The sequence below is a fragment of the Nyctereutes procyonoides genome, unplaced genomic scaffold (genome assembly GCF_905146905.1).
Source record: "Nyctereutes procyonoides isolate TBG_1078 unplaced genomic scaffold, NYPRO_anot_genome, whole genome shotgun sequence".
NCBI classification, from domain to species: domain Eukaryota; kingdom Metazoa; phylum Chordata; class Mammalia; order Carnivora; family Canidae; genus Nyctereutes; species Nyctereutes procyonoides.
The window spans coordinates 8,055,221-8,172,888 of NW_026575026.1; the positions used below are offsets into that span (position 1 = coordinate 8,055,221).

A 117,668-nucleotide genomic window follows, 5' to 3' on the forward strand; every position below is an offset into this window, starting at 1 on the left:
ATCTGATCCAGTGTGTAATTCAAAGCCAAAAGAGCCTGTTGCTCTTTTGCTTAGATGATCTGTCCATTCCTGGGAATGCAGTGTTAAAGTCCCCTACTATTACTGTATTATTACCAATGAGTTCCTTTAAGTTTATTATTAATTGATTTATATATTTGGGTGCTCCTAAGTTGAGACTATAAATATTTACGATTGTTAAATCTTGTTAGATAGACCCTTTTATTATGATATAGCGCCCTTCTTCATCTCTTATTACAGTCTCTGGCTTAAAATCTCATTTATCTGATGCAAATATGATTACTCCAGCCTTCTTTTGACGTCTGTTAGCATGATAAATGGTTCTCTATCCCCTCATTTTCAATCTGGAGGTGTCTTTGAGCCTAAAATGAGTCTCTTATAAGCAGCATATCAATACGTCTTGCTCTTTTATCCATTCTGACACCCCATGTCTTTTGATTGGAACATTTAATTCATTTACACTCAAAGTCGCTATTGATTGATAAGTATTTAGTACTATTATATTAACTGTAAAGTCATTGTTCCTGTATATTGCCTCTGTTCCTTTCTAGTCTTTGTTCCTTTTGGTCCCTCTTTCCCACTCAAAGGGTCCTCTTTAATATTTCTTGCAGAGCTGGTTTAGTGTTCATAAACTCTTTTAGTTTTTGCTTGTCTTGAAACTGTTGATCTCTCCTATATTCTGAAAGACAGCCTTTCTAGATAAAGTAGTCTTGGCTCTATATTTTTCCCATTTAGCATGTTAAATATATCTTGGCACCCTCCTCTGGCCTGTCAAGTTTCTGTTGACAGGTGTGCTGCTATCCTTATGTGTCAACCATCTTTTGTCAAAGATCATTGTAGGTCAAAGATCTTTTGTCCTTAGCTGCTTTCAGATTCTTTATCTTTGTAGTTTGCAAGTTTCACTATGATATGTCTTGGTGTTGTTTTTGTTGATTTTCTGGGGAGTTCTCTATGCTTCTTGGAGTTGAATGCCTGTTTCCTTTCCCAAATTAGGGAGGTTCTCAACTATAATTTGTTCTGCCCCTTTTTCCTGCTCTTCTTCCAGGACTCTTATATGGATTATTACACTTTATGGAATTGTTGAGTTCCCTAAGTCTATATTCACGATTCAATAGCTTCTTTCCCTCTTCTTTTCAGTTTCATTATTGTCCATACTTTTATTTTCTAGATCATCTATTCATTCTTCTGCATCTTCCATCCTTGTTATGATTACATTCAGTCGGTTTTGCATCTCAGTTATAACATTTTTTATTTTGATCTGACCAGTTTCTATGCCTTTTTATCTACAGGAAGGGTTTCTCTGGTGTCTTCTATGCCTTTTTCAACTCCAGCTAGTATTCTTATGACTGTAATTCTAAATTCTTGTTCAGATATATTGCTTATATCTTTTAAGCAAGTCTGTGATTTCTTCTTAATCTTTCTTTTGGGGAGATTTCCCCTATCTTGTAATTTTGGCTAAGTTTCTGCTTTTTTGCATGTTATGAAAGCTTGCTATATTTCTTGCTTCTAAGAGTAATGTTACATCAAAAAGGGTTATACACTGTCCAGGGCCTGGTGCTTCAGAAAGTGTTTCTGGTGTATGCTGCATATACTCCGCTATTTTGTTTTGGCTGCTCTTTCCCACAGGTCAGTACCCTACAGAGTTCCTCCTTGCTTGCATTGGGGAGTGTTTGGACCATAATGAGGTGTGCTTTGATTTGTTTGTTAAGCCTGATTTAAAACAAACAAACAGACAAACAAAAATAGGAAAAACCTTGTCCAAAAAAAGAGAAAAGGAAAAAGAATAAAAAAGCAAACAAACAGATAAACAAAAAAACTGTCAGCGTGATTCCAAAGAAAAATTAAAAAAAAAAAAGAAGGAAAAAGAAGCTTTATTCAAAAAATGAGCAAAGGTAACAAACAAACAAATGAACAAAAACTATAAGCCTGATAGAAAGAAAAAAGAAAAAAAAGGTGGGGAGGGGAGAGCCTCGTCCTATTTCTACCAGAACTGGAGCTGTTGCTTTGGAACACTCTGTGATCAGTAGACTTGGTACATGGAGGGGGTGGGGTGGGGGAGTTGTGTTGCTCCTGTTTGAGAGAGCCCCACAGTACAGGCTCACAGCTGGACCTGCCCTGGTAAGGATGCTCCTGTAGGATTCAGGGAGGTGACGTCTGATGTAATCAGCTCTGGCCTCCACTGGAGCTGCTGTGTTTCTCTTTGAAGTCCAATTATACTGTGGGGGGTGTTAGAAGATGGCATCACCCCCCCCCCCCTATTGTCCCTGGGGATGGGAACTCAAGGCTGCCACTATTCAGGAGGCCTTCACAGAAAAATGAAAAATCTCCCCTCCTATGTCCCAAGAATCAGTCAGATTTCTGCCCTCAACCTGTCCATGCCCAGGCCGTCAGCTGGTGCCACTGTTTTCCTGTGTTTTATATCTGTCTGGTGGCTGGAATTCAAAATGCCAAATCTTAAAGGACCCCGCAAGGTATGAACTTGCTCCCTTCCCCTGGAGGAAAGCCTCACAGTACTGGGCTGGGCATGGTTCTCTCCCAGAAAAGCAGTCACATGTCTGCTCAGATGTCTGGAGTCTATGGTGAAGCACAGCAAAAAGCTGCAACCAGACTATCTGTCCTCTGCACATGCCTCATGTTGTACGCCCACTCAGTGGCTCCCTTCCAGGGTCCTTGTCCTTGGAAAGGCAATATACCTTTTTCCAAATGTACTCCAGTAAGGGGAATATTCTCCCCCAGTGTGACCCAGAAGATCTACACACCATGTTATCCACCATCTACTCCTGGGCTTCTGTCCTACTTCTTCTCAGGAGTGCTGCTGCCTACCCAGCTGGACTCCTCAGTCAATTTCTTAGTTGTTTAAAATGTTTTGATGCTAGTCTAGCTGTGTTCAAGGGACGAGGCAGAAACCTGATATACTTCCATAGAACTGTATAGCTTTTTGTAGTGTACAGAGTGTCCCTCCAACGAGAGCCTCTCACACAGCAATGGATGCAGCAGCAGTGGGCTGAGCTCGGAGCAATCTGGCAGATGCTTAGTTGTTAACTCTTTGCATTGACAGTTGGGCTGTTCTAAAGGGACTAGCCCTATGGCTTGGACAATGGAAAATCAAAGTATGGATGATCATAAACAAGCCTTTGTGGGGGAAAAATGTGTGAAAAGACATTTGAGTCTGCAAGAACCTGAGTCAGCCTTTACTTTTTTCCCATCACATCTCATAAGGCACTGACAGTCAAGAAGATGATCCATTAGCTCAGGTACAAGTCTACTGACCCTTCCATAGATACAGCAGATTGGGGGCATCAGAGTGCCTGAGTAGGATTGTATATTGTCCTTGAGATTCAAGGACTTAGCTAATGCAGTAGAGCCTGTGTATTCTGAACAAAAGCCAAGGCAACTGCCAAAGAATCTAAGACATCCTTTTTAGTTTTTAGTTCAGCTGGTGAGGGTTTGACAAATTCATCATAATGGCCCTCTCCCTCTGAGTGCAGGTTCTAAATATGTTTTGGGTTGTATCTGGCCTAACCCAAGATTTCCCCTGCGACCGTGCAAACCAGGCTGCCACCCCTAGGGATCGGAGAAACTGACTACCATATATGGATAGTGATGGGTGGTCACATTTCAGAGGTCATATTTTACAAGAGTGGGTAATAGCATATTGACTTTAAATAAAGGTTCTATCTTCACTATAATCCACACTCAGCAGGGTTGATAGAAAAGGTAAATGAGGGCAGCCCGGGTGGCTCAGCCGTTTAGTGCCACCCTCAGCCCGGGGTGTGATCTTGGAGACCCGAGATCAGGTCCCATGTCGGGCTCCCTGCCTGGAGCCTGCTTCTCCCTCTACCTGTGTCTCTGCCTCTCTCTTTCTCTCTCTCTTTCTCTCTCTCTCTGTGTGTCTCATGAATAAATAAATAAAATCTTAAAAAAAAAAGAAAATGAAAATGAAATATTAAAGCAGCAAGTTAAATTGTTAACAGATAAAACCACTTTGGGTAAACTAAAATACAGTTCCAGGCTTTAATACATTTGAATGATCAACCAGCAGAGCCTGTTGCTCTATATGCCAGACCAGGGATCCCTGCCAAAGTGTCTGATACTGTAATAGAAATCATGGGAAACAGACTGCCCCAAATCTCACAGTGGATCAGTGGGGTATACTACTGAGAAGCCAAACCCCATCACCCACTTGGGAAAGTCTACTGGAATATACAATGGAATATCCCACCAAGATGGTTGTGTTACTTCCCACTCCTGAGATAGGGGGATCTACTCAACCTCTACTGGGATCCTATTATCCTACTGCAAGCTGCACATGCTAAAATGCCCGATGCCTGGAATGTAGCGTGTGCCATCAAAAGAAAGAAGATGGGTGTTCTCATCTGGCATACCTACTCCCAGTCCATCTTCTCCTGCCTGACAGTGTTGTCTCCCCTGGCCAACCTGTGTTGTATGTACAACCAGCTCAAGTTTCTAAAGCTGCCAACTTCCCTGTTCTCAGGACCAGTGGGGAAACATTCTGTTTTTTCACCACTATGATAATTTGGCTGCTTTTTCCCCCTCCATTGACCTGGAGGACATTTTAACACACACAGAAGCCTTTACTAAATTCATCCAGTAAGCCTTAAGGGATAGCCAACAAAGCCTGTCCGCACTGAATGTCGAAAAGTCTCTGATGAGAAAATCTCTCCAAAATAAAATTACCTTAGACATTATCACTGTCTCACAAGGACAGCTGTGCCATTATCCAAACAGAATGTTCTTTGTTCATGCCTGGTAGATGAGCCTACTAATGTATTATATTTATTAAATTTCATGAGGACACAAATGAATGCCCTGAATGATCTGACCCACAGGTTCAGGTAACTGATAAATCAATGGTTCAGGTCATGGGTTTCTGTAGAAAAAGTTGTCACTGATTTTGGAAATTATTATTCTAATCTGTGTTTTCTCTTACATGTGTCTATATCATAGCTATGGCATTTGCTTTCAGTGCAGCCAAACAGCTGCCAAACGAGCAACTCCATACTAGTGAAACCCCTGGCTGCCTGCCCAGGGCCCACTGCAGAAGAGTGGGTCATGTGAGATTGTAAGATCCAGTCATGAAGGATGGAATGTTAGGGAAGGTCAGTGGAAAGATATGACGGCCAGTTGACCTATGAGCTGGAACTTAACGCTCAAAGGCTCCTCACCCTCTCCCCTGTAATGTGGGTTCCACTTATTGTTCTAAGGACGTTGCTTTGAGATAATTATGTGGTATTGGAAAATCTACAGAGTATATGTGACTAAACTCAGTTAAAATCTCTTTCTAAACTTTTAAGATTTTGCAGGTGGGTTCAAGGATCCATTCATACTGCTGCCACCCAAAGGACACTTCATATGTAAATTCCTTTTGCTTATTAAAACTGCCACTTGCTAACCTGAAGTGGGCTGCCTCTTTTTTGTCTCCCTGCCCTCTGAACACAGGGGTCAATTTCAGATTATGCCAGGGAAGCTCCTGAGATGGTTATGAACCAACATAAATTAGTACCTTTAAAAAAAATAAATACAAAGATCAATAAAAATGTTGGAATTTTTCTGAGATATTTCTTCCTTATACAGAGCAATTCAGTTCTGTTGTAGCTCCTAGCCTGTGAATAAACATAATCCCTCTCATCAGAAAAAAAATCAATTTAAAAAATATTTTCATAATTAGTACTGATAATAATAATTTTATGTTGCATGGGCATGAGAGGTATTTACCATACTTCTTAATAATAATCAATGATTATTAATTATTACCAATCATTATTTCAGATATATCCAGACATCCTTGTTTGGGTGGGGGAAGGTGAAGGACTGCAGAGTTCATAATAGCAAAGGCAATATTTAATGCAAATAGTTGCCAGAAAACCAATAGAAGGGAACAACTTTAACTCAAGGTTAATCTGCTTAGTCATGTAATAGAAATCGAATGCCTTAGGAGTAAACAAATCTGTACAACCTCTTCCTTATTTAAGATCATATTTCTCAACACATTATGCTTACCCAACTAGGATATACTTAAATTCAACTTTCAAGTAGCAAACAAGTGCTATTAAAGCTCTCGCTGAAAACTTCAGGTAAGAAATTTAAAAATCTTATGACAAGCAGTATGTAAATATTGTATATATATATGTGTATATTGTATATTTATATATTGTAATGTATATTTAGATTCATGTTTTCTTCTGAAAGAAATATCGGTTATTACAAGGTTATGGGTTTTACTTTTAGCTTGTTTTACTACTTAAAAAGGTTTCCAGTCCTATTTTTAAATAATTTGGGTTTTTTCCGATCTAGGTGTTATAGTTTAGATAATTTGATAGATACTGAAGGAACTGTATTATAGAGTAGTCAAGTGAAAATTTTATCCCAGTGCAAGCTCAATGGCCTCCTTAAAGGTAGGTCTGTTATTTTCAGTTCCTACCAGGGGACAGTTTATTCGGTCCTTCACATAAAGTGAATACATAAAAGCAGAAATGATTCTCTCAAGTGACTGCTACAGCCTTTAAGATAGCATGTGTATAAGAAGATTTCATCCTTTGGTGGTTATTTTATTTTCTTAATGTTGCATAATGGATTTTCTATATTTATGTATTTTAAATTTATATCAAATAAGTTTTATGCAAAGTCAAATTTATTTATTAAAAAAAAAAAAGGGATAGTTAGGGCAGCCCCGGTGACACAGCAGTTTAGCACCACCTGCAGCCTGGGGTGTGATCCTGGAGACCAGAGTCCTGCATCAGGCTCCCTGCATGGCGCCTGCTTCTCTCTCTGCCTGTGTCTCTGCCTCTCTCTCTCTCTCTCTCTGAATAAATAAATAAATAATCTTTTTTTTTTTTTTTAAAAAGGGATATTTAAAGTTTCTATAAAGAAAATCCTGTAGTAAAGGCAATAATCAATTTTGGTAATGCAATACCATGTGTGTTCCCTTTTTGTGCAATTAATTAAAGTACATCTTTTATTATCATAATCTAAATTCTTCTCATGCTAGCATGCTGACACAAATATACTATGCTGATTTTTATCACAGTTATATATGCAATTATCTTCATTGAGAGCATAAAATGGATATAAGAATTATCTCTTTGATTCATCTTTCACTTAGCAGGCAGTTCTCTGCTTATAGAAATACAAATAAACTGAATAAAGACTCTATTTTAATTGTTAAAAACTGAATCTGATTCCCTGATAGTGAATAAAATGAGTAAAATGACAGTGAATTGTTACCAGTTGTTCATTCTAGTGAATCACAGCAAGTGTTTTTAAAGTATCTTGTAACTATCGATCAGGTAGGCACCAGCAGGCAGAAATTTTTTGCATACTGTAAAATCTTAGTATAAAGAGCATGAATTGAAATCCGCACAACGATCTGTGTGATTAGTCTGCTAAACTCTGAATAGTACTTTGTAAAAGTTAGCAGTTGTTTTAAAGAAGCAGTGTTTCACTATCAATTATCTTCAGTAACGGGGAGTTCAGAAAAGATATCACTAAACATATATAAGATTTCTAATTTCAACAGATTAAAACAAAAAGTCATTTCTGCTTATTCACAAACATATGCACACATATGCACAATTTTAATAGAGATTATTTTACTCAGATGATTTATCCTACATTGTCCAGGATGGGTTACACAAATTTGTATTGTGCATTTTATATTGTGTCAGCATGTTTGGGGCACTTTATGGTTTATATGGATAGGTTCCCTATAGCGATGAGGGGGCAATGTACACTCTGATAGGACAATCTATCCTAGTGATTAATACAATAGGCTCTGGGAGCCAAAGACCCTGAAAGCTTATTCTATCATATGAATTTGGCAATTACTAAACTTCTCTAAACAATGGTTCCTTCTTTGATGTGAGAATATAGGTTCTACTTCATTGGGTCTTTTTTTTTTTAGAGAAGAATAAATGAGATTAACATATGTAAAACATTTGCACAATGTCTGACACACAGGAAGTGCTTAATTAATACTAGCAATTATGAGGGACTCCTGGGTGGCTCAGTGGTTGAGCGTCTGCCTTCGGCTTAGGGCGTGATCCTGGAGTCCCGGGATAGAGTCCTGCATTGGGCTCCCTGCATAGAGCCTGCTTCGCCCTCTGCCCATGTCTCTGCCTCTGTCTGTGTCTCTCGTGAATAAATAAATAAAATCTTAAAAAAAAATATACTAGCAATTATGAAAGGTTTGGTCTAAACGTAGTTGTTCTGCACGCAGACCAGCTAGCTTTTGAGCAACACTTTCCATAGAAGCAAATTTGAATTAGTAATTCTCTTCAAAGAATTCCTACTGATTAGTAATGTTACCCATCTCTTGCATGTATATTTGTACACAATTCATTCATTTACTTATAATCTTTTCTCAGTGATTTTTAATACAAATATTTTCCTAAACATGGGGTGCCTAGGTTGCTCAGTGGTTAAGCATATGCCTTCTGCTCAGTTCATGATCTTGGGTCATGGAATCAAGTCCCAAGTTGGGCTCCCTGCTCAGCAGGGAGTCTGCTTCTCACTCTCCCTCTCCCTCTCCCTCACATTTGTCCTCTTTCTTGCTGTCTCTCTCAAATGAATAAATAAAACCTTTTTAAAATTAAAAAAAAATCCTAAACATATTATTAAAGTAGTAATAAACATTACACATCCTTTATTTGCTTGTATTTCACATTCTTGTAAATATTCTCCTTGTAGTAATCCTATCTATTAAGAAATAGTAACTACTATAATAATATTTAATTGTTGTTAATGATATTATATTAAATGTATTAAATATTGGAAAATCTATAGCCTTGGCATCTCTACATTTATGAATAAGTTCTGACCCAATCTGATATTTCAGTACCCAGGCCTGAAGGTAGACTTGAGATATACAGTAGCTTCAAAGAATTCAATAGTAAGAATTTCACAATTATGAGATGCAATGAAAGATTTGAAGGATCAAGCTTTAAAAAACAATCATAACCCAAGCTAAAGGAACAAGTTGAGAGATAAGACACATGTTACCCAAGCCTGTAATTACTATAAAATATGATGCTACCATGAGTAATATCATTTCGTTGAAAGGATGCTCTTGAGGGTATCAGTTGTTTTGAATCAAAACTGAAAAATAATTTGTCTTTCTTTTTTGTTTGAAAAACAGATAAATTTGTTTACAGTTTCACATCTCATCAATCTTCTACATCAAGCCACATCATGTTAAATAAGAATATTCTGCTGTTGTCTCTCAAGATTAGTCTCCTAGGAATCGCCCTTGGTGGGAATGTTCTGATTTGGCCAATGGAAGGTAGTCATTGGCTGAACATTAAGATAATTATAGATGAGTTGATTAAAAAAGAGCATAACGTGACTGTCTTAGTTGCCTCTGGTGCACTTTTCATCACACCGACCTTTAACCCATCTCTGACATTTGAAATATATAAGGTGCCCTTTGACAAAGGAAGAGTAGAAGGAATAATCAAGGAATTTGTATTGACATGGATGGAAAATAGGCCATCTCCTTCAACCATTTGGAGATTCTATCAGGAAATGGCCAAAGTCATTAAGAACTTCCACATGCTGTCTAGAGAAATCTGTGATGGTGTTCTCAAAAACCAAAAGCTGATGGACAAGCTGAAGAAAAGCAAATTTGAAGTCCTAATATCAGATCCAGTGTTCCCTTGTGGTGATATAGTAGCTTTAAAACTGGGAGTTCCATTTATGTACTCCTTAAGATTTTCTCCAGCTTCAACAGTGGAAAAGCATTGTGGGAAGGTACCATTCCCTCCTTCCTATGTTCCTGCTATATTATCAGAACTCACTGACCAGATGTCTTTCACTGACAGAGTAAGAAATTTCATCTCCTACAGTCTACAGGACTACATGTTTGACACTCTTTGGAAATCATGGGATTCTTACTACAGTAAAGCTTTGGGTATGTAATTTTTTTTATGATTATCTGAATTTGAACAGAGTTTTGTATCTTCTCTTTATTTCCCTGTGGCTATTATTTTTCAACCCTACATATTGATAACCATCTATTAGGATCATTTGAGAACAGGAAGATGAAAGACAATATGCTTTGTAACTATAGTGTGTCATTTTCTAATTTTGTGGATTCATATATACCAACTTAGTTCTTTTATGGATAACATACAGCGACAGTTTAAAAACAGGACTGAATTCTAATTTAGTTATTACACTGGCAGTAGAAATTGCCTAGAAATTTCAATGATGTGTAAAGAAAACTGGAAGAGTTTAAGCTTTCTATAAGTCCATTACTAATATAGGCATTTGTGTGTGTGTGTTTAAAAACACACATGCATACAGATAGTCTCTGATCATTGTTCATATATTTCCTATTGTTTACTAGGCACTCCCTTAGGTAGGGAGGTTACTACAAAGACTAAGATGAAGTTCCTAGCTTCAAGAATTTCAGTCAAGCAGAGAAGTCATACAAGAAAGGGAATGTTTACAGTATGAAAAATGTGGGTAAAGAAGAACAGAGATTGTTAAAGGAGATAGGCAGTATGTAACAGGAGAGAATGATATTCTGAGAGTTGAATAATTCTGTGTAGAGTTGAAGTTGATACACAAGAAAAAATTTCAAAAGTGAATATGAATTTTCCTGCAAAATAAGTAGGGAGAAGAAAGTCTGAATATGAGTATAGAATTAGATGTAGTTGAGGACAACATCCAAATTTATGCTTTGGATACCTGTGCCCAATGTTGTGGAATATCAAAATAGCATATGTGTGCTGGGCATTACTGATGATTCTTTATTTATGAAGGTCAAAGTGCAAGGTGGGGAGGTATGAGAAAAAACATGGAAATGTCAGGATTTCCATAATGAATTAATTCAATAAATATTTCCAAAGCCAAGTATTTTAGTTTTTACCTACTAAACAGAAAAAGTTTAAAGGGCTGTATTGTATAAAATTGCATCTTACATAAAATATCTGGACAGATATGGACCTGGAGTGAAAAGATGGCAAACTCAATATCTGATCAAGTTTATACTCCACTCTCAGGTTTGTACATCCCTCAAGGCAGAAGCAAAAATAAACTTCTTTCTACAATCTTTATCTCTTAAGGAAAATCTATTGCATAGGTTCTTTCTTCCCATATCCTAAATGAAAATTTTCCATAGGCTTCTGTATAACTGATAAGAGCATGGAATAGTGAAGTAGCTTATAAATGGAGAAAAATAATGCAGATGAGACTACATAGTAAGGTAATCAAGACCACAGGCTCTTGATAAACAACTTCCACCTACAAGTATGTGACCATGGAAAAGTAATTAATTCTCTTTATATCCACACTTATTCACCCCATCTCTAACAGGACTACTGTGAAGACTAAATTAGTTAACATATAAAAGGATTTTACAATGGTGTCCAGGAGATAGAAACCATTCAATTTGTGTTAGCTGTTTATCATGTGAAATTAATAAAAGCTAATGGCTAATTGGTTAAGGCATGTTAAGAGGCATGAGAAAGAGATTAAGATGTTTTCTTTTTTAAATTGAGGTATAATTGACGTATATTAGTTTAAGTTATAAAACATAATGATTCTACATATTATATATAAAAAAGTGATCACCACATTAAGTCTAATTAACACTTTGTGACCATACATAAATTATTTCCTCTTGTGATGAGAACTTTTATGAGCTACTGTTTTAGCAACTGTCAAATATACAATACAGTATTAACTATAGTCACTATGCTATATATATTGCATCCCCAGGATTTATTTTGTAACTGGAAATTTATGCCTTTGACCCTCTTCAACCATTTCACTCTCCCACCCCTCACCTCTGGCAACTGTCAATCTGTTCTGTGTATCTATGAGTTGGTGTTTTTTTTTTTATAATCTATATATAAATGAGATTGTACAGTGTCTTTCTCTGACTTATTTCACTTAGTGTAATGCCCGCAGGGTCCATTTACATTATCATAAGTGGCAGGATTCTCTTCTTTTTCATGGCTGAATGATTCAATATTCCATTGTAGTTATTTATGCCACAGCTTCTTTATTCATTCATCCATCAGTGGTTACCTAGGTGGTTTCCGTGTCTCAGCTATTATAAATAAATAATACTGTAATGAATATCTCTTAGATATATCTTAGAAATAATGATTTTGTTTCCTTTGGGTATAACCCAGAAGTAGAATTACTGGATCATATGGTTGTTCTATTGTTAACTTTTTTTTAGGATTCTCTATACTGTTTTCCATAGTGACTGTACCAATTTATACTCCCATCAACAGTGCACAAAGGATCCCTTTTTTTCCACATCCTTGCCAACACTTGTTATACCTTGTCTTTTTGATAATAGCCATTCTAACAGGTATGAGGTAATTAACAACACAAGAAACAACAGATGTTGGCGAGGATGTGGTGAAAGGGGAACCGTCTTATACTGTTGGTGGGATGGAAACTGGTGCAGCCGTTCGAGAACAGTATGGATGTTCCTCAGAATGTTAAAAATAGAACTACCCTATGACCCAGCAAATGTGCTGCCAGGTATTTACCCAAAGGATACAAAAGTACTCATTCAAAGGAACGCAAACACCCGTATGTTTATAGCAGCATTATTAACGATAACCAATATCTCACTGTGGTTTTGATATGCATTTCCCTGATGATTGGTGATGTTGAGCCCTTATTCATGTACCTGTTGGTCATTTGCATGTTTTCTTTGGCAAAATAAATATTCATATCCTCTGGCCATTTTTAATCCATTTTTTTGTTATTGAGTTATATGACTTTTTATATATTTTGGTATTAACCTCTTATCAGATATATGATTTACAAATATTTTCTCCCATTAGGTAGGTTGCCTTTTCATTTGTTGATGGTGTGCTCGCTTCGGCAGCACATATACTAAAATCATTTGTTGATGGTTTCCTTTGCTGTATAGAATCTTTTTGATTTTATTTACTTGTTTATTTTTCTTTTGTTACCTTTGCTTTTGGTGTGAAATCCAAAAAAAACCATTGTCAAGACTGATGTCATGTAGCTGACCACCTATGTTTTTTTATTCAAGGAGTCTTATGGTTTCAGGTCTTATATCAAGTCTTTAAACCATTTTCAGTTAGTTTTTGTGTATGGTATAAGAAAGTGATCTAGTTTCATTGTTCTGCATGTAGCTGTCCAGTTTTCCACCTATTGAAGAGGCTGTCCTTTCCCCCTTGCACATTCTTGGCTTCTTTGTCATGAATTAATTGACCATGTAAGTGTGGGTTATTTGGTGAGTATTGTTAAGAGAAGCATTAATTACAAGTGGCTCACCATCTCCTCTGAGTGTGTTAAATAGTCCCCAAATTCAAAGACAGATGTTTATCTCCTAGGATATAAATGAAGACTGAGCTGTTCTGTTACTTAGAGAGAAGAACATAGCTACTATGTTGATTATAAGCTATCCTATGAAGATGGAAGTGAATGGTCAATATTGTAGAGCTGAAACTGGTTCTTAAAAATGAAGAAACAGGAATGCCTGGGCGGCTTAGCAGTTGAGCGTCTGCATTTGGCTCAGGGCATGATCCCGGGGTCATGGGATCCAGTCTGTCATTGGGCTCCCCATAGGGAGCCTGTTTCTCCCTCTGCCTCTGTCTCTGCCTCTCTCTGTGTGTCTCTCATGAATAAATAAATAGATTCTTTAAAAAGAAAATGAGAAAAATAATTTAAAAATGGCCATTTTATGAAACAATCAAGTTCTCAGGATCTGCAACAACTCACATGTGTAGTAAATAGAGACATCTGAATAAGTGCAGCATCTTAATGAAATAAAGGAGTGTGTACATAGAGAACACCTTAGTCATGATATAGGTTTACATTTTTATCTCATTACATTTGTTTTTATCAATGGCTGTTCTCAGTCTCTGAAAAATAATTATCATGATCACAATGCTTCTTATTCTCAGATAAGAATTGGTAAGATTATTCTCAGATAAACCTTCCTCATGCTGGCAGTCTCAGAATCACATGTTCCATTGTGTTGTGCTTGTAAGTGAATACTGGTAATAAAACCACACAATTTTCCCAGTCATAAGACATGATACTAATCTTTCTTAACAGTTTGTTCATGGGAATGTAATGAGGATTTCTAAAAATGTTCTTATTCTCCAATTTTGATAATATCATGTTTCTAAACAAATAACACTCTTTTGACTTAAAATGACTATTTAAAGTTTGTCTCTACGGATGTTATTCTTATTGATGCCAGAGACATGAACACTCATACTCAAAAGATCAGGTAAGAAGCAAAAGTACTGAAATGACAGAGTAATTCATTTTTGTGTAAGCCTTCATACATGTAGAATGATAAATGAAAATGATAAATGGAACTGACTTATAAAAATCACTTTTTTCCAATGTGAAGTGATTTTTTTTTCTTTTTTACTTTAGTTTAAGTGCTCTAAACAAGTCATTGCAATGAATCCATATCCACTCAGGTCTCAAACTATCACACCTAAGTAAATAAATAGGATAACTTTCTGTAAGATTACTTTTCTGCAGTGGAATGCAATAATCTCAGACTGAGTCCTTAATCTCTGCTAATTGCTAAGAATCAGACATTGTATTGTCTAAATTACTTCTTTTATTTCAGCATAAGGTATCTGGTTGAAACTCATGGTTCAATATCATGATAGCAATAACAGTTAATATTTGTTGATTTCTTCCCATGTGCTAGACACTGTAATAAATCTTTCATATATTATAACTCTTAATCTTTACAGTGAATTTGTGAAGAAAACTACTATCACCAATGGGAAATACCAAGTGCTAAAATAAAATTATATAGTGACTAGTAGAAGAAAATAGTTTTCAAATGAAAGTCTGACACCAAAACTTCCAGAAAAACTTTTCTCTCCTTTAAAAATTTTGGGGGCAAATCCATGAATTACTCAGAATATTTTAGGTTTAAACTTTCTTCGGTCCTCTTCCTCTTAGTGGATTTAGCTTTTGATGTCTACTGTTTTATTTCTTACTTATACTAAGTTTCTAAGTTTGCTAACTGGAGTTTAATTGGCTGATGTTATCACTAGGTAACTTGCTGTTTAGGCAAAGGCTTCCATGTGGCTGTTGCCTGCAGCCAGTTGCCTGAGGATAAGTACTTGGTCCCAAGAAAACTTAAAATGCAATGTTGAACTGAAAGTAAGAAAAGGCTTCCGTGGATTTCAAATGTATTTATTTAAAGTTGAACCAGGTAAATTTTATTTTTATGTACATATTAACAACAACAAAAAACCCACCAAAATTGAAGAACATTTAAGAAAAAGAATAATGTAGCATTTTAATACCAGTAAAAATATTTATAATCCATAAACATTACCTGTTGCTACCAACAATTTTACCCTTCAGTAAGTATAGAAACAAATAGCTTTTTTTGAGTGAATAATCTTTATATATTGGATTTATATGAATACAAAATGTATTGTTGGACATGAATAACTAGGTGAATAACCTCCAAGAACTAATGTCATCTATAATAACAGCAGATTTTCCTGTAAATATATTAAATAGAAAAAAACAATAGATCTTAAAAAAATTATGACTATAATATTCAGATCTTTATGAACTGAACACAGGTAATTCATGTAAGATAAAGTGCTAGAAATGAAACAAATGTGAATGTATATCTCCAAAATGGTTGATTTCCAATAGTCATTTTATTTTATTTTTTTTAATTTTTATTTATTTATGATAGTCACATACAGAGAGAGAGAGAGAGAGAGGCAGAGACACAGGCAGAGGGAGAAGCAGGCTCCATGCAAGGAGCCCGATGTGGGACTCGATCCCGGGTCTCCAGGTTCGCGCCCTGGGCCAAAGGCAGGCGCCAAACCGCTGCGCCACCCAGGGATCCCTCCAATAGTCATTTTAAAGAAGGAAAAAATATATTGGAATTCTTTCCCTGAAGAGTAATGCATGTTGGTTTGGAACTTTTTTTTTTTCTTTCTTCTCAATCTTTTTCTGGCTTCTTTCTCCCATCCTTTCTTCCTCTATTTTTTTTAAATGTAAATTAATTGTTTGGTTAGAATCTTTCAAATCACCTCTGGTAGCATCCTTCTTTACATAATGACCCTTGAGTGGGATGACAGCCATTAACATAACTTCCAAGGTGAATTTGCTATGGGACATGCGCAATTTCAAGAGCCTTGTCACTCTTTTGCTCCCACTCAACGACAGGAAATGGAGATGATCATTTTTATGGATATAATCTTGAATTTTATATGTTTGTATTTCTTAAAATAAATCACTAGTGAACTTTGTTACTGAATACATTGTAAGATATCATTTGTGATGTGCCTCAAGATTAAGCATGACTGGCACCTGTAGAGGAGCCTGTGGTGTTTGGGAATACCTGCACCAAAGTCCAGGCACCCCAGAGGACCATTATCTGAGAAGTAGAAGGGAGATGGGTCTAGGTGATGAGATCTGGTTAAATTGGTAATTTTTAAAGTAAGATTCTCTCTCTACATTATCATATATAGCTAACATTTATTGATCATGGATGTTGTTCTGAATAATTTACATGAATTTTTTAAATTCAGTCCTCACAATGATAAGAAATAGGCTCCAGCATTCTTCACCATTTTATAATAAGGAGGCAGAATAACTTGCCTGAGGTTATAATAAAGCATTTGTCATGAAGCATTGATGCTAGACCCTAAGCTAAAAGGAAAGTTTGAGAAAGAAACTCAGTTTATATAGAATAAAACAATGAGGGAGGAAAGGTGCATCTGATTTTAAGCTTTCAAAAGAATTAACTAAATGCAATCAAGGAACTAAAAAAAACAAAAGTTGAAGCTTTACTGTGAAGCTAAAACTCAAAGGTTACTAAAGAGTTGATTACTCAGTTTTTAAAAACAGTATGAAAGATAGTTTCCAAGCTTTTATGGCCTTTGGGACCACCTCCAAATCCAAGAGATAATGAGAAATGAATAGCACAATTAAATTCTAGCCATTCATTGAAATGCTCAGGGAGCACACAAGAAGAGGACACTTTTAACTCAGGTCAGGTCATGAGGGAAAAATTGTAAGAAAGAACTTGCAAACCAAAATGTTGTTTTAAGGATTCTTAATTCAGGGATCCCTGGGTGGCTCAGTGGTTTAGTGCTTCCCTTTGGCCTGGGGTGTGGTGCTGGAGTCCCAGGATCAAGTCCCACATCAGGCTACCTGCCTGGAGCCTGCTTCTCCCTCTGCCTGTGTCTCTGCCTGTGTCTCTGCCTTTCTCTCTGTGTGTCTCTCATGAATAAATAAGATCTTAAATAATAATAATAAATATATTTTTTATTTTTAAAATAATAAATATATTTATTATTTTTAAACAATAATAATAAATCTTAAAAAAAGGATTCTCAACTCAAACTGATAGCATTATACATATTTTAAAGAACTTTAATTTCAGTTTAATTTTAAATAAATGAACTAGCCATTCTCCTGTGAGATATATATATATGTATATATATATGTATATATACATATACATATATATATATAAAACACATACATATATACACTTAACAGTGTTAAACAACACAAATTCAGCTGAGGAAATATGGATATCCAATTGGCTTTATTAAACGGTTCAGAGATTGGACAGCATATCATCTAGTAAGTAGAGGGGAACTCTGTAGACCCGTAGAAAAGGAAAGATTTAAACAGGGTGAGTTGGAGGGAATTGCTAGCAAAGAATGCAATGTTTAGGCAAAGTTTCCTTCCTAAGGGGAAGAAAACGTTTAACACATTACCTCCTGGTGTTCACCAAGAAATTCCAGTTGGCAGATTAAAAGTTATGAGGGGGTGAGCCTAATACCTTAGATTAGGTATTAAGTCTTGCTTTACTGCCATGGGACCTTAACATGACTTCATTTTGGGCCTGTGCCTCTTTTAAAAGCACATGTCTTATTAAATATGATTCTGAAAACTTTATCTGTTTTATTGCTTTTTTGGAGAACTTCCTTTTGAAGTAAGCAGAGTGAGAATGAGAATTTTGATTCAAAGTATAGGGACAATATTCTAATTAGTACAAACTTTCTCTGGCTGACTTATTTTTTACTCATGCTATTCGTGTATTGATGTTTCATAGACATATTTAAGAATATTATTTTCTGGGCTCTTTAATCATGTTTAAGATGTCATCTTATCAAATAGTCACAATTATGAAATGTAATGGTTTTCTAATTTTTGCTGTTATAAAATGTATCTCACATTTTAAAAAGTAAAAGAAAGAAGAAAGAATATTGGGCTGGAACCTGGAATCCCTAGGCATTCATCTCATCTGCCACTTACTGGCAATTGTGACTTCAAGATAATATAAACCTTCCTCGATCTGCGTTCTTACATATAAAATGATGGAGCTGGACAAATTGAACACATGGTTTCTCTCTTCTTTCAAGAAGAAAATAAACATGTTTAATCATTTTAAATCGCCGAACTTCATTTTTTTCACGATATCAGGCATATTTGGCAGGAGTTGTTATTTATCCCATTGATGGAAAATTAAATCTAAGCTTATATCTACATGTCCCTAAACACAATTTATTTTTTATCTTCTTAAAATGTTTGAATTTGCATTGCTATATTGCAGGCACACAGGGAATTGGAAAATAAATAAAACAGACACCTACATTGACACCAGTGAAATTAAACACTGTAACATCCAAGTATAATTTGAAAACAACATATACATTAGCTATTAATAAATTCTATTATCTGCTATTGTCCTTCAGTAAATTAGATAGTTATGCTATTGTCCTGAAAAGGCCACTTAACTGGGACAAAGGGACTCCTTGAATGCCACAGATACAGGACAGTCAGAGGCCACAATAGGACAAAAGACTCAGAGTCTCACTGAATTTTAATCTCAGGGACTCAGACTTAGAGCCTGAGGCTTTGTTCCTCCAGTTTTTAAGAGAGCTACCAAGTTGGCTTTCGGAATGATTGACTTTGGGAAGCAGAGAAAAACATATTTACTTCAAAAGGCAAATAGGCTAGTGGCTCCAAGAAAGGGAAGGGAAGGAACTCTGTTTGGAGAACAATGGGGTCAAAAGTCAGTGTTTAGGACCTTCAGTAACCCCAGTGTGTTGAAGATTAGGAGATTCAGTTCTCAAATAGGCTCTGCAACTGGCTCCCCACACTTAAACTGTTTTTTTTTTCTTTTATTCAGGGTAAGTAGGGCTGCCTACATGCATTTAATTCAAGGATATATTTTGATAAGATTTTAAGTGCTAATGTCACTATTGCTAATGAATAATCCCTAGTTAATTATTATATTCTACTTAATGAACCTCAATAATTGGACAAGTCTAAGTATTTTATTGATAAACCTTTGGTTATGCCTTGTATGTTATATTTTGTCTCCTTTTTATTGAAAGGTCATGATAGCAACAGATTTATGAAGATGCATCAAATTCTTTTCATTAGGCCTATTTTAATGGTCATCAGGGTGTTTGCTTTTGGGCTTCAAAATCTAAATAATTTTTAAAGTATAGACATTATATTCAAATTGAGGCTGACTCTTGAAAGGATGCAATTTTAATAATTCTAAAAGCATCACTTCTCTCTTTCCTCTTTCCTTTTCTCTTTCTGGTCTTTTTGTTACTTAAAGGCCTATAATTAGTCAATTCAAGGACAACAGAGTGTGAATAGAAAACAAACCACTTAATTTACATTCTCAATTCCTGATTTCTATCCTCTTAATGACATTATTTGTTCTTATTTTCTCTTTTTAATGGCAATCTCTAATGATTATAACTTTTAAAATAGCATCATTACATAGTTGTCCTTGTTCAGTTTGGCATTTACTAAGAATCTCAACAGATAATTATTATTGTATCTATGTCTAGTTGTCATTCTCTAGCTAGCCTATTGCCTTACTGATCAATCGACACAAATTTATTAAACTACAAATATTATCAAACTTTTGCTCTGAATCAAGCTGTTTACAAAGAAACTTTACAGATCATATTGCTAATCCACAAAGTAATATAACAAATTAACGTCATTATTTCTCACGTATGCATGAGAAGGCCAAGGGTAAAGGTAATTTCCCAGGGTCACAAAACTTGTAAAAGAACAGTTTTTGAAAAAAAGAAAAAGAAAAAAGAAAAATTTTTGAATCTGGGGCTGTTGAATTCTAGTGTCTAGCTAATTTAGGCTACTACATAGCTCTTAGTGAAAAAGCTTGTGGTACTAGGCCCTAATCTTCTTGATCTGTATATGGACGCGTCATGAAAGAAAGTGACAAATTCCTTGCAATGAGGAGATCATTATCAATATGCTTTATCAGAGAAGAAAATTCTCTTCTGCCAAATATGTAGTAATTTGCTCTATAATTCAATTAATCTAAAACATCTTGAAATGTTTGAGAAAAACTTCTAAGTGAAGATTATTTTCGGTTTTTCTTCCTAAATATGAGCCATGGGGAATTAATAATAATGCCGGTCATTATACATTGCCAAAGTTGCAAAAACTTACAAAGATGAGACATAATACCATAGAAATCCAGCAATTTCTCAAATGATGTTATGATAATAGTCCCAATTGCCCTACTTTGTCATATATTTTTGGGTATGCAACTCAACAATAATTTCATTTTCTATGAAATAGAGCAAGTAATTTATGCTACACAAGATTCTGGAAAGGACTGAATTAAATAATGTATGTAAAAAAGCCTTGTAATAAGACATCTAACTTGAAGTTACAATAAGTTTTGAGAAAGTGGCTTTAGCAGTAAGAACTATTATTTTTGTTTAACCTAATTTTAGGAAAGATAAAGATACATTTTTATAATTATTGTCACATAGTACACAGACACCAGGCTTATAAATTGACTTCCTTTCAAGTGGGAATTTATTTATTTCTGTTGTTAAAATAATGACTTTAATGCACATAAAGGTTTGAATTATATTGTTTTCCTTTTAACCTATAGATCAATTGACTTATGAATGAGTGTATCCATCCCTTTAAACATTATTTTATTTGAAAAAAAACCCTAAATATACTTTGAAAATTTCTTTTTATCTTGAAAGATCTACAGTAGGATGGTTTTAATAATGGATATCACCATGCCTAAGAAGTTTGTCCAGCTGCTGGTTTTTAATTTGACTTTGACTGAAATTGTTTTAAGTGGAAATGTGCTAATTTGGCCAACGGATGGTAGCCATTGGTTAAATATTAAGATCATTCTAGAAGAGCTGATTCAAAGAAATCACAATGTGACTGTACTGGCTTCATCAACAACTCTATTCATCAATTCTAATCCTGATTCTTCTGTGAATTTTGAGGTAATACCTGTCTCCTTTACGAACGACAACTTAGATTCCTTAATTGAACACATGATAATGCTATGGATAGACCACAGACCAACTCCTCTCACACTCTGGAGTTTCTATAAAGAACTAGGAAAACTTCTAGATACTTTTTTTCGAATCAATATACAAATCTGTGATGGAGTATTAAACAACCCCAAGTTAATGGCAAGACTTCAGAAACGTGGTTTTGATGTGTTAGTAGCAGACCCAGTAACTATCTGTGGGGACCTCGTTGCTCTGAAATTAGGAATTCCATTTGTGTATACATTGAGGTTCTCTCCAGCTTCCACAGTTGAGAGACACTGTGGGAAAATCCCAGCACCTGCCTCCTATGTACCTGCAGCTTTGTCAGAGCTCACTGACCAGATGACCTTTGGTGAGAGGGTTAAAAATACTATCTCTTATCCTCTGCAAGACTACATATTTCAGTCCTACTGGGGAGAATGGAATTCATACTACAGCAAAGTTCTAGGTAAGTCTCTAAACTATTTTCATATTAATGTCTCCATATACTTCATTTATTCTTGTTGGTAATACAGCAGAGGTTTTCCATCCCACTGCACATGCCAGGCTGAAGTAAATACACACATTACATATAAAACCCTCATACAAGATCATCCTTTTTGGGTAACTTCCAAATATAGAAAATATAATGGTGATACTAATATGTATTCTAATGCTTCAGTGCAAATAATCTTGTGCCTATTTAGGTAATGTCTTTTCAATGAGTAAATCAATCCTTGAATATAAATGAAAGTGCCTTTACTAGGATGAATCGCGACACAGATAAAAAATACCTGGCAAACATTTTGAAGTGATATGTGATTTCCTTTCCCTCCTTCATTCCTCATTCTCTTCTTTGTTTGCAGAAAACTTTCAAAAAGCCTAGGACTGGGCATTGGAAAGCTGACTTTATAACCCCCCAGGCTCCCCCCCCAAGCCTCCCCAAGAGCCGCCACTCTCCCCCCAGTATCTCTCCAGCCTTAAGCTCCTCTGGGTGCTTAGACTAGCATGGCTCCAACTTAAATTTCTCTGTATCCAGGCACCTGGGTGGCTTAGTGGTTGAGCGTGTACCTTCAGCTCAGGGCATGATCCCAGGGTCCTGGGATCCAGTCCTGAATCAGGCTCCGTGAAGGGAGTCTGCTTCTCCCTCTGCCTCTCTGTGTCTCTCATCAATAAATAAATAAAAGTTTTTTTTTAGATAGATAGATAGATAGATAGATAGATAGATAGATGATAGATTTCTCTGTATCCTTCGGCAATCCTCAAGTCTCCTTGCTTCACACATTCCTTGTGAGGATCAAATAAAAAATGCAAAGGGCTCTGGTTTATTATCTTTTTGATCTCTTTTTGATCCTTATGAACCTTCCTTCATTTTTCTATTTTCTTCTCTCCCGAATGGTTTTTCTCAGATTTATCAGGTATTAATTAACAGGTATTAATTAACAGCAGAAATTAACCATTAATCTTACCAACACTAGTTTCTCAGCTTTCCTCCCTCCCACTCTTTATTTTCCTTTCTTTCTCCTTCCTCTCTTCTCTCCCTCTCTCTCTCTCCCTCTCCCCCTTCCTTCTTTTCTTCTATCATGCTTTCTTTGTGTAAAAAAAAAAAAAAAAAGTATTTATTGAACACCAACCTGGTACCTGCCTCTTTTTTAGGTACAGTTGGCAAACCTCAAAATCTCCACTCCCCATAGAGCTTACATACTAGTAAGAGCATACAGAAAATAAAGAAATAAAATATAGGATGTTAGACTGTGATATATGCTATGCAGTAAAATAAGAATAGGTAGTTCTGGGAGCAGGGTTACACTTTTAAATACAGTAGCAAGGAAGTTCTCAAAGGGTGACATTTGAATGAAGACCTGAGGGCAATTAGTATGAGAGCCATTGGGATCCCTGGGGGAAAAGTATTTTAGACATCCATAAGAACAAGTAGAAAAATCTGTGGCAAGCCATGGAAGCAGGAATACCCTCACTGTAATGTGACCTTTATCTTACTTTTCACAAGCAGAATTTGTATATATATATTTTTTTCTTTCCTGGATTTTGGAATATTCTTCATCCAATTTTCCATCACTTACACTTTTAAACTTCTTCATAGAGTCATCTAGAAGGAAGAGATTAAACATACCACACATATATAAATAAATTATATGCAAGATAATTAAAATTTGTGTATACTTTTGAAGATACTATGATTAGAATTTTGAAAGAAAAATTCTGTGTTTTTATATTCATCATAATGTCACATAACTACATTTTCTTTGTTCCTGGATTCCAAATTTCATATGACTCAATGACATATTCTGATTTAAATTTAGATATTATCTTATGATTATTTTCTAAGGCATTTGAAATGTGTCCTATAATAATTGTCTCTGCTCATATATGCATCACATACCAACTACTATAGGTATTGAGTGAGTTAACAGTCTCTATTCCTTAAATAAAGGAATTACGAAAAGCAAGGTGGTGAGGGTTCTTGGAAAGTACCTGGGATTCTGAGTTCAAATTCCATTTACTGTGTAATTTCAGGCAAGTGACTTAAATTCTGAGTCACAACATTTCTACCCTTTTAAAAGGGGATAATTATATCACTGTGCCCTTTAGGATGATCATATGACACCATATAGATGGATGTCTTATGTCAATTATAAAGAACCACACTAATGTTAAACATTGTTTACCCAACAAGTCTACACAAGAACTCTGCAATGACAAAAAACTGGGGCTCTGTACTTACAAAGTAGTCTATATATATATATATATATTTTTTGCATATATGTGTGTGTGTGCCCGTGTGTGTGTGTGTGTGTGTGTGTGCATGCGTGTATGCAAAGAATAAATGGCCTCTGGGGTATACTAAATCTTCCTTCTCAGAAGGAACCATGACAGGTTATATAATGTATGGAAAGCCTTTGTAAAACAGAATGTTCTCAACTTCTCATTTTCACAGGATCATAATCTAGTTTCAGAAATCTCACATTCTGAGAGATTAGATATCTTATTTACTTAAATCCTCTATACGCCTCATGTTACTAAACATACTTGAACGACAAGTAATGCCTTGGATATTTTATTTCAAATTAAAGCATTGGGGGTGATATAATCCTATTAAGTCTTTTGTTCACATTTTTTAAGTATTAGGGACACCTGATAGCTGTAAGTTGATACTGAAATAGAGAAGGTAGTTTACATTTGATATTATTAGCAAACATAGGAGAACACAGGAGATTTAATAACATCAAATTTTTGAAATTTTCCACCTCCATGTCTATTCTTTAGTCTGTGGGAAAAATTGACTGGAAAATTAGCATGTTTATAGTGATATAGGAAAACCCCAAATATCTATTCTGAAGGAAACAAGTTAGAAGGAAATATCTAACTGTACTGGTTAAAAATCTTACCTCCTTCTCTGATGACTTTCCTTTCAGTTTTCCCTGCCTTCCCCTCTGATCCTCTGTCCTGTTTCTTATATTCCACATTTGAATGAAACCATATGATAATTGTCATTCTCTGATTGACTTATTTCACTAAGCATAATAATACCCTCCAGATGCAACCAGGTTAATGTAAATGGTAAGTCTTCATCCTTTCTGATGGCTGAGTGATATTCCATTATGTACACATATATGCTATATAGTAAAAGAAGCATATAACAAGTTATAAGTAAAATTCTTTTTCATCTTCTTTATCTATTCATCTATCAATGGACATCTCAGATCTCCACAGTTTGTCTACTGTGGACATTGCTTCTATAAACATTGGGGTGCAGGTGCCCCTTTGAATCGCTACATTTGTATCATTGGGGTAAATACTTAGTAGTGCAATTGCTGAGTCGGAGGTTAACTCTATGTTTAACTTCCCGAGGAAACTTCATCTCATTTTCCAGAGTGGCTGTACCAGCTTGCATTCCCACTAACAGCGTAAGAGGGTTCCCCTTTCTTTGCATCCTCACCAACATTCGTTGTTTCCTGTCTTATTCATTTAAGCCATTCTGACTGATGTGAGGTGGTATCTCATTATGATTTTGATTTGTATTTCCCTGATGATGAGTGATGTGAAGCATTTTTTTCATGTGTCTGTAGGCCATTTGTAGGTCTCCTTTAGAGAAATGTCTGTTCTGTTTTCTGCTCATTTCTTGACTGGATTATTTGTTCTTTGGGTGTTTTGTTTAATAAATCTTTATTGATCTTAGATACTAGCCATTTATTTGATATGTCATTTGCATATATCTTCTTCTATCCTGTAGGTTGCCTTTTAGTTTTGTTCACTGTTTTCTTTGCTGTGCAAATGCTTTTTATCTTGACGAAGTCCCAATAGTTCATTTTTTCTTTTGTTTCCCTTGCCTTTGAAGACATGTCTAACAAGAAGTTGCTGTGGCTGAGGTCAACGAGGTTGCTGCCTGTGTTCTTGTCCAGGATTTTGATGGATTCCTATCTCACATTTAGGTCTTTTATCCATTTTTATTCTATTTTTGTGTATGGTATAAGGAAATGGTCCAGTTGCATTCTTCTGTATGTGGCTGTCCAATATTCCAAACACCATTTGTTGAAGAACCTGTCCTTTTTCCACTGGATATTCTTTCCTGATTTGCCAAAGATTAGTTAACCATAGAGTTGAAGGTCCATTTCTGGATTCTCTATTCTGTTCCATTGACCTATGTGTCTGTCTTGATGATTACAGCTTTGCAATGGAGTTTGAAGACCAGCATTGTAATGTCACCAGCTTTGGTTTTCTTTTTCAAAACTCCTTTGGCTATTCGAGGTCTTTTTTGGTTCCATATACATTTTAGGATTATATGTTCCAGCTCTGGGTAATCTATCTTTTTTTTTTTAAATTTTTATTTATTTATGATAGAGAGAGAGAGAGAGAGAGAGAGAGAGAGGCAGAGACACAGGCAGAGGGAGAAGCAGGCTCCATGCACCGGGAGCCTGACATGGGATTCAATCCCGGGTCTCCAGGATCGCGCCCTGAGCCAAAGGCAGGCGCCAAACCGCTGCGCCACCCAGGGATCCCTGGGTAATCTATCTTTTGAAGTAAGACATAAATCATAATTTTACAGCTTACTGAAGTTTCAGAGTGTGAAACTGCCCATGCAACGAGCGCCCAAATCTAGAAACAAAACATTATACCCATAACTCCTCTTTCTTCTCATGTCAGTCCTTAACAACTCCCTAAGGGTAACCACTTTCTTAACTTCTAACAATACAAGTTAGTTTGGTGTGATTTTAAACTTTAACCACACATTTTGTACTCTTGTATTTTGCTTCTTTTGCTAATGTTTTTTATATTCACCTAAGTTGTTGGATATAGATATAGTTTGTTCATACTCAAAGTTACATAGATTCTATTGAATTAATATGCTACATTTTATTTCCCATTTTGCTGTTGACAAACATATGGACTATCCTGGTTTTGGCTATTTATGATAAACATTGCTATGAACATTCTTGTACATATATTTTGGTGAATATGCGTGTGTCATATCTGAGTGGAGTGCTAAGTCATAGGATATGTATTTGTTTAGCTTTAATACACACTGCTAAAATCTAGTTTCTCTCAAGTGCTTGTGCCAATTAATAATCCCATCAGCCATTTACTAGGATTCCAATTGTTCCTTATTCTCACCAACACTGTGTATTTTCTTTTTTGCCTTCTGAAAAAGAGTATAACCATGCTGTTAATGTGCAGGGTTATCTCATTTTTTAAAAAGATTACGAGCTAACTTATACGTGGTAAAAGTTAAGTGCATAAAGTTTACAGTGTGATGTGTTTTGTCAAATTTAAGTATCCCTGTAACCAGTGCATGAATTAATTTCTGGGATCTCTTTTCTAAAAAAGCTGGTCTCCAAACCTTTTCAGAGTGAGTAACGCCTATCGTTTCGTTTTCATTCTTCATTCTGATTTACTTTTATTTTCCTTTTGTGAGCTTTTTAAAAGCATTCTCCAATAACTTGAACTCTAAAAGCAACATGATTACATTGCCACTCATGTTCAGTTTGTGCTCTGTCAAGCAGCTCGGGTCTAGCTCTATTTAGTGATTCTGCAGCAAATTCTCTTGCTAATTGTACCATCTTTGCTATTAACTTATTAAAGTTACTCTTATTAAATACGTACCAAGAGCTTTGATAGGTACAATACAGAGATTATTACTAATACACACACACACCAAGAATGATCATTATCTTTTACATTGGAGCCTTCAAAATTCAGAAAGATTAAGCAACTTTTCTGAAATCACAAAATATGTAACTTAACCAGATAAAGACCGCATGTATATTGAATCCACTACATAAAGAAATTTATATTTCCAGGAATAATTACCACCCCCTAATCTCCAGGATTTTAAATTGAGAAGTCAGAGATGGGGAAGAGAAAGAAACAAGTCTGCCAAAGTCCCACTGTTTGCTTGGTGATCTGGTGTTTCCTATGAGCATCCTCTCCCCCAACTTTCCTGAGGGCACTGCTGTGACATTATTTCAACTTGACAGATTTTTGTTTTGCAAGTTAAAAATCTTTGAATATTTTGGTAACAAACTGGCTGTCTTGTCACAGAGAAGTGTGTGGTCTCGAGTTTACAGAACTTTGCTCTCTCTTCATTGAACAGCATACAGGTCCTGGGTACCCTTGGCCTCTTTTGCTTGCTTATGTTGTTATAAGAATTTTGAAATAATTTTAACTAGCTCTAGAGGAGGAAAAGAACTAGTTATTTTCACTGGCATACAATTAAGTGCAAATATTTGGTTTAAACTCACATTTTTATGAATCACCATTTCAAGAATATATTAATAATAATAATTATTATTATTTTGCTTTAAAAATCACCTGTGTGTCTTCTGGAGTGCTTACCGATGTTTCTTATATAAAGGTTTTACATATTTGTTGTTAAATTTCAGCCAACTGATTTGTTTTGTTGGCGGTGCTATAAATGAGTTCCCTCTTCCTTTTCTCTGCCACTGGCCATTGTATGTATACAAAAATCCTAATTATCATTCAATTTCAATTTCATATCCTCATGTTTGTCCATATTATCCTGTACTTTACAATAGTTATCTAGACACAGGTTCATTAAACTGATACTAGAAATAAATTACATCTCCCTTTCTAATTCTTATGTCACTGGTCCCCTTCTTTTGTCTAATTTTACTTCTAATAAATTCAGACTTTTTAAATAATAGTGAAGATAATTGCCTTTATCTTTTATTTTTAAATTTAATTGAATAACTAAATTTTATTCATATCATTTTTGTATATATCATTAATATTTTGCTGGATATATTTTTATTGATAAACAAAGGGCTGGATAGGAACAAAATAAAAAAATATTCCACTTTTAGGCATTTCTTTAAGATTTTAGTACCATATCATAAACATTTCATGAAAATAACTTCTGTTTTCCTTCTTTTCCCATGCTTGTAATACTTTAAGAGCTCTTTTATTTTTGATATTTTAAGGTTGAGTATAATTTTCTATTTTTTTTCTCCAAATTTATTGAGATACAATTGACAGGTAATATTGTGTAAATTTAAGGTGTACAAAGCAATGGTTTGATAGATCAATATATTGTAAAATGATTATTACAGTAAAGTTAGTTTCAACACTTCTATCACCTCATATAGTTAACAGTTGTGTGTGTGTGTGTGTGATGAGAACTTATTCTTTTTTTTAAAGATTTTATTTATTCATGAGAGACAGAGAGGGAGGCAGAGACACAGGCAGAGGGAGAAGGAGGTTCCATGCAGGGAGCCCGACCCGACATGGGACTCAATCCCGGGTCTCTAGGATCAGGCCCTGGGCCAAAGGCGCTAGACCGCTGAGCCACCCGGGCGTCCCCAGAACTTATTCTTTTTTATTTTTTAAATATTTTTTATTCATTTATTCATGAGAGACACACAGAGAGAGGCAGAGACACAGGCAGAGGGAGAAGCAGGCTCCACACAGGGAGTCCGATGTGGGACTCGATCCCAGGACCTCAGGATTATGCCCTGGGCTGAAGGCAGGCTCTAAACTGCTGAGCCACCCAGGCGTCCCCAGAACTTATTCCTTTAGGAACTTTCAAATAGGTGATAGAATATTGGTAACTATATTTACCATGTTGTACATTACATCTCCAGAACTTACTTATCTCATAACTGGAAGTTTACAACCTTTGGTCACATTCACTCATTTCTCTGCCTCTCAACATCCACTCTTGGCAACCACCATTCTACTCTCTGATGAGTTTGGCTTTTTTTAAAAAAATTTCCATATACAGGTGAGATCATATAGAATTTATCTTTCTCTGTTTGACTTGTTTCACTTAACATAACACTCTCAAGTTTCATCCATGTTGTTGAAAATGGTACATTTCCCTTCTTTCTTATGTCTACTTTTTTTATTATGTCTACTTTTTATTTCATTGTGTGATATATATATATAGATATAGATATAGATATAGATATATACAATCACAACTTCTTCAATAATCTGTCAATGGACACTTCAGTAGTTTCCATATTTTGTCTATTGTGAGAATGCTGCAATAAACATGAAAGTACAAATATCTTTCCAAGACAGTAATTTAATTTCCCTTTGATATATACCGAGAAGTGAAATTGCTGGATCATATAGTATCCCTATTACTTTTCTATTTAATTTTCTGAGGTACATTTCTACATTTACTTTTCCCACAGTGGCTGAACCAGTTTACATTCCCACCAACAGTGCATAAGGGTTCCTTTCCTAAAGCTTTGCCAACACTTATTGCTTATCTTTTTGATAATAACCATTTTAACAAGCGTGAGATGATAACTCATCATGGTTTTAAGTTGCATTTCCTGGTGATTAGTGATATTGAGCACCTTTTCATGTACCTGTTGGCCATTTTTATGTTTTCTTTGGAAAAATATCTCTTTAGGTCTTCTTCCCACTTTTAATTGGATTATTTGAGGTCTTCTACTATTGAGTTACATGAGTCTCTTTCATATTTTGAATATTAACCTTTCATCAGATATGCGGTTGCAAATACTTTCTCCCATTCCGTAGTTTAAGTTTTCATTTTGCTTCTTTTGCTTTGCAGAAGCTTTTGAGTTTGATGTGGTACCAATGATTTATTTCTGCCCTTGTGGTTTGTGCTTTGGGTTTCATCCATAAAATCATTGGCAAAACCAATACCAAGCAGCTTTGGTTCTATGTTTTCTTCTAGGACTTTTATGGTTTGAGGTCTTATATTATTTTGAGTTAATTTTTGTGAGTGGTGTGAGATAGGGATTCAATTTCATTCTTTGGCATGTGAATATCCAATTTTCCCAGCTTCATTTATTGAAGAGACTATCTTTTCTCTATTAAGTATTCTTGGTTTCCTTGTCAATTGTTAAGTAACCATATATGTATGGGTTTATTTCTGAGTCCCAATTCTGATCTATTGATCTATGTGTCTGCTTTTATTTCAGTATCATATTATTTTAATTACTGTACCTTGTAAATATAGTTTAAAATCAAGAAATGTGAGGCCTCCAGCTTTGATCTTTTTTCTTGGAATTACTTTGGCTATTCAGGGTCTTTTGTGGTTCCATACAAATTTTAGTATTGTTTTTCCTATTTCTATAAAAAAATGTCATTGGAATCTTGAAAGGGATTTTACTGAATCTACAGATTGCTTTGGTAGTGTGGACATTTTAACAATATCAATTTTTATAATATGAACACAAGAGATCTTTCCCTTTGTTTGTGGCTACTTCAATTTTTTTCATTGATGTTTTAAAGTTTTCCATAGTCAATTAGAGGTCTATATGTGAGACCTGAAACCATAAAAATCCTAGAAAAGTGCACCAATTGAAATTTCTCAGACATTAGTCATAGCAAAATTTTTCTAGATATGTCTCCTAAGGAAAGGGATAAAAAGCAAAAATAAACCATTGGGACAACATCAAAATAAAAAGCTTCTGCATAGCAAAAGAAGCAATCAACAAAACTAAAAGAGAGCCTACTGAATGTGAGAAGGTATTTGTAAATAATATATTCAATCAAAGCTCAGTATCCAAGATATATAAAGAACTTATACAACTCAAAACCCCAAAAACAAATAATCCAATTTAAAAATGGGTAGAAGACATGAATATCTCCAAAGAAGACATACAAATGGTCAAGACATATAAAAAGATGCTCCACATCACTCATCATCAAGCAAATGCCAGTTAAAACTAGATGAGGTGAGGTATCATTTCACATCTGTCAGAATGGCTGAAATCAAAACCACAAGAAAAAGTCTTGACAAAAAGAAACCCTCATGCACTGTTAATAAGAGTGAAACTGGCATAACCACTGTGGAAAACAATATGGAGTTTTCTCAAAAAATAAAAAAATAGAATTACCATATGATCTAGTAATTCCACTATTATTTACTTAAATATTTTATTTTATTTATTCAAAAAATATATGTACCCCTATGCTTATTGAAGCATTATTTATAATAGTCAAGTTATGGAAACAACTCATGTCCATTGATAAATGAATGGATAAAGAAAATGTGATTTATTATATATATATTACATATATATATCATATAATGAATGTAATACATGTATACACATACACAGTGGAATGCTATGCAGCCATGGGGAAAAAATGAAATCTTGCCATTTGCAACAATCTGGATGGTTCTAGAGACTATAATGCTAAGTGAAATTAGTCAAAGAAAGACAAATACCATATGATTTCATATACATGTAGAATTTAAAATAGAAAACAAAGAAAGAAAGAAAAAGGAGACTTTTAACTATAGAGAACAAACTGATGGCTACCAGAGGGGAGTTGATGGGGTGGGGGAGGATGGATGTAATAGATGAAGGGAATTAAAAGTACACTTTTCATGATGAATACTGACTAATGTATAGAATTGTTGAATCACTATGGTACACTTGAAACTAATATAATACTGCATGTAAACTATACTGAAATTAAAATAGGAAAATAATAAAGTTTTCCAGGTACAGATCTTTCACTTCCTTGGTTAAGTTTATCCCCAAGTATTTTATTATTTTTGATGCTGTAGTAAATAGCATAAAAATAATATTTTTAAATTAATTTTATAGCTATTTTGTTAGTATATTAAAACAACTGATTTTTGTATGGTGAGTATGTATCCTGCATCTTTACTAAATTCATTTATTAGTTTTAACAGACTTCTGGTGGAATCTTTAAAATTTTCTTTTTTTTAATTTTATTTATTTATGATAGTCATCACAGAGAGAGAGAGAGAGAGAGAGAGAGGCAGAGACATAAGCAGAGTGAGAAGCAGGCTCCATGCAGGGAGCCTGACGTGGGATTCGATCCTGGGTCTCCAGGATCGCGCCCTGGGCCAAAGGCAGGCGCTAAACCGCTGAGCCACCCAGGGATCCCTAAAATTTTCTATATATAAAAGGATGTCATCTTCAAGCAGAGAAAAATTTACTACTTCTTTTCTAATTCAGATGTCTTTTATTTATTTTTCTTGCTTGACTGCTTTTACTAGGACTTCCAATATTATGTTGTATAGGAATGCTGAGAGTAGGCATCCTTCTGATCTCAGAGGAAAAGCTTTCAGTCTTTCACTATTGTGGATGATGTTACCTATGGGCTTGTTATGGTTTTCTGTAAAATATCTTGAGCTGGGGAACTTATTGCAGGAGAGTGTTTGTCAATATTTATACTTCCTAAAATTTAGAAGTTTCTTTTTCTACTTCTGTCAATTTTGGTTCTGGTTAATGTTAAATAGGATAGATAGGTAGATGATAGATAGATAGATAGATAGATAGATAGATAGATAGATAGATAGATATAGATAGATAGATGATAGATAGATGATAGATAGATAATACAATTTTATCCATCTTTAAGTTGTCAAATATATTTTCTTAGAGTTCTAGCTTAAGTGACTAGCTTTTTAAGTGTCTTCTTATTATTATTTTTTAGATTTATTTATTTGAGAGAGAGAAGAAAGAGAGAGAGAGAGAGATGGCACATGAGCCGGGGGGGCGGGTAGAGGGAGAGGAGGCAAGAGAGGGAAAAAATCTCAAGCAGACTTCTTGCAGAGTATGGAGGCCAATGAGAGGCTCAGTTTCATGACCTTGAGGCTATGTCCTGAGCTGAACTCAAGAGCTGAGTTGCTCAACCTGCTAAGCCACTCATGAGCCCCTTAAGTGTCTTCTTTACATCTTCTTTCTTTACATTTTTAAAGTTCTTTTTTATTATGATTTTTCTGCTTCCCCTTTTGTCTTGCTTTGGCCTATGTGACTTTAGTGAATGTAATACATGTGGCAGTTTACTCTCTTTGTTCTGTGATGTTTAAAAATATGTATATTAATGCAAATATTTATTCAGAATAAGAAATCTTCACAAAAGATTCATTTTGTGAAAAAAGACAAATGCCATAACTATCACAAAATTCAGAAAAATAACATTTTTGAATTTACTTCCTGACATTTCTTTATAATATTTTTCATTACTTTTTTGGCTGAATATTCTTTAATTGCCATATTCACAGGACATTTTATAATTCTGTTTTCTATAGAGAATAAGGATAATTCAACATGCTCCGTAGCATGCTTGATCAAAATTTATTTTACACTATTGATAATTAAAGAAAAAAAATTTTCTGCTTCACAACTTGCTTTTGGGTCCTATCAGGTGAACTTTCAGGATTATTGCCAAATTTGAGAAGATATTTGTAAAGTTCCTTTTAAAAGAGTTGTAAGGTTTGAAAGAACATTCCATAGACCAAATTCTGGCTTGCTTTGTATAATTTTTTTAAATTTAAAACATTTTTATTTTTATGTTTTTGTTAAGGTATAATTAACATTCAGCATGTTAATTTCAGGTATACAATATAATGATCTAATATGTATATATTGCAAAGCAATCACCACAGTAAGTCTTGTTATTTCTGTCACTATACATACTTACAGAATTTTTTTGTGTGATGAAAGATTTACTTCCTTAGCAAGTCTCAGATATGCAGTACAGATTACTAACTATAGTTGCTGTGCTATGCATTACAGCCTCATGACTATTTATTTTATAACTGGAAGTTTGTACCTTTTGATTCCCTCTACCCATTTCACTCACCCCGTCTACAGCAACCAGCAATTGTTCTCTGTACCCATAGGCTTGTTGCTGTTGTTGTTGTCGTTGTTGTTAGATTCTACATATAAGTGAGATCATATGGTATCCGCCTTTCTCTAAATTGATTCATTTAGCATGATGTCCTCAGGGTCCATTCATGTTGTTGTGAACTTTTTGTGTTGTGATTTAAACTTCTAGCATGCTGAATGGTGAGGGACACACAACTCAGAATACTCACCCACAAAGATATCAGCCAAAACATCCATATGACCCATAGGATCAGCTAGCACTTGGATAACTCAGATTCACATGAGCATGAACAAGGTCAGCCCAGGATAGCTCTGCCTAGCTAGATCAGAATTGTGAGCAGAGTCAAAACGAAGTAGAAAGTTGTTGCTTTAAGACTATAAGGCTTTGGGAAGTCTGTCATTTGATAATAGAAAACTAATAAAAAAGACTTCTAGTTTTGAGATACTCCATCTGTTAAATCCTTGACCTGTACTTTGCTTCTACTTAGACATATGCACTCTCGTTTTTGCACTTCATTATCCAGCGATCTGCTCTAAATGTTTAACAAGTGGCTTTCTGTGGTGTAAAAAGGGAAATAAACCACTTTTATATAGCATTTATTAATATCTGTGGTGTAACCCCTCCTACCTTGACTAATTGCAAGCTCTTGGTGATGTAATGACTAGCTTAGAAAAACACATACAAATTAACAATTAACTTCCATTAGCCTGTAATAGTCAGGTCTAGATAACTTTTGGCAGATCCATTGATACCAGCTTTGATATGCACAAAGTTCATGGACACAAGTTTTATTATGCTGGAAAATGTTATACTCTCCAATACATGCTGCAGACAAGCATTTGGGCCTATAAATATTATACCCAGAAACAAGCATAAGCACATACAAATTCTTTGCTTAGTAAAACAGAAGCTTCTCTCTATTGGAGAAATCTATTCCCCAAGAGAAATCTTGGGCAATAAGTAAATGCCCATCTTTGTTGTTCATTTCTATAGCTATGACACTCCCATCTCTACTCATATATATTATCAATATATGCATTTCCAACATACATCATTATTTACTCTTCAGGAAAATTGTTAGTTTTAAATATTTCTGAAAAGTCAAATGGGTAGAATATCTCTCCTTTCCCAGCATCTTCCAAGATACTACTAAAAAACATGCTTCTGGAAAGATCATTTTCTAGGAAAAAAAAAATATGCCATCTAACAATCTTTCTTTCTATACCACGGAAATCCTATTTATTTATTTATTTATTTATTTATTTATTTATTTATTTTTAATGATTTTATTTTTATTTATTCATGACAGATACAGAGAGAGAGAGGCAGAAACATAGGCAGACCAAGAAGCAGGCTCCCCGGGGGGAGCCCAATGTGGGACTCTCTCCCAGGACACCGGGATCATGCCCTGAGCCAAAGGCAGAGGCTCAACCGCTGAGCCACCCAGGCATCCCTCAAATCCTATTTAGAAGCTAGAATAGTTTCATTATAGGACACATATGATCATTTTATGAATCTCATTTGCAAATCTGAGTAGACTTCTGTAATGGAAATTAAAATGGAACCCAAAGTACAGCTCTCAAGGCTCTCCAAAGTGTCCTGTTTTAAATAGTATTTTCCTTGTCTGCACTGTCCTTGTTGGCCTTCACTCTAAACATACTGAACTGATAACTCTACACATAAATGGTCATGATTCCCCTATCAGCATTCTTTTTTTCCTTTTCTTCCATTCACCTTCAGAACCCTCCTTCTGTCACGTTTGCTTCTGGGCTCAGGTGAAATGCACCCTCCATCTTGCAGCTTTGTGTGACTTTTTTCACATTGGAGTGACAGCATCTTCTGAGGCCCTGAAATCCTGTACTTTAATCTACTATTTAGCATTATCCTCCTGTTACTACGTGATGTATGCATCTTACTCATATACTAGCATGTAACCAACTTTATGTCAAGACTTACATTCCTGTTTCCCAAATTATCAATCATCATGTTCCATAAGATGTACCATATTATTTACTAGACTTGGTTAATTGGGTTCTTCTATTACATTTAAAGATTGTCAATTAAAATATATTATTTTTATTTTAATATATTTAAAGTGAACTCCAAAAATACTGCAGCCATTTCTTCAAAACATTTAAATATTTCATATCTCCTCTTGGACAAATACTCTGTTGTACTGTGCCTCGTCAACGACAAAGTGCTCTACACATAGTGTCATTTCTTAACTCTAGAAATTAATTTTTAACTTGATCTGTATCTAAATTGCCTCTTCACTCTGTGCCCAGCAAACATTTAACTTCTGTAGAGCAGTGTGTAAGGAACCTACTGTCATGATGTCTACAAAATGGATTTCAGCAATTGTGCTGCTACAGCTTTGCTACACTGGCTGTGGATTCTGTGGAAAGGTCCTGGTGTGGCCCTGTGACATGAGCCATTGGCTCAATCTAAGGATTATTCTGGAGAAACTCACAGAAAGGGGCCATGAGGTGACTGTGTTGGTGTCTCCACAGAGTTTCATCATTGACTACAACAAGCCTTCCACACTGAAATTTGAGGTGATCCCTGTGCCACGCGACAGAGAGGCTGCTGAAAAATCACTAAATGACTTTTTAGACTTAGCTACTAATGTTATGCCAACATTGTCACAATGGCAGTCAGCATTAAAACTGCAAGAGTTCTTTCATCAAATAACAAGAAACTTAAAACTCCTGTGTGAGACTGTAGCCTACAACCAGTCAATCATGAAGAAACTCCGGGAAGCTAACTACAACGTAATGGTCATAGACCCTGCATTACCCTGTGGAGAGCTGATTGCTGAGTTATTGGCAGTCCCTTTTGTGTACACACTAAGGTTTTCTATGGGTGACACTGTGGAAAAATACTGTGGGAAGCTTCCAGCTCCACTTTCCTATGTTCCTGTTACCATGGCGGCACTAACAGACAGAATGACTTTTCTGCAAAGGGTAAAAAATTTAATGTACTCCATTTTCTTTAACTTCTGGATCCACCAATCTAACAATCAGTTTTGGGACCAGTTTTACAGTGAAGTATTAGGTAAGAGACTGCTTTTCATTCTAAAATAGTCATGTAAAGAAACAGGTGGTTTAAGAAAAGTCTGGGAAAATGAAAGGGGTATATTCTTAAGAGTTTCAATTCCACATAAACCTTTATAAATAATAGCAATAAACGTTATCCATATTCAGTTGAAAGGGGTGAGGCAAGAAATATCTTGGTATGGTTACCCTTTCTTTACAGTCATCTAACCAGTTTGTACGGTACCCTGATACTTAATAGATTATCAAAACAAAATACAAAACACACTAATAAGTGTCAATCTAATGGAAGATATATTTTTTAAATCAGATATAGGATATCACAAATGAATCTTGTATACTGAGTTTTCATAATGGAGGAGATTTGGCTTTTTATTGGTCAAAGGTACAATATTTGTTGTAAGAGTAAGATAATCCTCTTCCCTGATTACAGCCATAAACTGAAGCCTAAACTATATTAACAATGGGATTAATTTTGGCATATCTAATTTCCTTTGTCTGAATTTTGACCCACAAATTTTGAGACTCCTGGATTATTACATTTAAAATGTATATTATTCTCCTCTTGGACCAGAGTCTCTGCCATTCATATCTCTTTTTTAAATGTTGGTTGAAACTTCATTAGTCGTACATGAACTGTTTGATCATAGCTGGTCAAACTGAAAAGTTTTCCAGATGCTTTATACTCCTTAAGTGAGTACTACACAGAACCTGAAAAATTCAATGGAAAACTAAGAAACCTAATGCTTGAGTTGTTGAAAGATACCATTTTGTTTAGTTACTAATTACACATATTCTATTTTTAACTGCTTACTTTTTCTAAAAAGGAATGGTTTTGCTTTGCAAGTTTCATATGTTTGGCTCTCATTTGATTCCATCAACTGAGGTTGGCTTCCACTTCCAACTATTTTTGAGAATCTTGGTGTTGCTAGGGCTGGTTTCTCTGGAGGCCTGTCCTCCTGGATTGTATGTGGCCATTTTGTTTTTGTTTTGCTATGTCCTCTCATGGTCTTTTCTCTGTGCCTATGTAAACCCAATGTCTCTTCCTTTTCTTATAAAGAGACCAATGATACTGGAGTAAGCCCCACTCTTGGACCTCATTCTAATATAATTACTTCTTTAAGATATCTAACTCAAAATATAATCAGATTTCAACATGAATGTTAGAGGAACACAAGTCAGTCTGGAACACTGACTTTCCAATAGATACCTTGTTTCACAAACAATATATTCAAAGGAATCCACTTTAAAACTCCATAGCTTATACATGATTTAAATTTATACTGTGCTGATTTCACCACAAATAATTTGAGAACCAGGAAGCACAACCTGGGTGCAGACAGTGTGTTGGGTTCTATGGATTTAAAGTAAAGAAGACAGGATTTTGACTTCATTCTCATAAATAAATGCAAGACATGGAAAAATAAATATATTCTGATAATACAAGAAACTTTTCCAGTGTTATCGATAAATTGTTAGTCCATTTGTCATATTATGCATTAAGAGGGGAAAGTTATAGGATTCTCTGTGCATAAATATTATGGAATAAATGTAATCCGTAGGATCTATGGCAAATTTTTAACTCTGTCATCTTTAGTAGGCTTGTTTGTTTGTTTGTTTGTTGTATGTACTTTTGTTGATTTTCAGTCCTGTATTCTCTTATCTTCTTTATTAGGAAATTCTGAATATACCATGACCATAACTTCCTTGTCAATCTCATAACAAAAATAACTAATAAAATGGCTGAAAAATTTAAACAGAACAAAATTATATATAATGAATAATAATTGGCTTCGTATTTCTCTACATAAGCACTATGAATATTCTTGTCTTTACGTGAAGACATTCATTAAACATATTTATTAAATACATCTTTTCTTTCTTCTTTATCATTAGGAGGAATGACTAAATATTCATTTTTGCCTTTCTTTTCACCGAATCTAGATTTGACATCTTTCTGCAGAATATTTTAAAATTTACATTCTTCTTTACATTCACTTAATAGCATTAATTTTAATGGATGTATAAATCATTGAACTAGACTAGTCATGATAACTACTTGGGTTGTTCCAACTCTGGTATTACAAAAAAAGTTGTCCTAAATTTATTGCACTTATATCATTGCCACAATGTTCTCTAAAATTGTTGAATCATTTAGCCTTTATCCTGAGACCTTTTCTGAAGTGGATAAAAATTATTCCATTTTCCTTAAGTCTGTTTATCTTAGTACCTGTAAGAACATTTTAGGGAATTTTTTTTTCTATAATATGTGTACGAATATATTTTAAACCCATCAACTGACATGGAAATTTTCAACTAATTTTCACAGACATAAAAATATTTTGTATCTACTTCAAAATATTACACATCTACTTTCAGATCTTAGAAAATATCATACCAACAAAAGAATATATAAAATGTAAGTGTACCATTGAAAGAAATAATAAAATAAACTTCTGTGTACTCTATAAGTAAGTTAGGAAATAGATTGTTATCTATCTTAGAAACACCCTCTTCTAGTGGAAACTATAAACCTGACTCTGGTGAACATTTTGAAAATTTTACATCTGCCATCTATATGTGATTCTTTCAAAATTTTATTGTTTAGTCTTTTGAATAGTGTACAAATACAAACAGATTTGCTATTTATGCTCAATATTCTTTGGTGATGGAATCATGTATTTTCTCTCTCTTTTTTTTAAAGCTCTCTATATACTGTTTTATTGTTTACTACACTATGCCATTCTATGGATGGACATCTGGCTGTGTAAAGTGTTTTATGTAATGCTGCTATGAACATTCTTGTATATGTCATTTGTTGTATAAGAGTAATAGTATAAATGAGGTATAAACTATAAACATTTTCCCCTACCAGATAATCTCAGAGCTTCCTAAAAAATTTATACTTCAACAAAGATTATACTTTAACTGTTAACAGGGCATTTTAGTCACCACTGCTCCATGTCTATTTTCTTTGAGTCTATTTATCTGACTGACCTACAACGAATATTCTAGGGAATTTAAGTCTTTTTTTCTATAATATGTCTTGCAAATACGTTTTAAGCCCATCAGTTGACTTGGGGATGTTCAACTAATTTACACAGACATAAAAATATATCTCTCTCCACACCTTTTCAACACAATACTGAAAGTTCCTAACTAAAGGAATAAGACCAGAAAAGGAAATAATACAGAGACCAGAGATAGACCCAACCAAGGTAGTCCAGTGATATTTGACAAGGAAACAAATGTAGTACAATGGATAGTCTTTTAAGAAATGATGCTGGAGGCAATTGGACATCCACATGCAAAAAAAGAACATAAGTACAGGACTTACTCCCATCACAAAATTTAACTAAAAATAAATCATAGATCTAAATGTGAAATGCAAAACTATAAAACTCCTGGAAGATAACCTAGAAAAAAACCTAGATGATCTTGGACATGGCAATGAGTATTTGTACACAACACCAAAGGCACAAAATAGAAATAATGAATATGTCAGACTTCATTAAAATTAAAAACTTCTGCTCTGTAAAAGACAATTTCAAGAGAATGAAACAATAAGACACTGATTGGGAGAACATACCTGATAATGAATGTTATCTAAAATATTTTATAGGAGCCCTTGCGTGGCTCAGTTGGTTAAGCATCCAACTCTTGATTACAACTCAGGTCATGATCTCAGGGTTGTGAGCTTGAGCCCTGAGTCTGGCTCCACACTGGGCATGGAGATTGAGCTTCCTTAAGATCCCCTTTCTCCCTCTCTCTCTGATCCCTCTCAAAATATTTATGTATATATTAAACTCTTAGAAAGCCATAAGGAGACATACAACACAATTAAAAAGGAAGCGAAGCAGAAACCTCAACAAAGAAGATACACAGTTGGCAAACAAATATGTAAAAAGATGCTCCATATCATGTGTCATGAGGTGAATGCAAGTTAAAATAATGATACAGCACTACACATCTGTTAGAGTGGCCAAAATGCAGAATAGTGACAAATACCAAAAGCTGGCCAGTTGTGGAACAGGAATTCTCATTTATTGCTAGTGGGAATGCAAAATGCTATAGCCACTTTGGAAGACATTTTGATGGTTTCTTACAAAAGTGAGCATACTCTTACCATACTATCATACTCCTTAGCATGTACCCAAATAAGCTGAAAACTTTTGTCTGTACAAAAATGAGGCATGGATATTTATAGCAGCTTTATTCATATTTGCCCAAACATGGAAGCAATCAAGCTGTTCTCCAGTAGGTGAATGGATAAATGGTAGATCTAGATAATTAAATGTTATTCAATACTAAAAAGAAATGAGCTATCACACCAGAAAAAGACATTGAGAATCCTAAAATGCATATTACTAGGTCAAAGAATGCCTCCTTAAAGGATAAATACTGTAGAAGTCCAACTATATGACATTGTGGGAAAGGCAAAACTAAGGAGACAATACACCATCAGTGTTTTCTAGGAGTGGGGGCGGGGTTTGGGGTGGGGAGGAAGAGGGATAAAAAGGCAGAACACAGAGGACTTTTAGGGCAAGCATAAATACTCTGTTACCAGAATGATGGATAGTCAGATAGATATCATCCTACCTGTGTCTAGACTCACAGAACGAACAATATCAAGAGTGAACTATAATCTAAACTACAGACTTTATGATTAGAATGTGCCAGTGTAAGTTCATTTCTTACACCTGAAGTACTACTATGTTTGCGGATATTACTAACAGAGAGTCTATGCATGTGTGAAGGTGAGGACCTATGAAAAAGTTCCGCCTTGGGGCACCTGGGTAGCCCAGTGGTTGAGCCTCTGCCTTTGTCTCAGGTCATGATCTCGGGATCCTGGGATTCAGGCCCGCATCAGACTCCCCGCGCGGAGCCTGCTTCTCCCTCTGCCTGTGTCTCTGCCTCTCTCCTTGAGTCCCTATGAATAAATAAATATTTATTCTTATTTATTTATTTATTCTCATTGTCTCATTTTTACTGTGATCCAGAAACTGCTCTAAATAAGTAAAGTATTACTTTTTTAAACAGTGATTCAGATATCTTTTTCTTCACATGTCTTCAAAGAGAAATTAATAATCTTAGCCTAGAAAAGCTGTCTCTAGATATCAACCCAGCTAATATGACTTACCTCTGAGAGACTGGTAACTGTCCACTGAAATTCCCTCCTATCTATCTTGCTTATAGTAAGGCATTTTGCTATAAATTCAGGCTCTTTGAAATTAAAAGCCACCTTAGTAGACTCATCATGTAGGTTTATAACACTCTATTCAAACATTAGCAGTATTTACATAGTAACTCCAATTTAATAGCTCATTTATGTAATTCTGCACTGTGTTCCTAACTCAGTGTGTGTGAATCATATAATTATAGGAAGAAGTTTGATTGGTAAATTTTAATTCTATATTTTTGTTTTGTAATTCCTCAATATATCATTTAAAATGTGTTATGAAATTATATGCCAATATTTGCATGCTTAATTTTATTCTCTTTACTTTTGTTTGATTCTATATTTGTAACTGTGCACCACTGCTTCAAATATAGAATTTTAGCAAATATTTAAGTTAGGTACTTCTCAAAATGTGGCCTATAAATTATATGCAATAATTTCCCTAAGGAGGCAATAATCAAGACAGGACATCACATGCGGTACAAGACCTCTAATGTACATAAGTATTTTGACGTGGAATCTGTGAAGTGATGTGTTTATCCAAACTCTGATGATTTCAAGTTGAGTGTCCTTCAGAAATTCTTCTTCATTATCAAATTAAGGCATTTGACCATATAACATCAGACATAAATTCAAACATTACAAAGTAATGACTAAAAAGAGGCTCTCCTGTCTGTGTTATATATGATCACCAATTTTGGTTATAATCTTTAGGAAAGGAAATTCTCATAAGAATTTTTATTTGGTTAGGTGGAAAACATGTTTTTTGTTTGTTTGTTTGTTTCTAAATACGGTTGATTTGGTCACTTGCAAATAATCATTCCTCCTCTCTACAGATCTTCTAAAATTCATACTTAGAATCTCCCTTTCAAAAAACATCTTTTAAAGGTAACACCAAAATAATTGTGTTATGTTGATGATATGTACATGTGTATTTCACATTCCAAAGGGGTTTGTATTGGTTATGAATTATTTAGAGAATTCCTACTAATGAAATATTGGCAAATCAATTGTGGTGAAAAGTGATGGGATTTGATTCAGGAGGATAAACAAATGCTGATGGGATTTTTAAAATATTTTATTTATTTATGAGAGACACAGAAAGAGAGAGAGAGAGAGAGAGAGAGAGAGAGAGGGAGAGGGAGAGAGAGAAGCAGAGACACAGGCAGAGGGAGAAGCAGGCTCCATGCAGGGAGCCTGATGTGGGACTCGATCCTGGGTCTCCAGGATCAGGACCTGGGTTGAAGGTGACGCTAAACCGCTGAGCCACCCGGGCTGCTCCTGGGATTCTTTATCATTATGAGTAAAGCAGACAGGCTGGAAGTTCATTATGAGTGAACTATAACAGACTGGAAGGTAGAGATACAACACTAATTGGGAGTTAAAGATCCATTGAGAGGGAATTTGTGTTGATACAATGGGGCTAATCTATCAGCTGCCATTTAACTGGAGAGAAGCAAGAAGTATTAAATTTATCATACATGGAGTTGTGGTTAAATTTTTTATTGAATTTGTTTTTGTGAAAGTACACTTGCACATTACTTTCCTTACCCAAATATCCTTTGACCCACCTTCCTTCACATCTCTCATCCTTCTCTTTCTTACCTTCTCTTTCCTCCCTCCCGCTCTCCCTCTATTCTTCTCTGTCTCTCTTCCTTCCTCCCTCTCTCTACCTCTTTCCCTCTCTTTTCCTGTCTTCCTTCCTTTTCTTTCTCTTTCCCTCCTTATCATTTTAATTTTCCCTTCCTTTTAACATCTCGATGTGATAAATAATCTAGGAGACATAGATTTATCTTTTTCCTTAATAACTTGTCAGTAAATTAGTGTAGATTGTATTCCAACAAACATAAATACGGATAACCTTCACTCGACTTTTTTTTTTTCCCTCCAGGAAGACCCACTACATTATGTGAGATTATGGGGAAAGCAGAAATTTGGCTAATCCGGACATATTGGGATTTTGAATTTCCTCGCCCATACTTACCTAATTTTGAGTTTGTAGGAGGGTTGCACTGCAAACCTGCCAAACCATTACCTAAGGTAGGTCTATTACATTGGAGGATTTCTTTCGTATCTTATGATATATAATGCTGAGTTTTCTTTAAAGCATACTTCCTTGATAACAGACATATGCTGTTTTCTGTGCCAAGTCTATTTTGTAAGTCATAAAGTTCTCTCATGACTGATAATTACCTTTTTGGACTTCACTTTGATATTTTGGCTGAAGAAAAGCAATTCAAGGGGCAAGATAAGATATCAGTGTGTCTACAGTTTGGGTACTGAATTGAAGTAACAGGAAGCTAGGGACTTGAAAATCCCCCAGAAGATTGCAATAGTCTTCCTAACACACATGATGGAGTTACGAATTGGGACTGTTAATGACTGGTAGAGTCATAATGATTTCATGAGAACTCTCAGGTAGATTCCAGAATTTTGTAAGTAGGAAGAAAATGTTGACAGAAGACGTGGACTCAGGTAGCACTTACTGGATAAAAGCGATCATTACCAAGATAAAAAAGAACTCATGGAAAAAACGTTTTTTGCGATAATAATGATGAATTTATTTTGGACCTATTAACTTTAAAGAACCAAAAGAGTATTCAGGTGGATACTTAGAGGAATCATTTGAATAATATAAGGTCTAGGTTTTAGTAGAGAGCATCAGAAACAGATTAGGAGTCATCAAAATAAAGAAGTCCTAGAACTAAGAGACCTAAACACTGAATTCATTCTTTTTTTAATATTTATTTGTTCATGGGAAACCCACAGAGAGAGGCAGAGACAGGCAGAGAAAGAAGCAGGCTCCCTACAGGGAACCCGATGCAGGACTCAATCCCAGGGCCACATGATCACCTGAGCCAAAGGTAAATTCTCAACCAATGAGACACACAGGTGCCCCCAAACTGAATTCATTCTTTAAGACCATGATGTCAGTTTTTTCTGAAATGAAAGGAAAATTGTATACCACAATCTAAATAAATAAATAAATGTGGACAGTCAAAAATGCTGGAAGAAGACAATATGAGAAGTAATAGAGAATAATAGATAAGCATGATAAAAATATTGTATTTAGCTATCTTTATCAATAACTACCTTTATCAAGGAATTGAGGAGGTAGAGACTCATTTGCCTAGGATGTAGGTGAGTGAACATAATCTCTGTAGAAGACTGAGTTGAATAGTATTAGCAGGAGAGTTCTTGATTTCTGTTTCGGGTAAGATATACATTTAAGTTTAAATTTTTTTTAGGATTTTGAATATGCTTTCTTACCAGTCAAGTTATAGCTACATGTAAGCTCAATTGAGTATTATTATAGCAGATAGCAAACCAATATGAAGAGAAAGTATGGAAAGAGACAGGACATATTCCTTGGCTCACAAGATATATTATATTTATATTATTACATATTATATTTATAATATATTATATTATATACACACTATTATATTCATCATGCCATCCTTACTTTTCATACACACAATTTCAAAAAAAACTCAGACATGTTTTACAAGTGAGGGGATTATTCCATTTCAAACCCATTAATACAAACATTTGGGCAATATGAACACCATCATACCTTCTATCTCTGATGAAAAAATTGTGCCAGGGACTGCATACACAGAAAGAAAGCAATGGGGATCCGTGGGGGCTCAGTGGCTTGGTGCCTGCCTTCAGCCCAGGGAGTGATCCTGGAGTCCCGGGATCAAGTTCCATGTCAGGCTCCCTGCATGGAGCCCGCTTCTCCCTCCGCCTGTGTCTCTGCCTCTCTCTCTGTGTGTGTCTCTCATGAATAAATAAATAAAATCTTTAAAAATAAATAAATAAATAAATAAATAAATAAATAAATAAATAATAAACTGTATTGCTATATGTGTCAATTCTAAAAAAAATCATTTTTAGTCCAATTCATCAGGCAAAGAATAAACATCAGAAAAATATCCTGAAGGCCTAACAGAGAGTTGGATTGATTTATTAATAATCTAATGCATGTAAACTGACCTGCACATTTTAAAAGTCTAGTTAGGACCCTTTTTTGGGTTTCCTTACATGGAATATTTTTGAGTTTGCAAATATCCCTGCTGGTTCATAAAATAAGCCTTGAATATAAGAGTTCAATGAGCCATGGGAAGAGATGTCTCTTATTGCCTATTCACTTTGTATAATGGTTCAGTTTTATGCCTTTATTTGTAATCACTCATTAGATATTTAAGTCATAGTTTTCAGAAACCTATTTCCTCTTAAAGATGCTAGATGGTTCTTTGTGGCAAAAAGTAGAACCAGTCTAACATCTCAGATACTTCTCATGACTGTCTATTTTAGAAGTATAAGTGAAATCTGTTTTCCCTGTGATCCTGCACATTTGTAATAAAGATAATTTTATCACTGTAGGAAATGGAAGAATTTGTCCAAAGTTCAGGTGAAGATGGTGTTGTGGTGTTTTCTCTGGGGTCAATGGTCAAAAATCTCACAGATGAAAAGGCCAATCTCATTGCCTCGGCTCTTGCCCAGATTCCACAGAAGGTCAGTACAACTTTGGGGCCTGGTGGATAGCCACTCTGCCAATTGGAGAGAAAGTGTGATGAATAGGACTCTTTCTAGATAAACTCTGAAACACTGAGTGTAACTGATACCACCTTCAGGTAAAAATTTCTTAAAACATTAAATAGTATATTGGGGCACATTTAATCATTTTCTGAGTAAGTCTCTGAATTACTATGGAAATACATCTGTTCGTATAATCATTTATTTTCAGTGAAATAGAGATGACAATGTTAAGATCCCAAAAATCTTTTACTATGTGAAATCTTATGACCTGCACTGACTATTCCCCCAAAGTGTCAAGTATGTTAGTGCCAAGGTCCAGGAAAAGAGAGATAGTGTACGTAGAATAGACAGGAATTATGCTCGAGGATATACTTTATGTTTCGAGGTTTCATTGAGACTATATCAATATCTAGTTGGTTTAAAAGTGGAAGCCTAATCTTTCTAACTTGAAATTTCTACAGTTAAAAACAGTTAAAAATCCTAATGTTATTATCAAACAATATATATTTTCTGATTTATTATATTCAATTAACTTGAAGTTTGTTGTCATTATACTTCTAGATTTCTACTCTTTATAGATTCCTCTTTATGAAATACCCTAGGACTTTTTATGTTTGTATATTAGTTAAAATATATAAACCTCCATAATGGTAAGCATTACTAATTAGGGCTGTTAGGTCTTTGCTATTTATTTCTGCACTTTTTGCCACCCAAGGATGTGGAGAAAAAGGCACTCTTTTGCATGGCTGGCAGGAATGCAAACTGGTGCAGTCACTCTGGAAAACAGTATAGAGGTTCCTCAAAAAAGTTAAAAATAGAACTATGCTATGATCCAATAATCATGCTACCGGGTATTTACCAAAAGAATGCAAAAAGACTAATTCAAAGGGGTACATACCCCGGTGTTTATAGCAGCTTTACAATAGCCAAATTATGGAAGCAACCCAAGTGTCCATGGACAGATGAATGGATAAAGACATGGTATTAAGTGATGAATCACTCAGTTATACTCCTGCAACCAACATCACACTGTATGTTAACTAAATGTAAATAAAAATTGGAAAAAAAAAAGATGTGTTATACATATACAATGGAATATTTTTTTCAGCCATACAAAAAAATGAAATCTGGCCCTTCGTAAAGACATGGAAGGAGCTAGAGAATATAATGCTAAGCAAAATAAGTCAAAGAAAGACAAATACCACATGATTTCACTTGTATGTGGAATTTAAGAAACAAAACCAATGAATATGGGGAAAAGGAGGGAGAGACAGAGAAAGCAAGAAACAATCTCTTCTTTTTAAAGATTGTATTTATTTATTCATGAGAGACACACAGAAAGAGAGGCAGAGACACAGGCAGAGGGAGAAACAGGCTCCTTGCAGGGAACCCAACGTGGGACTTGATCTCAGATCTCCTGGATCACGCCCTGGACAGAAGGCGACGCTAAACCACTGAGCCACCCGGCTGCCCTGAACTCTTTTTTTTTTTTTATGACAGTCACACAGATAGAGAGAGGGGCAGAGACACAGGCAGAGGGAGAAGCAGGCTCCATGCACCGGGAGCCCGACGTGGGATTCGATCCCGGGTCTCCAGGATCACGCCCTGGGCCAAAGGCAGGCGCCAAACTGCTGCGCCACCCAGGGATCCCCCTGAACTCTTAATGAAAGAGAACAAACTGATGGTTACTAGAGGAAAGGTGGGTGGGTGGATGAGTTCAATAGGCAGTGGGGATTAAGGCTTGCACTTGTCATTATGACTGCTGGATGAAGTCTTGAATTGTTGAATAAACTAAAAACTTGAAAAAAAAAAAAAAGTTCACTACCAGAGATTCCTGGGTGGCCCAGAGGTTTAGCGCCACCTTCAGCCCAGGGCGTGATCCTGGAGTCCACGGATCGAGTCCCATGTCGGGCTCCCTGCATGGAGCCTGCTTCTCCCTCTGGCTCTCTCTCTCTCTCTCTCTCTCTTTCTCATAAATAATAATAAAAAATAAATAAAAATGAATTCCTTTATAATATTTAATCTGAACTTAGTTTTTACAGAGCTCCTCATCCTGCAAAAGTATGTGACAAAAGGTCAACATCCTAACAAGATATTTCATTAAATAGTGAAATAAAGCAAACCTCCAGCTCTTCCTCCCTCAAACACTACAGAAGGGGAGAGAGAGAGACAGAGAGAGAGAGAGAAAGGAAGGAATGAAAGAATGAAGGAAGGGAGGAAGGAAGGAAGGAAGGAAGGAAGGAAGGAAGGATGGAAGAAAGGAAGGAAAGAGAGGGATGGAAGGAAGACGAGAGGGAAGCAGGAAAGAAGCATACAATCATTCAACAAGAATACAATAAATACTTAAAGCTAAGTATGTTTTTGGAAAACATTATGTTTGAAACATGAGACTTAAGATGACCTTGTGACATTAATAAATTACCAGTTTTCATGTTTATTTCAATGCTATTTAAAAAACCCCATGCTCTGATTAGTGTTTTTATTTTTTTAATATCTCTTCACTTATAATGCCACACCTCAAAACTTTTAAGTGAGAAATGCAAAAATGATGAAACCATACTTAATAAACTATTAGTACAAGCCCCTTTTGACAGGGTTAATGTAAACAGTCCTCCTATATCTCCGTGTTTGCAAACGACCCCTTATGTCCACTTCTCTCACGATCACATAAAGTAGTGGTGGGCTACAGAACTTACAAATAATTCTACAGCCCTAAGATGCCTTCACTGTGCGTTTTTACTTGCAAAATTAAAGCACTGTCTTTGACAGGTTTTATGGAGATACAAAGGAAACAAACCAGCCACGTTGGGAACCAATACTCGGCTCTATGACTGGATACCCCAGAATGATCTTCTTGGTAAGACTGAGGGGAAGAAAACCTGTACAGTTGGATAATGGGCAAGTAAAGTGGCTGTTTAGCAGCAAATACATTCAATGAATATTTAATAGATAAAATGTCATGTTTTAGGCTAAAATCAAAAACACACAAAACGAAAAATGTTGGTAAAGATGTGAAGAAAAAGGAACTCTCTTGCACTGCTGGTGGGGATGCAAACTGGTGCAGCCACTCTGGAACACAGTATGGAGGTTCCTCAACACGTAAAAAATAGAACTACCCCATGATCCAGTAATCACACTACTGGAGGTTTACCCAAAGAATACAAAAGAACAAATTCAGAGAGATACATGCACCCCTATATTTATAGCAGCATTATTTACAATAGCCAAGATATGAAAGCAGCTTAAGTGCCCATCGATTGATGAATGGATAAAGAAGTGGTATGTGAATACAATGGACTATTGTTCAGTTTTAAAAAGAATGAAACCTTGCCATATGCAATGATATGGATAGAGCGGGGAGTATAGTGCTAAGAGAAATAAGTCAGAGAAAGGTAGATACCATAAGATTTCCTTCACATGAGGAATTTAAGGAACAATAACAACAGAAGAAGAAATGAGCAAAGGAAAAATAAAAAAGAGAGCGAGACAAACCAAGAAAGAGACTCTTAACTATAGGGAACAAACTGCTGGTCCCCAGAGAGGAATTGATTGGACGGGGCAAGGATAAAATAGGTGATGAGGACTAGGGAGTGCACTTGTTGTGATGGGTACTGGGTGGTGTATGGAGGTGCTGAATCACACTATATTGGACACCCCAAACTAATACAACATTGTATGTTAACTACACTGGAATCTAAAACAAAATTTAATAAATAAATAAATAAATAAATAAATAAATAAATAAATCAAGCTAGAAAAAGAAAATCAAATGTCACATTTTACTTGCCGTCTTAAAGCAGAAATAATTCGAGAAGTGGCAGTTCATTTTAGAGAGTCGGTGCTTTCTTCGATTCACAAAAGAGCATCTTCAGTTGAGACTCCCATCACTCTTCAAGTTTCAGTCTCAGTTCAGGTATTTCTTCCTCAGTAGAGTCTTTGCAGACAATGCAGAGGGAACTACTGCCTCCCTTCCTGGGATCATAGTTTTCTGAGATAGCCATAGCCCAGGTGCTCTTGGCTTTTGTAGAAAACTGCTGCTTTCTTCATTGAGTTACCCCTGTAGTCTTTTCCCTCTCTCTCTCCAATTCTGTTAACCCATGACAATGAAATCCTCATCCACTTCTCACCCAATTCCAAACTAGGTCATCCCAAAACAAAAGCTTTTATCACTCATGGTGGAACCAATGGGATCTATGAAGCTATTTATCACGGGGTTCCTATGGTGGGAGTGCCTATGTTTGCTGATCAGCCTGACAACATCGCTCACATGAAGGCCAAAGGAGCAGCTGTGGAGGTGAACATCAACACAATGACCAGTGCAGATCTGCTCCATGCCCTGAGAACAGTCATTAATGAACCTTCGTAAGTACTACGGCTTTAAAGGCCTACCGTGGGTTAGGCTACCCATCACACCTGGAAATATTCAGCGTTTCGTGCCTTGTAACTGATTTACTTTCAAATAACAACCATAACATGACCAATATAAAAACCACTTTATTTTTTTCATTTTCTAAACATTGAAGTGATTTGCTGAAAATGGGGTAAAAGACTAATACTTCAAATATTTTATTAATATTTTTTCAGAATGAATCATTAAATGATGATGTGAGTTCTCACACATATTTTGAACAATATGCTTGTTTGTATAAATACACATACATATGCTTATTTAAATATTATAACCATTAACTAAGTACCAAATTGGAAGTGATAATTCACTCTATCATTCAAAAGTAACCATCATTAACACTTACAATACCATTGATCAATATATGCATATACACAGGGAGGAGAGATACTGAGTAGGTAATAAATATAAATATTGGTTATTACTATGATTATATATATAATCAAATCTTCTTTGATGAAATATGTATATATAATCTCAAGTGAAGGAAAGGAGAAAATGTGAGTGGGAAATGTCAGAAAGGAAGACAGAACATGAGAGACTCCTAACTCTGGGAAACGAATAAGGGGTGGTAGAAAGGGAGGTGGGCGGGGGTGGGGTTGACTGGGTGATGGGCACTGAGGGGGGCACTTGATGGGATGAGCACTGGGTGTTATTCTATATGTTGGCAAATTGAACACCAATAAATAATAAATTAAAAAAATAAAAAAAAATCTCAAGTGAAAAGCTGTATATATATATATATATATATATATATATATATATATATATATATATAGCCTTACTAACATTTCAATCCGATTGAAGGATATTCTTTCTCACCACACACAAAAATGAACATGAGTGAATTATCCTCTCCTACTGCATCTAGCATATCGTGTTCACTGGTGAATAATAACCACATTTCTCCTTCTCCAATCCCAACAATATGTAAATCACACTAGGACATCTCTTCCCAAGTCATTTATCTTCTACCATCTTCACGTCATCTGGTGGAAACTTTTATCTCTAACACAAAACCCAAAGGAAATATACTAATTCTGCCTCATCAATCAAGAAATGGTTGGTGATGATATTACTTGCCTTTCAAATACATACTTCTATCCATTTTTTTTTTTGAGAGAATAGAGTTGTCAACTCCATATAACTATTGCTACTGTCATGCCACATGATTAGGGGCGGTTAATTCTAGTAAGATATTTTTATTTACCTAAAAAACTCAAAGTCCATGTCCTTGCCATTTCCAAAATTATCCCAGTATCTTTACCAACCATGATATTGTCAATATAGACACTGTCCTTTGCATCATAGAGACACAACTGTGTGCACTGGAGGAATTATCACAGTGCCAGGGTCTTAGACACTGCAGAAATTGTTTATTAATGTTGATTATCAGATTGTCTATAATCATGATTATATATAGCCAGATATTAGAGACCATGCTTGTGAACCTACTTATGGGAGTTTCCCCACAATATTGGGTTACTCCCAGTCTTGGTTTTGGAACAACGCTGGAAACTATACTTTACGCAATCTCAAAATTCCTCCTTGGAGAAATTAGGACATACATTTGCGATAAACTTATTCCATTTTTTTATGTTTGCATTTCATCACATTCTGTTAAGAATATATTTCATCTACATATTCCCTTCCTGACTCTTAAGATGCTATGCAACCAACAAAGTTTATGTCTCCGCAAGAATGAATTTTTTTTCTCAGTGTATCTATGGCCTTTGGCTTACATAACCTATAACATGTATCACATGTTACCTGTAATGAAAACAGAAACTCTCTAATTTCTATATTTTTGCCTGCCAGTTATAAAGAGAATGCTACAAGATTATCGAGGATTCACCATGATCAACCTGTAAAGCCCCTGGACCGAGCAGTCTTCTGGATCGAGTTTGTCATGCGCCACAAAGGAGCCAAGCACCTGCGGCCGGCCTCCCATGACCTCACCTGGTTCCAGTACCACTCCTTGGATGTGATTGGGTTTCTGCTGGCCTGTGTGGCAACTGCTATATTCTTGGTCACAAAATGTTGTTTGTTTTCTTGTCGAAAATTTAATAAAGCAGGAAAGAAGAAAAAGAGGGAGTAGATCTTTCTAAGCTGGGAAGAGGCCTTAATGGGCAATTCCGTTCATTCTAATCACCGTGACCTTAATGAAAACACAGTATCTCCATCTCATTTTCAAAATTCCCATTCTTCTACTCTAGCCTAGAGGTAAAGCCTAAAATTCAACATGATCATTAACTAGTGAACATGTCCCAGTATTCCTTTGTCTTTTCCTTTACCCTTTCCTCTCATTTTCCTGGCACAAGGACACTAATAATTTTATTATCCTTTTAGTCAAAATATCATTATTTTTCATTATGCCTAACCTTAAGAGTATGCTGACTGACCACATGCTGAATCCTGAGGAACTCACAAAGTTTCTTTTTCATAAAAATAAGGCCTTCTGCTTGCCCAAATTTGCTGGGGTCAGAGCCTAAATTGATAAGTACTGCAACAGTGCATCATACTAGGGAAGGTCTGCAAATTCCTATTTCATACATAGATAATCACGGCCTTTGTTCCTGCCTATTATCAATAAGTACTCAGGTGTACCTATTTTTGAAACAAGGGTATGGGGACTGCCCTCAAACAAAAGAGAGTAATTGAGTCACTATTTTTCCTCAGGGACAGAGAATGTCAGCAGTATGTTAAAGGTGAATAGGTCATCTATAGAGGAAATTATTAAGAAATATGGAAAAAAATTAGTACTTTTATGAGATGTTTAATTAACAGTACAAGTAATAACATTAACGTTAAATGTCAATTTATTATATTGTAAAATCACTGATGCTCATAGTCTGTAATCAGTCTTTATAATCAAAGATTTAGTTCCCTAGCAAAAACAAATATTTACCTGGAATGTAAGACCATCATATTATTTTTCAGTCTGTATATCTTACAAATTTAAATGTATCAATTAAATATTATGTCAAGGATGTAAGATATTAGCAGACCTGCTTGGCTAAGAGTATGTTTTAGTAAATACTTATGACACAAAACACTAATTAAAATTCATATTTGAATCAGCTTTGCATTAATTTAACAAATAAAGACTGCACTTTCTTTATCCCTTATACACTTAATGACATATTCTAATTAAAGTTTTAATTTCAATAGTTGATGTATAATTGAGGTGATAAATTACAGCTGTTGGCTTATTGAAATTTTTGAAATTCATGTTTATTTCAACATGGCATATTGAAAATTACTTCCAATTTAAAAATAAATGCATGATATGTGGTATATAGGAATATAGGAATATGTGTTTCTTTTGAATATGTACATTCGTGAAAATGCAAATAAATTCTTAAATCTTTTTGTGAAGGCTAAAGATGTATTTCTCAAATGCTAGTATTTTTAAAGGTGGTTAAATGTTGATGTGTTTTGACTTTTACAATTTGATTATGTCCTGAGAAGAGCTCTTTATGTTTGCTTCATGCAGTTTATTCCTATTGGAATATAGCAAGTGGCTTAAGATCCAAGAGAGATGGGGTAGCCACCCAATTCAGGCACCCATTTGGTTTCTGAGACTGGCCACCCACAACATAGAGATTTGTTTCTTCTCAATAGCCACTGTTCACCTGCTTTCTCCTCTCCTGCTGATTACCTGCTGATTTCTTCCTTTGCCTAAATAACATCCAAAGGCAGCAGGCAAAAATTCCTGGGTGATACCACTGCATTAGTTGGTCTAACTGCAGCATATATATATATTTTTAATTTTTTTAAATTTTTTTATGTATTTATGATAGTCACAGAGAGAGAGAAAGAGAGAGAGAGAGGCAGAGACACAGGCAGAGGGAGAAGCAGGCTCCATGCACCAGGAGCCTGACGTGGGATTCAATCCTGGTTCTCCAGGATTGCGCCCTGGGCCAAAGGCAGGCGCCAAACCGCTGCGCCACCCAGGGATCCCTATTTGGATAATAAACAGATAAAAAATAGCACATACATACATATACAGTGAGAATGGACATTCCTTAACAGTCATTCAAAAAACCGCTCAGATGAGGAAACACTCATCCCTAAAGAGCAGAAACCAATTCCCATTAGCTGGAGCACAGACACACAGCTCTTACATTTCAGGCCTTGGAGCTATTCAGGAGGCTGCAGCTAATACTTTTACTTATTTTGTTCATAAACCTTCCCTGTTTCCCTTAAGCCTCAGGGAGCATCTCCTCTGGTTAGGGTTCTTTACCTGATAGGATGATCCAAAACTTCATCCACTCCAAATAAATGTCAGTAGCCTAATTATCTTTGGTATTTTGAATTCATGATCACAGCCAAGAGAGTAACGCCTTCTTTGAACCAATTCTGAAGCAGAGGATCTCAAACTAATCAAGCTCAAAGTAATTCACAGTTAATAATCTAATAAGAATCTGATATCCTGGCTATATTCCTGGGTGGAATCCTTCCTTCCATGATAAATGCAACCTCCAAAGTGCCTGACTCCAAGTGGTAATAATGAAAAACAAACCTGTCTGGGGTAATAGTGAGGCATACTAGTTAGGGGACTCATTCTCCCTTTCAACCCCTTGAGATCTGAACCCATGTTTTCAGACGAAAATACAGAAGGCATATATATGAGGTTATGCTTTGACCCATACACTGCATCCTTTAAGACAGCCTCTAAAATATATACGATATTGTCTCCCAGCTAAAACCCTGAAAAACTCTCATTAGTTAAGGAAGAATTTGGTAAAACTCAGTAAACTCCATGAATATTAGGCTTTGTTGAATTTCCTTAATTGGTTATACACGATGTTGACATCAACACCAAGATATTCATTTAGGGTTCATGTGCATAGTTGGTTATCTGGCAGAAATAATACAGAGAACGGGAGGGGGAAAATCTGTCATTTGGAAATTTTTTTTAATAATTATTTTTTGCTTTATTCTGTTCATACGTGACAGCCCCAAACACAACACGTGGTTTTTCTCTTTTGACTTTACTACTCTGCCACTACCTAGGTCAACAGTCTTCCTCCCAGTAGTATATATGGTTTGATCCTCATCACGTGGGTATAACACAGGTCCTCAGAGATCAGGGCTGTCCAGCACCAGGACCTCTGTCATCCCCTTTGACTGTACTCTCGGTGCTGGGGCTCTGCCCAGGTCCCGTCACCCCTGAGGTGTCCTTAGGCCAGAAACACCAAGCAGGCTACATGTTCTGTGCCAACTCTGAATAAACGTGGGGATTGCTTAGAGCCTAGGGTTGAGGGTAGTGAGGCAGGCTGTGTCTGTGTCGGGGTCCATTACAAAGGGATGCTGTGCTTGATTAACGAAGTCTGCCAGGGGGATACCCTCTAGACATGTCTGGAATGGGGACCCTAGGGGGAGAGGCTGCTCAGACAGGGACAAGGTACGCACTACATCCTTGCATTTGGCGGTTGTTCTGCTTCCCAGGCTGCATTGTCTCACACACCAGGTGGCTGAGGAGGCATTCTGAAGGCCATGAAGGTTTAAGTGGATTCCCTAGGCTCTGGAAGGAAGAGAATAAGCCCCAAGCTAAAGGGTGCTTGGGAGGACAGCTCACGCAGGCCCCGCAGGCCCCGTGGGGTCTGTAAGCTCAGACTGGGCTGGCATTAGCTCCTTATCCTCTGGAGTCCGTTTCATCCAGGTAAAGACAGCTCCTGGATGACTGCCGGGATGAGATGCAACTTGGGCGTAAAGACACTTTTCTGTATGTGACACAGAAATAACCTTAATCTCTAAATAAACCTGTAAAAAATTTCCAGTCCAAACTAAAAAAGTTTACCTTCTATGCTACCAACAAACTGAAATGGAGTAAAAGAACAGTCTTAGTTTAATCAAGTTCCAGCAAGAGGGCATACTGCTTTGGAAAGCATCTGTCTCAGCAGAAAACGCAAGGGTGTGTGTAAAATAATGTTTCTAGAAAATACCAAAGGCACCAAACAGAACCTTGACGTTGCCTTCCAATTCCCCTCCATGCCACTGCATACCCTGGGTGGGGAGGCTACTTCGTCCAGCTGACTTTGGGGATGTCATAGTGCTCCGTAAGGGTGTCCAGGTGTCTGCTGAAGTCCTCCACTCTCTGCTTGTGGGTTTTGGATGCTTTCTTCAGGATTCTTTCCATTTGCTGCTTCTCCTGCATCTTCTCAAAGGCCGCCTGGGACAGGGTTCGCTTGTCCAGCCCATGCTGCTTCTCCTCCTCATTCTTTTTGCTCGTTCCCATCAGTTCCAGGAGTTTCGCCTTGTCTTTGTCCTTCTTTTTCTTCTTCCCCTTGGTCACACCGAGCTCTGCGACGCCTTTTAGTTTCAGGGGCCCCTTCTGAACCTGCTCGTAGGCCGCCTTGATGCCGCTTGGTTTTCCGTAGGTAAACTGCCTGTCATTTGGAAATGATAACGGCTTTTCTGAAGGAAAAATCGTGCATCGCCGACGATGGAAGGTGACCAATGCAATTTTTCTTCTTTGTGGCTAGCTAGAACCCTTGAGAGTTTACCATATTGGGAAGAGGGTGGGCAAGATCTCTGCTACTAACAATCTGGGCATGTAACAGCTGGAGTATCCAAATGAGCCTTGGTGAGGTGAAGTCCATGCTGTGCATCATATTCCACCACAGTCTCCATTATTCCTTGGTGCATGGGCCTTAATATCAAATTCAGAGAGTCTGGAAAAAGACACCAACATTCACAGGGCTGATCATCCTAACCATCTTATCATTTTTAAAAAAGATTTTATTTATTTGAGGGACAGAGAGACCGAGAGAGAGAGAGAGCACAAGCATGGGGAGGGACAGAGCAGAGGGAGGGGGAGAAGCAGGCTCCCTGCTCAGGAAGGCTTGAACACACAAGTCTCATGCTCTACTGACTGAGCCCTCAGGGGGCTCCATCCCAGACCCTGAACATGAGCTGAGCTGAAGGCAGATGCTTAACCGGCTGAACCACTGGAGCATTCCCAAACCACCTTACTATTGAGATAGTTGTCTGTAGAACATGACCTCTGGAGGGAATTTCCACAGAATGGGAGTATCTTCATAATCCATGCAAACACCAAGAGGTTTATTCACATACTTCTACCTGAAACTTTCTTACCTTTAATCTTCCCTCTAACTGGTCCCAAGTCCTTGACAACTCAGTCAATCCATTAGTCTTTGCCTATGAATCTATAGGTCTGTAAAGAAGGTCACCATTTTCCCCACAAAAATGGAGTGATCTGGATCTGTGCTTGATATTCTACCCATTGGGAAGATTTTGCTCCACCACTGCGCTTCAGAGACAGCCTTGAGTGGGGCTGTAACAATGGCTACTTCTTGCTGCTTAAGAATATCATGTGTACTCATACATAAATTGGGATATATGACAATGTTTTCCCTATTTTCAGTTGGGAAGGCCCTTATGAGTCTGAAGGGGAGGATTCACAGATTTATATCCAAACATTGGTAGGTTCCCTGGGAGTCTAAGCTACCCACAGAGACCATTTGCTGGATTTTCTGGTCCTGCTCTGAACTGTTCTCATATATACCCATTTAACTGTAGAATGTTGCTGCTAATGTTCAGTCGTATTTTGGTTGTTACCACAACATAGACCACCACAAGTAGCATAGTCACTTGGTGCCCATGGTCAGTCTCACTCAGAACTCAGTAACAAGCCAGGGACTGTTGTTTCTATGGAGAAGAGATACTGTGAAAATAGGCCATAGTTTTGCTTCAAAAATCCTAGGATTCTCTTTTTGGAGTGTCAGAAATGACAAATAGCAACTTAACATTGCTATTTGCTATAGGCATGGCAGGTACCCTTGGAATTTCTTTTTTTTTCTTTTTCTTTTTTTTTGTAGTGGTTAAAAAACAACACATGACATAAAGAGAGAGCACAGGCAGGGAGAGCAGCAGAGGGAGAGGGAGAAGCAGGGATCCCGACTTGGGGCTTGATCTCAGGATGCTGGGATCATGACACAAGCCAAAGACAGACACCTAAATGACTGAGCCACCCAGGCGCCCCCACAAAATTTTAACTATACAGTCAGTGTTGGTACAACAGATCTCTAGAACTTGTATATCTTCCGTAATTGAAAGGTTATACTTCTTGAACAGCAGCTCCCACTGACCTATCCGTCCAGCTTCTGGCATCTACTGCTCCATCTTCTATTGCAATGAGTTGGATTACTTTAGACACTTCATATAAATCAGATTTAATCACTCAGTTTCCATGCAGATACCAGAGTCACCTAAAAGGTTTCAAACAGGGACATTTTGATTGAAAAAATACTTAGCAAATACCTGGACAGTATGAAGGGAACTATAAGAAAAGATGAGGTTCCCAGACTAACAACAGTACAGGTCATTACTAACCCACTGGGCTAAGATATAAAGGAAAACAGTAACGTTCTCAGAGACTAGTGAGAATAGGAACTGCGGAAGGAGAAACGTAGGCAAGAGATGTAGTAATGGAAGTTCCAAGCAGTTGCCTAAAACTAGGTCCCAAGCCAGGAAGGGAACAGCCAAATATATTTGGTCTCATCTACCACTAACTGAATTCAACCAGAAGCTACGTGGCAGAGGAATTCACATACTGGAGTGCACCGAGGTGAGCCTCCTGAAACCCAAAACTAGAAAAGAAAGTTAAGGATAATAGATCTGGGAAGATAAATGGAGAACAATAAGAGCATTGAGGGCCACCCTTGAGAACGGATCAGAGAAATAGAAGCTAGAAAGTGAGAATAAGAAAGACTAAGTATTAGTAGTAAAACTGGGGACAGGAATAACTTCAGGGAAGAGAAAGAATTAGGGAGACTCCAGGGTTTCCACCTTGTGAGTGTATTTGAACAGAGTCAGCTTTTACAGAAATAGGAAACAACTGGAGGAGCAACTTCTTTGAGATTAATATACTGTGTTCTCTTTTGAATTTATTCGCTTCAAGGAGCCAAATTGACCTTTAGGTGGAGGTTTTGAGAAGTCATTTGGAAAACACAAGGTCTCGAGGGAGGGGCAAGATGGCGGAAGAGCAGGGTCCCCAAATCACCTGTCCCCACCAAATTACCTAGATAACCTTCAAACCATCCTGAAAATCTACGAATTCGGCCTGAGATGTAAAGAGAGACCAGCTGGAACGCTACAGTGAGAAGAGTCCGCGCTTCTATCAAGGTAGGAAGACGGGGAAAGAGAAATAAAGGAACAAAAGGCCTCGGAGGGGGAGGGGCCCCGCGAGGAGCCGGGCTGAGGCCGGGGCGAGTGTCCCCAGGACAGGAGAGCCCCGTCCCGGAGGAGCAGGAGCTGCACCAACCTTCCCGGGCGGGCGCAAAGGGGCTCGCAGGGAGTTGGAGCAGGACCCAGGAGGGCGGGGATGCCCTCGGGCTCCCGGGGACACTAACAGACACCTGCGCCCCAGAGAGTGCGCCGAGCTCCCTAAGGGCTGCAGCGCGCACGGCGGGACCCGGAGCAGCTCGGAGGGGCTCGGGCGGCGGCTCCGCGGAGGGGCCTGCGGGGCGGGAGCGCGAATCCACCAGCGCAGGCCCCGGAGCACAGGGCGCCGGGACACAGCCCAGGATCCGGCCTCCCCCGGGACAGGCAGAGGCCGGGAGGGCCCAGGACAGCGAGGACGCTCCTGCCCCGAGCTGAGCAGATCAGCGGCCCCGCCCCGGAGCCTCCAGGCCCTGCGGACGGAGAACCGAGAGCCCCGAGCCCCGTAGTTCCTGCGGAGGCTGAATCCAGGCTTCCAGAGTTGCCATAGCAACTGCGACTGTTCCTACTGGGGCCCCACCGGGTAAACAACCCCTGCTGAGCCCTGCAGCAGGCAGGGGCAGAGCAGCTCCCCCAAGTGCTAACACCTGAGAATCAGCACAGCAGGCCCCTCCCCCAGAAGACCAGCTGGACGGACCAGTGATACTCCCCCGTGTTCCAATACAACTTGTTTTTGGCCACTCTGCACTGAGCAAAATGACTAGAAGGAAAACCTCACCTCAAAAGAAAGAATCAGAAACAGCCCTCTCTCCCACAGAGTTACAAAATCTGGATTACACTTCAATGTCAGAAAGCCAATTCAGAAGCACTATTCTACAGCTACTGGTGGCTCTAGAAAAAAGCATTAAGGCCTCACGAGACTTCATGACTGCAGAATTTAGATCCAATCAGGCAGAAATTAAAAATCAATTGAATGAGATGCAATCCAAACTAGAAGTCCTAACGACGAGGGTTAACGAGGTGGAAGAACGAGTGAGTGACATAGAAGACAAGTTAATGGCAAAGAGGGAAACTGAGGAAAAAAGAGACAATCAATTAAGGGACCATGAAGACAGATTAAGGGAAATAAATGGCACTCTAAGGAAGAAAAACCTACGTTTAATTGGGGTTCCCGAGGGCGCCGAAAGGGACAGAGGGCCAGAATATGTATTTGAACAAATCCTAGCTGAAAACTTTCCCAATCTGGGAAGGGAAACAGGCATTCAGATCCAGGAAATAGAGAGATCCCCCCCTAAAATCAATAAAAACCGTTCAACACCTCCACATCTAATAGTGAAGCTTGCAAATTCCAAAGATAAAGAGAAGATCCTTAAAGCAGCAAGAGACAAGAAGTCCCTGACTTTCATGGGGAGGAATATTAGGGTAACAGCAGACCTCTCCACAGAGACGTGGCAGGCCAGAAAGGGCTGGCAGGATATATTCAGGGTCCTAAATGAGAAGAACATGCAACCAAGAATACTTTATCCAGCAAGGCTCTCATTCAGAATGGAAGGAGAGATAAAGAGCTTCCAAGACAGGCAGGAACTGAAAGAATATGTGACCTCCAAACCAGCTCTGCAAGAAATTTTAAGGGGGACTCTTAAAATTCCCCTTTAAGAAGAAGTTCAGTGGAACAATCCACAAAAACAAGGACTAAATAGATATCATGATGACACTAAACTCATATCTGTCAATAGTAACTCTGAACGTGAATGGGCTTAATGACCCCGTCAAAAGGCGCAGGGTTTCAGACTGGATAAAAAAGCAGGACCCATCTATTTGCTGTCTACAAGAGACTCATTTTAGACAGAAGGACACCTACAACCTGAAAATAAAAGGTTGGAGAACCATTTACCATTCAAATGGTTCTCAAAATATACCCTAAAAACTATAGAACACTTCTGAAAGAAATTGAGGAAGACACAAAGAGATGGAAAAATATTCCATGCTCATGGATTGGCAGAATTAATATTGTGAAAATGTCAATGTTACCCAGGGCAATTTACACGTATAATGCAATCCCTATCAAAATACCATGGACTTTCTTCAGAGACTTAGAACAAATTATTTTAAGATTTGTGTGGAATCAGAAAAGACCCCAAACAGCCAGGGGAATTTTAAAAAAGAAAACCATATCTGGGGGCATCACAATGCCAGATTTCAGGTTGTACTACAAAGCTGTGTTCATCAAGACAGTGTGGTACTGGCACAAAAACAGACATATAGATCAATGGAACAGAACAGAGAACCCAGAAGTGGACCCTGAACTTTATGGTCAACTAATATACGATAAAGGAGGAAAGACGATCCACTGGAAGAAAGACACTCTCTTCAATAAATGGTGCTGGGAAAATTGGACATCCACATGCAGAAGAATGAAACTGGACCACTCTCTTGCACCATACACAAAGATAAACTCAAAATAGATGAAAGATCTAAATGTGAGACAAGATTCCATCAAAATCCCAGAGGAGAACTCAGGCAACACCCTTTTTGAACTTGGCCACAGTAACCGGAGAAGGACAGTGTATGTTCTCATTCATTTGGGGAATATGAATAATAGTGAAAGGGAATATAAGGGAAGGGAGAAGAAATGTGTGAGAAATATCAGAAAGGGAGACAGAACATAAAGACTTCTAACTCTGGGAAATGAACTAGGGGTGGTGGAGGGGGAGGAGGGCGGGGGGGTGGGGGTGAATGGGTGACGGGCACTGAGGGGTACACTTGACGGGATGAGCACTGGGTGTTATTCTGTATGTGGGTAAATTGAACACCAATAAAAATTAATTTATAAAAAAAAATAAATAAATAAGAATGCTATCAAAAAAAAAAAAAAAAGGAAAACACAAGGTCTCAACCTTAGAAAATAGCAATAGAAACAAACTGAGGGTCAACACATAAAGGAGACTTTATAGAAACGAGAGACCTAAACATCATTTGGTTCTTTGTGAGTATGATGGTAGGTTTTTTTTTCTTTTTTTAAGTAAAAAGAAAGGTGTACAACACATTCTGAGTTTTCAAAAAAAAAAAAAAAAGAAATGTGGAATGTTAGGAATTTTGGAAGGAAACCGTTTTGAGAAAGAAAAGATGGTTATGTTAAATAAGGTAACAATATTATAGTTATTGGTCCCTAATACTAGGGACCATGAGAGGGGCCATCTTTTGCTTGGGTTGTAGCATGTGAGTAAAATCTCTTTGAGAAACTTGCAAGGTAAAATAGTGTTCCCAGGGGGGCTCTTGATTTCTGCTAATGGCAATACGTGTATTGATGCTTGAAATTTTATTTCAAGATTCTGAATATCCTCTTCTTTCCCCCAGTGAAGTTATCATTGCAATACAACCTCGATTGTGAGTTGCTGTTGCAGGAGTAATGAATCAATGTTTATTAGACATAAAAAGTGAGATATGACATCATGGGTCTCTCTAATCTCCCATTCCATTTTTTTTCTACTTCCATTTTTCACACATCAATACACACAGATGTTCAGAAGCATGTACATATAACACAGAATGGTTCACAATTCTTCACAGTCATCTCAGTGATGGAAGATGAGAAAAATTATACTCTTCACCTCTTCTAAATTCATCTATTAATATAAAAGTTTGTGCAGTTTGAGTACGCATCATAACTCTTGGGAAAACTTTCACTTAGTAGGGGTAGAAATTGTTTATTGAATGTGTTAAAGAAAAGGATTTACAGTGATTTACATTGTACATTAATTATTAACATAGAGGGACAGAAAAATGAGTACGTGAAAGATTACCCACTACATATCTTGAAACATTATCATCTACCTAAATCTGAATAGCCAAGGGGCATATGAACATTTGCATAGAGTTTTCTTATTAAATCAGTCACTGCAGGAAAAAAAAACTCTGAAATAGATCATATTGATTCCTAGACCTGCTCTGAGTTTGCGTATGATATTTAACTAGTGACATTTCAGCCTTTTGGTTATTTAGGCAGAAATCACACTTCTTCCATTTTGTACAAAACCATACATCTTTGCTCTAGTACTTTTTTTCTAGTCACAGATCTAGTCAGTAAGTATAACTTTCTTTTTTTTTAATTTTATTTATTTTTTTCATAAGAGTCACAGAGAGAAAGGCAGAGACATAGGCAGAGGGAGAAGTGGCTCCTCATGGGGAACCTGATGCAGGACTCAAACCAGGACCCTGGGATCATGACCTGAGCCAGAGGCAGGTGCTCAACCACTGAGCCACCCAGGTGTCCCAGCAAATATAAATTTCAACTGTGTTTCTAACATCTCTTATTATCAGTCTATGTTTCAGGCTATTGTGATCGCATGTTTAAGTTATTAATCCACATTTTTAATCATTTCCCTTCTTTTAAAATCTTATCTTTACATGCCAATTTATGTTTAGCTGCCAGAACTGTTTGCTAAAGGAAAAATTTGATCTTCTGACTGACTCCCCTTAAAACCTGAGCAAATAATTTTTGCATATAAATTAAAATCTAAACTCATTGTATATGACTCGAGACTAACTTAATGTCTCCTATTTCAACCCAACTTTCTTCTATAACCCACTACCCACAGCTTTATCTGAGACCCATATCCACTGGAATAATTTCCCAATATCATCTCAATATCCATGAATGGCTCCCATCTTTCTATTTACTGTGAACTCTGCCTTTTGGCCACACTCTGCCTACAGCCTACCAGAGCTTCATCTCACCCCATGTGTTATCTGCCTCAGTAAAGTTGTTCCTAACAGTTTCTTATAGGAATAATTGTGTTCTTCTTCTGGAATTCTTAACACCCTGAAATATTTATATTTTGTTCTTTTCAAATGTTCCCTGAAATATCCAAATGTAATCAAGCAAATCAGTCGTTATTCCACATTGGGAAAAAAATGTGGAATATGTTTACTTAAACTACCTGGCACCTTTGATCATAGGGTGGAATGGGTGTTAGAGTGTGTGTGTAGTTCTGTGTATGAAATATTAATTTTAGGATGTCATTTCTCTCATTACCAATCCAAAGAATAAATGTATCTTTATTTCATGTATTTTAAGTTCTAGAAGTTTGGAATAATTTTTCCCAGATATTTTTGCCTGTTTTAGTCTCTCAGTGAACATAAAACTTGCATGCAATGAATAAACTTTTCCCTTTAAAATTAATTTTTAACTTGTTCTATATCTAAACTGCCATTTTATCTCTCCTTTCAGCAGCAACACACTGTGACCTCTACAGAACAACGTGCAAGGGGTGTTGCTGTCATGATAACTGAGAAGTGGGCCATGATGATTCTGCTGCTGCAGCTCTTCTGCTCTGATTATGAATTCTGCAGGAAGATTCTGGTGGTGGTCATGTGACATGAGACACTGGCTTAATGTAAAGACAATTCTGAACAAACTCACAGAGAGAGGCCATGAGATAACAGTGTTGACTCCTTCATATACTCACCTTGTTGACTACAAGAAGCCTTCCCTCCTGAACTTCAAGGTAAGCCATTCACCAGATAACAAAACATTATTTGAGAATTCAAATAATAAATTTATAGACCTAGTTCTTAAAGTCTTACCAAAGTAAACATCCTGGCAGTCAACAATAAAACAGAGATTTCTTTGTTGAAATGACTGAAAAAATAAAAGTCCTTCATGAGAGTATAATCTACAGTCACACTTCAGGAAAATGACTACAAAGCAATGCTTATAGATCCTCTGGTGCCCTGTGGAGACCTGATGGCTGAACTGCTTGCAGTTTCTTTTGTGATCACTTTAAGAGCATCTGTAGGAAGCATGAAGGAAAAATATTGTGGGAAACTTCCTATGTATCTGTTCACACGACAGGACTAACAGACAGAATGACCCTTCTGGAAAGAATGAAAAATACAATGCTTTCTGTTTTCTTTTACTTCTGGATCCAGGATTAATGATATTCATTTTGGTGAACTGTTTTATAGTGAAGCATTAGCTAAAAGACTTTGTTTTCACTTTAAACTTATCAGAAGAAATTAGAAAGATGTAAGTGAAATCTAGATTAATAAAGGAATACATTATAAAACACCTGTCTTCTATTTTAACTCTGCAAGTGATAGCAATGAACTGGTTATCAAAAACTAAGTGGGAATGGAGACAAGAAATCTCTTGCCATGGTTACTCTTTACAGTTATCCAGTCATTTCCCATAGGATACCTTCATACTTGTTAAATTCATACCCAAAACAATACAAAACATACACAAAATAATTAATCCTCTGAAAGATGGATTGTTTGTCATATTTGGATATGACATATAAGTCCAGTAGCAGAAGTTTTCATATTGGAAGAAATTGTCGATATTCTTGGTAAAAATAGTATTTATTCAAAGAGTAAGATAACCTATTTACTGACACCAGTAATAAACTGAAATATGTTAACATTAACAACAAGAATAACAAAGAAATTTAATTTGCCTGAATCTGCTCCAAAAATTATTGACAATTGGGGATAATTATACTCAATCTTATATCATTCCTATTGAAACAGAGTCCTCACCATTTTTGTCTCTCTCATAAATTTAAGATGAAAATCCTATTTGGAAAGTTTCATTGTGACTGGTCATTGAAAATTTTCCTAGAATGCTTTATATTTCTTGGAGATAGTTCCACAAAGAATAAAAAATCTAAAAAAAAGTGATTAGAAAACTAAAAAATCGTTTCTTAGCAGTAAAAGAGAGATTTTTTTTTTACTTAGCTGATATACATTTATTCTCTCTTTTATTTTCTTGCCTTTTCTGATAAAAATGCCTTTTTTTGCAATATTCCTAAATGATTCAGTATGATCTGAATCATTTAACTCAGACAGGCTTCCACTTAAACTATCTTTGAGTAGTATGCACAGATATGAACTAACAAACAAAGGTTCACATTAGATAGAATATATTATATAATTCACTGAATATCTAGTTTCAAAGGAACTCACTTCAAAAATTCTTAGATTTGGACATGATTTGAATTTAAGTGCACTGATTTGTTATAATTAATTAATTTAATAATGTCTACACATTACTATATAGATTTAGGTAAAAAGACAAGAGTCTTGGCCTCCAGTCTACCTTCAGAGAGAAAGAGATAGAACTATAAGTTCTATAGGTCACTGTCACACTTTGGTAAAATAGGATTATGAGTAAAGACCTCTGGAAGGACTTAAGTTGATAGCAAGAGGACAGAAGTATTATCAAAGAAGTAGAGGAGAAAGGAGCATCAGCCATTAAGCAAAAATGCAGTCTGGCCATGCTTTAGACAAGTCCCCAAGAATTCTTTAATATTACAAAGTATCTTACTTAGCTCACTGGGTAACCTAAAATAATAAATTCATTTGACAATAATACCTAATTGGTAGCTAAAATTTGGCAAAAACTTAATTATACATATTTTATAGACTTATCTATCATGATTATAACTCAGTTGTATGTGAATAATATAACTAAGAGAAAAGGGATATTGGTCCATTTTATTTTATTGTTTTATGTCTGTATTTCTTTATGTTTAACATTTTGAATGAGAGTTATAAAATCATTTTCAGGCTTTTTCATACTTAAATTCACTTTCATTCTTTCCTCTCATCCTCTACTAGTTATTGTAAACCACTATTCTGAATATAGAATTTTCCTAATTGCTATGAGTACTATCTTTCTAAAATGAAGTCTAAAGTCATATAAACTAACTCACCTGGTGGGAGTTGGGTGGGGAATTAAGTGAAACAAGAGAATGATTAATAGAAAACAATTACTGAGGGGTTCATAGTTAAGGCAGGATTTGAGTCACAGGGAAGTAGGTATCTAAAGGGCAAAAACATATTAACCCAGAAGCTAAGAGATGGAGTTCTAATCTAATTTCCAGCAGTCACCAAGTGTCCTTGGGCAAAGCTTATATAATTATCAAGTTGTAGACATTGGACTGTAGACCTTGGAAATTATTTCAAACATTAAAAAGGGATGACTTTTAAATGAGGCTTTTCTCCCTTGGCTGTTGAGTAACCACCAACTGTGATTAGAATCCTGAAGTAGGCAGTATTCTTATCTTAGTCTCTTTTTCTTAGTTACATGTTTTTTGTTTGATTGTGGGTTTTTCTGTTTTTTGTTTGTTTGTTTTGGTAAATAGAAATGATTGACTTAGTTATTTGCAATTAGTCATTCTTCTGCATAAAAATCTTGAAAGTAATACCCAAAATATGTTCCCTTCAAAACACATCAGCTAAAGGCAGCAGTAAATGTGTGATAATCATAGCATGTACCTGTACACCTCACATTCTAAAAAGAGGGTCATGATGAATTTGAATTACTCAGGAAGTTCTTACTAATAAAATAGTGGCCCGTCAACTGAATTGATGAGATATAATTCAGAAGGATAAAGTAGACTGATACTGATGGGATCTTACAACATGAGCCAAATTATAACATGCAGATGGGCATGCACAAATCCCTGACTAGGAAACTAGAAACCATTGAGAGCTGACTTGGTATAGATATTACAGAGCTAATCTATTATCTACCACTCAGTTGAAGAAAAAAGTGAGTGGCAAATTATTTATAGTTTGGAGCTGTGGCTAAACTTTTGGTTTATTTTCTTTTTTAAATTTAATTTTATTTAACTCAATGAGAATGAAGATACAACCGTTCAAAATCTTTGGGATACAGCAAAAGCAGTCCTGAGGGGGAAATACATCGCACTACAAGCATCCATCCAAAAACTGGAAAGAACTCAAATACAAAAGCTAACTTTACACCTAAAAGAGCTAGAGAAAAACAGCAAATAAGATCCTACACCCAGCAGAAGAGAGTTAATAAAGATTCGAGCAGAACTCAACGAAATCGAGACCAGAAGAACTGCGGAACAGATCAATAAAACCAGAAGTTGGTTCTTTGAAAGAATTAATAAGATAGATAAACCATTAGCCAACCTTATTAAAAAGAAGAGAGAGAAGACTCAAATTAATAAAATCATGAATGAGAAAGGAGAGATCACTACCAACACCAAGGAAATACAAACGATTTTAAAAACATATTATGAACAGCTATACACCAATAAATTAGGCAATCTAGAAGAAATGGATGCATTTCTGGAATGCTACAAACTACCAAAACTGGAACTGGAAGAAATAGAAAACCTGAACAGGCCAATAACCAGGGAGGAAATTGAAGCAGTCATCAAAAACCTCCCAAGACACAAAAGTCCAGGGCCAGATGGCTTCCCAGGGGAATTCTATCAAACGTTTAAAGAAGAAACCATACCTATTCTACTAAAGCTGTTCAGAAAGATAGAAAGAGATGGAGCACTTCCAAATTCCTTCTATGAGGCCGGCATCACCTTAATTCCAAAACGAGACAAAGACCCCACCAAAAAGGAGAATTACAGACCAATATCCCTGATGAACATGGATGCAAAAATTCTCAACAAGATACTAGCTAATAGGATCCAACAATACATTAAGAAAATTATTCAGCATGACCAAGTAGGATTTATCCCCAGGACACAAGGCTGGTTCAACACTCGTAATTTTATTTAACTCCAATTAATTAACATATAGTGTATTATTAGTTTTAGAGGTAGAGTTCAGTGATTCATCCATTGATTATGAGATACAATGCTCATTACATCATGTGCCCTCATTAATGCCTCTCATGCACTTACCTCATCCCCCCACCCCACTCCCCTCCAGTAACCCTCAGTTTGTTTCCTATGGTTAAGAGTCTCTCATGGTGTGTCTCCTCTGATTTCATCTTGTTTTATTTTTCGCTCCCGTTCCACCATGCTCCTCTATTTTGTTTCTTAAATTCTACATAAAAATGAAATCATATGATAGTTGTCTTTCTCTGATTGGCTTATTTCGCTTAGCATAATACCCACCAGTTACATCCATGTTGCTGTAAATGGCAAGATTTCATTTTTCTTGATGCTGAATAATATTCCATTGTGTGTGTATGTGCATATATATATATATATATATATATATATATATGTATATACACACACACGCCTATTCTTTATCCATTTATCTGTCAATGAACATCTCCACAGTTTGGCTATTATGGACATTGCTGCTATAAACATTGGAGTACAGGTGCCACTTAAGATCATTGTATTTGTATCCTTTGGATAAATACGTAGTAGTGCAATTTCTGGGTCATAGGGTAGCTCTATTTTTAACTTCTTGAAGAACCTCCATCTTGTTTTCCAGAGTGGCTGTATTGACCACCAGCAGCGTAAAAGGGTTCCCCTTTTCCATATGATTCCCAACATTTGTTGTTTCCTGACATGTTCACTTTAGCCATTCTGATTGGTGTGGACTGGTATCTTATTGTGGTTTTGACTTGTATTTCCCTGATGATGAGTGATGTGAAGCATTTTTTCATGTAACTGTTTTCCATGTGTAGATATTCTTTGGAGAAATATCTGTTCATGTCTTCTGCCCATTTCTTGACCAGATTATTTGTTCTTTGAATGTTGAGTGTGATAAGTTCTTTATAGATCATGGATACGAGCCCTTTGTCTCATAAGACATTTGCAAATTTCTTCTCCCATTCTCTCGGTTGCCTTTTGGTTTTGTTGACTGTTTCCTTTGCTTTGCAGAAGCTTTTTATCTTGATGAAGTCTCAATAGTTCTTTTTTGCTTTTGTTTCCCATGCCTTTAGAGACATGTCTGAGAAGAAGTTGCTTCAGCTAAGGTTGAAGAGGTTGCTGTCTGTGTTCTCCTCCAGGATTTTTGTGGATTCTTGTTTCACACTTTAGGAATCTCATCCATTTTGAGTGTATTTTTGTGTATGGTGAAAGGAAATGGTCTAGTTTCATTCTTCTGCATGTGGCTGTTCAATATTCCTGAAACCATTTGTTGAAAAGACTGCCTTTCCCATTGGATATTCTGTCCTGCTTTGTCACTAAACAGATCCGAATGAGGAATACTCTGAATGATTATTTGATAACAAATAAATCCAACAAATTTGTATTAAGAACAAGCAAAAAATAATCCTTAAGATCTTCACATTTCTACTGGAGCCTATTAAAAAATTCTTCATGATACTTGTTAAAGATTGTGAGGCACGCCTTATTCAAGACCATTATGATAAATATAGATACTAGTACATGGACTTTTGCAGTGAAGCAGAGATATTGGACTCAACTCTGAATACAAGAAGAAAGAGTGGAGATTTCATCACCAAGGAGCAGAGTAGGTGGTCACTGTATAGAAAAACACTAATAGGAAACATTAGGGCAAGGGGGCCTCTGACTAAACCAACCTAAGCAGGTTCTTGCTGAAGAAAGACCAGGGTAATCAGATCTCTTGCATAAAATACTGCAGCAGCCTACTGGTTCTCTGTATCCATTTCTTCCACCTCTCTTCTTTCTTCCCTATTTGAAAAGAAAAATCTGATAATCCTATTTACCATCTCTAATATTATAAATGGCTCTATAGTATTATAAAATCAGATACAAAATCCCATTTTATTTAAACAGAGTGCTTCATGAACTCACCCTAATCTGTCTTTCTAGCCTATTATGTCAACATTCTCCCAGTGAAACCCTGTACATCCCACCACACTTTTCCTTATCCATGCAAGTGTATCTTTTCTAAAATCCCTCCATTTTTTTGTTAATCAATTTCTCACCCCAACAACTTGCCCACCTGCCAACTACTCACCATACTTTAAAGTCCACACAGACCTTCTCAGAGGTTCATGAAATGACTGTATTGCTAGAATAAATAATTGCTATTTAGCCTGGAATAACTAGTCACTGCCTTCTTTAGAGCTTACAGAAATTTATATATAGCCTCATGGCACAGAATAGTATAGAAGACACTGCCTAAGTGAATCAATGGTTTATAGGTGTCAAGATTTTCTGTTTCTGAAATTCTCACAACATTGAATAATGGTATGTTTTTTTCCTCTTAGGTCATCCCAAGACCAAAGCTTTTATCACTCACTGTGGAACAAATGGTATCTACGACGCTATTTACCATGGAATCCCTATGGTGGGAATTCCCATATTTGGTGATCAGCCTGGTAATATTGCTCGTATAAAGGCCAAAGGGGCAGCTGTTGAAGTAGACTTGCATACCATGATGAGTTCTAATCTTCTTAATGCTTTGAAGGAAGTTATTAACAACCCTTCGTGAGTATAGAATATACTTTTCTGAGAAGCATATAGTGGTTGTAAAAGGAGTAAATTGTTTCATTCAGTTTTTAAACTGACACTTTTAAGTAATCAGCACATTAGTAATATCAAATACAATTGTTTTATAGTTCTCAAATTCTATGTAGGCATTTTGATTCATCTACTGTTAATAGGTAATAGATTACAACCTCAAAGAAATACTAAATTTATTTAAAGAAAATAAGTTATTGTTGAAGAGACACAACTCTTTATTTTTAATTAATAATAATTATTGTTTATTCCTTTGAAATTGCAGATATTACCATTATAAAGAATTAAGGCAACACAACAAAAAATAGAGAAATAAAAATAAAAACTCTCCTCATGCAGCTATTACTTCAGTTGTTTCCTTTGGCTAATTTATAAATAGGGAAGAAAAATAATTCTACAAAAGTTGGATCATGTTACTGTTTAATAAAAAATTCCTATATTGGTATATATATTTTTTAAGATTTTATTTATTTATTCATGAGAGATACAGATTGAGAGAGGCAGAAACACAAGCAGAGGGAGAAGCAGGCTCCATGCAGGGAGCCTGATGTGGGACTCTATCCTGGATCTCCAAGATCAGGCCCTGGGCTGAAGGCAGCACCAAACTGCTGAGCACCCCCGCCCCCTACCACCACCACCACCACCCCGGGGTTGCCCGGTATATTTTAATTTAAAACAAGAGAAAGAAAATACAGTAAAATTGAGAGATCTAAATAGCAACATGAAAGACCCCAGGGTCCTGGTTCCCCAGCAAAGATCAACAATTAGACAGCTATCTGTAAATGAAAACAGCTCCAGAAGAGCTCTGGAGTCCACTTAAAACTTAGCAACATAGTGGAACAACAACAACAAAAAAAAACTGAGGATAGTGGCCCAGGAAGGAAAGGAAGACAGCTTCATTTTGCTTGTATGATCCCACTAAAGCTTCAGATCAAAAGGAGGAGGGGGGTGCGGGGGGGCGGCGGGGTGTCCCTTATTGTAGACCTGCCCCTCAATACTGCTTCCTGTAACTACCTTGTTCCCTTCACCATGCTTAGCAAATGAGATCAAACTGTAGATTCACAGATTCTGTGTAGATTCACAACCTACATATTCTACATTCTTATTTCTAAACTTTTTGAATGCTATTTACAATTAGCAAGTCTCTTCTCCCTTACCTCCAATTATTAAACTGGAAACATCTAACAAATTCTAGCCAATAAGGCCAACATATCTAGAAACACCTCAAGAGGAAACAAACTGTCATAGGCATTCTGTACTTAATGATTTCACTTGTGACTATTTATTATATAATCACGTAATACGCTTTTAATAATATGTAACATAATTTTAGGCATATATTCTTAATAAATTTTTAAATTGCTATCTATGTATTCAATATTTAGCTATAAAGAGAATGCTATGAAATTATCAAGAATTCACCACGATCAGCCTATAAAGCCCTTGGACCGAGCTGTCTTCTGGATCGAGTATGTCATGCGCCACAAAGGAGCCAAGCACCTGTGGCCAGCCTCTCATGACCTCACCTGGTTCCAGTACCACTCCTTGGATGTGATTGGGTTTCTGCTGGCTTGTGTGGCAACTGCTATATTCCTGGTCACAAAATGTTGTCTGTTTTGTTGCTGGAAATTTGGTAAGACAGGAAAGAAGAACAAGAGAGAATAGTTTTCTTTAATAATTTAGATGGAAAACTTGACAAGGCCCATCTGAATTAACCCAGCTAGTGATGTGAAGAGATTCCTCTCCTGCACTTCCAGGTTCTTATCCATTCCTCAGCCTATGAAGTCAAAGATCAAAGAATCAACCAAAGAATCAATCAACCAAGAATCAAAGAATCAATCAAACTTAGAATTAAGTTTAAAATACTTTATCCTTTAAAAAGAGAAGATAAACATATGGAAGTTTCTACTATCACAAAATCCCAGTGCTTTGTTATATTCATTTGTTTCAGCTCAGCAAATTAGGATAATGTTTAAGGACTTAGGAACACAATTAATTCTATTTTACGTACCAATCATATAGAATATTTTCTACATATTTAACATCATTTTGGGTCCAGTATGTTATAACTACACATCTTCTCTAAAGGAAGTAGACAAAGGGGGAATCCCTGGGTGGCTCAGCAGTTTAGCACCTGCCTTTGGTCCAGGGCATGATTCTGGAGTCCTGGGATCCAGTTCCCATATCAGGCTCCCTGCATGGACCTGCTTCTCCCTCTGCCTATCTCTCTGCCTCTCGCTCTCTCTGTGTCTCTCATGAATAAATACATAAAATCTTAAAAACAATGGAACTAGACAAAGTAGAAAAGAGCTTGCTATATAGCTAGAGCTTCCTGTCTAATTAGGAAAATCAGGAGATTCAAATTTTCTACTTTGCTGGGAATCATATGACACATCTGACTTTGTCTACCTTAGAATACAAAACATTATTTTTTGTCTTTGATTTGAAGGTTGCCCTTGATTTAAAAATTCATAACAATAGAACTAGGTTTATATTGTAATACTTCATGACTTTAGAAAACTAGTTAATTTTGGTAAATTAAAATCATTGATGGCATAGCAGAACAAAAGTAAACAATTATAATTTAATATCTGCCATTTTGAAGTAATTTTAACATTTAAAAAAATCTTTCCTACAGTAATTTTACTTATAATATCCATATTTGAAAGGAGACAAAAATACAACTCTTTAACTGCACTGCAGATAATTTGGAGGGAACATGCAATTCTCAGAATGTTATTTGCTGTAGGGATGATTTATCCATCAAATGCAGTGCATTTTCCCATTTCTTTCTTTTCCTTACCCCATCACTTCTATTGTTCCTCTCATGGATTGTTCTGTGACCACTATACAAAGCACAAGTACTTAGGCTTCTTGTTAACTAGCAATAGCCAGAAATCTGCAGGAAGCATGAAGATATTCATTGAATATTAATAAAAAAGACTTACTTCTCCCTTTCTTTTCTAAAAGTACTATCTTCCAGTACACTTGCCAATTCTTTACCCTCTAGGTCAAACAAATATTTATTCTAATTGGCATTATGTACTAAGCAAGTTCAATAAATGATTTACCACAGTTTGATATTTATAATCCAAGTTTAATAGCCCCACAATTATAGCTCCATGTTAAGACATTACAAGTCATTTGAAGGATTATCTGCTCTTTACAGATAAGAGCAAGGCAAACTATTCTTAGGTGGGAAATCAGCTATAAAGAAATATAGAAGAAAAAAGGTATTTTTCAATTTTGTGAAGTTTTGAAATAATTTCAATGCTTTAAAGTATGGAGTTTAAAAATATAAACACTAATGCTGTTTAAGATTTAATTAATGTACAGTCAAATGCTCTGCCACTGAGCTAAAGACACTCTCTTCAATAAATGGTGCTGGGAAAATTGGACATCCACATGCAGAAGAATGAAACTGGACCACTCTCTTGCACCATACACAAAGATAAACTCAAAATAGATGAAAGATCTAAATGTGAGACACGATTCCATCAAAATCCCAGAGGAGAACTCAGGCAACACCCTTTTTGAACTTGGCCACAGTAACCGGAGAAGGACAAACAGTGTATGTTCTCATTCATTTGGGGAATATGAATAATAGTGAAAGGGAATATAAGGGAAGGGAGAAGAAATGTGTGAGAAATATCAGAAAGGGAGACAGAACATAAAGACTTCTAACTCTGGGAAATGAACTAGGGGTGGTGGAGGGGGAGGAGGGCGGGGGGTGGGGGTGAATGGGTGACGGGCACTGAGGGGTACACTTGACTGGATGAGCACTGGGTGTTATTCTGTATGTTGGTAAATTGAACACCAATAAAAATTAATTTATAAAATTAAAAAAAATAAAATAAAATAAAAAGATTTAATTAATGTAATCAAAGCAATTTAATTTACCGTAGTGCTGAATTATTTAATCTGGCAATAAGATAATGTTCTTTCCTATAACAATCTTTAAAATCATAGTTTAAAGATATCCTTTCACTTTTTCATTATTATAAAATAATACAAGATGAAGGAGTTAAAGTACACTAAAGAACTGCATACCTTGTTAGCAACATCTGAGCTATTCAAAAGAACTACCCTGACAATTAAAGAAATATATTCTATATTGTATAAATGAAAACCTCCCTTAAAAACAAATATTTACCTATTTAAATAATCTATACAGCATTATATATATTCTGATAAAAATTGTAGATATGCAAAGGCTAACTAAAACTTTTGAAACCTATTATATTTTTTCCAGTTTAATGGGGTTTAATTAGAATACATTTTTCAGGAGTTTAATGACCTCTGGCTTTTCTAATCAGTTAAAAACATATTTTAAAATACTTTATTTTAAACTTGTTTGCAATTCATATGTGACTATATTATGAAAACCTGCACAAGTTTTCTAGATCATAACTTAATGGTGTCATTATTTGTGAAATGGACACATAATAGTTTTTCAGTCAAAATTTATCAACCATGCAAGAGAACTTGTGCATAGTAACCAGGAACTCTGTGACACTAGAGATGTCCCTCCATTTGACATTGATCCATTATATTTACATTCTTAGAGCTTGTGTATTTAAAAAGCAACATACAGACTGTGTTTTTCATAAATCCTAATGTCTGTGTTATTTCCTGCTGTATAACCCACATCTCACAATTTAGGGTGTAAAACAGCAAGCAGCATTTGCTCGTGATCCTGTGGACCAACAATTTGGGCTGGGATCAGGGTTTCCTCTCTGGGGCTTTCCTGGGCTCACTCATTATGATGCAGTTAGCTATCAGCTTGCCTAAGGACAAATGATCCAGGAAAGTGTCACTCACATGGCTTAGGTTTGCTGAGTTAGCAGGACACTTTGATTATCACTTCCTGTGGCCTCTCCCCATGGGCAAGCCTGGGCCTTTTCCAGTGATACAGAAATTCACACAAGCTCACATGGGAGTGCATGGTCGAGGTTTAGAAGTCACACTATGTCACTTTTGACACCTCTATTGGTAAGAAGGTCAAGAAGCAAGGCCAACTCAAAGTTGGAGAAATAGCCTGCACCTCTTGATAGGAGGAGTTGCAGAGAACGCATAGCCATTTTTAATATACTATGGCAAGAAACTTTATTTATTTTTTTTTTGGCAAGAAACTTTATTAAGTATATTTATGAAATCAAGTGAAGGTCAGTAACAGGAAAATGTATTTTCCAAACCAGTTTCTAATAAAAAAATAGACTTTATGTGTAAGCAGTATGACTACCTTGTGTAAACTTTAAGTTTACTTGCCTTCCCTATGAAACATTTCTTTTTTTTTTTTCTTAAAGATTTTATTTATTTGTTCATGAGAGATAGAGAGAGGCAGAGACACAGGCAAAGGGAGAAGCAGGCTCCAAGCAGGGAGCCCGAAGTAGGACTCAACCCGGGTCTCCAGGATCACATCCTGGGCAGAAGGCAGTGCTAAACCTCTGAGCCACTGGGGCTGTCCCCCTATGAAATATTTCTATGAGTGTGTCGCTAAGGCTTCTTTCAGCTTTTAGAATCAGGGTCTCTGATATCTGTCTTCTGGATTCAATTTTTCAGTTATTCTATCTCTATTATGTCTGATCTAATCATCTGCTATCTCCACAAGGAAGAGACATTGTCTACCTGTGGGTGAGTTGTCTCTGGGCAGGATTTAGCATTATTGCTTCCTTCTTACTGGATTAAACTTCATCTGGAGGTAAACCTAAAACATTGGGGATTACATTAGAATTATCAATATCTGTTTCCTGATGCTAGATTCACTATTTCTCTTGCTTTGAAAAATGAAATAAAATGTGAGGGTCCAGTATATTTTTCATATCTGAATGATTTCTAATGATTCGGTGAGCACATTCATTCAATAACAAAAATGTATTGAGTTTCATCTAAGTTTCCTGTTAAAGAGGAAATTAATAAATATTTCTTGAGAATTTATTCTGTCCCCGGAAGTCTTTTAAGTCCTTTATAATTTTAACTCATGAAAGACACACACACAAGAATGTTTGCTTTAGTTACTATTATTCTTTTCATTTTACAAATGTGGAAACTGAAGTACAGAAAGTTCAGGTAACTTACCCTAGATCTCATGGAGAGAATGTGATAGAGATGGGATTAAAACAGAGCAGTGTGACTTCTGGACCTAATGGCTTGCATATTGCATTAAATAAAAGGGAAGAGAGGAACCCTGACTTCAATATTCCACACATTACTTGAAAAGACGTTACCAAACACCAAGCTACCTTACGTTATAGAAGATCAAAAAGGTTAGTTTTTCTTGAGCAGGGTGGCATCTTTAACACACACCTTCCATTGCTAGAATATATCACCCACCAACCCAAATTTATCTCTGCTAAGAAAGATGTTCCTCCATTGACATTTACCAATATATGTAAAGCATCTTTTGGAGGGACATGATTGTAAAAACTCTAGAAATCTCAGAAAAATATCCCTTTTGAATGGAACTTAACTATCCTTAGCACAAATGTAACAATTACTCTCAAAGGCTAAGAAGATATGCAAAGTTAGCTTAAGATTACAGAGGATATAAAAATAGTTATAATAAAAACATGGACTCTGGCTATATATAAATTATATGAAGATACCAGTGCCAGTGACTTGAAGCATAGGCCAAGATGAAAGCCTGATATAAGTCTGCTAAAATTAATCAAGTATCATAGGTCATAGAAAATAAGCTCTTCGAAGAGATTCCATAGCAAAGGCAAGCAAGGTAATGTGAAGGAGAACAGGGCATCAAATGGCAAACAAAGTAGAAAGCGGGATGATGAGTGAAATGGGTCAGTGGGTTGGTGGTTCTGTGAGATTAAAGACTAAAACTAATAGTCCAGAGTCACAAAAAAGCTTAGGGAGCATTTTAGATTAAAAAAAAAAAAAAAAAAAAAAAAACGAGAGGGAAGGGACAGAGAAACAAGAGATAGATGCATGTAGACTTTTCCAAAAAGAACCAAAACAACCCTAAGTGATCCATACGTTATAGGTAATAAAAAGTATTTTGCCCCAATTCATAGAACTTGTCACATGATGGGACATCTGATCATGAAACCAAGATGAGTGACTAAGATAATTAATCATTAGAGGTAATGGTTGCATAAGAACTAGACTTATTCAGCACAAAATAATATTCTTACTTCAGTCCTGTTGTACTTATTCTGTGCCCCGGCTTCTGTTCACTTAAGATTTACATTCAAATGTATATAACTATTTGACTTTGTGTAGATATAATTTCCCCTAAATAAAAATTTAAAAATCACTCTACTCTCCATATTCAGTCCCAGTCCCAGCAAATACTCTGTTATCCAAAGTTTATATATTGTGAGTTAACCTCTTAGAACTTACATATGGCATAAAATGAGAGAGAGAAGATAACGCTTAGTATATATGAATAACGCGTGCATGTGAGAAGCAAAGAGAAACTATCAAAGCTACTAGCCTTCATTTCTGTAAATTGGTCATGATGCCATAGTTGATATCTATGACTTCCCTCTTTAGCACCCACCTCATACTTCCCTTGTCTTCAACCAGAAACTACTCTGGTTTCTTTAACTAGTGGGGTGACCCAAATGTTTATTTCAGGAAGGTCTGAGTCTTTAGTCAGCCTCCCTTTTTTGGTTGCTGTTAGCTCTCCTATCCCATTTACAATTTGGCATGGAAGTGAAAGAGACATTCCAGAGAATCCCCTGGGTTCCAGATGTAGTCCTATTTACCTCTGTTGTATAGCAGCAACTAAACTTCTCTTTGGTAATTAAAATAAATCACTCCATACAGTGGATTCCTTCTCTCTGGCAATCACCATATTGTGAGTCAGCATATCACTAAAGGTCATAAAATGAAAGTACTGATACTCTGAGTAGAACTTTTGGAGTTATTAATGTACCTGTGTCAGAAAGTGAGCAAAGAGGAAGTGTGTAAAGACAGTTGAGAGAAGAGTGAGGCACTAGGGTGGTTCATTTGGTTAAGTGTCCCACTTTGGCTCATGGTGTTCAGAATTCTAGAGAAAGAACACAATTATTCCTACATGGAACAAGTAGGAACAAGTTTAATGAGGCAGATAACACGGGGTGAGATGAAAGCTCTGGTAGGAAGACTGTGGCAAAAAGGCAGATTTCACAATAAATAGAAGGATGGGAGCCAATCATGGATATTGGGAAATTATTCCAGTTGATATGGGTATCAGGTAAACCTGTGAGCAGTAGTTTATAGAAGATAGTTGGATTTAAATAAGAGACATTAAGTTAGTCTTGAGTCATGTACAATGAGTTTAGAGTTTCATTTATATGCAAAAATTATTTACTCAGAGGGTTGGTTTTTTTTGTTTGTTTGTTTGTTTTTTTTTTTTTGGTTTTTGGTTTTTACTGAAGTTCAATTTTCCAACATATAGTATAACACCCAGTGCTCATCCCATCAAGATCCCTCCTCAGTGCCCATCATCCAGTTACACCATCTTCCTGCCTCCCTCCCCTTCTGCAATCCTTTGTTCATTTCCCAGAGTTAGGAGTCTCTCATGCATGGTTTGTCTCCCTCTCTAATTTTTCCCACTCAGTTCCTCTCCTTTCCCTTATAATCCCTTTCACTATTTTATATATTCCTCATAAGAGTGAAACCATATGATGGGAGCGCAGGGCAAGATGGCAGAGGAGCAGGGTCCTCAACTCACCTGGCCCCACCAACTTACCTAGATAAATAACTTTCAAAACATCCTGAACACCACAAATTTAACCTGAGATTTCAAGAGAGAATAGCCGAAATGCTGAAGAGAGAAAAGTTTCACTTCTTAGAAGGTAGGAAGGCGGGAAAAAATAGATAGATAGATAAATAAATAAATAAATAAATAAATAAATAAATAAATAAATATCAAGGGGAGGTGGGGCACCAGGAGGACCTCAGCTAAAGCAGGGCAGCAAGAGCATCCAGGACAGGAAAGCCCAGCCCCGGAGAAGCAAGAACTTTAAAAATCTGCAGTGGAATCTTCCCAGACAGAAAAGCATTCAGCAGGGAAATCAGGCAGAACCGTAGGAGGGATAGTGAAGTCTTAAGATTCCCAGAGTCACTAATAAAGGAGGGGCACTCAGGAGAAAGCTCACTGCAAACCTTGGAAGCATCTCAGTAAAGGGCTGGAGTGTGAGCCCCCGGGGCATATGGGAGAAGCCAGTGGGCCAGGTGAGGGGCTCAGGGTGAAGATAGATGAGCCCCATTTCCTTTGAGAGCTGCAGTCTCCAGGAGCGTGCAGTTTCAGCAGCACAGGGCCCCCGGATGCCAGGGCGCCGAGCAGACAAAGCACACAATCCTTCATTCCCCCCAGGACAGGCAGAACCAGGGAGGGCACAGGACAATGAGGACTTTCCTGCTGCTGGGCACCCCCAAGCTGTGCAGGTCAGTGCTCCCCACCACTCCAAGAGCATCTACGCCAGTGCAGACTGGGAGACTGCGGTGGTTACTACAGAGAGCTGACTCCAGAGCTGGAGATCTGGCCGCCACCAGTGTTGTTCCTCCTTGTTCCACCCTGTGTCTGAGAGGAGGGCCTCCAGGGAATAGAGGCCTCATGAGGTAAACAGCTCCCACTGAGCCCAGCACCTGCCAGAAGGTAGGGCATCTTTCTCAGGTGCACACACCTGAGAATCAGCATAGCAGGCCCCTCCCCCAGAAGACCAGCCAGAAGAACAGAGAAAGAGCAAGTTCTTGACCAAGCAGCACTGGAAAGCTCCAGGACCAAGGGAAAATCAAGGGAATATAGTACATAGAATATAGGGTCCCCTTTCTTTTTTTTCTTTTTTTAAAATTTTTTTTCCTTTTTTCTCTTTTTTCCATTTCAACTTGTTTCTATATCAGACTAAAAATTTCCAATATATTTTTCTCTTTTCCTACCTTAACGACAATATTTTACCATCTCTCATTTTTAAATTTCTTCCTTTTTGACTTTCATATTTCTACAATTACATGTCTAAGATATATTTTTCACTTGTAGATTCCCTTCAACATCAATGTAATTTTGAGAGATATACGAGATATGGGTTTTTGTTTTGTGTTTATTGTTTACTCTACCTCTTTTTGTTCTACAATGGTGGAAGTTAATACCTTCTAAAACATGACCAGCATACACTCAGAACCAAGTGGTATACTGTGCTGGTTCATTCTGTGAGATTATATTCTCTCTTCACTCAAATTCTGCCCCTCCCTCTTTTATGTCATTTATGTTTTGGTGGTCAATGGTAGGAGTCTATGAAAGTATTTCTGACTTTTATAAATCTGAGACAGCACCTTCTAACATGCAGAACTTAATACACTCAGAACCAAGAGGATCTCCCACTAGAACGCCTCAGGTAGACTACATTATGTCTCCACTACAACTATTTCACCACCACCATCTTCCAGTCTGCCCCTACCTTTTTTTCTTTGTTTCTATTTTTCCTCTTTAATTTTGTTTTTTTTTTTTCTTTTTATATTCTTATTTCAGATTTTGGTCTTATTTTTTACTACTTTGGTTTAAAATTTGTTTTTCACTTTAGTAGTCCTCTTGTTTCATTTTGTTCTGATCTTCATTTTCATTTTCTGGTCTCTGACCTTCTCAGAGTCATCTAGGGTGAAATTTACTTAGGTTGTGGTTGACATTCCTGACTCAGCCCGCTCATACAGCCACTCTGCACTGAAAAAAATGACAAGAAGGAAGAACTCACCACAAAAGAAAGAATCAGAAACATTACTCTCTGCCAGGAGTTAGAGAATTTGGATTACAATTCAATGTCAGAAAGCCAATTCAGAAGCACAATTAAAAAGCTACTGGTGGCTCTGGAAAAAAGTGTAAAGGACTCTAGAGACATGGTTACTGTCTAGTAGATGTACTCAGGCTGAAATTAACACTAAATTAAATGAGATGCAATCCAAACTGGAGGTCCTAATGACGAGGGTTAATGAGGTAGAAGAAAGAGTGAGCAACATAGAAGACAAGTTGCAGGTAAGGAAAGAAGCTGAAGGGGAAAAAAAAAGAAAAAGAAAACCATTGAAAGACCATGAGGAAAGCCTAAGGGAAATACATGATAGACAGAAAAGGAACAATATACATATAATTTGGGTTCCAGAAGATGCTGAGAGGGAGAGAGGGCCAGAAAGTACATTTGAACAAATCATAGCTGAGAACTTCCCTAATCTTGGGAGGGATAAAGGCATTCATATCCAGGAGATAGAGATATCCCCCCCTAATATTGATAAAAACTGTTCAACACCCCAACATTTAATAGTGAAACTTGAAAGTTTCAAAGATAAAGAGAAAATCCTTAAAGCAGAGAGAGACAAGAGATCCCTAACTCATATGGGGAGAAATACCAGATTAACAGCAGACCTCTCCATGGAGACCTGGCAGGTGAGAAAGGGATGGAAAGATATATTCAGGGTCCTAAATGAGAGGAACATGCAGCCAAGAATACTTTATCCAGCAAGGCTCTCATTCAGAATAGAAGGAGAGATAAAGAGCTTCCAAGATAGGCAGAAATTGTAAGAATATGTGACCACCAAACCAGCTCTGCAAGAAATATTAAGGGGGACTCTGTAAAAGAAAGAGGAAGCCAAAAGAAATAATCTACAAAAATGGACTGAATAGGTATTATGATTACACTAAATTCATATCTCTTGATAGTAACTCTGAACGTGAATGGGCTTAATGATCCCATCCAAAGATGCAAGTTTTCAAACTGGATAAAAAAGCAATACCCATCTATTTGCTGCCTATAAGAGACTCTTTTAAGGTCTAAGGACACACCCAGCCTGAAAATGAAAGGTTGGAGAACCATTTACCATTCAAATGGTCCTCAAAAGAAAGCTGGGGTAGCAATTCTCATATCAGATAAATTAAACTTAATCCCAAAGAGTGTAGTAAGAGATGAAGAGGGACACTATATCATACTTAAAGGGTCTATCCAACAAGAGGACCTAGTAATCATGAATATTTATGCCCCTAATGTGGGAGCTTCCAAGTATATCAATTAATAATGAAAGACATACTTAGATAATAATATACTAATAGTAGGAGACTTCAACACAGCACTTTCTGCAAATGACAGATCTTATAAACACAACATCACCAAGGAAACAAGAGCTTTAAATTATACACTGGACCAGATGAATTTCACAGATATTTACAGAATTTTACATCCGAACACAACTGAAGACACATTCTTCTCAAGTGCACATGGAACTTTCTCCAGAATAGAACATATACGGGATCACAAATCAGGTCTCAACTGATACTAAAAGATAGGGATTGTCCCCTGCATATTTTCAGACCACAGTGCTTTGAAACTAGAACTCAATCACAAGAAGAAACTTGGAAGAAACTCAAACACATGGAGGTTAAAGAGCATCTTACTAAAAGATGAAAGCGTCAACCAGGAAATTAGAGAAGAATTAAAAAAGATTCATGGACACTAATAAAAATGAATATATAACCATTCAAAATCTTTGGGATAGAGCAAAAGCTAAGAGGGATAGCTCTTTGGGGTAGTCCTAAGAGGGAAATACATTGCAATACAAGCATCCCTCAAAAATTTGGAAAAAAAAAAACTCAAATACACAAGCTAACCTCACACCTAACAGAACTGGAGAAAGAACAGCAAATAAAACCTACACCAAGCAGAAGAAGAGAGTTAATAAAGATTCGAGCAGAACACAGTGAAATAGAGACCAGAACTGTAGAACAGATCAACAAAACCAGGAGTTGGTTATTAATTGATTGATGCAAGGCCAGGCTTATTAAAATGAAAAGAGAAAAGACTCAGATTAATAAAATCACGAGTAAATTAGTAGAAATCACAACCAATACCAAGAAAATACAAACAATTTTAAAAATATATTACAAGCAGCTATAAGCCAACAAATTAGGCAATCTAGAAGAAACAGATGCTTTTCTGGAGAACCATAAATTACCAACACTGGAACAGGAAGAAATAAAAAACCTGAACAGGCCAATAATCAGCGAGATAATTGAAGCAGTCATCAAAAACCTCCCAAGACACAAAAGTCCAGAGCCAGATTTCCATCAAAAGTGCAAGAGGGTTTCCCGTTCTCCACATCCTCACCAACATTTGTTGTTTCTTCTCTTGTTAATTTTTCCATTCTCACTGGTGTGAGGTGGGATCTCATTGTGGTTTTGATTTGTATTTCCCTCATGGCAAGTGATAGGGTGCATTTTCTCATGTGCTTCTTGGCCATGTGTTTGTGAAATTTCTGTCCATGTCTTTTGCCCATTTCATGATTGGATTGTTTCTTGTGTGTGGGGTTTGATAAGTTCTTTATAGATCTCAGATACTGGCCCTTTATCTGATATATCATTTGCACATATCGCCCCCCATTCTGTAGGTTGTCATTTAGTTTTATTGACTGTTTCTGTTGCTGTGCAGAAACTTTTTATCCTAAGTCCCAATAGTTCATTTTTGCTTTTGTTTCTGTTGCCTTCATAGATGTATCTTTCAAGAAGTTACTGTGGCCAAGTTCAAAAAAGGTTGTTGCCTGAGTTCTCCCATAGGATTTTGATGGATTCTTGTCTCACATTTATATCTTTCAGACATTTTTATTTTATCTTTGTGTATGGTGTAAGAGAATGGTCTAGTTTCATTCTTCTGCACCTGGCTGTCCAATATTTACTCAGGTTATAAGGGGCGTCAATCACAAGGTCAAATTTTTCATTTAGCCAACAGTTCCAGCAGCTAAACATATACTGGCATCCAAAGATAGGATTTTAAAAGAAGAGAATTGATTAAAAAAGTGGATTAATAATTTAAACATGGGATCACAACAGCCTGAAACATAGACTGATAATAAGAGATGTTAGAAACACATTGAAATTTATATTTGCTGGGACACCTGGGTGGCTCAGTGGTTGAGCACCTGCCTCTGGCTCAGGTCATGATCCGAGGGTACAGGGTTTGAGTCCTGCATCGGGCTCCCCATGAGGAACCACTTCTCCCTCTGCCTATGTCTCTGCCTTTCTCTCTGTGATTCTTATGAAAAAATAAATAAAATCTTATAAAAAGAAAGTTATACATACTGATTAAATGTGTGACTAGAAAAAATGTGTTAGAGCAAAGATGTATGGTTTTGTACAAAATGGAAAAAGTGTAATATCATACACAAACTCACAGCTAGTCAAATAGATCAATATGATCTATTTGAAATTTTTTTCCTACAGTGACTGACTTAATAAGAAAACTCTATGGAAATGTGATTAGATAAATGATGTTTCAAGATATGTAGTGGGTAATCTTTCACGTACTCATTTTTCTGTCCATGTTAATAATTAATGTACATCACTGTAAATCCTTTTCTTTAACACATTCAATAAACAATTTCTACCCCTACTAAGTGAAAGTTTTCCCAAGAGTTATGATGCGTACTCAAACTGCACAAGCTTTTATATTAATAGATGAATTTAGAAGAGGTGAAGAGTATAATTTTTCTCATCTTCCATCACTGAGATGACTGTGAAGAATTGTGAACCATTCTGTGTTATATGTACATGCTTCTGAACATCTGTGTGTATTGATGTGTGAAAAATGGAAGTAGAAAAAAAATGGAATGGGAGATTAGAGAGACCCATGATGTCATATCTCACTTTTTATGTCTAATAAACATTGATTCATTACTCCTGCAACAGCAACTCACAATCGAGGTTGTATTGCAATGATAACTTCACTGGGGGAAAGAAGAGGATATTCAGAATCTTGAAATAAAATTTCAAGCATCAATACACGTATTGCCATTAGCAGAAATCAAGAGCCCCCCTGGGAACACTATTTTACCTTGCAAGTTTCTCAAAGAGATTTTACTCACATGCTACAACCCAAGCAAAAGATGGCCCCTCTCATGGTCCCTAGTATTAGCTAACTACAATATTGTTACCTTATTTAACATAACCATCTTTTCTTTCTCAAAACAGTTTCCTTCCAAAATTCCTAACATTCCACATTTTTTTTTGAAAACTCAGAATGTGTTGTACACCTTTCTTTTTACTTAAAAAAAGAAAAAAAAACCTACCATCATACTCACAAAGAACCAAATGATGTTTAGGTCTCTCGTTTCTATAAAGTCTCCTTTATGTGTTGACCCTCAGTTTGTTTCTCTTGCTATTTTCTGAGGTTGAGACCTTGTGTTTTCCAAATGACTTCTCAAAACCTCCACCTAAAGGTCACTTTGGCTCCTTGAAGCAAATAAATTCAAAAGAGAACACAGTATATTAATCTCAAAGAAGTTGCTCCTCCAGTTGTTTCCTATTTCTGTAAAAGCTGACTGTTCAAATACACTCACAAGGTGGAAACCCTGGAGTCTCCCTTAATTCTTTCTCTTTCCTGAAGACATTCCTGTCACTGAACTTATCCATATGAGAACTTAATATTTAGTGGAAGCTCTTAAAGGACACATATCCAAATTTCTGTTGTTGGTAGATGAATAAGAATAGTCGTGTTTATGGTAGACAGATCCAGAAAGACATAATGTCCTCAATATCATTTTTGTATCCATGCTTGTAATTCCTTTGTCTGGATAATCACTCATTTTTCATAGAAAACTACAGCATTTAACTTATCAACTATCATATCCTCTGTAAGAACACAATGGCTCTCCAAAATTCCTCCATATTTTCTGTAAAAAATATTTATTGAGTGACTGAACAAAATAAACAGTAAGTTTCATATTTCTAGTCATTGTTAATTAGCACATATAAATTATACAAATGTAATTACACTTATACAAATATAATTACATGTAGACTCTTATGTACAAACATTTGTTTTCACTTAGCTTATGATCTTATATGTCTCCCAAAAATAACCTTAAGTGCATATGACTTTCTTACTCTTTCTACTAAAATAGACATGTCTGCATCAGGGAGTTGTTTTAGGTACTAGAGAAATGTATATAAACCACCTCACAAAATACTGGCAAAAGATTTATATTCAGTAAGTTCAAACCCTCATAAAATCTTCAGTATCTGCTCATTTTATTTAGCTGCTATTAATTCTAGTAATTATTCAACTAAATAAGCTTAGATTTTCAGGTAAACAGTTGAATCTGTAGAATTGATTAGATCGGTCTCCTCAGTGATAACTCACGTGCATACTAGACGTTAGTGTACTGTAGAAGATTCCTTGGGTTTGCATCACATATCAATGAGAGTGCTTAAATAATTTCACGGATGTTCTTTTCCCCTTCTTGAAACACCATCCTCTCCTGAGTTCCCTAACAATAAAATCCCCAGTTTTACTACTAATACTTAGTCTTTCTTATTCTCACTTTCTAGCTTCTATTTCTCTGATCCGTTCTCAAGGGTGGCCCTCAATGCTCTTATTGTTCTCCATTTATCTTCCCAGATCTATTATCCTTAACTTTCTTTTCTAGTTTTGGGTTTCAGGAGGCTCACCTCGGTGCACTCCAGTATGTGAATTCCTCTGCCACGTAGCTTCTGGTTGAATTCAGTTAGTGGTAGATGAGACCAAATATATTTGGCTGTTCCCTTCCTGGCTTGGGACCTAGTTTTAGGCAACTGCTTGGAGCTTCCATTACTACATCTCTTGCCTACGTTTCTCCTTCCGCAGTTCCTATTCTCACTAGTCTCTGAGAACGTTACTGTTTTCCTTTATATCTTAGCCCAGTGGGTTAGTAATGACCTGTACTGTTGTTAGTCTGGGAACCTCATCTTTTCTTATAGTTCCCTTCATACTGTCCAGGTATTTGCTAAGTATTTTTTCAATCAAAATGTCCCTGTTTGAAACCTTTTAGGTGACTCTGGTATCTGCATGGAAACTGAGTGATTAAATCTGATTTATATGAAGTGTCTAAAGTAATCCAACTCATTGCAACAGAAGGTGGAGCAGTAGATGCCAGAAGCTGGACGGATAGGTCAGTGGGAGCTGCTGTTCAAGAAGTATAACATTTCAATTACGGAAGATATACAAGTTCTAGAGATCTGTTGTACCAACACTGACTGTATAGTTAAAATTTTGTGGGGGCGCCTGGGTGGCTCAGTCATTTAGGTGTCTGTCTTTGGCTTGTGTCATGATCCCAGCATCCTGAGATCAAGCCCCAAGTCGGGCTCCCTGCCTCTCCCTCTCCCCCTGCTGCTCTCCCTGCCTGTGCTCTCTCTTTATGTCAAATAAACAAGTAAAATCTTTTTTAAAAGTAATTAAAATTTTGGTAGATCTCATGTGTTGTTTTTTTAACCACTACAGAAAAACAAAAAAAAAAGAAAAAGAAAGAAATTCCAAGGGTATCTGCCATGCCTATAGCAAATAGCAATGTTAAGTTGCTATTTGTCATTTCTGACACTCCAAAAAGAGAATCCTAGGATTTTTGAAGCAAAACTATGACCTATTTTCACAGTATCTCTTCTCCATAGAAACAACAGTCCCTGGCTTGTTACTGAGTTCTGGGTGAGACTGACCATGGGCACCAATGACTATGCTACTTGTGGTGGTCTATGTTGTGGTAACAACCAAAATACGACTGAACATTAGCAGCAACATTCTACAGTTAAATGGGTATATATGAGAACAGTTCAGAGCAGGACCAGAAAAATCCAGCAAATTGTCTCTGTGTGTGGCTTAGGCTCCCATGGAACTTACCAATGTTTGGATATAAATCTGTGAATCCTCCCCTTCAGATTCACAAGGGCCTTCCCAACTGAAAATAGGGAAAACATTGTCATATATCCCAATTTATGTATGAGTACACATGATATCCTTAAGCAGCAAGAAGTAGCCATTGTTACAGCCCCACTCAAGGCTGTCTCTGAAACGCAGTGGTGGAGCAAAATCTTCCCAATGGGTAGAATATCAAGCACAGATCCAGATCACTCCATTTTTGTGGGGAAAATGGTGACCTTCTTTACAGACCTATAGATTCATAGGCAAAGACTAATGGATTGACTGGGTTGTCAAGGACTTGGGACCAGTTAGAGGGAAGATTAAAGGTAAGAAAGTTTCAGGTAGAAGTATGTGAATAAACCTCTTGGTGTTTGCATGGATTATGAAGATACTCCCATTCTGTGGAAATTCCCTCCAGAGGTCATGTTCTACAGACAACTATCTCAATAGTAAGGTGGTTTGGGAATACTCGAGTGGTTCAGCCGGTTAAGCATCTGCCTTCAGCTCAGCTCATGTTCAGGGTCTGGGATGGAGCCCCCTGAGGGCTCAGTCAGTAGAGCATGAGACTTGTGTGTTCAAGCCTTCCTGAGCAGGGAGCCTGCTTCTCCCCCTCCCTCTGCCTCTGTCCCTCCCCATGCTTGTGCTCTCTCTCTCTCTCTCTCTCCCTCAAATAAATAAAACCTTTTTTAAAAATTATAAAATGGTTTGGATAATCAGTCCTGTGAATGTCGGTGTCTTTTTCCAGACTCTCCGAATTAGATCTTAAGGCTCATGCACCAAGGAGCAATGGAGACCTGGTGGAAAGTTCATGTGATGAACGGCATGGACTTCACCTCACCAAGGCTCATTTCGCTTCTCCAACTGTTAAATGTTCAGTTTATTAATAGCAAAGATCTCTCCCTCCTCCTTCCCAATATGGTAAACTCTCAAGGGTTCTAGCTAGCCACAAAGTAGAAAAATTGCATTGGTCACACTTTTCATCCTCGGGGATGCACCATTTTTCCTTCAGAGAATTTATTATAAATTCCAAATGACAGATTTCCTCTTCCCCTTCCCTGTAGTATTTCTGCCAGATAAGCAATTATGCACGTGGACCTTAAGTGAAAATCTTGGTGTTGATGTCAACATCATGTATAACCAGGAAATATATTTCAACTAAGGAAATTCAACAGTCTAATATTCACAGAATTTGCTGAGTTTTACCAAATTCCTCCTTAACTAATGAGAGTTTTTCAGGGTTTTAGCTGGGAGATAATATCCTATATATTTTAGATGCTGTCTTAAAGGATGCAGTGTATGGGTCAAAGCATAATCTCATATATGTGCTTTCTGTATTTTCGTTTGAAAACATGGGTTCAGATCTCAAGGGGTTGAAAGGGAGAATGAGTCCCCTAACTAGTATGCCTCACTATTGCCCTAGACGGTTTTGTTTTTAATTATTACCTCTTGGAGTCAGGCAGTTTGGAGGTTGCATTTCTCAAGGAGAAAGATTCTCCCCGGAGATATGGCCAGGATTTTATAGATTATTAACTGTGAATTACTTTGAGCTTGATTAGTTTGAGATCCTCTGCTTCAGAATTTGTTCAAAGAAGGCGTTACTCTCTTGGCTGTGATCATGAATTCAAAATACCAAAGATAATTAGGCTACTGACATTTATTTGGAGTGGATGAAGTTTTGGATCATCCTATCAGGTAAAGAACCCTAACCAGAGGAGATGCTCCCTGTGCTCCAGCTAATGGGAATTGGTTTCTGCTCTTTAGGGATGAGTGTTTCCTCATCTGAGCGGTTTTTTGAATGACTGTTAAGGAATGTCCATTCTCACTGTATATGTATGTATGTGCTATTTTTTATCTGTTTATTATCCAAATAGGGATCCCTGGGTGGCGCAGCGGTTTGGCGCCTGCCTTTGGCCCAGGGCGCGATCCTGGAGAACCAGGATTGAATCCCACGTCAGGCTCCTGGTGCATGGAGCCTGCTTCTCCCTCTGCCTGTGTCTCTGCCTCTCTCTCTCTCTTTCTCTCTCTCTGTGACTATCATAAATACATTAAAAAATTTTAAAAAAATTAAAAATATATATATGCTGCAGTTAGACCAACTAATGCAGTGGTATCACCCAGGAATTTTTGCCTGCTGCCTTTGGATGTTATTTAGGCAAAGGAAGAAATCAGCAGGTAATCAGCAGGAGAGGAGAAAGCAGGTGAACAGTGGCTATTGAGAAGAAACAAATCTCTATGTTGTGGGTGGCCAGTCTCAGAAACCAAATGGGTGCCTGAATTGGGTGGCTACCCCATCTCTCTTGGATCTTAAGCCACTTGCTATATTCCAATAGGAATAAACTGCATGGAGCAAACATAAAGAGCACTTCTCAGGACATAATCAAATTGTAAAAGTCAAAACACATCAACATGAATCAACTTTAAAAATACTAGTATTTAAGAAATACATCTTTAGCCTTCACAAAAAGATTTAAGAATTTATTTGCATTTTCACGAATGTACATATTCAAAAGAAACACATATTCCTATATACCACATATCATGCATTTATTTTTAAATTGAAAGTAATTTTCAATATGTCATATTGAAATGAATATGAATTTCAAAAATTTCAGTAAGTCAAGGGCTGTAATTTATCACAATTATACATCAACTATTGAAATTTTTAATTTCAATAATAAAGTTTTACTTTAATTAGAATACGTCATTAAGTGTATAAGTAAAGAAAGTACAGTCTTTATTTGTTAAATTAATGCAAAGCTGATTCAAATATGAATTTTAATTAGTGTTTTGTGTCATAAGTATTTGCTAAAACATACTCTTAGTCAAGCAGGTCTGCTAATATCTTACATCCTTGGCATGATATTTAATTGATACATTTAAATTTGCAAGATATACAGACTGAAAAATAATATGATGGTCTTACATTCCAGGTAAATATTTGTTTTTGCTAGGGAACTAAATCTTTGATTATAAAGACTGATTACAGACTATGGGAATTAGTGATTTTACAATACAATAAATTGACATTTAACGTTAATGTTATTACTTGTACTGTTAATTAAACATCTCATAAAAGTACTATTTTTTCCATATTTCTTAATAATTTCCTCTATAGATGATCTATTCACCTTTAATACTGTTGACATTCTCTGTCCCTGAGGAAAAATAATACTCAATTAATCTCTTTTGTTTGAGGGCAGTCCCCATACCTTTGTTTCAAAAATAGGTACACATGAGTACTTGTTGATTATAGGCAGGAACAAAGGCCATGATTATCTATGTATGAAATAGGAATTTGCAGACCTTCCCTAGTATGATGCACTGTTGCAGTACTTATCAATTTAGGCTCTGACCGCAGCAAATTTGGGCAAGCAGAAGGACTTATCTTTATGAAAAAGAATAATGAAAAATAACGATATTTTGACTAAAAAGATACATAAAATTATTAGTGTCCTTGTGCCAGGAAAATGAGAGGAAAGGGTAAAGGAAAAGACAAAGGAATACTGGGACATGTTCACTAGTTAATGATCATGTTGAATTTTAGGCTTTACCTCTAGGCTAGAGTAGAAGAATGGGAATTTTGAAAATGAGATGGAGATACTGTGTTTTCATTAAGGTCACGGTGATTAGAATGAACGGGATTGCCCATTAAGGCCTCTTCCCAGCTTAGAAAGATCTACTCCCTCTTTTTCTTCTTTCCTGCTTTATTAAATTTTCGACAAGAAAACAAACAACATTTTGTGACCAAGAATATGGCAGTTGCCACACAGGCCAGCAGGAACCCAATCACATCCAAGGAGTGGTACTGGAACCAGGTGAGGTCATGGGAGGCTGCCCGCAGGTGCTTGGCTCCTTTGTGGCGCATGACAAACTCGATCCAGAAGACTGCTCGGTCCAGGGGCTTTACAGGTTGATCATGGTGAATCCTCGATAATCTTGTAGCATTCTCTTTATAACTGGCAGGCAAACATATAGAAATTAGAGAGTTTCTGTTTTCATTATAGGTAACATGTGATACACGTTATAGGTTATATAAGCCAAAGGCCATAGATACACTGAGAAAAAAATTCATTCTTGCGGAGACATAAACTTTGTTGGTTGCATAGCATCTTAAGAGTCAGGAAGGGAATATGTAGATGAAATATATTCTTAACAGAATGTGATGAAATGCAAACATAAAAAATGGAATAAGTTTATTGCAAATGTATGTCCTAATTTCTCCAAGGAGGAATTTTGAGTTTGCTTAAAGTATAGTTTCCAGGGTTGTTCCAAAACCAAGACTAGGAGTAACCCAATATTGTGGGGAAACTCCCATAAGTAGGTTCACTAGCATGGTCTCTAATATCTGGCTATATATAATCATGATTATAGACAATCTGATAATCAACATTAATAAACAATTTCTGCAGTGTCTAAGACCCTGGCACTGTGATAATTCCTCCAGTGCACACAGTTGTCTCTCTATGATGCAAAGGACAGTGTCTATATTGACAATATCAAGGTTGGTAAAGATACTGGGATAATTTTGGAAATGGCAAGGACATGGACTTTGAGTTTTTTAGGTAAATAAAAATATCTTGCTAGAATTAACCCCCCCCCCCAATCATGTGGCATGACAGTAGCAATAGTTATATGGAGTTGACAACTCTAATCTCTCAAACGAAAATGGATAGAAGTATGTATTTGAAAGGCAAGTAATATCATCACCAACCATTTCTTGATTGATGAGGCAGAATTAGTATATTTCCTTTGGGTTTTGTGTTAGAGATAAAAGTTTCGACCAGATGACGTGAAGATGGTAGAAGATAAATGACTTGGGAAGAGATGTCCTAGTGTGATTTACATATTGTTGGGAAGGAGAAGGAGAAATGTGGTTATTATTCACCAGTGAATACGGTATGCTAGATGCAGTAGGAGAGGATAATTCACTTATGTTCATTTTTTTGTGCGGTGAGAAAGAATGTTCTCCAATCGGGTTGAAATGTTAGTAAGGTTAGAGAAGTAATTTCACGTGGTTCATCCTAAAACATTTTAGGTAAACTACAGTGGGTACTCTCTTCCCAAATCATACTTTTGTTCAACGTTTTCTCCACTGAGAGATAGAGAGATAGAGATGGAGATTTAAAACCAGAAATCCACATATGCTAGATAGATAAACTTGTACTTGTGAATTCAAATAAAAATAAAGTATGCTGGGACGTCTGGGTAGCTCAGTGGTTTAGAGCCTACCTTTGGCCCAGGGCGTGACCAAGTCCCACATTGGGCTCCCTGCATGGAGCCTGCTTCTCCCTCTGCCTGTGTCTCTGCCTCTCTCTCTCTCTCTCTCTCTCTCTTTCTCTCCGTGTTTCTCATGAATCAATAAATAAATAATCTTTTTTAAAAAGTATGCTTTCCTATAAATGTGAAAAGAAAGGCTTATTCTCATATTTAAAATTACCATTAAACATTTTATTGTACACTAATGTTATATTACTGTTATCAAGATACTATAAACAATTAAAATCACTATGGTTTATGCATTTAATTGTAATCTTTTGTATTCCTTAATTCCTCTAAGCATGAAGACAAGGGATGCAAATACATCCATATATACACTCCACATGAAACTCTTCTGTTCCTAGATAATTTCAGAGTTACAACTAAGTTTAGGGTTAATGTTAAGATATTTTAATATAAATAACTTCAGGTATTTTCTTGGAAAATTCTAAGAGCACTTATGTTTCTGTTATGTTTCTGCCTTTTGCATCAATACTTTTCAAATCTTCAAAAAATTTAATTCTATGAACTTAAGTTTTGTATGAAATAAGGTAGAGTTCTAAAAAATTGCAGGACTTACTCTGATATTTAGTAAAATGAACCAAATTAGCATCAATTAACAACCCGGTAATAGTCTAATGCATTAGACATCAAGATCATCATTTATGAGAAACAGAAGATCATGGCCTTGCTGAAGCTCCTAACCCTGGGTCCATCTCCCAAATGGATGTAATATCCATTTTTTGTAATATTTTGAAAATTATGACTTAAATGCGCATCTTAATAAAAGTCACTTGATTGGAATGTGTGTGGGAGGGGGAACTGGACAACTAGCATTGATTTTTCAAGTTGGATTCAAGGCAAACATTGAGTGTCTTCCCTTTTGGGGATGAGTACGTCAACTCCTTTGTCTAAAAACCTTGCAACTAGGACTTTGAGTAGATGCTTTTATGTAGATTAGTTCCAACAAAATTGCATTTGAGTTGACTTTCTCCTCTGAAATATGAATTTCAGATTTGAGTAATACAAATAGAATGTTGTAACAATCTCTTGAGTTTTGCCTCTGGAAAAAAAAATAATTGAGTCTGAGATAATCTGGAAACAAGTGTACACATAAAGCACTTATACAAATTCAGAGCAAATACTGAGAGTATTAGATAAAGATAATGCCTTGATAACAACTTATATAATGTTGGGGGGGGACCATAAAAATGATGGGCTTAGAATGTAATTAGGCATAATACACAGTTCAAAAAAGAGGAGCATTGAAGTAAAATAAGAATGCAAGTGTTATGAATAACAGAAAATCAGGTTATAAAACAAAAAGTGGTGATAAAGGGTATAGGTGAGCTGTTGAAATAAATTGTTAAAAATACCTCCTTCAAGGATTAATAAAGAAATTAGAAAAAGTATTTTCTAGTGGCAAAAAAGTAAATTTACTAATTTAGAGATTGAGGAAATCTCAGTGACTTAAGAAAGGTAAAAAATGATTAGGATACTTAGAAACTAATAGAGAAGGAAAACAAACCAAGATATTTTAAAATAGAGACCACTGAAATTTGACATCTCTGAAATAGAGAAAAAATGGAACTACCAAACATTCTATGAGTAACAAAAAAAAACTCTGAGAAGAAAAATTTTAATTTTTGTTCTACATTAACAGTATTGAAAGAACATAATATAACCTAGGGAAAATATAGAAAATAATATATAATAATACATCATTAATTAGGTCTGAATTTTTTTAAAAAATGATTTTTTTTCCAGGCTGATCTGGAAATTTAATATCCATGAGTCTTCATTGAATGAAAATTTCATGTAATATATTCAGTTAAGAATGAATCTGAAACATTTTGGAGTAATGAATCTCTACTTAATGGTAAATAGTGTATTTCCTTAAAATACTGCAAAAAGACTTAATTTAAGTAAATAAGTGGCATAAATATTCAGAAATTAAAATTTTAAGTAATACATATCTCTTTGAGATGAGATTTATTTCTATAGCTAGAATTCAACTTTTGCAAAAATAAAAAATCCATAAAAATAAAGACTTAAAGTTGTATTCATATATTAATTCTTTAGTTTGGTGAGACAATTCAGAGAAAAAATAGCATATAATGATATATAACTAAAGTTCAATATAATTTATAGACTCCTTTCAATTAATCAGATTGATTAACTGAAAGAGATGAAGATAATGACATCAATTGAAAATTTCAATTGCTAAATCAGATGAAATTCACAATTTTGTTTAAAAATCCATGCATACTAATACCAATATTTATAAAATTAATACCTACTCAGTATCTCTCTTCCCTGTGTATATGCATATACTGATCAATGGTATAGTCAGTGTTAATGATGGTTATTTTTGAATGACAGAGTGAATTATCATTTCCAATTTGGTACTTTGTGAATGCTCATAATATTTAAATAAGCATATGTATGTTTGTCTATACAAACAAGCATATTCAGAAAATTTCTGAGAACTCACATGATCATTATTCATTCTGAAAAAAAACATTAATAAAATATTTGAAGCATTAGTCTTTTTTTCCTGATTTTCAGCAAATCACTTCAATGTTTAGAATATGAAAAAATAGCCCCATCCACACAGTGATGCTGAGCTAGTACCCGCGCCTGGAATGGGGCTGTAACCTCAGCAGCGCCTGCCACCTGCCAGCGCCCCTGGACCACAGACCCCCGCAAAGTGAGCAAGCTTCGTGCCTTCGTCAAAATGCATAAGCAGGATCCGAGCGTTCTGCACACCGAGGAAATGCACTTCCTGCGGGAGTGGGTGGAGTGCTTGGGGGTGAAATACCACCTGCTACTCATAAAACCAAATCAGAAGACGATACCAAGGAAGAAAAAACAAATAGTAAGGAGGCGAAGGGAAACATAAAGACAGAGGAACCATCAGGTGAGGAAAGTGATCTAGAAATTGACAATGAAGGTGTAATTGAACCAGATACTGACACCCCTCAAGAAATGGGAGATGAAAATGTAGAGGTAACCAACAAAATGATGGATCAAGCAAATGATAAAAAAGTGGCTGCCAAAAAAAAAAAAGGTGGCTGCCATTGATTCCCAAAATTATTGAACTACAGAAAGCCATTGACTTGTTCACAGATGCCATCAAACCGAATCCTCGCTTAGCCATTTTGTATGCCAAGAGAGCCAGTGTCCTCATCAAATTACAGAAGCCAAATGCTGCCATTTGAGACTGTGACAGAGCTATTGAAATAAATCCTGATTCAGCTCAGCCTTACAAGTGGCAAGGGAAAGCACACAGACTTCTGGGTCATTGGGAAGAAGCAGCACATGATCTTGACCTTGCTTGTAAACTGGATTACGATGAAGATGTTAGTAAAATGCTGAAAGAAGTTCAACCGAGGGCCCAGAAAATTGCTGAACATCGGAGGAAGTATGAACGAAAACGTGAAGAGCAAGAGATCAAAGAGAATAGAAAAGGTTAAGAAGACTGGGGAAGAATATGAGAGAGCCCAGAGGGAGGAAGAAGCCAGATGACAGTCAGGAGCTCAGTATGGCTCTTTCCCAGGTGGCTTTCCAGGGACGGGCAGGCGGGTAGGGAATGCCTAGTAATTTTTCTGGAAGAATGCCTGGAATGGCAGGGGGGATGCCTGGAATGGCAGGAATGCCTGGGCCCAATGAAATTCTTAGTGACCCAGAGGTTCTTGCAGCCATGCAGGATCCAGAAGTTATGGTGGCCTTCCAGGATGTAGCCCAAAACCCAGCAAATATGCCAAAATATCAGAGTAAATATGTCAAAATATCATCAGTAAATTGTCAGCCAAATTTGGAGGTCAAGCATAATGCCCTTCTGACAAATAAAGCCCTTGTTGAAGGAAAAGCAACTTTGATCACCTAATGGGTGTCACAGTAATACAAACCAGTGTATCTCTGCCTCAAGAAGAAAGCTGGGCTGCTGTGAAGTGAATCCCTACCCCTCTGCCCCACATACAGCTGAAACATTCTACAGTGGTTTGCCATTAGGGTATTCATTCAGATAATGTTTTCCTACTAGGAATTACAAACTTTAAACACTTTTTAACCCTTAAAAATATTTAAAAACATTAAAAAAAAGAAAATGAAAAAGTGGTTTTGATATAGGTCATGTTATGGTTGTCATTTAAAAGTAAATCAGTTACAAGGCACGAAACGCTGAATATTTCCAGGTGTGATGGGTAGCCTAACCCACGGTAGGCCTTTAAAGCCATAGTACTTACGAAGGTTCAGTAATGACTGTTCTCAGGGCATGGAGCAGATCTGCACTGGTCATTGTGTTGATGTTCAGCTCCACAGCTGCTCCTTTGGCCTTCATGTGAGCGATGTTGTCAGGCTGATCAGCAAACAAAGGCACTCCCACCATAGGAACCCCGTGATAAATAGCTTCATAGATCCCATTGCTTCCACCATGAGTGATAAAAGCTTTTGTTTTGGGATGACCTAGTTTGGAATTGGGTGAGAAGTGGATGAGGATTTCATTGTCATGGGTTAACAGAATTGGAGAGAGAGAGGGAAAAGACTACAGGGGTAACTCAATGAAGAAAGCAGCAGTTTTCTACAAAAGCCAAGAGCACCTGGGCTATGACTATCTCAGAAAACTATGATCCCAGGAAGGGAGGCAGTAGTTCCCTCTGCATTGTCTGCAAAGACTCTACTGAGGAGGAAATACCTGAACTGAGACTGAAACTTGAAGAGTGATGGGAGTCTCAACTGAAGATGCTCTTTTGTGAATCGAAGAAAGCACCGACTCTCTAAAATGAACTGCCACTTCTCGAATTATTTCTGCTTTAAGACGGCAAGTAAAATGTGACATTTGATTTTCTTTTTCTAGCTTGATTTATTTATTTATTTATTTATTTATTTATTTATTTATTTATTAAATTTTGTTTTAGATTCCAGTGTAGTTAACATACAATGTTGTATTAGTTTGGGGTGTCCAATATAGTGTGATTCAGCACCTCCATACACCACCCAGTACCCATCACAACAAGTGCACTCCCTAGTCCTCATCACCTATTTTATCCTTGCCCCGTCCAATCAATTCCTCTCTGGGGACCAGCAGTTTGTTCCCTATAGTTAAGAGTCTCTTTCTTGGTTTGTCTCGCTCTCTTTTTTACTTTTCCTTTGCTCATTTCTTCTTCTGTTGTTATTGTTCCTTAAATTCCTCATGTGAAGGAAATCTTATGGTATCTACCTTTCTTTGACTTATTTCTCTTAGCACTATACTCCCCGCTCTATCCATATCATTGCATATGGCAAGGTTTCATTCTTTTTAAAACTGAACAATAGTCCATTGTATTCACATACCACTTCTTTATCCATTCATCAATCGATGGGCACTTAAGCTGCTTTCATATCTTGGCTATTGTAAATAATGCTGCTATAAATATAGGGGTGCATGTATCTCTCTGAATTTGTTCTTTTGTATTCTTTGGGTAAACCTCCGGTAGTGTGATTACTGGATCATGGGGTAGTTCTATTTTTTACTTGTTGAGGAACCTCCATACTGTGTTCCAGAGTGGCTGCACCAGTTTGCATCCCCACCAGCAGTGCAAGAGAGTTCCTTTTTCTTCACAACTTTACCAACATTTTTCGTTTTGTGTGTTTTTGATTTTAGCCTAAAACGTGACATTTTATCTATTAAATATTCATTGAATGTATTTGCTGCTAAACAGCCACTTTACTTGCCCATTATCCAACTGTACAGGTTTTCTTCCCCTCAGTCTTACCAAGAAGATCATTCTGGGGTATCCAGTCATAGAGCCGAGTATTGGTTCCCAACGTGGCTGGTTTGTTTCCTTTGTATCTCCATAAAACCTGTCAAAGACAGTGCTTTAATTTTGCAAGTAAAAACGCACAGTGAAGGCATCTTAGGGCTGTAGAATTATTTGTAAGTTCTGTAGCCCACCACTACTTTATGTGATCGTGAGAGAAGTGGACATAAGGGGTCGTTTGCAAACACGGAGATATAGGAGGACTGTTTACATTAACCCTGTCAAAAGGGGCTTGTACTAATAGTTTATTAAGTATGGTTTCATCATTTTTGCATTTCTCACTTAAAAGTTTTGAGGTGTGGCATTATAAGTGAAGAGATATTAAAAAAATAAAAAGACTAGTTTAATCAGAGCATGGGGTTTTTTAAATAGCATTGAAATAAACATGAAAACTGGTAATTTATTAATGTCATAAGGCCATCTTAAGTCTCATGTTTCAAATATAACATTTTCTGAAAATATAATTAGCTTTAAGTGTTTGTTGTCTGCTTGTTAAATGACTGTCTCCTTCTTTCGTGCTTCCCTTTCTTCTTCCTTCCATCCCTCTTTCCTTCCTTCCTTCCTTCCTTCCTTCCTTCCTTCCTTCCTTCCTTTCTTCTTCTTCTTCTTCTTCTTCTTCTTCTTCTTCTTCTTCTTCTTCTTTCTTCTTCTTCTTCTTCTTCTTTCTCTCTCTCTCTCTCTCTCTCTCTCTCTCTCTTTTTCCCTTTCCCTCTCCCTCTCTCCCTTTCTCTGTAGTTTTTGAGGGAGGAAGAGCTGGAGGTTTGCTTTATTTCACTATTTAATGAGGTATCTTGTTAGGATGTTAACGTTTTCTTACATACTTGTTGCAGAGTAGGGAGCTCTGTAAAACTAAGTTCAGATTAAATATTAATAGATGGTGAACTCTTTTTTTTTAAGTTTTTAGTTTATTCAACAATTCAGTACCTCATCCAGTAGTCATCATGATAAGTGCATGCCTTAATCCCCACCACCTATTTAACCCATCCCCCCATCCACCTCTCCTCTGGTAGCCATCAGTTTGTTCTCTATAAGAGTTTGTTTCTTGGTTTCTCTGTCTGTCTGTCTCTCTCACTCTTTTGCCCCATGTTCATTGGTTTTGTTTCTTAAATTCCACATACAAGTGAAATCATATGGTATTCGTCTTTCTTTGACTTATTTTGCCTAGCATTATATTCTCTGGCAACTCCCATGTCTTTACAAATGGCAAGATTTCATTCTCTTGTATGGCTGAAAAAAATATTCCATTGTATATGTATAGCACATCTTTTTTTTTTTTCAATTTTTATTTACATTTAGTTAGTTAACAGGCAGTGTAATGTTGGTTACAGGAGTATTATTGAGTGATTCATCACTTACATAACACCATGTCTTCTTTATCCATTCATCTGTCCATGGACACTTGGGTTGCTTCCATAACTTGGCTATTGTAAAGCTGCTATAAACACCGGGGTATGTACCCCTTTGAATTAGTCTTTTTGCATTCTTTTGGTAAATACCCGGTAGCATGATTATTGGATCATAGTATAGTTCTATTTTTAACTTTTTGAGGAACCTCTATACTGTTTTCCAGAGTGACTACACCAGTTTGCATTCCTGCCAGCCATGCAAAAGAGTGCCTTTTTCTCCACATCCTTGGGTGGCAAAAAGTGCAGAAATAAATAGCAAAGACTTAACAGCCCTAATTAGTAATGCTTACCATTATGGAGGTTTATATATTTTAACTAATATACAAACATAAAAAGTTCTAGGGTATTTCACGAAGAGGAATCTATAAAAAGTAGAAATCTAGAACTATAATGACAACAAACTTCAAGTTAATTGAATATAATAAATCAGAAAATATATATTGTTTAATAATAATATTAGGATTTTTAACTGTTTTTAACTGTAGAAATTTCAAATTAGAAAGATTAGGCTTTGACTTTTAAACCAACTAGATATTGATATAGTCTCAGTAAAACCTCAAAATATAATGTATATCCTTGAGCATAATTCCTGTCTATTCTAATGTACACCATCACTCTTTTCCTGGACCTGGCGCTAACACACTTGAGACTTTGGGGAATAGTCAGTGGAGGTCATAAGATACAAATAGTAAAAGATTTTTGGGATCTTAACATTGTCATCTCCATTTCACTGAAAATAAGTGATTGTATGAAAAGATGTATTTCCATAGTAATGCAGAGACTTACTAAGAAAATGATTAAATGTGCCCCCGTATACTATTTAATGTTTTAAGAAATTTTTACTTGAAGGTGGTACCAGTTATGCTCAGTGTTTCAGAGTTCATTTAGAAAGAGTCCTATTCATCACACTTTCTATCCAATTGGCAGAGTGGCTATCCACCAGGCCCCAAAGTTGTACTGACCTTCTGTGGAATCTGGGCAAGAGCCGAGGCAATGAGATTGGCCTTTTCATCTGTGAGATTTTTGACCATTGACCCCAGAGAAAACACCACAACACCATCTTCACCTGAACTTTGGACAAATTCCTCCATTCCCTACAGTGATAAAATTATCTTTATTAAAAATGTGCAGGATCACAGGGAAAGATTTCACTTACACTTCTAAAATAGACGTCAAGAGAAGTATCCGAGATGTTAGACTGGTTCTACTCTCTGCCACAGAGAACAATCTAGCATCTTTAAGAGGAAATAGGTTTCTGAAAACTATCAGAAACTGAACCATTATACAAAGTGAATAGGCAATAAGAGACATCTCTTCCCATGGCTCATGGAACTCTTATGCTCAAGGCTTAATTTTATGAACCAGCGGAGATATTTGAAAACTCAAAAATATTCCACGTAAGAAGCCTACAAAAGGATCCTAACTAGACTTTTAAAACGTGCATGTCAGTTTACCTGCGTTATATTGGTAATAAGTCAATCTAACTCTCTATTAGGACTTCAGGATAATTTTCTCATGTTTATTCTTTGCCTGATGAATTGGAGTAAAAATGATTTTTTTTAGAATTGACAATATAGTAATACAGTTTAAAAGTTAAAAAACTGTTGTTGTTGTTTTAAATGAAGATAACATTTATGAGATAGTGCTTCTCTACCTTCTCACAAATAGCTGATACACCCTTAATTTGAACCTTAGCACATTGGTTAATATAAACTCCTATACAAATAAAACCCTCTGGTCACTACTTAGAGTTATGCAAGGTGGTCACTGCAAAGTCTCTTTGAGGTCTTTTGATTTGTGATACATGTGATTATCAACATGTATAGATCTGTCGTGCTTTCCCTGTGTTAGTATTATTGGCTTCGTTGTGATATTTCTCAATATATTTATTGAATTTCTCAATTATATTTATTTATTTCTCAATGCATTTCTCAATTCAAGGCTTTTAAAATTACTAGGGAAAGGATGATGTTATACATGAAAGTGCACTGCTATTTTAGCTTAGATTATATTGGGAAAATATCTCTGAAGTCCCAGGAGTTGGCATTTTGCCATTTTGATTTGCCTCCCTGAAACAGTGATTGAATATATATATATATATATATATATATATACACAAATACACACACACACACACACAAAATATATATATAGCAGTTAGATTTGGATTCTTGATTTGGCTGGCTTTCATTGCTTTCTTCCTGTGTATGCAGTCCCTGGCACAACTTTTTCATCAGAGATATAAGCTATGTTGGTGTTCATATTGCCCAAATGTTTGTATTAGCAATTGGGTTTGGAATGGAATAATCCACCCCCCTTGTAAAACGTGTCTGAGTTGTTTTGTAAAATTGTGCATATGAAAAGTAAAGGTGGCATGATGAATATAATAGTGTGGCATGAGGTATTGTCTTGTGAGCCAAGGAATATGTTTTGTCTCTTTCCATACTTTTCTTTGATATTGGTTTATTATCTGCTATAATAACACTTAATAGAGCTTACGTGCAGCCATAACTTGACTGGTAATAAAAGCATATTCAGAATCCTAAAATAAAATTTAAACCTAAATGTGTATCTTACCCAAAATAGAAATCAAGAACCTCCTGAGAACACTATTCAACCTCAATCTTCTACAGAGGTTATGTTCACTCACCTACATCCTAAGCAAATGAGTCTCTACCTCTTCAATCCCTTGATAAAGGTAGTTATTGATAAAGATAGTTAAATACAATATTTTATTATGTTTATCTATTATTCTCTATTACTTCTCATATCGTCTTCTTCCAACATTTTTGACTGTCCACATTTATTTGTTGATGACTTTGGATTGTGGTATACAATTTTCCTTTTCGTTTCAGAAAAACCTGACAACATGGTCCTAAAGAATAAATTCAGTTTGGGGGCACCTGTGTGGCTCATTGGTTAAGCATTTACCTTTGACTCATATCGTGATCACGGGGCCCTGGGATTGAGTCCCGCATCAGGTTCCCTATAGGGAGCGTGCTTCTCCCTCGGCCTATGTCTCTGCCTCTCTCTGTGGGTTTTTCATGAATAAATAACATTAAAAACAAAGAATGAATTCAGTGTTTCTGTCTCTTAGTTCTATGACTTCTTTATTTCAATGACTCCTAATCTGTTTCTAATGCTCTCTGCTAAAACCTAGACCTTGTATGATCCCAAATGATTACTAGAAATATCCACCTGAAAATTCTTTGAGTCTTGAAAGTGAATTGGTCCAAAACTGAATTCATCATTGTCATCGCAAAAAAAAAAAAAAGTTTTTTCCATGAATTCTTTTTTTATCTTGGTAGAGATCACTTTTCTTCAAGAAGTGCTACCTGAGTCCATGTCTTTTGTCAACACTTTCTTCTTACTGACAAAACTCTGGAATCTACCTGAGGGTTCTCATGAAATCATTAGCATTCAACCAGTTATTAACAGTCCCAATTCATAACTCCATCATAGTCAGAAAGTTAGGAAGACTATCGCAAACTTTTGGGGTATTTCCAAAGCTTTAGTTTACTGTTACATCAATTCAGTACCCAAACTGTAGACACACTGCTATTTTAACTTGCCGCTTGAATTATTTCTTTCTTCAGCCAAAATATCAAAGTGAAGTCTAAAAAGGTAATATCAATCATAAGAGACCTTTATGTTTTGCAAAACAGATGAGGAACAAAAAAACAGCATATGTCTGTTATCAAGGAAGTATACTTTAAAGAAGAGTCAGCATTATATCTTAAGATACGAAAGAAATCCTCCAATGTAATAGACCTACCTTAGGTAATGGTTTGGCAGGTTTACAGTGCAACCCTCCTACAAACTCAAAATTAGGTAAGTACGGGCGAGGAAATTCAAAATCCCAATATGTTCGGATTAACCAAATTTCTGCTTTCCCCATAATCTCACATAATGTAGTGGGTCTTCCTGGAGGAAAAAAAAAAAAGTCGAGTAAAGGTTACCAGTATATATATTTGTTGGAATACAATCTACACTAATTTACTGACAGGCTATTAAGGAAAAAGATAAATCTATGTCTCCTAGATTATTTATCACATTGAGATGTTAAAAGGAAGGGAAAATTAAAATGATAAGGAAGGAAAGAGAAAGAAAAGGAAGGAAGAAAGGAAAAGAAAGAGGGATAGAGAGGAAGAGAGGGAGGAAGGAAGGTAGAGAAGAGAGGGAGAGAGGGAGGGAATAAAGAGGAGGTAAGAAAGAGAAGGATGAGAAATGAGAAGGAGGGTGGGTCAGAGGATATTTAGGTAGGGAAAGTAATGTGCAAGTGTACTTTCACAATAACAAATTCAATAAAAAATTTAACCACAACTCCATGTATGATAAATGTAATACTTCTTGCTTCTCTCCAGTTAAATGGCAGCTGATAGATTAGCCCCATTATATCAACACAAATTCCCTCTCAATGTTTTTTTTAACTTCCAATTCAGATTGTTTCTCTACCTCCCAGCCAGTTATAGTCTCTGGTTCACTCATAATGATAAAGAATCCCACCAGTATTTGTTTACTTTACCTTCCTGAATCAAATCCCATCACTGTCCACCACAATTGATTTGACAATATTTCATTAGTAGGAATTCTCTGAATAATTCATAACCAATACAAACCCCTTTGGAATGTGAAATATACATGTACACATCATCAAAATCACACAGTTATTTTGGTGCTACCTTTAAAAGATGTTTTTTGAAAGGAAGATTCTGAGTATTAATTTTAAAAGATTGTAAAGGGGAGGAATGATTATTTGCAAGTGAGAAAATCAGCCATATTTGGAAACCAAGAAAAACCCATGTTTTCCATTTAAACAAATAAAAATTCATATGAGAATTTCCTTTCTAAAAGATCATAACCAAAATTGGTGATCATATATAACACAGACAGTAGAGCCTCTTTTTAGTCATTGCTTTGTAGTGTTTGAATTTATGTCTGATGTTATATAGTCAAATGTCTTAATTTGATAATGAAGAAGAATTTCTCAAGGACATTCAACTTGAAAACACCAGAGATTGGATAAACACACCACTTCACAGGTTCCACGTCAAAATATTTCTGTACATTAGAGGTCTTATTCAATGTATGATGTCATGTCTTGATTATCACCTCCTTAGGTGAAATTATTGCACATAACTTATAGGCCACATTTTGAGAAGTACCTAACTTAAATATTTGCTAAAATTCTTTTTTTGAAGCAGTGGTGCACAGTTACAAATACAGAATCAAACAAAAGTAAAGAGAATAAAATTAAACAAAAGCATGCAAATATTGGCACATAATTTCATAACACATTCTAAATGTTATATTGAGGAATTGTAAAACAAAAATATAGAATTAAAATCAACCACCAAATTCTTCCTATAATTAAATGATTCACACACACTGAGTTAGGAACACAGTGCAGAATTACATAAATGAGCTATTAAATTGGAGTTACTATGTAAATACTGCTAATGTTTGAATAGAGTGTTATAAACCTACATGATGAGTCTACTAAGGTGGCTTTTAATTTCAAAGAGTCTGATTTCATAGCAAAATGCCTTACTATAAGCAAGATAGATAGGAGGGAATTTCAGTGGACAGTTACCAGTATCTCAGAGAGAAGTCATGTTAGCTGGGTTGATACCTAGAGACAGCTTTTCTAGGCTAAGATTATTAATTTCTCTTTGAAAACAAGTGAGGAAAAAAACATTATTTCTGGATCACTGTTTTAAAAAGTAATAATTTACTTATTTAGACCAGTTTCTGGATCACAGTAGAATTGAGAGAAAGATATATATATATATATATATATATATATATATATATATATATATATATCATGAGAAACCCAGAGAGAAAGGCAGAGACACAGGCAGAGGGAGAAGCAAGCTCCCTGCAGGGAGTCTGATGTGGGCCTCAATCCCAGGACCCTGCAATCATGACCTGAGCCAAAGGCAGAGGCTAAACCACTGGGCCACCCAGGTGCCCCAAGGCGGATATATTTCACATGCTCTCGCCTTCACACATGCATAGACTCTCCATTATTAATATCCGCAAACATCGTGGTATATCAGGTATAAGTTCTTTACTTAATGAACTTACACTGGCACATTCTAATTATCTAAAGTCTGTAGTTTACATTATAGTACACTCCTGGTATTGTTCATTCTATGAGACTGGACACAGGTAGGATGATATCTATCTGACTATCCATCATTCTGGTAACAGAGTATTTACGCTTGCCCTAAAAGTCCTCTGTTTCTGCCTTTTTATCCCTCTTCCTCCCCACCCCAAACCCCGCCCCCACTCCTAGAAAACACTGATGGTGTATTGTCTCCTTAGTTTTGCCTTTCCCACAATGTCATATAGTTGGACTTCTACAGTATTTATCCTTTAAGGAGGCATTCTTTGACCTAGTAATATGCATTTTAGGATTCTCAATGTCTTTTTCTGGTGTGATAGCTCATTTCTTTTTAGTATTGAATAACATTTAATTATCTAGATCTACCATTTATCCATTCACCTACTGGAGAACAGCTTGATTGCTTCCATGTTTGGGCAAATATGAATAAAGCTGCTATAAATATCCATGCCTCATTTTTGTACAGACAAAAGTTTTCAGCTTATTTGGGTACATGCTAAGGAGTATGATAGTATGGTAAGAGTATGCTCACTTTTGTAAGAAACCATCAAAATGTCTTCCAAAGTGGCTATAGCATTTTGCATTCCCACTAGCAATAAATGAGAATTCCTGTTCCACAACTGGCCAGCTTTTGGTATTTGTCACTATTCTGCATTTTGGCCACTCTAACAGATGTGTAGTGCTATATCATTATTTTAACTTGCATTCACCTCATGACACATGATATGGAGCATCTTTTTACATATTTGTTTGCCAACTGTGTATCTTCTTTGTTGAGGTTTCTGCTTCGCTTCCTTTTTAATTGTGTTGTATGTCTCCTTATGGCTTTCTAAGAGTTTAATATATACATAAATATTTTGAGAGGGATCAGAGAGAGAGGGAGAAAGGGGATCTTAAGGAAGCTCAATCTCCATGCCCAGTGTGGAGCCAGACTCAGGGCTCAAGCTCACAACCCTGAGATCATGACCTGAGTTGTAATCAAGAGTTGGATGCTTAACCAACTGAGCCACGCAAGGGCTCCTATAAAATATTTTAGATAACATTCATTATCAGGTATGTTCTCCCAATCAGTGTCTTATTGTTTCATTCTCTTGAAATTGTCTTTTACAGAGCAGAAGTTTTTAATTTTAATGAAGTCTGACATATTCATTATTTCTATTTTGTGCCTTTGGTGTTGTGTACAAATACTCATTGCCATGTCCAAGATCATCTAGGTTTTTTTCTAGGTTATCTTCCAGGAGTTTTATAGTTTTGCATTTCACATTTAGATCTATGATTTATTTTTAGTTAAATTTTGTGATGGGAGTAAGTCCTGTACTTATGTTCTTTTTTTGCATGTGGATGTCCAATTGTCTCCAGCATCATTTCTTAAAAGACTATCCATTGTACTACATTTGTTTCCTTGTCAAATATCACTGGACTACCTTGGTTGGGTCTATCTCTGGTCTCTGTATTATTTCCTTTTCTGGTCTTATTTCCTTAGTTAGAAGCTTCAGTATTGTGTTGAAAAGGTGTGGAGAGAGATACATTTTTATGTCTGTGTAAATTAGTTGAAAATCCCCAAGTCAACTGATGGGCTTAAAACGTATTTGCAAGACATATTATAGAAAAAAAGACTTAAATTCCCTAGAATATTCGTTGTAGGTCAGTCAGATAAATAGACTCAAAGAAAATAGACATGGAGCAGTGGGACTAAAATGCCCTGTTAACAGATAAACTACAAATTTACATAATGTTTGTTGAAGTATAAATTTTTTAGGAAGCTCTGAGATTATCTGGTAGGGGAAAATGTATATACCTTATACCTTATTTATACTATTGCTCTTATACAACAGGTGACAAATACAAGAGTGTTCATAACAGCAGCATTACATAAAACACTTTACACAGCCAGATGTCCATTCATAGATTGGCATGGTGTAGTTACACAATAAAACACTATATAGAGAACTTTTTAAAAAAGAGAGAAAATGCATGATTCCATCACCAAAGAATATTGAGCATAAATAGCAAACTGTATTTGTACACTATTCAAAAAAACTAAACAATAAAGTTTTGAAAGAATCACATATACATAGCAGATGTGAAATTTTCAAAATGTTCACCAGAGTCAGGTTTATAGTTTCCACTATAAGAAAGAAGTTTTTAAGATACTGACAACAATCTATTTCTTAACTTACTTATAGAGTAAACAAAAGTTTATTTTATTATTTCTTTCAATGGTACACTTACATTTTACATATTCTTTTGTTGGTATGATATTTTCTAAAATCTGAGAGTAGATGCATAATATTTTGAAATAGATATAAAATATTTTTATGTCTGCGTAAATTAGTTGAAAATTTTCACATCAATTCATTGGGCTTAAAATATATTTGTACACATATTATAGAAAAAAGGCTTAAATTCCCTAAAATGTTCTTACAGGTACTAAGATAAACAGACTTGAGGAAAATGGAATAATTTTTATCAACCTCAAAAAAGATCTCAGGATAAAGGCTAAATGATCCAGCAATTTTAGAGAACATTGTGGCAACGAGATAAGTGCAATAGATTTAGGACAACTTATTTTGTAATACCAGAGTTGGAACAACCCAAGTAGCTATCATGACTAGACTAGTTCAATGATTTTTACATCCATTAAAACTAATACTATAAGTGAATGTAAAGAATAATGTAAATTTTAAAATATTCTGCAGAAAGATATCAAATCTAGATTCGGTGAAAAGAAAGGCAAAAATGAATATTTAGTCATTCCTCCTAATGGCAAAGAAGAAAGAAAAGATGTATTTAATAAATATTTATGTTTAATGAAGCACAGATAATATCTTGATATAAAGACCAGAATAGTTAATAGTGCTTATGTAGAGAAATATGAAGCTAATTATTATTCATCATATATATTTTTGTTCTGTTTAAATTTTTCAGCCATTTTATTAGTTATTTTTATTATGAGATTGACAAGGAAGTTATGGTAATGGTATATTCAGAATTTCCTGATAAAGAATATGAGAGAATGCAGGATTGAAAATCAACAAAAGTACATACAACAAACAAACAAGCCTACTAAAGATGACAGAGTTAAACATTTGCCATAGATCCTAAGGATGACATCTATTCCATAATATTTATACAGAGAATCCTACAACTTTCTCCTCTTTATGCATAATATGACAAATGGACTAAAAATTCATCGATAGCCCTGGAAAAGTTTCTCTTATTAACAGAACATATTTATTTTTCTATATCTTGCATTTATTTATGAGACTAGAATTGAGACCAAAATCCTGTCTTCTTTACTTTAAATCCATAGAACCCAACACACTACCTACACCCACGTTGCGCTTCCTGGTTCTCAAATTATTTGCAGTGAAATCATCACAGTATAAACTTAAATCATGTATAAAGCTAAGGAGTTTTAAAATTTATTCCTTTGAATATATTGTTTGTGAAACAAGGTATCTATTGGAAAGTCAGTGTTCCAGACTGACTTGTGTTCCTCTAACATTCATGTTGAAATCTGATCATATTTTGAATTAGATACCTTAAAGAAGTAATTATATTAGAATGAGGTCCTAAGAGTGGGCCTTAACCCAATATCCCAGAGAAACCAGACTTGGCAACACCAAGATTCTCAAAAATAGTTGGGAGTGGAAGCCAACCTCAGTTGATGGAATCAAATGAGAGCCAAACATATGAAAATTGCAAAGCAAAACCATTCCTTATTAGAAAAAGCAATCAGATAAAATAGAATATCTGTCATTAGTAATTAAAAAAGGGCTATCTTTCAACAACTCAAGCTATTAACTTTTTTAGTTTTCCATTTAATTTTTCTAGTTTCTGTGTAGTACTCCCTTAAGGAGTATAAAGCTTCTAGAAACCTTTTCAGTATGACCAGCTATGATGAAACAGTTCACGTAAGACTAATGAAGTTTCATTCCGTGTTAAAAAAAAAAAAAAAAGAGAGAGAGAGATGAATGGCAAAGACTCTGGCCCAACAGGAGAGAATAATATACATTTTAAATGTAATAATTAATGAGTCTCAAAATTTGTGGGTGAAAATTCAGACAAAGGAAATTATATATGCCAAAATTAATCCATTGTTAATATAGTTCAGGCTTCAGTTTGTTACCACAATCAGGCAAAAGGATTATCTTACTTTTGCAACAAATATTACACTTCTTTAACCAATAAAATGTCAAATCTCTTCCATTATGAAAACTCAGTATACAAGACTCATTTGCGATATCCTATATCTGATAAAAAAAATATACCTTCCATTAGACTGACATTTATTAGTGTGTTTTATATTTTGTTTTTTGATAACAATCTATTAAGTATCACGGTACCTTACAAACTGGTTAGATGACTGTAAAGACAGGGTAACCATTCCAAGATATTTCTTGCCTCATCCTCCCAATTGATTATGGATAAGTTTATTGCTATCACTTATAAAGGTTCATGTGGAATTGAAACTTTTAAAAATATACTCTTCATTTTCCTAGACTTTTTTTAAACCACCTAAGTTTCTTTACACAACTACTTTAGAATGAAAAGCAATCACTTACCTAATACTTCACTGTAAAACTGGTTCCAAAAAGGATTGTCATGTTGGTGGGTCCAGAACTTAAAGAAAATGGAGTACATTAAATTTTTTACCCTTTGCAGAAAAGTCATTCTGTCTGTTAGTGCCGCCATGGTAACAGGAACATAGGAAAGTGGAGCTGGAAGCTTCCCACAGTATTTTTCCACAGTGTCACCAATAGAGAACCTTACCGTATACACAAAAGGGACCCCCAGTAGTTCAGCAATCAGCTCTCCACAGGGTAATGCAGGGTCTATGACCATTACATTGTAATTAGCTTCCCGGAGTTTCTTCATGATTGACTGGTTGTAGACTATAGTCTCACACAGTTTGAAATTTCCATCATCTTGAAGTAAGAATTCTTCCAGCTTTAATGCTGACTGCCAGTGTGACAATGTTGGCATAACATTAGTAGCTATGTCTAAAAAATGATCTAGCGACTTTTCAGCAGCCTCTCTGTCGTGTGGCATGGGGATCACCTCAAATTTCAGTGTGGAAGGCTTGTTGTAGTCAATGATGAAACTCTGTGGAGACACCAACACAGTCACCTCATGGCCCCTTTCTGTGAGTTTCTCCAGAATAATCCTTATATTGAGCCAAGGGCTCATGTCACAGGGCCACACCAGGACCTTCCCACAGAATCCACAGCCAGTGTAGCAGAACTGCAGCAGCACAATTGCTGAAATCCATTTTGTAGACATCATGACAGTAGGTTCCTTACACACTGCTCTACAGAAGTTAAATGTTTGCTGGGCACAGAGTGAAGAGGCAATTTAGATACAGATCAAGTTAAAAATTAATTTCTAGAGTTAAGAAATGACACTATGTGAGAACACTTTGTCGTTGTTGACGAGGCACAGTCCTATAGAGTATTTGTCTAAAAGGAGATATGAAATATTTAAATATTTTAGAGGAAATGGCTGCAGTATTTTAGGAGTTCATTTTAAATATATTAAAACAAAAATGATATATTTTAATTGACAATTTTTAAATATAAAAGAATAATCCATTTAAGCAAGTCTAGTAGATAATATAGTACATTTTATGGAACATGATGATTGATAATTTGGGAAACAGAAATGTAAGTCTTGACATAAAGTTGGTTACATGCTAGTATATGAGTAAGATGCATACATCACGTAGTAACAAGAGGAATGCGCTAAATAGTAGATTAAAGTACAGGATTTCAGGGCCTCAGAAGATGCTGTCACTCCAATGTGAAAAAAATCACACAAAGCTGCAAGATGGAGGGTGCATTTCACCTGAGCCCAGAAGCAAACGTGACAGAAGGAGGGTTCTGAAGGTGAATGGAAGAAAAGGAAAAAAAGAATGCTGATATGGGAATCATGACCATTTATGTGTAGAGTTATCAGTTCAGTATGTTTAGAGTGAAGGCCAACATAGGACAGTGCAGACAAGGAAAATACTATTTAAAACAGGACACTTTGGAGAGCCTTGAGTGCTGTACTTTGGGTTCCATTTTAATTTCCATTACAGAAGTCTACTCAGATTTGCAAATGAGATTCATAAAATGATCATATGTGTCCTATAATGAAACTATTCTAGCTTCTAAATAGGATTTGAGGGATTCCTGGGTGGCTCAGTGGTTGAGTGTCTGCCTTTAACTCAGGTCATAATCCCAGGGTTCCGGGATCGGGTCTCACATTGGGTCCCCATGGAAAGCTTACTTCTCCCTCTGCCTGTGTCTCTGCCTCTCTCTCTCTGTATCTGTCATGAATCAATAAAGTAAAATTATTAAAATTAAATAAATAAATAGGATTTGAATGTTATAGAAAAAAATACATGTGTAAGGGGCTAAAAGTAAATATTAGGAAAACAAGATCTGATGTGAATACCAGGGAGAATATAATTTTGGTTCATGAAAGGAAAGCATAGAAGTGAGAAATGGTTGGTAATTAAAAAACAAATAAGTGCTCAGTTTATAGTTTGAGCAACCAGAGTATGATAATGACAGGCAAAACCATGAGGCACTAAAAGAATAGTGTCTTTGGAAAGATTTGTGACCTGCAGTGTGTGTGAGTTAATAACTGGACATGTCTGTGGAAATATTGACTTGACGTAAATACCAAAATCTCAACGGAAGGGTAATATTTAGAAATATACATGCTGTGTTCAGTTGTCCATCTATATTTTTTTAAAATTTATTTATTTATTTATGATAGTCACACACAGAGAGAGAGAGAGAGAGAGAAGCAGAGACATAGGCAGAGGGAGAAGCAGGCTCCATGCACCAGGAGCCTGATGTGGGATTCGATCCCGGGTCTCCAGGATCGCGCCCTGGGCCAAAGGCAGGCGCTAAACCGCTGTGCCACCCAGGGATCCCTTTTTGTACATTTTTTAAATTTAAATTCAGTTTCCCAACATATAGTATAATACCCAGTGCTCATCCCATCAAGTACCCTCCTCAGTGCCCATCACCCAGTTACTCCATCCCCCCATCCACCTCCCTTTCCTTAACCCTTTGTTTGTTTCCCAGTTAGGGGTCTCTCATGGTTTGTCTCCCTCTCTAATTTTTCCCACTCAGTTCCCCATATGATGAAACCATATGATGAAACTATATGATGATTGTCCATCTATATTTAACTCAATTTGAATTCCTTTACAAATCCTTTAATACTTTATTATTTCCCAAAGCGATTTTTAGCACACCATGTATACCAGATTCTGTACTATGCACAGGGCATAAACAAGAAAAATCATTTCCAGTTCAAAATGACTGTTCCAAGAAGTATGACATGGTTTTATCAATGTTATATTCAATTACAAAATTATATCAAAATATTTGACAGGGACATATTGAAATTTCAAATCCCTTGAGAGTTTTTCTGTTGTGTTAAAGAGAAGATACAAAGTAGAATTGTTTAAAAGATGCAAAGATAAATCTAGGGTCAAATCGCCAATCAACCCTGCACAATCAGAATTTGTGTATAAGGAAACAACATCTCATGACTGCAAACCAGCAAAACCAAACAGAAACCCCAAATATTAACATTTAAACATTATTATTTGAAATGAAATATAAAATTATGTTGTTCAATATGTTTGAGTATGAACACAGAAACTAAAAACATTAGCAAGGAACAAGAGATGAAAAAGAATAATTGTGAAAATTTGCCAAAGAGAATTTCTAGAAATTATAAATTGAACGAATGGAATCAAAGGAGTAGACACAGCTATTGAAATAAACAGTAACCCAGAAGAGAAATCAAAGACATGATATATAATTAAGTTCTGAATAAAAAACGTGGAATAGAAAATATGATAGACTGGTCAAGAAACATGGAGAATAAACTAAGATAACCAAATCTAGTTGTTGGGTTTGAGCAACTTGGTGTCTCCTCTCTCAACTCCCTTTCTGCTGTTTAAAGCTGGCCCCTTTTCCTACAACTGGCCTTCATGACTAATTCCTATATTAAAGTTCTTTCAACCAAATCCCCCAGTTTCTTTTAAGTTTTTAATAATCATTTTAGATTTATGAAAATTACAAATGAAGTATAGAGACTTCTGTATACCCTGCAGGAATTATTAGTGTGGTGTTTGCCTAATAGTGATTTGCCACTTTTGTTATTCTTCTGCAGTTGTTTTTTTTTTTTTTAAGATTTTATTTATTTATGAGAGACAGGGGGAGGGGGGAGAGAGAGAGAGAGAGAGAGAGAGAGAGGCAGAGACACAGGCAGAGGGAGAAGCAGGCAGAGGGAGAAGCAGGCTCCATGCACCGGGAGCCCGACGTGGGATTCGATCCCGGGTCTGCAGGATAGCGCCCTGAGCCAAAGGCAGGCGCTAAACCGCTGCGCCACCCAGGGATCCCTTCTTCTGC

General features: G+C 36.3%; 3 protein-coding genes and 2 pseudogenes across 5 annotated transcripts; 3 read left to right on the forward strand and 2 right to left on the reverse strand.

Moving 5' to 3' along the window:
* The first annotated feature begins 6,043 nt into the window (after nucleotides 1–6,043).
* On the forward strand, nucleotides 6,044–55,005 carry LOC129503300 (UDP-glucuronosyltransferase 2A1). Of its 3 annotated transcripts, XM_055315267.1 has the most exons (8): nucleotides 6,044–6,113; nucleotides 9,173–9,941; nucleotides 21,173–21,804; nucleotides 44,572–44,720; nucleotides 47,070–47,201; nucleotides 49,995–50,082; nucleotides 51,368–51,587; nucleotides 53,452–55,005. In XM_055315267.1, exons 2-8 carry the CDS (start codon nucleotides 9,226–9,228, stop codon nucleotides 53,729–53,731), a joined length of 2,217 nt encoding a protein of 738 aa, XP_055171242.1. In that variant the 5' UTR covers nucleotides 6,044–6,113; nucleotides 9,173–9,225; the 3' UTR covers nucleotides 53,732–55,005. The 3 variants fall into 3 exon arrangements, with proteins under 3 accessions (XP_055171242.1, XP_055171244.1, XP_055171243.1); XM_055315269.1 differs by lacking the exon at nucleotides 21,173–21,804 and having other exon boundaries at nucleotides 9,173–9,943; XM_055315268.1 differs by lacking the exons at nucleotides 6,044–6,113; nucleotides 9,173–9,941; nucleotides 21,173–21,804 and adding an exon at nucleotides 36,755–37,502.
* A 2,653-nt stretch (nucleotides 55,006–57,658) lies between these two features.
* On the reverse strand, nucleotides 57,659–59,247 carry LOC129503296 (protein FAM32A-like). The gene is made up of 2 exons (XM_055315258.1): nucleotides 59,168–59,247; nucleotides 57,659–58,028 (listed from the first exon to the last, which is right to left on the reverse strand). Exons 1-2 carry the CDS (start codon nucleotides 59,245–59,247, stop codon nucleotides 57,659–57,661), a joined length of 450 nt encoding a protein of 149 aa, XP_055171233.1.
* A 6,856-nt stretch (nucleotides 59,248–66,103) lies between these two features.
* On the forward strand, nucleotides 66,104–74,675 carry LOC129503297 (UDP-glucuronosyltransferase 2A3-like; annotated as a pseudogene).
* Nucleotides 74,676–93,111: 18,436 nt separating this feature from the next.
* Nucleotides 93,112–114,562, reverse strand: LOC129503303 (UDP-glucuronosyltransferase 2A3-like). The gene is made up of 6 exons (XM_055315273.1): nucleotides 113,814–114,562; nucleotides 106,891–107,039; nucleotides 104,078–104,209; nucleotides 101,665–101,752; nucleotides 100,156–100,375; nucleotides 93,112–94,608 (listed from the first exon to the last, which is right to left on the reverse strand). Exons 1-6 carry the CDS (start codon nucleotides 114,532–114,534, stop codon nucleotides 94,329–94,331), a joined length of 1,590 nt encoding a protein of 529 aa, XP_055171248.1. The 5' UTR covers nucleotides 114,535–114,562; the 3' UTR covers nucleotides 93,112–94,328.
* On the forward strand, nucleotides 95,437–100,096 carry LOC129503282 (hsc70-interacting protein-like; annotated as a pseudogene).
* Nucleotides 114,563–117,668: the final 3,106 nt, after the last annotated feature.

What these genes read in the sequence shown, in the direction of transcription:
- LOC129503300 (XM_055315267.1), top strand. Translation starts at nt 9,226, where the DNA reads ATGTTAAATAAGAATATTCTGCTGTTGTCTCTCAAGATTAGTCTCCTA. An exon ending in TTGCCCAGATTCCACAGAAG is followed by an intron (nt 47,202 to 49,994) that starts GTCAGTACAACT and finishes TGTCTTTGACAG; the next exon opens with GTTTTATGGAGATACAAAGG. An exon ending in ACCCCAGAATGATCTTCTTG is followed by an intron (nt 50,083 to 51,367) that starts GTAAGACTGAGG and finishes ATTCCAAACTAG; the next exon opens with GTCATCCCAAAACAAAAGCT.
- LOC129503296 (XM_055315258.1), bottom strand. Translation starts at nt 59,247, where the DNA reads ATGCTACTTGTGGTGGTCTATGTTGTGGTAACAACCAAAATACGACTG. An exon ending in AACATTCTACAGTTAAATGG is followed by an intron (nt 58,029 to 59,167) that starts GTATATATGAGA and finishes TCCAAATGACAG; the next exon opens with GCAGTTTACCTACGGAAAAC.
- LOC129503303 (XM_055315273.1), bottom strand. Translation starts at nt 114,534, where the DNA reads ATGATGTCTACAAAATGGATTTCAGCAATTGTGCTGCTGCAGTTCTGC. An exon ending in TTGCCCAGATTCCACAGAAG is followed by an intron (nt 101,753 to 104,077) that starts GTCAGTACAACT and finishes TGTCTTTGACAG; the next exon opens with GTTTTATGGAGATACAAAGG. An exon ending in ACCCCAGAATGATCTTCTTG is followed by an intron (nt 100,376 to 101,664) that starts GTAAGACTGAGG and finishes ATTCCAAACTAG; the next exon opens with GTCATCCCAAAACAAAAGCT.